We start from the raw sequence: 121,896 nt of genomic DNA on the forward strand, positions 1-121,896 counted from the left end.
GTTCGAGTTCCGGCGATATCAAAACTCGTTCTGAGCCTCCCCCCACCCCCACCAGCCAGCCCCTTTACAATACCGAACTGGCCAGTGTGGTGAGGTATGACCCCCCCCCCACGACCGGCGGGGAGTGGGTGGGAGCCCTTCATCCAGATGGGTCCACGGTGGCTGTGGTTGTCTACCCCGTGCATCTCGCCCTGCTCCTGCTGCTGCCCTGTGACCCTTGCCTGTACATTACTCTCGTCTCGTGAAACATTGACGGTTACATTGTGTACACGCTGCTGGACTCTTACGAAATAAACGGGAGTGAACGACGCACGACTGCACTCGTGTTGTTAGTAGTCGACGAATAACAAGCATCTGTCTGTATATAGACACACAAAGGTATATTTGGCAGGTCCCGTTATGTGCAGGGACGGATATGTGTAGCAGGAGGACACGAAGCGTTTACTTGTTAATGTTGTATTATCCACAACCACGCCAGTGGTTGTTTTGTTACGTAACTTTATTTTATAGCCAGATGACCGGGTAAGGCTGAACTTAATAATATTTATAAGAGATGCTTTCATGCCACAATGTTCAAGGCCACTTCACATCAGTCAAGATATAATAGTTGTAATAATACTTTAAATAGTTGTAATAATACTTAAGGAATAATGCAGGAAGCATATCGTCAAAAGATGCCAGGATAAACTCGGAGGGCTCCAGGATAGAAATATGTCTTAATCTTTGGATGTAAAAGTAGTGAAAATAACAACGTGGCCTAAAGCATAACGTTTATAGTTCGGTGCTTATTACCCGCGACGAAGCATGCGTTTAGACTATTTAGATAATTTTGCTGCTTTAAATGTCCAAATGATAAGCTACTTTGTTGTTGAGCTATAATTAGTGGCCAGGTCGCTTTTGAAAAGCAAGTTAATACCTCAGTGGGCTTTGCCTGGTAGTCTGGGGATGGTCTAGTTTGTATGTGTGTGGGGGGTTTGTTTACATTTCCTGTACGTTTCACTCCTATCGTGTTTTTGTATTGTTTTTTGTAACGTTTCTACCCACCCCGACTGGACATCTGTGAAAAAGAGCTTCATAGCTCATCGGATTCCTCCTCCAGTATTAATCAATGTGACTGAGAAGCACGGTGGCAAAAACAAATGAACAAACACCGAAGAGTGCAACTAAACGTGGAGAGATGTGTGGAATTACTGCACACTGAGCAACAGAGGAACACGTGGCTTGAATGTTTCTATGCAGGTTAATGGCATCATCATTCAAACTCTAGTAAAGTGTGCTTGGGCAGGAAAGTTATGGATCACGGCCGGTCGTCAGGACTACTTACGGAGTGGCAGGGAGGGAGGGACGGATCGATGAATTAAGAATCTTTATCCTGGAGGAATCCCATGAGCTATAACGCTGTAGTTCGCAGGTGTCGAGTGGGGGCACGGGGTCAGAACGTTGCAACAACAACTAAATACAAAAACACGATCGGAGTGCAAAGTAAGGCTAAGGTAAGCCAATCACGAACAATACATCAAGTATATAGGTTCAAATTGCATGAGGGGCCGTCCATAAATGACGTCACGCACCTAGGGGGGGGGGGGTCAGACATTTGTGACGAGGGGGGGGGGGTTGAGAAATGTGACGTCACATCAAAAAGCGCAACTTTAAATAAATATAGACAACACGTTCTACTTAATTAAATAGACGTTTTGATAAATGTTTTCTCCTACAACATCAGAGTGCAGCGCCACATTAAATACGCACTACAATGACAATAGTTTAAAGCGATTTGAAGCATGTTTTATAATTTGGGGGAGGGGGGAAAGCTTTGTGACGTCATATCTGAGGGGGGGTCTGATTTTTTGTGACGAGGGGGGGGGGTCAAAAATCGTCCATAATCGCGTGACGTCATTTATGGACGGCCCCTGAGTACATCAATCCCCATGGTTGGGCAAGGAAGCGAAACAGCAAAAAAAGCCAGTCCCAGACCACGCCAAGGCAACGAAGTTGCGCATTAAAGTGGCACCGTCGATACACGCACGGGGTAAATCAGCTCGTGAGCAGGAGCGGGGCGAATTGTTCCGTGGCGAGAGATGGCACGTGGACGTGGCTTCGTGGGGTCTCCACACAGCCGTGAATTGGGGGGCTCTGGCTGGCGATCGTTGATGGCTCAAGCGCGTGGCGGAGCACGTGGGGGGAGGGTAACACAAACACGCCGTGACGTCACAAAGCGTGTGTAAGGGCAAGCAAATTGATAACAGATTATTTTTCGTGCCTGAATTCACCCGCCCGCACACTCGACACGAATCGACTTCATAATCGAATCGAACGGGCGCGCGCCCGTGTGTGGGGGGGGGGCGGTTTGCATCAGAATCGATTCACTTCGCGGGTTATGTTAATGAGCTTCCTGCGGGGCGAAGTCACGTGCCGCCCCATTGACCAATCAGCGCACGAGACGAACCTCGCTCAGGGCTCCCGTGCATTTCCACTCCAAAAATCCCCCCACGAGCCAAGTCGAGGTAAGGAGGCGCGCACCGCTCACCACGCTCGGCTCTCCCCTCGCGGCGCGGCAGGGGACGCCGGAGGTTGCGCCTAAAGTTTGGCACCGCTGGAAAACCATGGACTCCTGGGCTCTGACCCGTCCCCCCTCGCAGACCCCCCCCCCCTCCGCCTCGCCAAGACTCGCCGGGAATGGGCCTCCTTGGGCGGTATGGGAACTAGGCAAGGGGAGGCTAATCGGGGATATCCGGGCCAAGCCCTCGGTGTTCACAACAATGGAGACGCGGGAGGTTTCGGGTGGCGACTGAGATCGCGTGGCCCTCTCGAGGTGGGGGGGGGGGGTGACACGAATGGGATCGCACATTCACAGCCCCCCCCCGCGTCAATCCACTGCTGGATGAGCTGCGTCCTCGCGGCTGGTCCATGCCTCGCCACGTGCGGCCAGTGCGGGTTGGCGAAAGGGGCAGGAGCACGGTGGTGCAGCGCAACGACGCATGGATGTAGTTGCACTGCCCGCCGCGTAGACCTGCAGCAGGGCAGCAGGCTATAGCTGCAGGCCACAGCAGCAGCAGGCCACAGCAGCTTCAGGCCACAGCAGCAGCAGGCCACAGCAGCTGCAGGCCACAGCAGCTTCAGGCCACAGCAGCTGCAGGCCACAGCAGCTGCAGGCCACAGCAGCTTCAGGCCACAGCAGCTGCAGGCCACAGCAGCTTCAGGCCACAGCAGCTGCAGGCCACAGCAGCTTCAGGCCACAGCAGCTTCAGGCCACAGCTGCAGCAGGCCACAGCTGCAGCAGGCCACAGCTGCAGCAGGCCACAGCTGCAGCAGGCCACAGCTGCAGCAGGCCACAGCTGCAGCAGGCCACAGCTGCAGCAGGCCACAGCTGCAGCAGGCCACAGCTGCAGCAGGCCACAGCTGCAGCAGGCCACAGCTGCAGCAGGCCACAGCTGCAGCAGGCCACAGCTGCAGCAGGCCACAGCTGCAGCAGGCCACAGCTGCAGCAGGCCACAGCTGCAGCAGGCCACAGCTGCAGCAGGCCACAGCTGCAGCAGGCCACAGCTGCAGCAGGCCACAGCTGCAGCAGGCCACAGCTGCAGCAGGCCACAGCTGCAGCAGGCCACAGCTGCAGCAGGCCACAGCTGCAGCAGGCCACAGCTGCAGCAGGCCACAGCTGCAGCAGGCCACAGCTGCAGCAGGCCACAGCTGCAGCAGGCCACAGCTGCAGCAGGCCACAGCTGCAGCAGGCCACAGCTGCAGCAGGCCACAGCTGCAGCAGGCCACAGCTGCAGGGCTATGCATGGCGGTTGTGGCCCGTCCGAGCAGTGAAGAGGGGTCCCCGCGCTCACGTTCGGGCTTGGAGTGGTTGGGGGGGCATCGCCGCCACGAGAAAAGCAAAAAAGTTACCCGCTTGGTGCTGCGGCCTTGGCAGGAATGTGCAAAGCAGCAATAACAACAGCGACAGCTTCGCACGTTTCACGTCAATAACCACGTGACCTTAAAAATGATATAATAGGCGACGTTTCGAGAAACGGCCCTTTTTGTGTGTGTGTCCATTTTAAGGCCGCAGTGTTCCTTGACTAATGACTTGGTCTTATGAGCGGATGTCGCATTGGGTTTCCCCGAGGTGCAAGGAGATGGCGCGAATCGCGTTTGAATTCGTTTCCTTTGGATGGGCAAAGCCCCTGGGTTTAATAGAAATCGCACTTAGAACGGCGATGTCAGCGTTGTTATCTGAGATACAAATACATCGTGGATTGCAACTCGGTCTCGCGCATCTGGGTTTCGAACGAACGACGTCCATTTCGTCCCAATGACGACGGGTGACCCCGTGCCCCCCTACTGGACATCTGGGAAAGAGCGTCATAGCTCATAGGATTTCTCCGGGATAAATTAACATTTTGATGTGTGACACTGAAATCACGGAGGGCGCAGGCCAGCAGGAGAACGCAGCCGTCACCCACCCCAACCGCATCAGAGCATCGCCAGGGTGATGCTCGCATCTCCTTCAATAAGTGTGGAAAATGAAAGGCAAGCAACGGTGGTGTGATTGTGGCCATGCAATCCAACTGTGGACCGCACAGTAAACCGCTGTAGTCTGTGCTCCTTACATGGAGGAATAGAAAACACTTAAGAAATTCTCTCCCGAAGCCCTCTCGTGGCCAGCAGACCTCGACATGAGCTGATGAACAAGTTGCCATGGGCAAGAATGTAATAGAATGATTGAATTACAGTGATAATATAATTGATCCCCTAGGTGTGCCCTGCGTCGGATTAGGTTCGCCTTTGTCGCCTTGGTGGTGCTGTGTGGCATGGAGATGTGTGGGTATCACAGGATCGCGTTGCCCCCATCCCGGGTCTCACGGCCACTCTCCCCGCCTCTGCCCCCCCCCCACAGAGCAGCATGCCCAAGTCCCGTGAATTCGTGGAGTCCAGCGACTCGGACAGCGACTCCGACGTGCAGGTGAGTCTGCACTCAGGCCACCACGCTTCTGGGAGGTTCAGCTGGGCACGATGAGCTGACGGCCACTGCCTTGCGGACCCATCAGTCGCACCTACTTTTAAATATCCACACCCACTCAACCGCTAGCCCGGCCACACACGGAGTAGCCTCACCATTGGCTCTAATATTGACCCCACCACCTGCTCAGGTAGCCCTGTTCTTTGCCGGTATCGTGAGTCAAGCGGGAAGCCAGATAATGTTAAACCGGAGTCAACATGGTCAGGACTTGGGCCTACCAGACTGACTGGTTTGTCTCATCAACACACCTCAGCCACCATACTGCAGGTAACAATACTTCGTTTCGGCTTCAGTATGCTCTTATAATAATATTGCGCAATTTCAATAAACGCGTTAAGTCTTATCTATTACAACTTTTATCGTACTGTTTGTTTCTGGCCGTTGGACGTTTTGGACCTTTGACTTTTTCAACTCGTGTTTAAATAAAAAAATAAATTCTGATTTTCACAAATCTCTGGGACACTAGGGGACTGCCCTTTCTGAGACCAACGGGTCCACCTCGGCCTGGCCGGGATGTCCGGAGGCCCTCGCCTCCGTGTGGCTCGAGCCGCCCCTCCACGGCCACCACGCAGCCCCTGTCGCCCACGCGGCGTGATGCTCCGCCGTGCTGACCGCGACGAGGAAGGCGGGAGTCGCGTGTTTTTTCCGATCCGTTGCGACCAAAGCCTCACCGCGCTAACCACAGCAGGGGGACTGCGCTGGGGTCTGGGGGTGGGGTTCACGTTCCTAAGTTTTTGAAGGCTCCTGCCAGCCTCGGCAACTACGACGCAAAGATGAATAGCCGGGCGGTGGTGGCTACGCATGCCGCTGATGATAATATTAATGTTTATTTTATAAAGCGACTTTCATAACGAATATCTAAAGCGCTGTACGTAAAAATAAACATATAAACTACGTGCCCAATTATAGATAAAATCCAATTAAAATACAGGAAAGGAAACACTCATAATAGTAACAATTACGCTTGCAATGTAGTAAAAATGAAAAACAAACTTGGATAAAAGCCAGAAACAATGGGAGAGGAGTAGCCTGGACCAGGGAGCACCCATCGCCAGGGCGAGGTAGAAGGTCGCGAGATCATTCGGTGCCTTATAGGTTCGTCACGTCATTTTAAATTAGACTCTGAATTGCACTGGGTGCCGCCAGTGCAGCAAAGATGCCAACAGAGGTGAAGTATGGTCAAATCTCTTAGATCTAGTCAAGACCCGGGCAGCTGAGTTCTGCCACATACCGCAGATTTAAAAAAACATTCTTAGGTATGCCATCGAGCAAAGCGTTGCAGTAGTCGAGTCGAGAGAAGATGAGGGCACGCATTCGCTTCTCTGCAGCAGCTACGAAAGGGCACGAGCGTGTTTACAGAATTCCCTCTTCATTATTCGCGAGGGACACGTTCTTCATGAATTACCTTGAATACATACATCGACTATTAATTACATGAACATTATGATAACATCTATTTATCTCATCAATTGATCTCTCATCACTTTATCTTATCAGCCGTGTAGAGTTTCCAATGTGATTCGCGGATAGCCAAAATCGTGGATATCAAGTTCGTGAATAATGACGAAATACTGGACGAGCAGTGGTGCTAAGGTGAAAGAATGTCACCTTTACAACGTTACGTTCCAGCACTGCGCAGGCAGCGAGAGTTTGAGGATCACACATTTTGTGAAACTTTCTTCCCGTGGAGACAAGCCGTGGTCCCAGTCTGACAATCTCTGCCCTTTTTCTGCTCTGAAGAGGGGCCATTACCTGAAACGTTGGCCTGTTATACATATTTGTCTGTTTTAGGCAGTGTTAATATCGAATGTTGTAAGTTTATATTTTTGTATTTATAAAAAAAAAAATGTTTTTATCCCAATGATGCCGTGTCGTACCAAGAAACCAAAGGTCCATTGGGAGCACTCCCACATTAGACTGCAACCCACTTAAACGGATCCCGCAGAGCTACCTCCGAGATTCCTTCAAGTGACCTCTGGTACAGACAGTAGAGGGCAGCGATTCCTACCCGCCCTTCCACAGAGAGTAATGTTCATTGGACGACAGCCAATTTGACATTTTTTAAATCTCATAGCGGGAGAATTTAACCGATGACGGGTGTCTTGTGCGGTCATTGGTGACCGGGCCGAGATGCTGGTGAGTGGCGAGTGCGATGTTGTGTTAATGTGAAAGACCCAACGAATAAGATTCCTGGGTATGATCTTTCACTGCACAAACCATGGCAGATGCGGATACCTGCTGCTGCACAAATATTAAACGTGAAACTCTCCAGTGTGCGACTGTGGTCATCCAGAACAGACGGTGAACGTGTGACGACGCAATGCCCAATCCACAAACAGGAGACATCACAGCGATAGCCACTCGGCTGCTCCTGACGCGGTGGTCTGGCTTGACCACCTGAATGTGACATTGTAGTTGCTGCTCTGCATCTACTTCTGCATCCAAGCGAAATAAGATTGATACCATCAGCATCAACACCACTTTAGTATTTATTGGCACATTCTCAATCAAATGCTGGATGAATGCTGCTCCATCCCGATCGCACATCTTGTCATCGCTGTTACCTCTTCATTGGGGCCACCGACAGCGGAGTCTGTGTCTCTCCCTCGCCCCCCGCGACCACGCAGACGAAGAGATCGAAGAAGGAGAAGGTGTCTTCGAAGCCCGCGAAGAAAGCGCGCACGGAGGCGAGCACCTCCAAGCCGGCGGCGCGCGCCCAGGAGTCTGAAAGTGACAACAACATGTTCCAGGTGCGGTGACACCTCGCTTGTAGATTCCCTCCACCCCACCTCACCTGCCGAGGACTCAGTCTCCCCAGACTCTCATCTGAACTGTGTCGAACACGCTCGTTCGGCCGCTCACTCCACCATGATATCACCCACGCTCTCACTCAATCACCCACACATTCGCCCACACGCTCGCTCACTTGCCTGTTCACTCACCCACTCGCTCCCCCATTCACCATACCGGAAGTCGCAGCATTTCTTTATTTATTCACTCGCACTGCTCCATTTCTGATTTCCCTTCCATCGTCCCCCCCCTCCCCCAAGTTCTTGCAATAACCTTGCTCAATTCAAAAAATGTGTTGCACTCTTCTCTATTCTAACTTCGATAGTGCTGTTTGTTGCTGGCACATTTGTGCCTTTTTCGGCCTGCGGTCGGCAACTGTGTAACAAAATATACAGACAACAGCAATACACCAACACGTCACGCACCAACACACAAGCATACACGCGTCGTAGCGTGGTCGTGACGACGCGGTTGTGCGGCGGCAGTGCTTGCCGCTCGCGCGGCTGTGGCGATGGGGTGCTGGTGGCGGTTGCCGTAGCGGTTGTGTGTGCTTGTGCCCGCCGCCTGCCCGCCGCAGCTGTCCAAGATGCGGTACGTGAGCGTGCGCGAGTTCAAGGGCAAGGTGCTTGTCGACGTGCGCGAGTACTACGACAAGGACGGGGACATGAAGCCCACCAAGAAAGGTGCCCCCCCCCCACTGAGCCCCCCATCACACACGCAAGTCGAGCAACTTCTGACGACAAAACGCAACACAATTGGCACGGTTGGCTGCGTACGGTGCGAAAGAAGTTCAACATACATACACATACAACACACCTTCTTTATCTATCTGTGATGAACGCTGCACTTTCAGTCGTTTTCATGCAGGGGGCGCTGCAAACCTACGCACCCCCTACATGAACGACGGAGGCGCAGGGACAGACGCTCGATTACGTTGGAATCGATCTGCAGACGGCAGTCTTCTCGCATGGCCAGCAGCTCCGTGTCGCATTATCTCGATCCCGCAATCCCAAACTGGTGACAGTTCGCATCGAACCGAACCCCCAGCAAGGCCATATCTACTTAACGACGAGAGAAAATTTACACGAAATGTCCTTTTCAATTAAGTCTTTCAGATGTAAAGTTATATAAGCTTTTAATGAAGAATTACAATTATCTAATTCAAAACATAATACAATTCAAAGATGTTTCATTTAAAAACTTCATAACGGAGCATCGGGTGCTAGCGTGAATGCGTCATTCGTGTGCAATTTTTTTTGTGACTTTCCTGGCAGAAGGCTGTAAATGGTTGTTCGGGGGCGCCCCCGAACAGCCCCTAGTACATGTATAACAGGCACCATTTCTGGAAATATCCCTTCTTCATAGCACATTAAGAGAAGGGCCATTACCCAAAACGTCGCATTTTATGTATAAATATATATATTTAAAGCCACCGTTATTGACGAATGTGGTGTTTTTACGTTGTGCACCACCGCCAGCGCAGCATCACTGAGGGCTGACGAGGTCAGGCTGGGTCCGTAGGTGGTGCCAATGACGATAACAAAAACACTTCTATTGGGCTATCATTGTGGCCAGGTCTCGTCTGAAAGAAAGCTATATAGCTCAGTGGGCCTTACCTGATCAAATCGTTTTATTTTACTGCTGGTGCTCCGTGCCAGTTGGTGCCGGTGGTTGTGTTGGTGGTCCTACAAATGTTGCTGGCAGTCGTGTTGGTGGTGCTACTGGTCATGTGAGTGATGTTGAAGTGGGGTTGCTGGGGACTGTGTTGGTGGTGGGTGTTGCTGGGGGCTGTGTTGGTGGTGCTACTGGTCATGTGAGTGGTGTTGAAGTGGGGTTGCTGGGGGCTGGGTTGGTGGTGGGTGTTACTGGCAGTCGTGTTGGTGGTGCTTCTGGTCACGAGTGGTCTTTCTGGTCGTGGTCACGCTGGCGCGAGTGTCTCACTCGGCACTCCACTCTCTGTGCACAGGGATTTCTCTCGCCGTGGACCAGTGGGCACGGCTCAAGGAGCTCATGCCCGACATCGACGCAGCCGTCAAGAAGATGTGAGGGCCGCTATTCTCATCGTCTCCGTCGACGAGGGCCTCCACCCAGACGCCGGCAAAGTTTTAATCCGAGCCGGGGCTCTTCTGTTTGTGACCAACGGGGGCATGGGGTTTTTTTTTTTTACATGAATAAAGTTGGCGTTTAGCTGCGTGCACGCACATGTAGCTGCGTGCACCCATGTGTAGTTGTGTGTGTGTGTGTGTGCGCGTGTGTGTATAGTTGTGTGTGTGTAGCTGTGCGTGTGTGCATTATGTTTCTGATTAAGGCAGACGCGCTCCACTCGTGAGTTCCCAAAGTCGTTATTTCCGTCGTGTGTTTTTCATGTTACCGTTGTTTCCCGCCGTAACCCCACCACGAGATTTTGTACCGGTAGGAGGAGAAGGGGCCCGGCGCTGCCGCCGCCGCCACACCTCCTCGTGCGCCGCAGCGCTCCCGCCCATCGCGAGCGCCACGTGGTTTTCAATAAAAAGGGCCGGGGCACGCACCTCGTCGCCGCGTCGTTTATTCGTTGGTCACGGAAAAGACGCCCACCCGCACCTGCGATGAGCGCGGGGTTGGCTACGTGCGGCGCGAAAGGAGTTCAACGTACGCACACCCGGCGAACATCGCTTGTATGTCGCGGTGCACAAGCTGCACAGTTAAAAGTAAAAGTATCTAATGGGTGACGTTTTGGGTGATGGTCCTTCATAGCGCAAGGAGGGTCATTGAAACGCCACCCATTGTATCTCCTTTGACTCCAAGGTTCTCAACTTCCCTCCCATAGCCAAACACACACAAGGTGTTGGCCAAAACATCCCAAAGCTGAAAAAATTATTCCATTGGGGTCACTCACGTTGGCAGCCGCCCTCTAATGAAGAAACTTGGCTGGACCCTCCCGAGTCTTCGAGACTCGTCAGGGCTTTCCTGGGTGACCAAGCGTAGGAATGGTAAACACTCCGTGTGGAGCTGATGTCACCCAGTGAGATACATCAGTGTTGAGATGTTAACTCCCTCGCCTGGTCTACAGGAGGTTGTGGGATCGATCCCAACCCTGACGCCTGCTGTCTATTTAGAGTTTGCATGTTCTCTCCGTGATCGCGTGGATTTCGCTGTACATTTAGAAACATGCTTCTGAAAAAAAGCTAGACAGTAAACCCCCTCGATTCGCGATGATTGTGTTCTTGGAAACGCTCGCGAATGCAGAAACCTTGTTCCAATGGGAAAAGTGGGGTTCGGTTCCTCGTACGAGTGAACATGGAGGGGGGGGGGGAATGGTAAATGTTTAAGAACAATGACAATAAATAATAGAATTGTGAATAACAATGTTTCCATCACCTTTGATGATTTGATGACAATGGAGGTGGTGTAGATGGTGAGGAATGCAGCAGGGAAAAGCAGGTGTTTGATCACAACGCCGCACAGCTGTTATCATTCCAGCACTGGGCAGCGCTGCCCGCAACACTTTCCCCGACTGCATTCGCGTTCCTTTTAATGGACTTCGCAGTCGACTCGTTTCTTCCTAAATGTATCGGCGAGTCCACTAAGTAGGTATCAAGTAAAAATGCCAACAGCGAGTTCAGAGCGGGATTCCTGCCAGGCTGAGAACAAAGCGGGCAGCCGAGGGGGCGCGCCTACTCTTCGCAGCAGACAGTTTCAATGTCACAAAGTTCTGCACGCAACCTCCCCGGTGCCGGTGGCCTGGCACGACGTTCACTCGCGAGTACTCGAGTCCGGCGGGTCGCGAATAGGGAATGAGTACACATTCAGTAACTCGCGAATAGGGAATGAGTACACATTCAGTAACTCGTGAATAGGGAATGAGTACACATTCAGTAGCTCGCGAATAGGGAATGAGTACACACTCAGTAACTCGCGAATAGGGAATGAGTACACATTCAGTAACTCGTGAATAGGGAATGAGTACACATTCAGTAACTCGCGAATAGGGAATGAGTACACATTCAGTAACTCGCGAATAGGGAATGAGTACACATTCAGTAACTCGCGAATAGGGAATGAGTACACACTCAGTAACTCGCGAATAGGGAATGAGTACACATTCAGTAACTCGTGAATAGGGAATGAGTACACACTCAGTAACTCGCGAATAGGGAATGAGTACACATTCAGTAACTCGCGAATAGGGAATGAGTACACATTCAGTAACTCGCGAATAGGGAATGAGTACACATTCAGTAACTCGCGAATAGGGAATGAGTACACATTCAGTAACTCGTGAATAGGGAATGAGTACACACTCAGTAACTCGCGAATAGGGAATGAGTACACATTCAGTAACTCGCGAATAGGGAATGAGTACACATTCAGTAACTCGCGAATAGGGAATGAGTACACATTCAGTAACTCGCGAATAGGGAATGAGTACACACTCAGTAACTCGCGAATAGGGAATGAGTACACATTCAGTAACTCGTGAATAGGGAATGAGTACACATTCAGTAACTCGCGAATAGGGAATGAGTACACATTCAGTAGCTCGCGAATAGGGAATGAGTACACATTCAGTAACTCGCGAATAGGGAATGAGTACACATTCAGTAACTCGCGAATAGGGAATGAGTACACATTTAAACGTATTGGCGGTACACCGGTGCACGCTATAGGAAAATAAAACGAACATTTCTGCAATAATTTACTTTATTTTCCTGCAATTCACAACCCCGGTCAGAAAATCTTGCGAGGTGGTGCATCAAAACCAGTTCTCGTGATGTCGAAGCAGTCAGAAGATGAATGTCACGGGTAGCTGAACACGAAGCTTCACAGTGGTGATGGTTGGCTCTGTGTTTATATTGGAAAACCTTGTCCTTAAATAGCATTTGCTTGTTCACAAAAGATTAATATTTTCACCATTTATTGTTGCCATGACAACAACCCTAACCTAACCCTAATGATCCCAACGCTCTGCTTGCCGTTCTATCCATCGGCAGTTCCAGACGACGAAGATGATGCACCAGTCCCACCTCAGGCTCGTGATCCAACGCAAGAAAGCTGCTGCTGTTGTTGCTGTTCCAGGCCTCTCGGTTAGCCCAAAAAATTGCGTACCCCGGACCCAAATCAACGGTCAACATTTACCTTTTTAGCGAGTCTCAGTCGACTGAATAAACATTTCAATCACGCTAAACTTGGCGACAGGGTCAATTAAAGACTGATAAACGGATTTGCTGGTTCAAATGTAGATTTCAGGCTTTTACGAGGTCCAGTGTGTTATGTTGCACCAGTGTACCACCAATACGTCCATTTAGTAACTCGCGAATATGCGAAACTTGCAAATCCAGAACTCGCGATGGCGATGGTTTAGTAGGCCTTACCTGGTAAAATAAAAAGTTAAGTTTTTAGCTCAGATTGCCCGTCATCACGGCACGAATCATCACAACGCCCTTCGTCAAGCCACCCATCACCACGCCGGCAATCACGACTCGGCGCCCGCGATCACGGCGTCCATCATCCCAGCGCGTGCCGAGTGTACAGCGCCTCGTAGCGCGCGACCTGCTGCGCCGTGAGCGAGGGCGGGATGAGCCGCAGGGCACGCAGGAAGTGCTCCTGCCGCACGCGCTCCACGTCCACACCCTCGTCCGCCATGGCCAGCAGCGCCGCCTGCACCGCGGGGGGGGGGGGGAGAGTGGGGGGGTGCAGGAAGCGACAGATTTCAGCCACCGCCAGATCCGACGGGACCCGTCGTGCCGACGGTCTCCGTGGCCCTCCCCTCCCGTGATTGGGGCGTCTCCTTGCTGCGTTTCAAGAGTCCGTTACATTGCTTCACGTTGCGGCGTCAGCTAGCACCTCTAGTGGCTGCAGGGGTCACGCGATTTCCGTTACGCGCGGCACACGAACCGCCAGCCCGTTCCGGCGCAGTGGTGAACGCAACGGCCAAGTTCCGTTCCCAGACACGGCTCGCATCGGTGGCAAGCCGTGTCCGGACCTGCCCTAGGCCTCTCCGAGGTCAACTCGGCCTTCAACGAGTACCTGCTGAAGTGCGTATAAAAAATACATCAGCAGTGGAAAGACAAAGGTGGCCAGGCGTGGTGGTTGTCACACCACCAGCCTGTGCACTTACTGGGCACCCATTTGCGTGTGAACGTGTGTGTGAACGTGCGTGTGAGCGTGTGGGTGTGCATGTGAACGTGCGTGTGTGGGTGTGAATGTGCGTGTGAGGGTGTGAATGTGCGTGTGAGGGTGTGCGTGTGAGGGTGTGCGTGCGTGTGAACGTGCGTGTGTGCGTGTGAACGTGCGTGTGAACGTGTGTGTGAACGTACGTGTGTGCGTGTGAACGTGCGTGTGAACGTGCGTGCGTGTGAACGTGTGTGCGTGTGAACGTGCGTGTGTGCGTGTGAACGTGTGTGTGCGTGTGAACGTGTGAACGTGTGAACGTGTGTGCGTGTGAACGTGTGTGCGTGTGAACGTATGTGTGCGTGTGTGCGTGTGAACGTGCGTGTGAACGTGCGTGTGAACGTGCGTGTGTGCATGTGTGCGTGTGTGTGAACGTGCGTGTGTACGTGCGTGTGTGTGTGAACGTGCGGGTGTGCGTGTGAACGTGCGTGCATTACCTCGCTGCACACCCCCCTGAGGTCGGCGCCCGTGTACATGTAGGTCGCGTCGGCGAGCTCCGCCAGGGAGACGTCCTCTGCCAGGGGGACCAGCGCCAGTTGCAGCTGCAGGATGGCGAGACGCGTCTGTGGGCAGGGGGCGGAGGGAGGAGCTCATCGTGAGGCCGCCCGGAATGGACGCACGCTTAGAACGAGGTGGTGTTCACGATTCCATAACAACGTTGCTCTAAGCATTCCAATTGCACGGATTGAATGTTGTATTGGAGAATCACAATTTACGTTTGGGGGCCTCGGTTTAAAAAAACTCCTCTAAAGAAACTAAGTTTCCATTCATCGAGGAAACTCGCGCCACGATTGTCCGGATGGGGTCCCGGGTTCGTTGGGGCAATAGGTTCAACATGGCCGAATCTCTCACGCAAACCGAAGTGTGGAAATGTCAATCAGAGAACGAGCTTAATCTGTCTCTACACGCAATCTCACACTCGTCCCCGTTCACGTTATCAACGTCTCTGTATTTGCCTTCAGCGACTTCTCAACAATGCCAACGTAATTGTTCATTTATTCATCGGCCAAAAAGGGGCCTTCCAATGAACGCCCAAATTTCCTGCTGGCCTAGATTTGAAGCTTTCGTGACTGCAAGGAATCATACTATTAGTTGTTTTGGTAAAGTCACGTAGGTAAAAAATGAAATAAAAATTAATAAAAGTAATAATAGAAATAAAATAAAAATCACATTATTTTATTTCTATTATTACTTTTATTAATTTTAAGTTCATTTTTTACCTACGTGACTTTACCGAAAAAACTAAGAGTATGACTCCTGCTGGCCTCCCCGGGCCGGGCCAACCAGGCGAGGGGGTCTGGCCTTGCAGCCTCTAGGCCGCTAGGCCGCTAGACCGACAGGCCGCTAGGCCGCTAGGCCGCTAGGCCGGCAGGCGGCTAGGCCGCTAGGCCGCTAGGCCGGCAGGCGGCTAGGCCGCTAGGCCGCTAGGCCGGCAGGCGGCTAGGCGGCTAGGCCGCTAGGCCGGCAGGCGGCTAGGCCGCTAGGCCGCTAGGCCGCTAGGCCGCTAGGCCGCTAGGCCGGCAGGCGGCTAGGCCGCTAGGCCGCTAGGCCGCTAGGCCGCTAGGCCGGCAGGCGGCTAGGCCGCTAGGCCGCTAGGCCGCTAGGCCGCTAGGCCGCTAGGCCGCTAGGCCGCTAGGCCGGCAGGCCGCTAGGCCGGCAGGCGGCTAGGCCGCTAGGCCGCTAGGCCGCTAGGCCGCTAGGCCGCTAGGCCGGCAGGCCGCTAGGCTGCTAGGCTGCTAGGCTGCCAGGCCACTAGGCAGCTAGGCTGGCGCGTGTGCGGACTCGGGCCGTGGCTCTCCGAGTGACGCGGCCGCTCGTGGCCGAGCCGCTTGGCACTGTGAGCTAGCAGGCAGGCATCGCTTCACCTTTGCGTCGGGCGGCGGAACGAAGATGACGCTGTCCAGCCGGCCCGGACGCACCAGCGCCTCGTCCAGCACCTCGGGCCGATTGGTCGCCGCGACGACCAGCACGTGCTGGTTCGACAGCTGGGGAGTGTAATGTAGGCATGTGAACTTCATTTGCACCGTACACAGCCAACCGTGCTAATAGGAGGCATAGGGGAAGGACAACAGACTAACCACAAAAAGCTGTTCTAAAGACGTAAGTTTTCAATCTATATTTAAAAGTGCTTGGCTCCAGTGGCTTCCGAATATTTGAAGAAAGAGCTTTCAGATGTGCTTCAGACGGCCACAGAAGCGCATCTGGAAGCACGCAATGCATTGACCGTCTTTGTTCGATGGTAAGCCAAAATCCACCGCCAGGATGACCGGAGTTCACGTGATGATGGTTTATGTTCCTTGATAAGATCAGCAGCAAGGCCGTGTGATTAATTTGCGGCAAGCACTTTGTGAGTGCGACCTTATAACGCATTCGTTCAGCAACCGGAAGCCAATGCAGCTCAGCGAGCACCGGACAGACACGGTCGGATCTTGCAGTGCCCGTCAAGGCACGTGCCAAAGACTATTATACACGCTGCAGCTTTCTAATGTTTTTGCCAAACGTCCTGTAGTGGGTTGCAATAATGGAGCCTTGTCGATACTATGCCACGTGTCACCGTGTTGGCTTTGTCACGACTCAATAGCAACCGAATGTGTTGTTGAGCCCGGAGATGAAAATTCTAAGGCCTGACTAGAATTGCAGGACCTGGCTATATTGACCAGAGCAGCCATTGGGCTCCAACCACGAGCCTCCGGGACGAGCGGCGAGCGTGCGGCCGCTGGGCCGCGTCGGTGATGCACCGGCGCCGCGAGCCGCTCGGCCACGGGGCCGCAGACGGCGCCCCGCGCTCGCTCGCTCACCTCCTCCTCCTCGCCGTCCACTCCCCCGCCCCCCCTCCTTTCGCCAGCGTCCACCCCGACGCCGTCCATCTCGCTGAGCAGCGTGGCGAGGGCGCGTTGCGCCACCCCGGCGGCGCGACCCCGCGACCCCAACAGCGCATCCACCTCGTCCAGGAAAAGCAGGCACGGGGCGGCCGCCCGCGCACGACGGAACACCTGGGGTGGTGGAGCATGGCGGCGAGGGCGGGCGTGGTGGCGAGCGTGGCGGAAAGGTGAGAGCGGCGATGATCACAATGGCGATCACGGTGTTGAGAGCGATGGTGAGAGCGATGGTAAGAGCAATGGTGAGTGTGGCGGTGAGGGCGGTGGTGAGAACGGTGGTGAGAACGGTGGTGAGAACGGTGGCGTGCCCGCACTGGGAGTCGAACCTGCGCGAGGTTTCTCTCGGTTTCGCCCACGTACGGCGACATCACCTGGGCGCCCGACACGCTGAGAAAGGCGACGCTGGCGCGCGCCGCCACCGCCCGCACCAGCGAGGTCTTGGCGCAGCCGGGCGGCCCGTAGAGCAGTGCGCCGCGCGGCAGGCGGGCGCCCAGACGCAGCAGCGCCGCGGGGTGCAGCAAGGGCCACTCCACGCACTGTGGAGGAGCAGCAGCATCAGCAGCAGCGCAAGACGTCATAATCATCATCATCACACAGCCAACGTCGCAGAATTTCGCGATGTACAAAACATCAACGCGCGTCCAACACCGTCGCACGACCTGTCCAACGTCGCCGCCGCCAATGCATCACGTGGCGTTGCCGCACGACGTCACCCAATGTGTAATACAGAGGTCACGTGGCAATCACGGTGCCACACGACGTCACGCTACCGTGACATTGCACGTCGCGTGGCCACATCCTCACGTGAAATCACAGACCACAAACGTCGCGAGTGGCTTGAGACTTTTAAAATCGAGGAGTCGCCAACCACGCCGAGTTCGTCATGCGGTCGAGCGGCGACCGTGTCGTCGTGTTTACGTCGCTGGAGCGACAAGTCTAGCAACTGTCTGGAGCGTATACGCGATGCAAAATCAGGAGCGATTGCTGGTCTGTGCTACGCACCCTGCATTAGTTTCGCTACTCGAAACACTCGGTAAACTGCCTCGCGACGTTTTGTTGGCTTTAGACGGACAAATCGTTTTTTCACGGCTGAGCTGCTGCTGCTGTGCAGCTCTCTGCTGTGTAATCTGGTCATACTGCACCCTGTTAGACACGACGTCCGACATTTCGCTCCAGATACTGGGAACTTATTCATGAAAGAAGGTCCCGGCATGTGCAGCGAACCAAACGCATACTGGAGAGATTTATCTCCATCCAGCGACGTTGAGCACCTTGGCGAGGCTAGTTTTATCGAGTCACCCTTCCTGGCATACCCCCCACGCGGGAGACCTTGACTCTGGAGGAGGGGGACACCACCTGCAGCAGGCGGCGCTTGACGTCATCCAGCCCCACGATGCGGTCCCAGCCTCCGGCCCCACCGCTCTCCAAGGCCGGCACGGCGGCGTCGCACCGCATGGCGGTCGGCCGCACCAAGCGCAGCGCGCTGCGAAAGTCGCTCATCTCCACGCGCACGGCCGGCAGCGCCCGCCGGGTCAGCTCGTCGCTCCGCTGCGGATGCTCTCCCTCCCCTTCCTCCTCCCCCCGTCCCTCTCTCTGCTCGTCCGCCAGCTCCACCGGGTTCGCCGCCGCCGCACGCTCTCCGCCGGCCGCTCGCCCGTCCGGCCCTCCGTCGCGCCCGGGCACCCCTGGCGGCTTCGCCCGCAGGAGGCGTCTCAGCGCGCCGACGGCCGCGTGGCGGCACAGCTCGGCGAGGTCGGCGCCCGCGTGGGCCGGCGTGAGCGCCGCGAGCTCCTGGAGGTCCACGCCCGGCGCCAGCGGCACACCCCGCGTGAGCACCGCGAGGATGGCGACGCGCTGCCGCTCCGTGGGCACGCCAAGCACCAGCTGACACGCGCGCCACCACCGCCATCATCATCGCCGTCATTAACGTCGTCACAATTGATAGGCCCATCACCAACAGTTACGTGACAACATCACAATCAATAACAATGCGGAAATCCCCATCACCACCATCATCATGATCACCATCACCACCATCGGCACCATCACCACCATCGGCACCATCATAACCATCACCACCATCATGATCACCATCACACCACCATCACCACTACTACCATCACTGCCACGTTCGTTCATTCATTCACACAAAGGAGCACCTCGCAGTCAAATCGCCCGGGCCTCCTCAGTGCCGGGTCCAGGGCCTCTGGCCGGTTGGTGGCGGCCACCACGAGCACGGTCCCGGTCCCGGGGCCCCCTCGCTCGCCGCGGGCCCCGTCCATCAGGGTCAGCAGCTGCGCCACGACGCGCGTGTCCACCGCGCCTCCATCCCCGCGCCGTGGGCACAGGGACTCCACCTCGTCAATGAAGAGAATGCACGGGGTCCCGGCACCTCCATCATCCTCATCATCACCACCATCACCACCACCACCACCGTCCTGGGCGGGAGGCGTCGCCAGCGCCAGGGCCCGCGCGAAGGCGGCGCGCAGCGCGGCCTCGGCGTCTCCGGGCCGCGGCCCCGCGACGTCCGAGCCGTTGATGGACACCAGCTCGGCCCCGACCTCGTCCGCCACGGCGCGCACCAGCCGCGTCTTGCCCACGCCGGGCGGCCCCGCCAGCAGGAGACCTCCCGGGGGGCCCGACAGGCGCAGGCGCCGCAGGGCGCGCGGGAACCTCGCGGGCAGCAGCAGCAGCTCCCGCAGCCGCTCCGCCTCGGCGTCCAGGCCGCCCAGGGGGAAGCCGACGAGGCGGCTCCGCTGCCGCCTCCGCTTGGCCCGCAGCGCCGAGAGGAAGCGGCGCACGGGAGAGACGCGCGTCACGAAAATCTCGGTGCGACTGTGCACGAGCATGGCCACGGAGCACGCCGCCTCCCCCTCCTCCGGCTCCTCTCTTCTCACCGTCGTCTCATCCCCGGGGGGTCCCTCCTCCTCCTCCTCCCCCAAATCTGCCGGCCTGCTCTCCTCGGCCCCCTGGCCGCCCCGCTGGGCCTCGGCTTGGGCTCGCCGCACGAGCACGTAGAGCACGGGGTGGCCGTGGCCCGCGACGCGCAGCGCGCAGCCCGGGAACACGAGCGCTCCCCGCAGCAGCTCCCGCGTCACATCGCGCAGCTCGGCCGCCGTGGGCAACGCGGAGGTGGCGGCGGCCGCGGTCTCGCCGCCGCCGCCGCCGCCCCCGGGCTCGGGAGCAGCGCACACGGCCGTGACGAAGAGGCGCTTGGCGCGGACTCGCGGGAGCGCGCGGATCCGGTGAAGGGGAATCCGCGCGGGCAGCGCTGGGTCGCGTCCTCCCACGCCCCCGGCCTCTCCGCCGCCGCCGCCGCCGTCGTGATCGGGGTCTGCCCCGAGCAACGCGGCGAGGCTCCCGCAGCGCGCGTCCACCTCAACGTGGCCCTCTGCCAGGTCGGGCCGCGGCCACGCGGCGCACAGCAGCAGCCGCTCCTCCCCGACCGCGTCTCGGTCCAGCGAGAAGCGCAGGGGCGCGCCCAGCAGGCGGACCCCGAGCGCTCGCAGCGCCCCGGGGCCCAGGCGGCAGCGCTGACTGCTCGAGTCGCCGAGCTCCGCGGGGTGGAGGCACAGAGACGAGGGCCCCGCGAGCGAGAGGCGCGCGGCTCCACGCGCCCCAGCCGGGGACGCCATGGCTCGGCCGCTCCCTCCACGAGCCCGGGGCGCGCGAATCTCAACTCACGATGCAGTCTTGTTGCTGCTGTTGTTGTATCTACTGCTGTTGTTGTTGTGTCTCCTGCTGTTGTTACTACTGCTGTTGTTGTTGTTGTGTCTCCTGCTGCTGTTGTTGTGTCTACAGCTGTTGCTGCTGTTGTTGTGTCTACTGCTGTTGTGTCTACTACTGTTGTTGTTGTGTCTACTACTGTTGTTGTTGTGTCTACTGCTGTTGTGTCTACTACTGTTGTTGTTACTACTGTTGTTGTTGTGTCTACTGCTGTTGTGTCTACTACTGCTGTTGTTGTGTCTACTGCTGCTGTTGTTGTGTCTACTGCTGGTGGTGTTGTTGTTGTGTCTACTGCTGCTGCTGTTGTGTCTACTGCTGATGTTGTGTCTAGTGTCTACTGCTGCTCTTGAGTCTACTGCTGCTGTTGTGTATACTGCTGCTATTGTTACTACTGCTGCTGTTACTGTTGTTGTTGCGTCTACTGCTGTTGTTGTGTCTACTGCTGTTGTTGTGTCTACTGCTGTTGCTGCCTCTACTGCTGCTGTTGTCGCTGCTGTCACATTCCCAGCAAACCATTACACCAACCACGTGAAAAACACGTGTTCATACGCAACAAAAGTAAAGTCGCCTTGAGGGCACTTTGCCTGTTACATCCGCGAATCAGAGTTCAACTATTTCTGCCTCCAGGGCGGTTGTTGTTTACAAAGCCCCGCAACGTCATAACAGCGCGAGCGCTTCGGGGTCCTGGGCTCGCGCGGTCGCCTCGTCGCCGTGGCGACCACCAGGCGACGCGAGGCTGACGCCCGCCGCGCTGCCTGATTTTAGTTTCGTTATTTCCGCTTCATTTGATCGCATTAAAAAAAGGGGTTCGGGGGGAAAATTAACGCCGCATAGAAAACATCCGTGCAGAGCGGGTTAGTCTCACGCTCTGTCAAAGTTTCGTGTAATCGGACACCTACACAGAGAAAGCGAAGAATGCCACATCAACTGCACGCGGCTTTTTAAAAGCGAACGATTGAACCTCGATTAACGAGGTAAATTTTGCGCCGAATTATCGCCGCGATTTTCACCGGATTCCCAACGCCGCTTTCGTTTTTTAAACATTCGTGGCAAACGCGCGCGCCTTTGTCGGTGTGTCGTGACGTCACGACGCACGCGGTTGCGTCACGCCAGCGTCGTGACGTCACCGCGCGGCCCCTCGCCTCGGGGCGCGTGGGCGGAGGAGGCGTGGTCTCCCAGTTGCTACGTCACGAGGGGGGGGGGCGGAGCTGCTGAGATTGGAGGGGAGAGCGAAGGGAGAGGCGCGAGAGGGAGAGACGTTAATGAGGGGGAGAGGAGGGAGAGAAAGGGAGGCGCACAGATAGATGCTGAAGGGAGAGCGGGGAGAGAGATACCAGATAGAGAGGGGAGGGAGACGGAGAGAGAGAGAGGCAGGGAGAGAGGCAAACACAAGGGAGAGCGCGGGAGCGGAGGGGGGGGCAGCGAGAATAGATGATATAGGGAGAGAGGGAGAGACAAGGGGAGAGCGAGGGAGGGCGCCCATTCAAACACAATACGTCAGGGGAAGGCCGGGAGAGCAGAATTGAGAGGGGGAGACACAGGGAGAGAGAGAGAGCGAAGGGAGAGAGCGAGAGATACATAGACAAGGAGGAGCAGGGGGAGCGCGTGAGAGCGACAGGGAGAGTGACACACGCACACAAGGGAAAGGGGAGAGAGAGGGAGGGCGGCGGGGGGGGCAGAGACACACACGCAGGGGAGCGCAAGGGAGGGGGAGAGAGAGAGAGAGGCAGGGAGGGAGAAGGAGATACCGGGAGAGCGGCGGAGAGCGTGCGAGGGAGACACAGCGAGAGCGAGCGAGAGAGAAGAATCGAGAGAGGGAGACAGGGGGGGAAAGCGAGCGAGAGAGCGAGCGAGAGAGAGGGGAGAGAGAGAGCGGCGGTGGAGATTGGGGGAGTCGGGCTGCCGGTGGCGAGGCCGCCTCTTCCTTCAGTCACGGAGCGCAGCGCCGACATGGCCACTCTCACGAACGGCGCGCAGCTCCATCACCAGCCGCTCGACGCCGAGCGGGACGGAGGAGGAGGTGGAGGACCCAGGGACGCGCACCCGGGCGCCATGAAACTGTTCGTGGGGCAGATCCCGCGCCACCTGCACGAGCGCGACCTCGCGCCGCTCTTCGAGGAGTTCGGCCGCATCCGCGAGCTCACGGTCCTCAAGGACCGCGTCACGGGCACGCACAAAGGTGGGGACGGGGCGGGGGGGGCTCGGCATCACCACCATCATCAACATCATCACCGGCGGGACCACCATCATCAACATCATCACCGGCAGGACCACCATCATCAACATCATCACCGGCGGGACCACCGTCGTCATCATCAACGATAGCAGCAGCAGCGTGGATAGCACCATCATTCTCATCATCACCAGCAGCACCACCATCAACAGCGGCATCAGCACCACCAGCAGCGTGGACAGCACCATCAGCCTCATCATCATCGGCAGCACCATTATGATGGGCAGCAGCACCATCGTCATGCCTGGCAGCAACAGCGGTAGCAGCAGCAGGCGGCGGCGTCAGCACCACCAGCAGCGTGGACAGCACCGGCAGCATCAGCACCAGCATCAGCACCATCATCGTCATCATTCGTTCCATCATGCCTCGCTCTTTATCTCTCGCCATCCACAATCCTCCCATCATCACCACAATGATGATTTGTCGCTATCCCCCATTATCCCTCATCACGGGCATCATCAGCAGCTTCGTCAACCTAGTTATCATCAGCAGCATCGCGGAGGTCGTTTAGCATGGGCATCACCGATAGAATAGACACCATATAAGCCAGCAGCATGGATACCATCAGAATCAACATCATCAGAGTAATCATTAGGCAGGTCACTATCGTGGGCATCAACACCATCATTAATATCACAGACAGCATAATCATGGACATAATGAGTGTCATCATCGTAATCTTGGACATCATCATAATTAATTATGGGCATCATCGCCATCATCACAGGGATTATCAGGATGATAATTCTATTATCAATGCCACCACCACCATCATCATAAATCATTACGGTCACCGTCAGCACGGGCATCATCAGCAGCACAGACGGCTCCCGCCACATCCGCCACCATAGCCAGAGCCTTCCATTGTCAGGAGCGTGGACCGGGCGACAGAGCTAATAAACACACACACACATATACACACATCCACACACACACACATACAGACACACATCCACACAAGATCCACACACACATCTACACACATCCACACAGACATACATGCACACACATCCACACATACGACAAGAACAACAACATCCACACGCATTCACACAGACATACAAAGACACATCCACACACACATACAGACAAAGAGACATCCACACACAAAGACACATCCACACACAAAGACACACACACACATGTCCACTAGCGGGAGCAGCAGCCTGATCATATTCACAGTAGAACTCGCATTGTCTCGTTGTAAATACACGGGTAGAGAGAGGGGAGAGAGAGATTTTGAAAAACAGAACTCGTTAAAGAAAAATAAAATCGCCACCGCAATCTGTTGATGTCCCCTGTTGGCGACTGGCTGGAAGAGAGAGCGGCACAGTGAGAGAGAGAGATGGGGGGAGCCATGGTGGCCATTGCCACACCATCACCCTCGCAATCCCTCGCCATCGTCATCACCATCATCGCCATCATCATCGCCTCGCTATTCCACACTCTCACCTCGCCGATATGATTACGATTCTTCCTCACACCGTCTGAACATCGCAATGCTCACTCATCATCTCTGCTTCATCGTCGTCGTTGTCATCAACATCCCTCGCCCTGTGCCATCGTCTCTCATCATCCTGGCCAATCCCAAATCATTCCTCATCAGTGCCATCATGAAGATCATTGCGATCATCATCCCAAATCATCATTATCCCGAACGACTTCTCTTCATCGTTATTCATCATGTCCCCTCATGATTCCTCGTCATCCTTCGCCATCGCTAATCCTCCTCCTCCATCGTCTTCATGAATTGCCATCCATTCCTCATCTTTCCACACCATTGCCATCATCATCATTCCTCGCCAGCCCCCATTATCGCTAATCATCCATCATCAGTCCCCTATCAACCCTCAGCCATTGTCAATCATACCTCACCCCCACCCACCTCACCCCCACCCACCTCACCCCCACCCACCCACCCACCTCACCCCCACCCACCTCACCCCCACCCACCCACCTCACCCCAACCCACCCACCTCACCCCCACCCACCCACCTCACACCAACCCACCACCCCATCTCACTCCCACCCACCCACTCACCCCACCTCACCCCACCTAACCCTACCTCACTCCACCCACTCACTCACACCCACCCACCCACTCACCCCACCTCACTCCACCCACTCCTCACTCCATCCACCCACCACTCACCCCACCTCACCCCACCTCACCCCACCTCACTCCACCCACTCACTCCCACCCACCCACTCACCCCACCTCACTCCACCCACTCCTCACTCCATCCACCCACCACTCAACCCACCTCAACCCACCTCACCCCACCTCACTCCACCCACTCACTCACACCCACCCACTCACCCCACCTCACTCCACCCACTCCTCATTCCATCCACCCACCCACTCCACCTCACCCTTTCCCCATCCACCTCACCAACTCACCAACTCAGTCACTCACCACAACCTCACCCTCCATGCCCGGCCGAGGAGGAGGAGGATGAGGCGGCGGTGGCGATGGAGAGGCTCGCAGAGTCAAACTGCCGCACGGCGCGGGGCCCACAGAGCCCTGGGAGGGCCAGGGAAGCCGCGCGGTGTCCCACAGGTGGCTCCAGTGGTGGAAGGGGAGGGGGCGAGGTTCCTTCACCTGCGCTCCCCCATTACCTCTGACAGGTGTTTGCGCGGGACCCGGTGGCGGTGGTTGTGGCCGCGTTGCCATAGACACGCTCCGCCGTGCTCACATCTCCTTACAATTGCGAGCCCCTGCGCACCTCGCCCGAGTTCGAGCCGGGGTCGGGGTGGCAGCCGAGGCGGCGCGCGAGCCGCGTGCGCCCCGAAGCGGCGGGGCGGGAATGGTCGCGGGGCTTTTTGGGGGATTTAAACACCGGGCAGCCGCTCGCACAATCGATCGATACGACGACGGCGAGGTGTCAATTAATATTAATTACACTGCCCCCCTCCCTCCTCCTCCTCCTCCTCTTCACCCCCCGCAGCCCCCGTAGCTCCGGTCACGTCAATTACTATCGGGGGGTGAGGACAGAAAGCGGCCTCCACGAGCCGAGATCGCGAGCAGGGCGCTACTCCTCCGATCATTACCGTGGTGGCGATGAATATGAATATTAATGATAATGGCATGATGACAGTGCTGCTGCTGATGATGATGGTAATATTAATGAGATGTTAATGATGGTGGCATTAGGGGAGGGAGTGGGGGGGGTGTGCACCCGGGGCGCGATCATCCGTGACCCCAGAGTAGCGACGCTCAGGCTTTGTCTGTGCTGCCTTTTCTCTCTCTCTCTCTTCTGCTTGTCTCTCTCATCTTATTTCCACCGTCTCCCCCCCTCTCGCTCCCTTCTATCTCCACCTCTCCCCTTGCCCATCTCTCTGCCCTCTCGCTCCCTTCTATCTCCACCTCTCCCCTTGCCCATCTCTCTGCCCTCTCGCTCCCTTCTATCTCCACCTCTCCCCTTGCCCATCTCTCTGCCCTCTCGCTCCCTTCTATCTCCACCTCTCCCCTTGCCCATCTCTCTGCCCTCTCGCTCCCTTCTATCTCCACCTCTCCCCTTGCCCATCTCTCTGCCCTCTCGCTCCCTTCTATCTCCACCTCTCCCCTTGCCCATCTCTCTGCCCTCTCGCTCCCTTCTATCTCCACCTCTCCCCTTGCCCATCTCTCTGCCCTCTCGCTCCCTTCTATCTCCACCTCTCCCCTTGCCCATCTCTCTGCCCTCTCGCTCCCTTCTATCTCCACCTCTCCCCTTGCCCATCTCTCTCCCCTCTCACTCCCTTGCCTATCTCTCCCTTCTCGTCAATATTCCTCCTATGCCTCCACCTTATCCTATCTCTGTCTCTCTTCTCTCCCCTCCCTCTCCCTTTTATATTTCCTCTCTTCCTCATCTCCAGCTTCTCTCTCCCTCATTCTGCTGTCTCGAATCTCTCTCTCTCGTCCCCCCCCCCCATCTCTCCCTTGTCTCTCCGCTGCCTCCACGTGCCTCTCTCTTGGTTCCCTCTGCTCTCCCTTCGGCTGCTCTTGCCTCCATTGTCTCTCGCCTCGCTCTCCCTCTCCCTTGCCACTGCGCTCGCCTCTCCACTCGCTCCGCTCGCTCCGCTATCTCCCTTGCTTACCCGCTCTCCCTCCTCTCTTATTATGTCTCCCTCCTCCTCCTGCCCCCTGCTCCCTCCTTGGTTCTTCCTTATCGTCCGCGGTCTCCCCCGCCTCTCTCCCTTGTCTCTCCTCGTCTTTTCCTGCCCAGTCTCTCCTACCCCTTGTCTCTACTCGATTCCTTGTTTCTCTCTCCCCCCATCCCCCCACCTCCCTCCACCTCGCCTCCCCGTGTCTCTTCATTCTCCCATAGTCTCTCCTCTCCTCGCTCCCCATCGTTTACCATCATTTCCTGAATGTCTTTCCCCATCTCCCTTCTCGTCCTCCTTCTGTCCCTCTTGTTCCCCCGCCCTCCCCCCGCCTCTATCTCCCCCCCCCCCGAAGCCACCTGCACCCACCGAGCTCACGTCCACCTCATCATCATCATCATCCTCCTCACTGCCCCTTCATCCCACAGTCTCCTACTCCTCCCCGCTCCACGGGAAAGGCTCGCTGAGTCGTATGAGTGGTTCGGAGGAGAGTCCTGCCACACTGGCGCGTTTGTCCAATTCCGTGCACGGCTGTTTACCTTCGCCACTGGGAGGAAACCGGAGATCCCGGGGGGAGGGAAAAACCAAGCCGCTCAAAGCTCCACCGCACAGATTTATTCAATCCGTCGCTGTACAGCCATCTCATGGCCACCTCACGGCCATAGCTGACGCACAAAGACAACGATTCACCTGTAGAGCCTTTTACAGGCTTTTGGGGCAAGTACTGTCAGCGAGCACCTATTAAGGTCGGAACTGCACACGAGAAATTGGGTGGTGTGGTCGACATCACGCCCGGCCACCTTTGTCTCCCAAGTGCTGATGTTTTACACACCGCACCATAATGCACTAGTTTAGGGCTGAGTAAACCTAGGAGAGTCCCGAAACCGGGTTCAGATATTCGCTGTCATTGTTTTTGGTCGTGAACAGGAATCGAACTCGGGCCGCCAGGTCCATAGCACTATGCGCTAACCATTGCGCCACCGCTCCTTAAACAGAGGCAAATTACAAATCTGGCCCAGACCGTTGTCTCCCTGCCCCGCCTCCTCGGACCAAATCGCCGTGGGGCAATCCCTGGCTCGCCCTCTCCGTGGGAGAAGGGGGTGGGGTGAATGGGATTGGGTGGGGGAGGGGGTGGATGGGGTGGGGGGGGGATGAATGAAAGGGAGGGGGTGGATGGGTGAGTATGGGGTGGATGAGGAAGTTGGGTGAGGGGGAAGGTGAGTTGGGGGTAGGGGGGTGAGGGGGAGTACGGGGGAGGGGGAGTAGGGGGTGGATGAGCGAGTGAGGGGGAGTAGGGAGTTGGATGGGTGAGGGTGAGCGAGGGAGAGGGTGAGCGAGGGAGAGGGTGAGCGAGAGGGAGGGTGAGTAGGGGGTGGATGAGCGAGTGAGGGGGAGTAGGGAGTTGGATGGGTGAGGGTGAGCGAGGGAGAGGGTGAGCGAGGGAGAGGGTGAGCGAGAGGGAGGGTGAGCGAGGGAGAGGGTGAGCGAGAGGGAGGGTGAGCGAGGGGTGGATGAGCGAGGGGGGGGGGATGTGTGAGTGAGTGAGGGAGGGTGCCTCACGTGCTGTGCGTGGGGGCTGCGTGCTGTCCGCAGGCTGCGCCTTCCTCACGTACTGTGCGCGCGAATCGGCGCTCAAGGCTCAGAGCGCCCTGCACGAGCAGAAGACCCTGCCGGGGGTGAGACGTGCACCCCGCACCCTGCACCACGCACCCTGCACCACGCACCCCCACACGGAGACCCCCACACAGAGACCCCCACACGGAGACCCCCACACGGAGACCCCCACACAGGAGTCCTACAGAATAGTGCCAATCTGCGTTCTCTATGGAGGGGTCCCCAATGAGGGGTACTTAAAAGGGGTCTCCATCTGGGGGTATTTAACCGGGGGGGGGGGGGGGTTCCATACCGAAGGATCCATTCACAGGGGTCCCTACCAGGCCCCAACACTCGGGCCTCTCTCCCAGGCCTCGCTACCAGGACACCCTCCCTCGCTCCCTAGGGATCTCGCCTCCCCCCGCCTCCCCCCGCCTCCCCCCGCCTACCGGGCCCACGACACAGGGGTCCCTATCCAACACCCCCTACCCGGGACCCTCACCACTTACGCCAGATCCGCTTCCTGGAACCTTCTCTGCAGGTAACTCCGACCCTTCCAGACCCCCCCCCCCACCCCAACGGTGGGTTCTGCACACGGGAATTTTAGACTTGGGGTTTCTCACTTGAACCCCCTGACCTGGGATCCCTGATCCCGGCGCTTCACCGGTCCCCTGACCCCCCCTGGGTCCCGGTGCCACTCCCAGATCTCCCTCCCTGTCCCCCCCACCCCCCACCCTGGCTCCCCGCGCCTCCCCCGCGCCTCCCCGGGTCCCGCGCGGCGGGCGTCGCTGTCCGTGGTGCTGAAGCGGCCCCCTCCCTCCATCCCTCCGGCGCGCTCCCGCCCGCTCGCTCGCGCGCTCGCGCGCGCGCGCGGTGGGATGAGTCATCACCCCCCCTACCCCTCCACCTCCCCCTCCTCGGCCCCCGCACTTCCCCCGGCGAATCGATTCTATTTTAAAATCGTCGTCGGCTGGGATCGCCTATTCGATTTCAGAATCGACGGGGGGTTATTTTTTTTCGTGTCCGTTTGATTTTGTTCATAGTTTGTGGATTCGGTCCTTGGGTTTAACAGTCGATGGGCACAGGGTCCAAAGCGCCAGGCGGCCAGCGACAAACAGCACCGTTCTCGGAGTCGTAATAGATACGAGTGCACGCATTTGTTGAATTGAGCGAGGTTATTATGAAGAAGACGAAAACCAACCTCAACACATTCGCCAATAACACCGTGGTCTTACATTGAAAAATACAACAGGCGACGTTTTGGGCAATGAGGCTTCTTCGTGGTATGTTCTGAGTCATATAATATACAACGAAGGACCGAAACGTCGCCTGTTATTTCTAGATATGTATTCGTTCAAAGCCGCAGTGTTATGGACGAATGTGTTGCGTTGTTGTTAAGCGTGCTTGTGCACGACTGCCAACGCAGCATCACCACCAGCAGCAGCAAACAGGTTTCGATTGAAAGCTTTCGTGACTGCAGGGATTCATCTTCTTGGTTCGAGGAGACAGACCATTCAGACTCTGTCTCCTCGACAGACCTGTTCTCCACCTGAGGACGGCTACTTGCGTTGTGGCCGAAACGTCGTGAGAATTATTTTATCATGTTTTGTTTTTATTATTTTATTATTTCCATTCTACGTGACTTTACCGAAAGAACCAAGAAGAGCAAACAGGTTGTTAGTTATTGTGAGAGACAACGAAGGGGAGAGGGAATTACAGAGCGGAGCAGGGCGAGGGGTGAAGCAGAAAAACGAAGTGAGGTGACCTGCAGTGTGGTGGATGGGTAGTGTGATGTAGTGACTTCTAGTGTGGTGGGTGTGATGTAGTGACTTCTAGTGTGGTGGGTGGGTGTGATGTTCTGACCTGCAGTGTGGTGAGTGAGTGTGATGTAGTGACTTCTAGTGTGGTGGGTGGGTGTGATGTTCTGACCTGCAGTGTGGTGAGTGAGTGTGATGTAGTGACTTCTAGTGTGGTGGGTGGGTGTGATGTTCTGACCTGCAGTGTGGTGAGTGAGTGTGATGTAGTGACTTCTAGTGTGGTGGGTGGGTGTGATGTTCTGACCTGCAGTGTGGTGAGTGAGTGAGTGTTGTTGTGACCTGCGGTGTGGTGGGTGGGTGTGATGTTCTGACCTGCAGTGTGGTGAGTGAGTGTGTTGTTGTGACTTGCGGTGTGGTGAGTGAGTGTGTTGTTGTGACCTGCGGTGTGGTGAGTGAGTGTGTTGTTGTGACCTGCGGTGTGGTGAGTGAGTGTGTTGTTGTGACCTGCGGTGTGGTGAGTGAGTGTGTTGTTGTGACCTGCAGTGTGGTGAGTGAGTGTGTTGTTGTGGCCTGCAGTGTGGTGAGTGAGTGTGTTGTTGTGACCTGCAGTGTGGTGAGTGAGTGTGTTGTTGTGACCTGCAGTGTGGTGAGTGAGTGTGTTGTTGTGACCTGCAGTGTGGTGAGTGAGTGTGTTGTTGTGACCTGCAGTGTGGTGAGTGAGTGTGTTGTTGTGACCTGCAGTGTGGTGAGTGAGTGTGTTGTTGTGACCTGCAGTGTGGTGAGTGAGTGTGTTGTTGTGACCTGCAGTGTGGTGAGTGAGTGTGTTGTTGTGACCTGCAGTGTGGTGAGTGAGTGTGTTGTTGTGACCTGCAGTGTGGTGAGTGAGTGTGTTGTTGTGACCTGCAGTGTGGTGAGTGAGTGAGTGTGTTGTTGTGACCTGCAGTGTGGTGAGGGGGTGAGTGACTGTGTGTGAGTTAGTGAGTGGACGAGTGAGTGAGTTATTGTTGTGGCCTGCAGTTGAACACGGTGTGGGTGAGACGAGTCGGTGTCTGGCACACCGAGTGTGGGTGAAGGAATCAATGAGTGAAGTTCACGGGGACAGTGGCCGTGGCGGTAGCGATTGAAGAGTCACGTCTAGAATGTGGCTGCCTCCAGCGGCTGCGCGTGCACGACCACGCGGCACGCGCGAAGAGAAGAAGCGCGTACCGTGGGTTTGGAGAATCAATACACATCGACTGGTCTGAGCAGTTACATCCCTCGCGGATAAAGCGATGGACCGAGACCTGAAGTACGAGCCCATGCACTATCCCTCGCCTCTAACACTGAGCTCTATCGTCTAACAATTGCACGGTCCCATAACACTTGCCCTAGCCGCTAGCTCTATCTTCTAATAATAGATCTATCTAACATTATCCCTATCCCATAACACGAGCTCTAACACGCCCACGAGCATATAACTCGATGCCTCGCCTCTAACATTCGCTCAAACCTAACACAATGACCCCCTAGTCTAAGACAGTGACCCCCTAGTCTAAGACAGTGACCCCCTAGTCTAAGACAGTGACCCCCTAGTCTAAGACAGTGACCCCCTAGTCTAAGACCGTGACCCGCTAGTCTAAGACAGTGACCCCCTAGCCTATGACGGTGACCCCCTAGTCTAAGACAGTGACCCCCTAGTCTAAGACAGTGACCCCCTAGTCTAAGACAGTGACCCGCTAGTCTAAGACAGTGACCCCCTAGTCTAAGACAGTGACCCCCTAGTCTAAGACAGTGACCCCCTAGTCTAAGACAGTGACCCCCTAGTCTAAGACAGTGACCCGCTAGTCTAAGACAGTGACCCCCTAGTCTAAGACAGTGACCCCCTAGTCTAAGACAGTGACCCCCTAGTCTAAGACAGTGACCCCCTAGTCTATGACAGTGAACCCCTAGTCTAAGACAGTGACCCCCTAGCCTATGACAGTGACCCCCTAGTCTAAGACAGTGACCCCCTAGTCTAAGACAGTGACCCCCTAGTCTAAGACAGTGACCCCTAGTCTAAGACAGTGACCCCCTAGTCTATGACAGTGACCTCCTAGTCTAAGACAGTGACCCCCTAGTCTGTGACAGTGACCCCCAAGTCTGTGACAGTGACCCCCTAGTCTGTGACAGTGACCCCCTAGTCTAAGACAGTGACCCCTAGTCTAAGACAGTGACCCCCTAGTCTAAGACAGTGACCCCCTAGTCTGTGACAGTGACCCCCTAGTCTGTGACAGTGACCCCCTAGTCTAAGACAGTGACCCCCTAGTCTAAGACAGTGACCCCCTAGTCTGTGACAGTGACCCCCTAGTCTAAGACAGTGACCCCCTAGTCTAAGACAGTGACCCCCTAGTCTAAGACAGTGACCCTAGTCTAAGACAGTGACCCCCTAGTCTATGACAGTGACCCCCTAGCCTATGACAGTGACCCCCTAGTCTAAGACAGTGACCCCCTAGTCTAAGACAGTGACCCTCTAGTCTAAGACAGTGACCCCCTAGTCTAAGACAGTGACCCCCTAGTCTATGACAGTGACCCTCTAGTCTAAGACAGTGACCCCTAGTCTAAGACAGTGACCCCCTAGTCTAAGACAGTGACCCTCTAGTCTAAGACAGTGACCCCCTAGTCTAAGACAGTGACCTCCTAGTCTAAGACAGTGACCCCCTAGTCTGTGACAGTGACCCCCAAGTCTGTGACAGTGACCCCCTAGTCTAAGACAGTGACCCCCTAGTCTGTGACAGTGACCCCCTAGTCTAAGACAGTGACCCCCTAGTCTAAGACAGTGACCCCCTAGTCTATGACAGTGACCCCCTAGTCTAAGACAGTGACCCCCTAGTCTAAGACAGTGACCCTAGTCTAAGACAGTGACCCCCTAGTCTAAGACAGTGACCCCCTAGTCTAAGACAGTGACCCTAGTCTAAGACAGTGACCCCCTAGTCTAAGACAGTGACCCCCTAGTCTATGACAGTGACCCCCTAGTCTATGACAGTGACCCCCTAGTCTAAGACAGTGACCGCCTAGTCTAAGACAGTGACCCTAGTCTAAGACAGTGACCCCCTAGTCTAAGACAGTGACCCCCTAGTCTATGACAGTGACCCTAGTCTATGACAGTGACCCCCTAGTCTAAGACAGTGACCCCCTAGTCTATGACAGTGACCCCCTAGTCTATGACAGTGACCCCCTAGTCTAAGACAGTGACCCCCTAGTCTAAGACAGTGACCCCCTAGTCTGTGACAGTGACCCTAGTCTAAGACAGTGACCCCCTAGTCTAAGACAGTGACCCCCTAGTCTAAGACAGTGACCCCCTAGTCTAAGACAGTGACCCCCTAGCCTATGACAGTGACCCCCTCGTCTAAGACAGTGACCCCCTAGTCTAAGACAGTGACCCCCTAGTCTAAGACAGTGACCCCCTAATCTAAGACAGTGACCCCTAGTCTAAGACAGTGACCCCCTAGTCTAAGACAGTGACCCCCTAGTCTGTGACAGTGACCCCCTAGTCTGTGACAGTGACCCCCTAGTCTAAGACAGTGACCCCCTAGTCTAAGAGAGTGACCCCCTAGTCTAAGACAGTGACCCCCTAGTCTAAGACAGTGACCCCCTAGTCTAAGACAGTGACCCCCTAGTCTATGACAGTGACCCCCTAGTCTATGACAGTGACCCCCTAGCCTATGACAGTGACCCCCTAGTCTAAGACAGTGACCCCCTAGTCTAAGACAGTGACCCCCTAGTCTAAGACAGTGACCCCTAGTCTAAGACAGTGACCCCCTAGTCTATGACAGTGACCCCCTAGTCTAAGACAGTAACCCTAGTCTATGACAGTGACCCCCTAGTCTAAGACAGTGATCCCCTAGTCTGTGACAGTGACCCCCTAGTCTGTGACAGTGACCCCCTAGTCTGTGACAGTGACCCCCTAGTCTAAGACAGTGACCCCCTAGTCTAAGACAGTGACCCCGGAGTCTATGACAGTGACCCCCTAGTCTATGACAGTGACCCCCTAGTCTAAGACAGTGACCCCCTAGTCTAAGACAGTGACCCCGAGACTATGACAGTGACCCCCTAGTCTAAGACAGTGACCCCCTAGTCTAAGACAGTGACCCCCTAGTCTATGACAGTGACCCCCTAGTCTAAGACAGTGACCCCCTAGTCTAAGACAGTGACCCCCTAGCCTATGACAGTGACCCCCTAGTCTAAGACAGTGACCCCCTAGTCTAAGACAGTGACCCCCTAGCCTATGACAGTGACCCCCTAGTCGAAGACAGTGACCCCCTAGTCTAAGACAGTGACCCCCTATTCTATGACAGTGACCCCCTAGTCTAAGACAGTGACCCCCTAGTCTAAGACAGTGACCCCCTAGTCTAAGACAGTGACCCCCTAGTCTAACACAGTGACCCCCTAGTCTAAGACAGTGACCCCCTAGTCTGTGACAGTGACCCCCTAGTCTGTGACAGTGACCCCCTAGTCTAAGACAGTGACCCCCTAGTCTATGACAGTGACCCCCTAGTCTAAGACAGTGACCCCCTAGTCTAAGACAGTGACCCCCTCGTCTAAGACAGTGACCCCCTCGTCTAAGACAGTGACCCCCTAGTCTATGACAGTGACCCCTAGTCTAAGACAGTGACCCCCTAGTCTAAGACAGTGACCCCCTAGTCTAAGACAGTGACCCCCTAGTCTAAGACAGTGACCCCCTAGTCTAAGACAGTGACCCCCTAGTCTATGACAGTGACCCCCTAGTCTATGACAGTGACCCCCTAGTCTAAGACAGTGACCCCCTAGTCTATGACAGTGACCCCCTAGTCCATGACAGTGACCCCCTAGTCTAAGACAGTGACCCCCTAGTCTAAAACAGTGACCACCTAGTCTATGACAGTGACCCCCTAGTCTATGACAGTGACCCCCTAGTCTAAGACAGTGACCCCCTAGTCTATGACAGTGACCCCCTAGTCTAACACAGTGACCCCCTAGTCTATGACAGTGACCCCCTAGTCTATGACAGTGACCCCCTAGTCTAAGACAGTGACCCCCTAGTCTAAGACAGTGACCCCCTAGTCTATGACAGTGACCCCCTAGTCTAAGACAGTGATCCCCTAGTCTAAGACAGTGACCCCCTAGTCTATGACAGTGACCCCCTAGTCTATGACAGTGACCCCCTAGTCTAAGACAGTGACCCCCTAGTCTAAGACAGTGACCCCCTAGTCTATGACAGTGACCCCCTAGTCTATGACAGTGACCCCCTAGCCTATGACAGTGACCCCCTAGTCTAAGACAGTGACCCCCTAGTCTAAGACAGTGACCCCCTAGTCTAAGACAGTGACCCCCTAGTCTAAGACAGTGACCCCCTAGTCTGTGACAGTGACCCCCTAGTCTAAGACAGTGACCCCCTAGTCTATGACAGCGACCCCCTAGTCTATGACAGTGACCCCCTAGTCTAAGACAGTGACCCCCTAGTCTATGACAGTGACCCCCTAGTCCATGACAGTGACCCCCTAGTCTGTGACAGTGACCCCCTAGTCTATGACAGTGATCCCCTAGTCTATGACAGTGACCCCCTAGTCTAAGACAGTGACCCCCTAGTCTATGACAGCGACCCCCTAGTCTAAGACAGTGATCCCCTAGTCTATGACAGTGACCCCCTAGTCTAAGACAGTGACCCCCTAGTCTAAGACAGTGACCCCCTAGTCTAAGACAGTGACCCCCTAGTCTAAGACAGTGACCCCCTAGTCTATGACAGTGACCCCCTAGTCTATGACAGTGATCCCCTAGTCTAAGACAGTGACCCCCTAGTCTATGACAGTGACCCCCTAGTCTATGACAGTGACCCCCTAGTCTAAGACAGTGACCCCCTAGTCTAAGACAGTGACCCCCTAGTCTATGACAGTGACCCCCTAGTCTAAGACAGTGACCCCCTAGTCTAAGACAGTGACCCCCTAGTCTAAGACAGTGACCCCCTAGTCTATGACAGTGACCCCCTAGTCTAAGACAGTGACCCCCTAGTCTAAGATAGTGACCCCCTAGTCTAAGACAGTGACCCCCTAGTCTAACACAGTGACCCCCTAGTCTGTGACAGTGACCCCCTAGTCTGTGACAGTGACCCCCTAGTCTGTGACAGTGACCCCCTAGTCTGTGACAGTGACCCCTAGTCTAAGACAGTGACCCCCTAGTCTATGACAGTGACCCCCTAGTCTATGACAGTGACCCCCTAGTCTAAGACAGTGACCCCCTAGTCTAAGACAGTGACCCCCTAGTCTAAGACAGTGACCCCCTAGTCTAAGACAGTGACCCTAGTCTAAGACAGTGACCCCCTAGTCTAAGACAGTGACCCCCTAGTCTAAGACAGTGACCCCCTAGTCTAAGACAGTGACCCCCTAGTCTAACACAGTGACCCCCTAGTCTAACACAGTGACCCCCTAGTCTGTGACAGTGACCCCCTAGTCTAAGACAGTGACCCCCTAGTCTGTGACAGTGACCCCCTATTCTAAGACAGTGACCCCCTAGTCTAAGACAGTGACCCCCTAGTCTGTGACAGTGACCCCCTAGTCTATGACAGTGACCCTAGTCTATGACAGTGACCCCCTAGTCTATGACAGTGACCCCCTAGTCTAAGACAGTGACCCCCTAGTCTAAGACAGTGACCCCCTAGTCTGTGACATTGACCCCCTAGTCTGTGACAGTGACCCCCTAGTCTAAGACAGTGACCCCCTAGTCTAAGACAGTGACCCCCTAGTCTGTGACATTGACCCCCTAGTCTGTGACAGTGACCCCCTAGTCCAGGGGTCGGCAACCAAAATAACAAGAAGAGCCATTTCTTTCCAATTCGGTACAAAATTCAGTATTTCAAGAGCCGCAATGCATCTGAGTACATACTGTACATGCGTACATATCGTCAAGAAGCAGCCCGTAAAGAGCCGCATGCGGCTCCGGAGCCGTAGGTTGCCGACCCCTGCCCTAGTCTAAGACAGTGACCCCCTAGTCTATGTAGTCTATGTAGTCTATGACAGTGACCCTAGTCTATGTAGTCTATGTAGTCTATGACAGTGACCCCCTAGTAGTCTATGTAGTCTATGTAGTCTATGTAGTCTAAGACAGTGACCCCCTAGTAGTCTATGTAGTCTAAGACAGTGACCCCCTAGTAGTCTATGTAGTCTATGTAGTCTATGACAGTGACCCCCTAGTAGTCTATGCAGTCTATGTAGTCTATGTAGTCTATGACAGTGACCCCCTAGTAGTCTATGTAGTCTATGTAGTCTAAGACAGTGACCCCCTCGTAGTCTATGTAGTCTAAGACAGTGACCCCCTAGTAGTCTATGTAGTCTATGTAGTCTATGACAGTGACCCCCTAGTAGCCTATGCAGTCTATGTAGTCTATGTAGTCTATGACAGTGACCCCCTAGTAGTCTATGTAGTCTATGTAGTCTAAGACAGTGACCCCCTCGTAGTCTATGTAGTCTATGTAATCTATGTAGTGTATGTAGTCTATGACAGTGACCCCCGAGTAGTCTATGTAGTCTATGTAGTCTATGACAGTGACCCCCTAGTAGTCTATGTAGTCTATGACAGTGACCCCCTAGTAGTCTATGTAGTCTATGTAGTCTATGACAGTGACCCCCTAGTAGTCTATGTAGTCTAAGACAGTGACCCCCTAGTAGTCTATGTAGTCTATGTAGTCTATGTAGTCTAAGACAGTGACCCCCTAGTAGTCTATGTAGTCTAAGACAGTGACCCCCTAGTAGTCTATGTAGTCTATGTAGTCTATGTAGTCTATGACAGTGACCCCCTAGTAGTCTATGTAGTCTAAGACATTGACCCCCTAGTAGTCTATGTAGTCTATGTAGTCTATGTAGTCTATAACAGTGACCCCCTAGTAGTCTATGTAGTCTATGACAGTGACCCCCTAGTAGTCTATGCAGTCTATGTAGTCTATGTAGTCTATGACAGTGACCCCCTAGTAGTCTATGTAGTCTATGTAGTCTAAGACAGTGACCCCCTCGTAGTCTATGTAGTCTAAGACAGTGACCCCCTAGTAGTCTATGTAGTCTATGTAGTCTATGACAGTGACCCCCTAGTAGTCTATGCAGTCTATGTAGTCTATGTAGTCTATGACAGTGACCCCCTAGTAGTCTATGTAGTCTATGTAGTCTAAGACAGTGACCCCCTCGTAGTCTCTGTAGTCTATGTAATCTATGTAGTGTATGTAGTCTATGACAGTGACCCCCGAGTAGTCTATGTAGTCTATGTAGTCTATGACAGTGACCCCCTAGTAGTCTATGTAGTCTATGACAGTGACCCCCTAGTAGTCTATGTAGTCTATGTAGTCTATGACAGTGACCCCCTAGTAGTCTATGTAGTCTAAGACAGTGACCCCCTAGTAGTCTATGTAGTCTATGTAGTCTATGTAGTCTATGTAGTCTAAGACAGTGACCCCCTAGTAGTCTATGTAGTCTAAGACAGTGACCCCCTAGTAGTCTATGTAGTCTATGTAGTCTATGTAGTCTATGACAGTGACCCCCTAGTAGTCTATGTAGTCTAAGACATTGACCCCCTAGTAGTCTATGTAGTCTATGTAGTCTATGTAGTCTATAACAGTGACCCCCTAGTAGTCTATGTAGTCTATGACAGTGACCCCCTAGTAGTCTATGTAGTCTATGTAGTCTATGACAGTGACCCCCTAGTAGTCCATGCAGTCTATGTAGTCTATGTAGTCTATGACAGTGACCCCCTAGTAGTCTATGTAGTCTATGTAGTCTAAGACAGTGACCCCCTAGTAGTCTATGTAGTCTATATAGTCTATGACAGTGACCCACTAGTAGTCTATGTAGTCTATGACAGTGACCCCCTAGTAGTCTATGTAGTCTATGTAGTCTATGACAGTGACCCCCTAGTAGTCTATGTAGTCTAAGACAGTGACCCCCTAGTAGTCTATGTAGTCTATGTAGTCTATGTAGTCTAAGACAGTGACCCCCTAGTAGTCTATGTAGTCTAAGACAGTGACCCCCTAGTAGTCTATGTAGTCTATGTAGTCTATGTAGTCTATGACAGTGACCCCCTAGTAGTCTATGTAGTCTAAGACATTGACCCCCTAGTAGTCTATGTAGTCTATGTAGTCTATGTAGTCTATAACAGTGACCCCCTAGTAGTCTATGTAGTCTATGACAGTGACCCCCTAGTAGTCTATGTAGTCTATGTAGTCTATGACAGTGACCCCCTAGTAGTCCATGCAGTCTATGTAGTCTATGTAGTCTATGACAGTGACCCCCTAGTAGTCTATGTAGTCTATGTAGTCTAAGACAGTGACCCCCTAGTAGTCTATGTAGTCTATATAGTCTATGACAGTGACCCACTAGTAGTCTATGTAGTCTATGACAGTGACCCCCTAGTAGTCTATGTAGTCTATGTAGTCTATGACAGTGACCCCCTAGTAGTCTATGTAGTCTAAGACAGTGACCCCCTAGTAGTCTATGTAGTCTATGTAGTCTATGTAGTCTAAGACAGTGACCCCCTAGTAGTCTATGTAGTCTAAGACAGTGACCCCCTAGTAGTCTATGTAGTCTATGTAGTCTATGTAGTCTATGACAGTGACCCCCTAGTAGTCTATGTAGTCTAAGACATTGACCCCCTAGTAGTCTATGTAGTCTATGTAGTCTATGTAGTCTATAACAGTGACCCCCTAGTAGTCTATGTAGTCTAAGACAGTGACCCCCTAGTCTATGACAGTGACCCCCTAGTCCATGACAGTGACCCCCTAGTCTGTGACAGTGACCCCCTAGTCTATGACAGTGATCCCCTAGTCTATGACAGTGACCCCCTAGTCTAAGACAGTGACCCCCTAGTCTATGACAGCGACCCCCTAGTCTAAGACAGTGATCCCCTAGTCTATGACAGTGACCCCCTAGTCTAAGACAGTGACCCCCTAGTCTAAGACAGTGACCCCCTAGTCTATGACAGTGACCCCCTAGTCTAAGACAGTGACCCCCTAGTCTATGACAGTGACCCCCTAGTCTAAGACAGTGACCCCCTAGTCTAAGACAGTGACCCCCTAGTCTATGACAGTGACCCCCTAGTCTATGACAGTGATCCCCTAGTCTAAGACAGTGACCCCCTAGTCTATGACAGTGACCCCCTAGTCTATGACAGTGACCCCCTAGTCTAAGACAGTGACCCCCTAGTCTAAGACAGTGACCCCCTAGTCTATGACAGTGACCCCCTAGTCTAAGACAGTGACCCCCTAGTCTAAGACAGTGACCCCCTAGTCTAAGACAGTGACCCCCTAGTCTATGACAGTGACCCCCTAGTCTAAGACAGTGACCCCCTAGTCTAAGATAGTGACCCCCTAGTCTAAGACAGTGACCCCCTAGTCTAACACAGTGACCCCCTAGTCTGTGACAGTGACCCCCTAGTCTGTGACAGTGACCCCCTAGTCTGTGACAGTGACCCCCTAGTCTGTGACAGTGACCCCTAGTCTAAGACAGTGACCCCCTAGTCTATGACAGTGACCCCCTAGTCTATGACAGTGACCCCCTAGTCTAAGACAGTGACCCCCTAGTCTAAGACAGTGACCCCCTAGTCTAAGACAGTGACCCCCTAGTCTAAGACAGTGACCCTAGTCTAAGACAGTGACCCCCTAGTCTAAGACAGTGACCCCCTAGTCTAAGACAGTGACCCCCTAGTCTAACACAGTGACCCCCTAGTCTAACACAGTGACCCCCTAGTCTGTGACAGTGACCCCCTAGTCTAAGACAGTGACCCCCTAGTCTGTGACAGTGACCCCCTATTCTAAGACAGTGACCCCCTAGTCTAAGACAGTGACCCCCTAGTCTGTGACAGTGACCCCCTAGTCTATGACAGTGACCCTAGTCTATGACAGTGACCCCCTAGTCTATGACAGTGACCCCCTAGTCTAAGACAGTGACCCCCTAGTCTAAGACAGTGACCCCCTAGTCTGTGACATTGACCCCCTAGTCTGTGACAGTGACCCCCTAGTCTAAGACAGTGACCCCCTAGTAGTCTATGTAGTCTATGTAGTCTATGTAGTCTAAGACAGTGACCCCCTAGTAGTCTATGTAGTCTAAGACAGTGACCCCCTAGTAGTCTATGTAGTCTATGTAGTCTATGACAGTGACCCCCTAGTAGCCTATGCAGTCTATGTAGTCTATGTAGTCTATGACAGTGACCCCCTAGTAGTCTATGTAGTCTATGTAGTCTAAGACAGTGACCCCCTCGTAGTCTATGTAGTCTATGTAATCTATGTAGTGTATGTAGTCTATGACAGTGACCCCCGAGTAGTCTATGTAGTCTATGTAGTCTATGACAGTGACCCCCTAGTAGTCTATGTAGTCTATGACAGTGACCCCCTAGTAGTCTATGTAGTCTATGTAGTCTATGACAGTGACCCCCTAGTAGTCTATGTGTAACAGGTTCCGGAGACACTTGTAGAGGTAACTTCTTTATTACAATACAACACTCCAACAGTCCAACAGTCCTGATACTCTGTTACAGCCTAGGTACACAGCCTAGCTACACAGCCTAGATACTCTACTCTGGCTACGCTCCGGAACTCGCCCTCACAAGGTCGTAGAGTCGGGAGTTCCAGAGTCCCAGCGCTGGCTCTCACAGCATCCCCGGGTCTTCAGATGGCTGGTCGTGGGTCTTGGGTCTTGAGTTACAACTGGGCCCCGATCGTCCAGGGAGCTCTCCTTTTATGCCTGGTACAACGAGGGGTGGGGCCGTGTGCGCCCCCAGATATCCCACAGAGCACACACAGCCCCCCCCTTTGGCGGCGCCAAGGGGATTAAGCGTCTGGACCCCCTGGGAACTCAACGCCTGGCGCCCAGAGGCTTAAGCGTCTGGACCCACCTGGGAACCCAGAGCCCCCAGCAGCCCCTCCCTTCTTATGTCACTACATATGTAGTCTAAGACAGTGACCCCCTAGTAGTCTATGTAGTCTATGTAGTCTATGTAGTCTAAGACAGTGACCCCCTAGTAGTCTATGTAGTCTAAGACAGTGACCCCCTAGTAGTCTATGTAGTCTATGTAGTCTATGTAGTCTATGACAGTGACCCCCTAGTAGTCTATGTAGTCTAAGACATTGACCCCCTAGTAGTCTATGTAGTCTATGTAGTCTATGTAGTCTATAACAGTGACCCCCTAGTAGTCTATGTAGTCTATGACAGTGACCCCCTAGTAGTCTATGCAGTCTATGTAGTCTATGTAGTCTATGACAGTGACCCCCTAGTAGTCTATGTAGTCTATGTAGTCTAAGACAGTGACCCCCTCGTAGTCTATGTAGTCTAAGACAGTGACCCCCTAGTAGTCTATGTAGTCTATGTAGTCTATGACAGTGACCCCCTAGTAGTCTATGCAGTCTATGTAGTCTATGTAGTCTATGACAGTGACCCCCTAGTAGTCTATGTAGTCTATGTAGTCTAAGACAGTGACCCCCTCGTAGTCTCTGTAGTCTATGTAATCTATGTAGTGTATGTAGTCTATGACAGTGACCCCCGAGTAGTCTATGTAGTCTATGACAGTGACCCCCTAGTAGTCTATGTAGTCTATGACAGTGACCCCCTAGTAGTCTATGTAGTCTATGTAGTCTATGACAGTGACCCCCTAGTAGTCTATGTAGTCTAAGACAGTGACCCCCTAGTAGTCTATGTAGTCTATGTAGTCTATGTAGTCTATGTAGTCTAAGACAGTGACCCCCTAGTAGTCTATGTAGTCTAAGACAGTGACCCCCTAGTAGTCTATGTAGTCTATGTAGTCTATGACAGTGACCCCCTAGTAGTCTATGTAGTCTAAGACATTGACCCCCTAGTAGTCTATGTAGTCTATGTAGTCTATGTAGTCTATAACAGTGACCCCCTAGTAGTCTATGTAGTCTATGACAGTGACCCCCTAGTAGTCTATGTAGTCTATGTAGTCTATGACAGTGACCCCCTAGTAGTCCATGCAGTCTATGTAGTCTATGTAGTCTATGACAGTGACCCCCTAGTAGTCTATGTAGTCTATGTAGTCTAAGACAGTGACCCCCTAGTAGTCTATGTAGTCTATATAGTCTATGACAGTGACCCACTAGTAGTCTATGTAGTCTATGACAGTGACCCCCTAGTAGTCTATGTAGTCTATGTAGTCTATGACAGTGACCCCCTAGTAGTCTATGTAGTCTAAGACAGTGACCCCCTAGTAGTCTATGTAGTCTATGTAGTCTATGTAGTCTAAGACAGTGACCCCCTAGTAGTCTATGTAGTCTAAGACAGTGACCCCCTAGTAGTCTATGTAGTCTATGTAGTCTATGTAGTCTATGACAGTGACCCCCTAGTAGTCTATGTAGTCTAAGACATTGACCCCCTAGTAGTCTATGTAGTCTATGTAGTCTATGTAGTCTATAACAGTGACCCCCTAGTAGTCTATGTAGTCTATGACAGTGACCCCCTAGTAGTCTATGTAGTCTATGTAGTCTATGACAGTGACCCCCTAGTAGTCCATGCAGTCTATGTAGTCTATGTAGTCTATGACAGTGACCCCCTAGTAGTCTATGTAGTCTATGTAGTCTAAGACAGTGACCCCCTAGTAGTCTATGTAGTCTATATAGTCTATGACAGTGACCCACTAGTAGTCTATGTAGTCTATGACAGTGACCCCCTAGTAGTCTATGTAGTCTATGTAGTCTATGACAGTGACCCCCTAGTAGTCTATGTAGTCTAAGACAGTGACCCCCTAGTAGTCTATGTAGTCTATGTAGTCTATGTAGTCTAAGACAGTGACCCCCTAGTAGTCTATGTAGTCTAAGACAGTGACCCCCTAGTAGTCTATGTAGTCTATGTAGTCTATGTAGTCTATGACAGTGACCCCCTAGTAGTCTATGTAGTCTAAGACATTGACCCCCTAGTAGTCTATGTAGTCTATGTAGTCTATGTAGTCTATAACAGTGACCCCCTAGTAGTCTATGTAGTCTATGACAGTGACCCCCTAGTAGTCTATGTAGTCTATGTAGTCTATGACAGTGACCCCCTAGTAGTCCATGCAGTCTATGTAGTCTATGTAGTCTATGACAGTGACCCCCTAGTAGTCTATGTAGTCTATATAGTCTATGACAGTGACCCACTAGTAGTCTATGTAGTCTATGACAGTGACCCCCTAGTAGTCTATGTAGTCTATGTAGTCTATGACAGTGACCCCCTAGTAGTCTATGTAGTCTAAGACAGTGACCCCCTAGTAGTCTATGTAGTCTATGTAGTCTATAACAGTGACCCCCTAGTAGTCTATGTAGTCTATAACAGTGACCCCCTAGAGTCTATGTAGTCTATAACAGTGACCCCTAGTAGTCTATGTAGTCTATGACAGTGACCCCCTAGTAGTCTATGTAGTTTATGACAGTGACCCCCTAGTAGTCTATGTAGTCTATGTAGTCTATAACAGTGACCCCCTAGTAGTCTATGTAGTCTATAACAGTGACCCCCTAGTAGTCTATGTAGTTTATGACAGTGACCCCCTAGTAGTCTATGTAGTCTATGACAGTGACCCCCTAGTAGTCTATGTAGTCTATGACAGTGACCCCCTAGTAGTCTATGTAGTCTATGACAGTGACCCCCTAGTAGTCTATGTAGTCTATAACAGTAACCCCCTAGTAGTCTATTTAGGTCTATGACAGTGACCCCCTAGTAGTCTATGTAGTCTATGACAGTGACCCCCTAGTAGTCTATGTAGTCTATGACAGTGACCCCCTAGTAGTCTATGTAGTCTATGACAGTGACCCCCTAGTAGTCTATGTAGTCTATGACAGTGACCCCCTAGTAGTCTATGTAGTCTATGACAGGGTCTCTGTCCCCAACACTCACAATAGGCACCAATCGAGCCCTGGGTGTGTAATGGTCGCATTGTTCCCAGCCCTCAGCAGAGCCCCAATATCCGTCACCATTACCCGGGAGCGCCAACACGGCCTCCACAGGCGACACACCTGAACGGGGACGCGGGGTGGGGGGATGGGGGTGGGGCTTTTGGGGTGGGGGAAGGGGTTTGGGAGTGGAGGGAGGGGGGCGAGCAAAGAGGGAGCAGAGGGGGGGGCAGGGGGGGAGCAGAGGTGGGAGGGGGAGCAGAGGGGGGGAGGGGGGAGCAGAGGGGGGAGGGGGTGCAGAGGGGGGAGCAGAGGGGGGAGGGGGGAGCAGAGGGGGGTAGGGGGGAGCAGAGGGGGGAGCAGGAGGGGGGGGGGGAGCAGAGGGGGGAGGGGGGAGCAGAGGGGGGAGCAGAGGGGGGAGGGGGAGCAGAGGGGGGAGGGGGAGCAGAGGGGGGAGGGGGAGCAGAGGGGGGAGCAGAGGGGGGAGGGGGAGCAGAGGGGGGAGGGGGAGCAGAGGGGGGAGGGGGAGCAGAGGGGGGAGCAGAGGGGGGAGGGGGGAGCAGAGGGGGGAGGGGGAGCAGAGGGGGAGGGGGTGGCGGCTCACGCGCGCGCGCCCACTGATTGATTCACGAGATAATGAGTGCCGATAGGACTGCTGATCCTTGATCTGATTAGGAGGAGATGGGGGAGATGGAAGAAATATGGGAGGGAGATCGGGGCGGGAGGGTGGTGGGAGAGAGAGGTGGAGGTGGGCCGGGAGGATTTGAGGGAGATGAGGAGGAGAGGTGAAGGGTAACATTGGGAGGTAGATGGAAGGAAGGTGGCGGAAGATAGGCGGGGGGCGGGGTGGAGATGCGCGGGAGATTGTCAGAAAAGGAAACGCGTGGGAAATGTAGCGGAAAGGGGTGGGGGGAGGAGATATTGGGCGGGGGGGGGGGGGTCAGGGGAGGTGCCAGGCCGCGTGCACGTCGCGGTAATTAGGCGCGCGCCCCCCCTCGCCCCCCTCGCCCCCCCTCTGCCCTAATTTGGTTATCAAACGCGGGACCCCCCGCGGTCGGCGGTGAAGCTCAATCCGCCAGCCCCCCACAGGCCGGCGGGGGCCCCAGCCCCCCACAACCCCCGGAGGCGACATCAAGAAGTGGGGAGGGTGGGGAGGAGGTGGGGGGGGGCGAGCCGGCGTATGTCAGAGTGCGGTGGGGCTCGCTCACAGCACTCTCCCTAAAAGTGTGTTCAGGCGATAAGCGGGATCTTTGTCTTCGTGTGGTGTGAGGGTGTCTGTGTCTGTCCGTGTCTTTTGTGGCGGTGGTGTAGCGGATAGCGCTACGCTGAGATACGAACCCGGCGTCCCGAGTTCGATTCCCGCTCACGGCCAACACCGGTGACGATTATTTGAACCGGTCCTGGGCCCTCCCCTAGGTCGACTCAGCCTCAAATGAATACCTGGTGCCAAGTGTAAACATCGCCACTGGGGAGACAAAGGCTGCCTGGCGTGGTGTTGGCCACCCACCACCTCGTGTACCGTGCCGGCCTTTATAGGTGCTCGCTAACAGCACTTGCCCCTACAGTCTGTTCAGGCTACACGGGGGATCTTTGTCTTTTATCTTTAGTTTTTTTTTGTGTCAGGGTGTGTGTGTGGTGTCAGTGTGTGTGTGCGTTGTGAGGTTTGTGTATGTGTTGTCTGGTGGATGTGTGCGTTGTGAGGTTTGTGTATGGTGTCAGGGTGTGTGTGTGTTGTCAGTGTGTGTATGTGTTGTGATGTGTGTGTGTGGTGTCTGGTGGATGTGTGCGTTGTGAGGTTTGTGTGTGTGGTGTCAGGGTATGTGTGTGTGGTGTAACTGTGTGTGTGTGTGGTGTCATTGGGTGTGTGCGTTGTGATGTGTGTGTGTGGTGTCAGTGTGTGTGTGTGGTGTCTGGTGGATGTGTGCGTTGTGAGGTTTGTGTGTGTGGTGTCAGGGTATGTGTGTGTGGTGTAAGTGTGTGTGTGGTGTCATTGGGTGTGTGCGTTGTGATGTGTGTGTGTGGTGTCAGTGTGTGTGTGGTGTCAGTGTGTGTGTGGTGTCAGTGTGTGTGTGGTGTCAGTGTGTGTGTGTGGTGTCAGTGTGTGTGTGGTGTCAGTGTGTGTGTGGTGTCAGTGTGTGTGTGTGGTGTCAGTGTGTTTGTGGTGTCTGGTGGATGTGTTTGAGTGTTTGTGAATGGATGGATTTTATTTATCACCAGGAAAAAGCCGGGTACTTTGTATGTAAGTGTGTCATTGGTGTGTGGATCTCTGTTTGTGTGCCAGTGCACATGTATTTAGTGGGAAACAGTGGCGCAGTGGTTAGTGCTTCGAACCTGGCCACCCGAGTTCGATTCCCACTAACATCCAATATCCAATATCAGAGGTGAATATCTGAACCGGGCCTGGGCTCCCCTTGGTCGATTCAGCGTTAGAAGTTAGTCATTGGTCCGGTGTGTATAAGACATGAACACATTGGGGAGACAAAGGCGGCCGGGCGTGGTTCTAGTGACACGGACCCCTCCTGTGCCATGCCGGCCTTAGTGGCTCTTCGCTCACAGCACTCGGCCCCAGTAATCTGTTAAGTCTCTATGGGAGACGTTTGTCTTTGCGTGTGTCATTGTTATGGGTATTTCACAGTATGCTGTGTGTGTACATGGGTTCACAGTATTGTTCACGTGTGTTTAATGTTCGTGTGTTGAAGGAATAGGTGTGGCAATTAGGGCTGAACGATTTGGGGAAAATATCTAATTGCGATTTTTCTGACAGATATTGCGAGCTGCTTTGCGATTATTTTTTTTTTAAGTCAAGCTTCAGTTCAATATTCACTGTGTAATATATTTAAAACATGTGATGGAGCATTATCACATACCATCAAAATGTGAAATGTTCTATATATTCTAATGCAAGGATGAGAACTTAAAATATATGAATTGCTTTCAACATGTATTTATTTAAAAGTTTTAATTGAAATATAACAATAAACATGAAACAATTGTTAAGTTAAATAAATAAAGTTATAATAATACAAAATAAAACAATGCCAATAAGAAAGTAATAGGACTTTTCAAATCGCAGCCTTTGTGATTTGCTAATAGCATTGTTTCAAATTTCGATTTGAAATCGATTAACCGTTCAGCCCGAGTGTCAATGTACGTCAGACTATATGTGTGTGGGTATCACGATGTGTGTGTTCCGAGTGTGTATGTTCGTGAATATTTCAATGAGCATGCGTTATGTGTCTTCGTGTGCCGCTTACCAACACGTGTCCCTGTTGTTAATGGGTGCTGGCTGACAGCACTTGCCCCAGCAGTCTGTTAAAGGCTATAGGGAGGGGTCTTTGTCTCGGTATTTTTTGTGTATCAGGGGCTTGTGTGCTTTATGCATTGCCCGTACACGGCCCGCACCGTAGGCCGGATGGGTGTCAGTGTTAATTAATTATTTGACTATTAGGGGTTGTTAGGGGGGCGCCCCCCCCCCCTCACAACCATTTACGGCCTTCGGCCAGGAAAGTCACAAAAAAAATTCACTCAAGCACCCGATGCTCCGTTTTGATGTTTTTAAAATTTTGAATTGCATTATGTTTTGAATTAGATAATTTTCTTTCTTAATTAAAAGCTTATATAATTTAACATCTGAAAGACTTAATTGAAAAGGACATTTCGTGTGAATTTTATCTCGACGTTAAGTAGATATGGCCTTGCTGGGGTTCGGTTCGATGCGAACTGTCACCAGTTTGGGATTGCGGGATCGAGATAATGCGACACGGAGCTGCTGGCCGTGCGAGAAGACTGCCGTCTGCAGATCGATTCCAACGTAATCGAGCGTCTGTCCCTGCGCCTCCGTCGTTCATGCAGGGGGTGCGTAGGTTTGCAGTGCCCCCTGCATGAAAACGACGGAAAGTGCAACGTTCATCACAGAGAGATAAAGTTGTGCGCTTATATAAGAGTATAATGATGGGGAGTTTACTGTAGATAGATGTGGATGTTAAGCGGCCAATTCCATAGGAGCGACCCCTGCTGGGTGTGCGCGCGCGCCTCGGGGTGTGCGCGACAACACACACACAGCGACACACACAGCCACACCCCACACACAGCGACACACAAAGATCCCCCTGTGTAGCCTTAACAGATTGTAGGGGCAAGTGCTGTTAGCGAGCACCTATGAAGGCCAGAACGGTACACGAGGGGGGTGGGTGGCCAGCACCACGCCTGACCGCCTTTGTCTCCCCAGTGGCGATGTTTACACACCGCACCGGGTACTCATTTGAGGCTGAGTCGACCTAGGGGAGGCCCGGGACCGGTTCAGATAATCGTCACTGGTGTTGGCCGTGAGCGGGAATCGTACCCACACACAGCGACACACACACACACAGCGACACACACACACACAGCGACACACACACACACAGCAACACACACACACAGCGACACACACACACACAGCGACACACACACACACAGCGACACACAGCGACACACACACACACAGCGACACACACACACAGCGACACAAAGATACAAAGATCCCCCGTATAGCCTTAACAGACTGTAGGGGCAAGTGCTGTTAGCGAGCACCTATGAAGGCCGGAACGGTACACGAGGGGGTAGGTGGCCAGCACCACACCCGACCGCCTTTGTTTCCCCAGTGGCGATGTTTACACACCGCACCAGGTACTCATTTAAGGCTGAGTCGACCTAGGGGAGGCCCAGGACCGGTTCAGATAATCGTCACTGGTGTTAGCCGTGAGCGGGAATCGAACCCGGGTCGCCAGGTTCATAGCGCAGCGCGCTAACCGCTACACTACCGCTCCCCACCAACACAGCGACACTCACAGTGACACACACACACAGACACACACACACAGTGACACACACAGATACACACACACAGTGACACACACAGACACACACACACACAGTGACACACACACACAGTGACACACACACAGCGACACACACACACAGCGACACACACACAGCGACACAGCGACACACACACACACAGCGACACACACACACACAGCGACACACACACACACAGCGACACACACACACACAGCGACACACACACAAACAGCGACACACACCACAAACAGCGACACACACCACAAACAGCGACACACACCACAAACAGCGACACACACACAGCGACACACACACACACAGCGACACACACACACACAGCGACACACACACAGCGACACACACACACACAGCGACACACACACACACAGCGACACACACACAGCGACACACACACAACGACACACGCACACACAGCGACACACACACACAGCGACACACGCACACAACGACACACACACACACAGCGACACACACACACACAGCGACACACACACAACGACACACGCACACACAGCGACACACACACACAGCGACACACGCACACAACGACACACACACACACAGCGACACACACACACAGCGACACACACACACAGCGACACACAGCGACACACACACACAGCGACACACACACACACAGCGACACACACACACACACACACAGCGACACACACACACAGCGACACACAGCGACACACACAGCGACACACACACACAGCGACACACACACACAGTGACACACACACACACAGCGACACACAGCGACACACACAGCGACACACACACACAGCGACACACAGCGACACACACAGCGACACACACAGCGACACACGCACACACAGCGACACACGCACACAGCGACACACGCACACAGCGACACACAGCGACACACACAGCGACACACACAGCGACACACACAGCGACACACACAGCGACACACACACACAGCGACACACACACACAGCGACACACACAGCGACACACACACACAGCGACACACACACAGCGACACACACACAGCGACACACACAGCGACACACACACAGCGACACACACACACAGTGACACACACAGCGACACACACAGCGACACACACACACAGCGACACACACAGCGACACACACAGTGACACACACAGCGACACACACACAGCGACACACACAGCGACACACACAGCGACACACACACAGTGACACACACAGCGACACACACACAGCGACACATACACACAGCGACACACACAGCGACACACACACACAGCGACACACACACAGCGACACACACACACAGTGACACACACACAGCGACACACACAGCGACACACACACAGCGACACACACACACAGTGACACACACACAGCGACACACACACAGCGACACACACACACAGTGACACACACACAGCGACACACACACACAGCGACACACACACAGCGACACACACACACAGTGACACACACACAGCGACACACACAGCGACACACACACAGCGACACACACGACACACACAGCGACACACACACACGGCGACACACACAGCGACACACACACAGCGACACACACACACACAGCAACACACACACACAGCGACACACACAGCGACACACACAGCGACACACACACAGCGACACACACGACACACACAGCGACACACACACACAGCGACACACACAGCGACACACACACAGCGACACACACAGCGACACACACAGCGACACACACAGCGACACACACACAGCGACACACACACACAGTGACACACACAGCGACACACACAGCGACACACAGCGACACACACACACACACAGCGACACACACACACACAGCGACACACACACACACACAGCGACACACACACACAGCAACACACACACACAGCGACGCACACACACAGCAACACACACACACAGCGACACACACAGCTACACACCACCACACAGCCGGTACAGCACGAAACCCAACACACACACACACAACAACAACAAGCGCCATTCGCCACTAAGTGGCGGTGACGTCACCACGACGCTTGTGCCAGGCCATGTGCACCTTGAGGCCACGTGAAGTGTCGAACGCCCGCTGGCAGGAGGTCACGGGGCAGACCCAGGTGCCACGGGTCGACTGACCGAGATGACCGAGATGACTGGCCGATGCACCACCTGTGCCCCCTACTGTGCCAACTTGCTGTGCTTTAGCCACCCGGCGCTCCGCTCGTTGTTGTGAGCGTCGCTCTTCCGCCCTCCGTTGTTGTTGGAGGGCGACTGCCTCCAACTGCCCAGTAGCGTCCTTCACGAGCCTCCTCCACTGAGGCCGATCTTGACACCGCTGGTACCAGTCATCGGCAAGTCCACTCAGCTCCACGTCCTCCTGTACCACATCACTCCATCTCTTCTCTAGCCCGTGCCGTGCCCGTTTAGCCCCCTCTATCTGGCCGAACAAAAGCTGTTTAGGCATGCGGTGGCTGGGCACGCGGGCTACATGACCCAGCCAACGCAGCCTTGCCTGCCGGAGGAGCTCACTGATGGGACTTTTCCCAGATCTTTCAAGGACTTGTGAGCTCCTCACACAATCCAGCCTGCAGGTTAAACCCAGGATGGATCGTAGGCAGGCCAGCCTAAATGTTTCCAACCGGCGAAGATGCTCCACTAGGGGGGTCCACGTTTCGCACACAGCTACACACCACCACACAGCCGGTACAGCACGAACCCCAACACACACAGCTACACACCACCACACAGCCGGTACAGCACGAACCCCAACACACACACACACAGCTACACACCACCACACAGCCGGTACAGCACGAACCCCAACACACACACACACAGCTACACACCACCACACAGCCGGTACAGCACGAACCCCAACACACACACACACAGCTACACACCACCACACAGCCGGTACAGCACGAACCCCAACACACACACACACAGCTACACACCACCACACAGCCGGTACAGCACGAAACCCAACACACACAGCTACACACCACCACACAGCCGGTACAGCACGAACCCCAACACACACACACACAGCTACACACCACCACACAGCCGGTACAGCACGAACCCCAACACACACACACAGCTACACACCACCACACAACCGGTACAGCACGAACCCCAACACACACACACACAGCTACACACCACCACACAGCCGGTACAGCACGAACCCCAACACACACACACACAGCTACACACCACCACACAGCCGGTACAGCACGAACCCCAACACACACACACACAGCTACACACCACCACACAACCGGTACAGCACGAACCCCAACACACACACAGCTACACACCACCACACAGCCGGTACAGCACGAACCCCAACACACACACACACAGCTACACACCACCACACAGCCGGTACAGCACGAAACCCAATACACACACACAGCTACACACCACCACACAGCCGGTACAGCACGAACCCCAACACACACACACACAGCTACACACCACCACACAACCGGTACAGCACGAACCCCAACACACACACAGCTACACACCACCACACAGCCGGTACAGCACGAAACCCAATACACACACACAGCTACACACCACCACACAGCCGGTACAGCACGAACCCCAACACACACACACACAGCTACACACCACCACACAACCGGTACAGCACGAACCCCAACACACACACAGCTACACACCACCACACAGCCGGTACAGCACGAAACCCAATACACACACACAGCTACACACCACCACACAGCCGGTACAGCACGAAACCCAATACACACACACAGCTACACACCACCACACAGCCGGTACAGCACGAACCCCAACACACACACACACAGCTACACACCACCACACAACCGGTACAGCACGAACCCCAACACACACACAGCTACACACCACCACACAGCCGGTACAGCACGAAACCCAATACACACACACAGCTACACACCACCACACAGCCGGTACAGCACGAACCCCAACACACACACACACAGCTACACACCACCACACAGCGACCGCCGGTTGTGCCATTCTAGGTGCACTTTGAGGCCACATGAAGTGTGGAAGACTCGCTGCTGACAGGAGGTCACGGCACAGACCATGGGTTTCCTGGGATGATGACCGACAGATGCACCGCCTGTTCTCCCCACACTGTGAGCGTCGCTCCTCCGCTGTTGCTGGAGGGCGACTGCCTCCAACTGCCCAGTAGCAGTGTTCTTCACGAGCCTCTTCCACAGAGGCCGATCTTGACACCGCTGATACCTATCTTTAGCAAGTCCACTCAGCTCCACATCCTCCATTACCACATTATTCCATCTCTTCTCTAGCCCGTGCCGCGCCCATTTAGCCCCCATATCCGGCCAAACAGAAGCTGCTTGGGCATGCGGGATACATGACCCAGCCAACGCAGCTTCTCTTGCCGGAGGAGCTCACTTGATGGGACACAGGGCAGCCTGATTAACCCCTGGATTGATCATTGTCAGGCCTACCTGAATGATTAAAACCGGCACAGATGTGCATTTAAACGAGTCCACGTTTCGCAAGCATAGAATCACGCCCAACACACATAGCACAAAGATCCTCCGTATAGCCTGAACAGACTGTTGGGGCAAGTGCTGTTCGCGTGCACCCCACAACAACGCCCTTCGTCACACACAATCGACAACGCACACGGCAGTGAAACGTTCACCCTCGAAAATCAGACCAGGGGAATCAAATGATACCATCGCACACCGCCATATTGGCGATCAGGCCCACCATGTTGGTGCTGGGCCCACATCTCGGCCGTGGTGGTCACGTTCCACCGTGACGGTGGTCACGTTCCACCGTGACGGTGGTCACGGTGGTCACGGTGGAACGTGACCACCGTCACGTTCCACCGTGACGGGTCATTCTACTGGAAATCTGAGAAAATAGCTCATCGGATTCCTCCAATATGAATAAAGATTCTGATTCGCCGCCTGGTTGGTGGTCACTGCCACCATTCTACTGGTCACAAGTCTCCACTGTGATGGCCCTCGGAGACCATATCGGTGGTGCCGCTGCGCCGTGTTAGTGGGCACACTCCACTGTGTTAGTGGGAAGACTCCGCCGTGTTAGTGGGAACACTCCGCCGTGTTGGTGGGCACACTCCACCGTGTTAGTGGGCACACTCCACCGTGTTAGTGGGAACACTCCACCGTGTTGGTGGGCACACTCCACCGTGTTGGTGGGCACACTCCACCATGTTGGTGGGCACACTCCACCGTGTTGGTTGGAACACTCCACCGTGTTAGTGGGAACACTCCACCGTGTTGGTGGGCACACTCCACCGTGTTAGTGGGCACACTCCACCGTGCTGGTGGGCACACTCCACCGTGTTAGTGGGAACACTCCACCGTGTTAGTGGGCACACTCCACCGTGTTGGTGGGCACACTCCACCGTGTTGGTGGGCACACTCCACCGTGCTGGTGGGCACACTCCACCGTGCTGGTGGGCACACTCCACCGTGTTAGTGGGAACACTCCACCGTGTTAGTGGGCACACTCCACCGTGTTGGTGGGCACACTCCACCGTGTTGGTGGGAACACTCCACCGTGTTGGTGGGCACACTCCACCGTGTTGGTGGGCACACTCCACCGTGTTGGTTGGAACACTCCACCGTGTTAGTGGGAACACTCCACCGTGTTAGTGGGAACACTCCACCGTGTTGGTGGGCACACTCCACCGTGTTGGTTGGCACACTCCACCGTGTTGGTGGGCACACTCCACCGTGTTGGTTGGAACACTCCACCGTGTTAGTGGGCACACTCCACCGTGTTAGTGGGCACACTCCACCGTGTTGGTGGGAACACTCCACCGTGTTGGTGGGCACACTCCACCGTGTTAGTGGGCACACTCCACCGTGTTGGTGGGAACACTCCACCGTGTTAGTGGGCACACTCCACCGTGCTGGTGGGCACACTCCACCGTGTTAGTGGGAACACTCCACCGTGTTAGTGGGCACACTCCACCGTGTTAGTGGGCACACTCCACCGTGCTAGTGGGCACACTCCACCGTGTTAGTGGGAACACTCCACCGTGTTGGTGGGAACACTCCACCGTGTTAGTGGGAACACTCCACCGTGTTAGTGGGAACACTCCACCGTGCTGGTGGGCACACTCCACCGTGTTAGTGGGCACACTCCACCGTGTTAGTGGGAACACTCCACCGTGCTGGTGGGCACACTCCACCGTGTTAGTGGGCACACTCTACCGTGTTAGTGGGAACACTCCGCCGTGTTAGTGGGAACACTCCACCGTGTTAGTGGGCACACTCCACCGTGTTAGTGGGCACACTCCACCGTGTTAGTGGGAACACTCCACCGTGTTGGTGGGAACACTCCACCGTGTTGGTGGGAACACTCCACCGTGTTGGTGGGAACACTCCACCGTGTTGGTGGGAACACTCCACCGTGTTAGTGGGAACACTCCACCGTGTTGGTGGGCACACTCCACCGTGTTGGTGGGAACACTCCACCGTGTTGGTGGGCACACTCCACCGTGTTAGTGGGAACACTCCACCGTGTTAGTGGGCACACTCCACCGTGTTAGTGGGCACACTCCACCGTGTTAGTGGGCACACTCCACCGTGTTAGTGGGCACACTCCACCGTGTTAGTGGGAACACTCCACCGTGTTAGTGGGAACACTCCACCGTGTTAGTGGGCACACTCCACCGTGCTGGTGGGCACACTCCACCGTGCTGGTGGGCACACTCCACCGTGTTAGTGGGAACACTCCACCGTGTTAGTGGGAACACTCCACCGTGTTAGTGGGAACACTCCACCGTGTTAGTGGGCACACTCCACCGTGCTGGTGGGCACACTCCACCGTGCTGGTGGTGAAAGTCCCCATGTCCTCCCGGGCAGCCTCCCGTCCCCCTACCCCCGCGGCTCCCACCTGCCTCCAGTCGCGGCGACAAGCGGAGCAAGCGCACGTGTGTGTGTGCTTTAGATATGTGTGTGTGTGCTTTAGATATGTGTTTGTGTGCTTTATATGCGTGTGTGTGTGTGTGCTTTAGATGCGTGTGTGTGTGCTTTAGATATGTGTGTGTGTGCTTTAGATGCATGTGTGTGTGCTTTAGATGCGTGTGTGTGTGCTTTAGATGCATGTGTGTGTGCTTTAGTTGCGTGTGTGTGTGTGTGCTTTAGTTGCGTGTGTGTGTGTGTGTGCTTTAGATGCGTGTGTGTGTGCTTTAGATGTGTGTGTGTGCGCTTTAGTTGCGTGTGTGCTTTAGATGTGTGTGTGTGCTTTAGATCCGTGTGTGTGTGCTTTAGATGTGTGTGTGTGTGCTTTAGTTGCGTGTGTGTGTGCTTTAGATGTGTGTGTGTGCTTTAGATGCGTGTGTGTGTGTGCTTTAGATGTGTGTGTGTGCTTTAGATGCGTGTGTGTGTGGGCTTTAGTTGCGTGTGTGTGTGCTTTAGATGCGTGTGTGTGTTCTTTAGATGCGTGTGTGTGTGTGCTTTAGATGCGTGTCTGTGTGTGTGCTTTAGATGCGTGTCTGTGTGTGCTTTAGATGCGTGTGTGTGTTCTTTAGATGCGTGTGTGTGTGTGTGCTTTAGATGCGTGTCTGTGTGTGTGCTTTAGATGCGTGTCTGTGTGTGCTTTAGATGCGTGTGTGTGTGCTTTAGATGCGTGTGTGTGCTTTAAATGCGTGTCTGTGTGCGTTCTTTAGATGCGTGTGTGTGCTTTAGATGCTTGTGTGTGTGTGCTTTAAATGCGCGCGTGTGTGTGTGCTTTAGATGCGTGTGTGTGTGCTTTAGATGCGTGTGTGTGTGTGCGTTCTTTAGATGCGTGTCTGTGTGTGTGCCTTAGATGCGTGCGTGTGTGTGCTTTAGATGCGTGTGTGTGTGTGTGCTTTAGATGCGTGTCTGTGTGCGTTCTTTAGATGCGTGTGTGTGCTTTAGATGCGCGTGTGTGCGTTCTTTAGATGCGTGTGTGTGTGTGCTTTAGATGCGCGTGTGTGTGTGTGTGCTTTAGATGTGTATGTGTGTGTGCTTTAGATGCGTGTGTGTGTGCTTTAGATATGTGTTTGTGTGCTTTAGATGCGTGTGTGTGTGCTTTAGATGCGTGTGTGTGTGCTTTAGATGCGTGTGTGTGTGTGCGTTCTTTAGATGCGTGTCTGTGTGTGTGCCTTAGATGCGTGCGTGTGTGTGCTTTAGATGCGTGTGTGTGTGTGTGCTTTAGATGCGTGTCTGTGTGCGTTCTTTAGATGCGTGTGTGTGCTTTAGATGCGCGTGTGTGCGTTCTTTAGATGCGTGTGTGTGTGCTTTAGATGTGCGTGTGTGTGTGTGCTTTAGATGTGTGTGTGTGTGTGCTTTAGATGCGTGTGTGTGTGCTTTAGATATGTGTGTGCTTTAGATGCGTGTGTGTGTGCTTTAGATGCGTGTGTGTGTGCTTTAGATGCGTGTGTGTGTGCTTTAGATGTGTGTGTGTTTTAGATGTGTGTGTGTGTGCTTTAGATGTGTGTGTGTGTGTGCTTTAGTTGCGTGTGTGTGTGCTTTAGATGTGTGTGTGTGCTTTAGTTGCGTGTGTTTGTGTGCTTTAGATGTGTGTGTGTGCTTTAGATGCGTGTGTGTGCTTTAGATGTGTGTGTGTGTGTGTGTGCTTTAGATGCGTGTGTGTGTGTGTGCTTTAGTTGCGTGTGTGTGTTCTTTAGATGCGTGTGTGTGTGTGTGCTTTAGATGCGTGTCTGTGTGTGTGCTTTAGATGCATGTCTGTGTGTGTGCTTTAGATGCGTGTGTGTGTGCTTTAGATGCGTGTGTGTGTGTGTGCTTTAGATGCGTGCCTGTGTGCGTTCTTTAGTTGCGTGTGTGTGTGTGCTTTAGATGCGTGTGTGTGTGTGCTTTAGATGTGTGTGTGTGCTTTAGATGCGTGTGTGTGTGCTTTAGTTGCGTGTGTGTGTGTGCTTTAGATGCGTGTGTGTGTTCTTTAGATGCGTGTGTGTGTGTACTTTAGATGCGCGTGTGTGTGTGTGCTTTAGATGCGTGTGTGTGTGCTTTAGATACGTGTGTGTGTGCTTTAGATGCGTGTGTGTGTGCTTTAGATACGTGTGTGTGCTTTAGATGCGTGTGTGTGTGTGTGCTTTAGATGCGTGTCTGTGTGCGTTCTTTAGATGCGTGTGTGTGCTTTAGATGCGTGTCTGTGTGCGTTCTTTAGATGCGTGTGTGTGCTTTAGATGCGTGTCTGTGTGCGTTCTTTAGATGCGTGTGTGTGCTTTAGATGCGCGTGTGTGCGTTCTTTAGATGCGTGTGTGTGCTTTAGATGCGCGTGTGTGTGTGTGCTTTTGATGCGTGTGTGTGTGCTTTTGATGCGTGTGTGTGTGCTTTAGATGCGTGTGTGTGTGCTTTAGATGCGTGTGTGTGTGTGCTTTAGATGCGTGTGTGTGTGCGTTCTTTAGATGCGTGTGTGTGCTTTAGATGCGCGTGTGTGCGTTCTTTAGATGCGTGTGTGTGCTTTAGATGCGCGTGTGTGTGTGTGCTTTAGATGCGTGTGTGTGTGCTTTAGATGCGTGTGTGTGTGTGCTTTAGATGCGTGTGTGTGTGTGTGTGCTTTAGATATGTGTGTGTGTGTTTTAGATGCCTGTGTGTGTGTGCTTTAGATGCGCGTGTGTGTTCACGGGTATTGAGGAGGCTTGTGAAGGACGCTACTGGTCAATTGGAGGCAGTCGCCCTCCAACAACAACGGAGGGCAGAGGGGCGACGCTCAAAACAACGAGCGGAGCGCCGGTGGCTAAAACGCAGCAAGGTGGAACAGGTGGTGCGGTCATCTCAGTCAGCCAACCCATGGCACCTGCTGGATCTGTCCCGAGACCTCCTGTCAGCAGCGAGCCTTTCGACACTTCACGTGGCCTCAAGGTGCACCTAGCCTGGCACAGGCGACGTGGTGACGTCACCGTCACTTCGTGGCTGAACGGCGGCTGTTGTTTTTGTGGAGTGGTGGCGCAGCGGTTAGCGCGCAGCACTAGGAACCCCGGTGAGCCGAGTTCGATTCCTGCCCATGTGCTGGCCACAGCGTCCAGGCCCTCCTCAGTCGGTGCTCGCCAACAGCAGCAGCAGCCCCAAGAGTCATTGTCGCCTCTGGGCTGGCTGTTACGGAGGGTGCACGCTTGCTTGTGCGTGTGTGAGTCTGATGTGTGTGTGTGTACCAGTCTGTTGTGTGTGTGGAAACAACCGTAACACAATCCGTGTGTTAATGTATTCAGCATACATGCATAATGTGTCATCTTGTTTGTGTGTCTGTGTTACGTATATGCGTAACGTTTACAGGATGTGCTTGTGGGTGCACTGTGCTCTGTGCACTCAATGTCGTAGTTAGTGCACTGCCTGCTTTGCGTTGTGTGTCTTCATGTACTCAATCACTACACTAAAACGCACATAACACAATCCTGGATATCAAGAAACACAATGCAGCATTGGCCGATAAACGCACGCACGCACGTACAAGTGTGAATGATATGCACACGCGAGCTCAGGTGTGTGCAGGTTGTGTGTGTGAGAGACGCGTGTGTATCGGTGTTGATGTGATGGATCACCATTGCACTGTGTGGAATCTGGGATCCGTGTTGTGTGTTGAATGTGTTCTGTTTTAAACCCTCACATACGCAGTCATTCAAGTGCGACATTTAAACACTCGCATACCAAAGACAAAGATTCCCCGTATAGCCTTTAACAGACTGTTGAGGCAAGTGCTGTTAGCGAGCACCTATGAAGGCCGGCTGGTGACCAGCACCACGTCCGGCCGCCTTTGTCTTCCAAGTGTCGATGTTTTTACACACCGCACCAGGTACTCATTCGAGGCTGAGTCGACCTAGGGGAGGCCCAGTACCGGTTCAGATAATCGTCACTGGCGGTGTTGGCCCTGAGCAGGAATCAAACCCGGGACGCCAGGTTCGTAGCGCAGCGTAGCGCTGACAACTTCACCACCGCTCCCCACACTCGTGTACCACAATCATGTACACACACACAATAGTATACTCGCAAGCAACAATCGTGGCCACTTACCCAATTTGGTGTGTACACATAACCGTGTACACATCAACTCGTATATTCACCATCGTATACACACAATTGTGCACACGCAACAACATTGTGTATACATAATCGTGTAGACACAATCAACGGGGCTTTACTGACGCTGAAATAAATGTAACTTTATGCTCGCCGCGTTGTGTATGTTTGTGTACACACACGTGTACACAACACCACGGTCACAATCGTACACGCATACACACATCACGGGTTACACACACACACACACCACCTGTATACGTTACATAACGCCGTTATGACGAAAAAAACATATCGTAGACGTAACCGCATGTACCAATGGTGTACACACACACGCATCAACACAATATCTGAGTGCACACCTTTACACAACGTCATTTCACACGTACACATCAAGATGCACGCACACACACCGGTGTATACACGCGCGTTTACACAATATAATTACACACATCCACAATAACAACAAAGACATACGCCTACACACAATATAATATCTTATTTAAAGTATACATATATATGTATACACAGTAAACAATACCATGGTACATGTACACAATACCGTAGTGCACGCACGTACATATACGCACCGCAACCCACACACACACACGCGATGACATTTACACAGCGCCCTGTGTGGGTTTATATAAACCATAAACACACACATTATACATGCACACACATATATACACAGTTACACACACACACAATTATATACATAGACACACACACGCGTAGATTATTTATTTATATAGAAATATCGCGTGTAAATCAATATATAGAGCATACATATCAAAATGTGCTTAAACACAATGTAGATGAATTACGCGTTATTTAATTCGCAATCTGAGTGTGCCTGTGTGTGTCCGTGTGTGCCTGCGTGTTGTGTACACGTGTGTTAGTAGGCACGTGTGTACACGTGTGTGTGTTAGTATGCACGTGTGTGTGTTGTGTACACGTGTGTTAGTAGGCACGTGTGTACACGTGTGTGTGTTAGTATGCACGTGTGTGTGTTGTGTACACGTGTGTTAGTAGGCACGTGTGTGCCTGTGTGTGTGTTGTGTACACATGTGTTAGTATGCACGTGTGTGTGTACACGTGTGTGTGTACACGTGTGTGTGTACACGTGTGTTAGTATGCACGTGTGTTAGTATGCACATGTGTGTGTGTGTGTTGTGTACACGTGTGTGTGTGTACGCGTGTGTGTGTGTGTACACGTGTGTATGTGTTAGTATGCACGTGTGTGTGTGTACACGTGTGTTAGTATGCACGTGTGTGTACACGTGTGTGTTGTGTGTACACGTGTGTGTGTGTACACGTGTGTTAGTATGCACGTGTGTGTGTGTACACGTGTGTGTGTACACGTGTGTGTGTACACGTGTGTTAGTATGCACGTGTGTGTGTACACGTGTGTGTGTGTGTACACGTGTGTTAGTATGCACGTGTGTGTGTGTACACGTGTGTGTACACGTGTGTGTGTACACGTGTGTTAGTATGCACGTGTGTGTGTACACGTGTGTGTACACGTGTGTGTGTACACGTGTGTTAGTATGCACGTGTGTGTGTACACGTGTGTTAGTATGCACGTGTGTGTGCGCGTGTCCGTGCATTCCTTGTATCAGCCGTTACTAGGCAACTGTCGCGCGCAGGGGAGGTGGTTGCCATGGCAATGGGCGCTCCCAGCTTCCCCTCCCCCCACCCCCTGTCTGGTTCGGTCGCTCTCTCCTCCCCCACCCCTCCCCCACCCCCACCCCTCCCCCACCCCTCCCCCACCCCTCCCCCACCCCTCCCCCACCCCTCCCCCACCCCTCCCCCACCCCTCCCCCACCCCTCCCCCACTTTCTCCCTCTCACTGCCCGGCCCCTCCCCTCCCCCATGCCCATCTCCGCTTGGGTGAGTCCCCTCCCCCCATCCCCCCCGCCCCTCATGTGGTCCCCCCCTCAATTCCTCCTGCCCCCCCCTCCTCCTCCGCCCCCCCCCACACCCCTCTCGTTTAAAGGTCACGTGGTGCCGCCGCTCCGTGTGTGAGGGTGGGGGCACACACCAACACCCCGCTCCACACACCTCTATATATACACATCTATATACACACACCTATATATACACACACACACCTATAGCTAAACCCCTATATATACACACACACCCCTATAGCTAAACCCCTATAGCTACAACCCTATAGCTACAACCCTATAGCTACAACCCCTATAGCTATACACATCTATATATACACACATCTATATATACACCTCTAAATACACAGCCCTATTCACACACCTCTATATACGAACCTTCTATATACAGCCCCTACACACCTCTATATATATACCCATTACACACGCCTCGATATACACACCCCTGCACACGCCTCGATATACACACAAGACAAAGATCCCCCGTCTAGCCTTAACAGACTGTTAGGGCAAATGCAATTAACAAGAACCTATGAAGGCCGGCACGGCACACAAAGAGGGTGGCCAGCACCACGCCCGGCCGCCTTTGTCTCCCAGTGCTAGCGATGTTTACTACACACCGCACCAGGTACTCATTTGAGGCTGAGTCGACTGAAGGGAGGCCCAAGACCGGTTCAGATAATCGTCACTGGTGTTGATCGTGAACGGAAATCGAACTCTGGTCGCCGGGTTCGACACCATGCGTACACCTCGATACACACAGACCTCGATACAATCTGTATGAGATGCCATCCCTATTGGGTACACGAAAAGCGTCCCCTGTGACACGCGCCGTCCGCTCTCACGCTGTGCGCCACCTGCACGCAGCGCACAGATACATCGTGAGCCATGGCCAATCCACTGCTGGATGACGGCCTCTCCCCAAGCCGCCCTCATCTTTCGCGATCCTGCGATGCAATAACAATCCACGTAGCCAGGGCCGGGGCGCATCGTCCACCGCGTGGGCTCCCCCGACGCCTTCAAACTAAACGGACATCATCGCATCCGACACCACCGTGACGCCGAAGCGCAGCCCCCCCCCCCCAAGCGCGGGGCCTGGGGCGGTCGCCCCGATTCGCGTACCCCAGGGACTGCTCTGCACGTAGCACCTGCCCGCGAGTCGATTACATCGCTCCATCTCCACGGCTGGAGGCATCTGTGTGTATATCGACTTAACAAACGCGCGTGATGCCATGCGCCCTGACGTCGAGAGACGCGACATCTCCGCCATTCTTTCCACCGCCCGCCCGCCTGTCAATTCTGTCCATCTGGGTTGTCCCTCTGTTCGTCCGTCTTTACATCTTCCCGTCCGTCTGTCCATCTGACTCCCTGTCCGCCTGTCCGTGCGCCTCTTTGTCCGTCTATCTGTAGGCTTCTCTCGCCCTGTGTCCATCCATCTGTGCGTGAGCTCGAGCCATCTGTCAATCTGTCCGTGCCTCCTACCCCGGTCTCTGTCCGCCCGTGCCGCCTCCTCCTCGCCCGGTCCGTGTTTTATTAAAGAGGCGGGCGACAAAGCGCCTCCTCGCCGCCACGCGCCGCTCGCAATCACCGCCAATTAATGACGGCGGTCGCTCCTAATTAGCGGCGCGCGTCTTCATCCAGACGGCGAACCGCGCCGTGGCCCCCTCCACGTTCCCGTGGCCCCCCTCGACGTTCCCGTGGCCCCCCTCCACGTTCCCGTGGCCCCCCTCGCGATGAACGCGCGTCGCGTATCGGCGTTCGCGGACAGCGCGCAAAGGGCGCCGCGACGCCGGAGGAATTCGTAATCAAGAACGGCGAGCGTCGTCGTTCGGCGATTATTGTATCCATCGCGAGGGCGCTGGGTCACGGTGATTCTCGTGGGAGCTGCGTGCGAATCGTGCCGTGGTCGCGCCGTGGAGTGCGCGGTAGGGGCGCGGCGTTCGCGCGCGTCGACGGGGAGCGCAAGTTCCGTGGTGAGTCGCGTTGTGTACCGAGGTGCGCGGGTGACCTCTCGTCGGGGAGACTTCGACACTTCACGCGACCTCGGAGTGCCCCTAGCCTGGCACAAGCGCCGTGGCGACGTCTCCGCCGCTTTGTGGCGAATGGCGGCTCTTGTTGTTGTTGTTGTAAAGAGGTGTTAACAGCTCTGGCCCCAACAGTCTGTTAAGGCTATACGGGGGATCTTTGTTTGGAGTGGATAGCGATGATGAAGATGATTATGTTGGTTATGGGGCCGATGATTATGATAGTGACGATTCTGGTGTTGATACTGGGCTGATGGTGGTGATGATGGTGGTGATGATGGTGGTGGTGATGATGGTGGTGATGGTGGTGGTGATGATGGTGGTGGTGATGATGGTGGTGATGGTGGTGGAGCGTCGTGGTGACGTCACCGCCACTTAGTGGCGAATGGCGGTTGTTGTTGATGGTGGTGGTGATGATGGTGATGATGATGGTGGTGATGATGGTGGTGATGATGATGGTGGTGATGATGATGGTGGTGGTGGTGATGATGGTGGTGGTGATGGTGGTGATGATGGTGATGATGATGATGATGGTGGTGATGATGATGGTGATGATGGTGGTGATGGTGGTGGTGATGATGGTGGTGATGGTGGTGGTGATGATGGTGGTGGTGATGGTGGTGATGATGGTGGTGATGATGATGGTGGTGATGATGGTGGTGATGATGATGGTGGTGATGATGGTGGTGGTGGTGATGATGATGGTGATGATGATGGTGGTGATGATGGTGGTGATGATGATGGTGATGATGATGGTGGTGGTGGTGATGATGGTGGTGATGGTGGTGATGATGGTGATGATGATGATGGTGATGATGGTGATGGTGGTGATGATGATGGTGATGATGGTGGTGATGGTGGTGGTGATGATGGTGGTGATGGTGGTGGTGATGATGGTGGTGGTGATGGTGGTGATGATGGTGGTGATGATGATGGTGGTGATGATGGTGGTGATGATGATGGTGGTGATGATGGTGGTGGTGGTGATGATGGTGGTGGTGATGGTGGTGATGATGGTGATGATGATGATGATGGTGATGATGGTGATGGTGGTGATGATGGTGGTGATGGTGGTGGTGATGATGGTGGTGGTGATGGTGGTGATGATGGTGATGATGGTGATGGTGGTGATGATGATGGTGATGATGGTGGTGGTGATGGTGGTGGTGATGGTGGTGATGATGGTGGTGATGATGATGGTGGTGATGATGGTGGTGATGATGATGGTGGTGATGATGGTGGTGGTGGTGATGATGGTGGTGGTGGTGATGATGGTGGTGGTGATGGTGGTGATGATGGTGATGATGATGATGATGGTGATGATGGTGATGGTGGTGATGATGATGGTGATGATGGTGGTGGTGATGGTGGTGATGATGATGATGGTGGTGATGATGGTGGTGATGATGATGGTGGTGATGATGGTGGTGGTGGTGATGATGATGGTGGTGGTGATGGTGGTGATGATGGTGATGATGGTGATGATGGTGGTGGTGATGGTGGTGGTGATGGTGGTGATGATGGTGGTGATGATGATGGTGGTGATGATGGTGGTGATGATGATGGTGGTGATGATGGTGGTGGTGGTGATGATGGTGGTGGTGATGGTGGTGATGATGGTGATGATGATGGTGATGATGGTGATGGTGGTGATGATGATGGTGATGATGGTGGTGGTGATGGTGGTGATGATGATGATGATGGTGGTGATGATGGTGGTGATGATGATGGTGGTGATGATGATGATGGTGGTGATGATGGTGGTGATGATGGTGATGATGGTGGTGATGATGGTGGTGATGATGGTGATGATTATGGTGGTGATGATGGTGGTGATGTTGGTGGTGATGATGGTGTTGATGGTGATGATGGTGGTGATGATGGTGGTGATGATGGTGGTGGTGATGATGGTGATGATGGTGGTGATGATGGTGGTGATGATGGTGATGATTATGGTGGTGATGATGGTGGTGATGTTGGTGGTGATGATCGTGTTGATGGTGATGATGGTGGTGATGATGGTGGTGATGATGGTGGTGGTGATGGTGGTGATGGTGATGATCGTGGTGATGGTGATGATGGTGGTGGTGATGATGGTGTTGATGGTGATGATGATGATGGTGGTGATGATGGTGGTTATGATGGTGGTGATGATGGTGGTGGTGATGATGATGGTGATGATGATGGTGGTGATGATGGCGTTGATGATGGTGTTGATGGTGGTGATGATGGTGGTGATGATGGCGTTGATGATGGTGTTGATGATGGTGGTGATGGTGATGATGGTGGTGATGATGGCGTTGATGATGGCGTTGATGATGGTGGTGATGATGGTGGTGGTGGTGATGATCATGGTGATGATGGTGATGGCCGTGTCGTTCTTTGTGTGCAGATGACGCGGCCTATTCAGGTGAAACCAGCCGACTGCGAGAGCCGGGGAGGTAACGCCGGAACACCTCATCACACCTCGCACCTCGTCACACCTCGTCACACACCCCTCAAAAACCACACCGCCACAAGACCGAATTACACACGTAATTGATTGACATCGTCACACGCCACGTGCGCGTACCTCTTCGCATACCCCGCACAACCTCGTCACACCAACCTCCTCGCACACCCCACACCTCGTCACGTCGGATAGGCACGACGCCACGCGCAGGCCTCTAATTAAAACGCAACCCGTTGGCACGAACACGCGAGGAGCCCTGACGATTTTTTTTGTGATGCTAATGAGGCTAATTATGTTGCCGTGGCAACCGTAGGGAGTGGTTGCCACGGTTACAGAGCCTCGCATCACGCCCCGCGGTAACGGGAACGCCCCCTCCAAGCCGGACCCCCCCCCCATCCACTCCTCCACTCACCCCCCCTCACCCCTCACTCCCCTCACTCCACCCACTCCCCATCCACTCCCCTTCACCCCCCCAACTCCCAACCCCCACTTCCCCTCACCCCCCCCCACTCCCCCCCCACTCCCCCTCACCCCATCCGCTCCCCCCTCACTCCCCCTCACCCCCCACTCCCCCTCACCCGCTACACCGCACCCACTCCCCCCCCCACTCCCCCTACACCCCATCCACTCCCCCCCACTCCCGCTCACCCCCCACCCGTTCCCCCCCCCCCATCCACACCTCCCACTCCCCTCTCCCGCCCCCCACCCCCCCACTCCGCCCCCACTCCCTCAATCCACTTCTCCCACCCGCCCCCCACCCCCCACTCCGCCCCCCACCCCCCAACTCTGCCCCCCACCCCCCAACTCCGCCCCCACTCCCCCCACCCACTCCCCCTCACCCCCCACCATCCCCATGACCTGCCTGCAAAAAGCTGCCTGCAGGGCATGCTGGGTAATCCATTGGCTAAGGGGTGGGACGGGGTGTGACGGGGTGGGGGGTGACTGCGGGTGTCACATTTTGCAAACAACTAAAAGCAGAAAGTCACGAGGGTACCCGACATTCCCCGCAGCCCCTCAATAGAATCACTTCCCCTTTGTGGAAAGTCGAAAAATGGTTGTCCCATGGACAGACTCGCCCTCGCCATACAAATGTCACATTTCCACCGCCGGCTCTGCGGGGCTGCAATTGGGGGGTGAGCGCCATTGCCTCGATGCTCACGTGAGCAGGAGATTACTTTGCGGAGAAAAAAATGTTTCACGGAGCAAACCGATGCAGGATCCTCAATAGGCAGGCAGCGGTGGCTCCGCTGCACGTTGTCTGTGACCCAGCACTGCGGAGGCAGCGGCGAGGGTTGCTGGATCACAAACAGATGCCGGGAGGAGCCGTACCCTGGCTCGCTAGGAGAAGGTGGTACAGCAAAATGTGGACTCCACCTTCTTGGTTCTTTCGGTAAAGTCACGTAGAAGGGAAGTAATAAAATAATAAAAATAAAACATAATAAAACAATTCTCACGACGTTTCGGCCACAACGCAAGCAGCCGTCCTCAGGCAGCCGTCCTTCGCCTGAGGACGGCTGCTTGCGTTGTGGCCGAAACGTCGTGAGAATTGTTTTATTATGTTTTATTTTTATTATTTTATTACTTCCCTTCTACGTGACTTTACCGAAAGAACCAAGAAGATGAATCCCTGCAGTCACGAAAGCTTTAAATCGAAATGGACTCCACCTCTTCCATCTGTATGGTACAGAGTGTTTCCCCCTCACACTCGGGGGTTTTCTCCAGGTGCTCTGGTTTTCCTCTCACTTGTATAAACGCGATCAATTGGCTGAACATATTTTAATCAATAAAGGACCGCAGAACTTGGGAAATTGTTGGCAGTGATCCTGGCTGCGCTCCAGCTTGTCTGTGGTTCATCGTACCTCTTCAGAAGGATCTCTCTCTCGAAGAGATAGCGGGTACAAGTTTAAATTATTATTATTCGCAATTATGTAGCCGTGGCGCACCGCGGGAAGGGGAGCAGAGCCAATGATGTAATGCGTGGGGGGGGGGGGAAATAAGACGTGGAAAATTAGAGGAAAAGGATGGAAAAGGAGCGGAGAAATAGGAGCAGAGGGTCAGGAGAGATGAGGATCGGGAGGAAGAGGCTGCGTCAGGGCCTCGATTCTGTTGCGCCGAGGAGCGGCGTCTGTTTTGACAGGGGGCGGCGGAGACAGGGGAGGGGTTCCGAGTCACGTGATTTGTGGGATGCTTGAGCTGGTTTAGATCTAGAGATGAAACTAAATACAGACCAGAAATCATGGCATTCCACAATTTACCAGGTATTAAACTAAATCTCTATCATGTTCTCATACCAGAAGTTCACTCGACTTGTCGCTCATCGCTTTGACTGAACGTAATCACAAGGAAAACACAAAAAGTATCTGAAATTTTGTGACAATTGCCACCTCTGAACATCTCCGGTTGTCGTGGGCGACCGTCGCTAACGGCAACCGGAGCGTCGGCGCGCAGTGAGTGACACGGGCGCACGCGTGCGCGCAACCCCCACCGCCCCCCACTTGCCCCTGCTGCCCCCCCCCCCCTGCTGCCCCCGGTCCCCAGCAGACAGGAAGCTGTTCGTGGGCATGCTGGGAAAACAGCAGACCGAGGAGGACGTGGCGCGGCTCTTCCAGCCGTTCGGCAACATGGAGGAGTGCACGGTGCTGCGCGGGCCGGACGGCGCCAGCAAGGGTACGGTCGCCGTCGAGCGCGCAGACGGTGCTACCGCACTTGGGGCTACCGCACGCGGTGTTACCGCAGACGGTGCTACCGCACTTGGGGCTACCGCACGCGGTGTTACCGCAGACGGTGCTACCGCACGGGGGCCTACGCGCCGAAAGGGCCCGGGGGGGGGGGGGGGGGCCAGGTGACGATCGGGGCGGAATTGAGCAGCGCAACCGCCAGTTAATTCATGGCACTGGGGCCCGTGCCAGACATGTCAAGCGTGCCAGACATGTCAAGCGTGCCAGACATGTCAAGCGTGCCAGACATGTCAAGCGTGCCAGACATGTCAAGCGTGCCAGACATGTCAAGCGTGCCAGACATGTCAAGCGTGCCAGACATGTCAAGCGTGCCAGACATGTCAAGCGTGCCAGACATGTCAAGCGTGCCAGACATGTCAAGCGTGCCAGACATGTCAAGCGTGCCAGACATGTCAAGCGTGCCAGACATGTCAAGCGTGCCAGACATGTCAAGCGTGCCAGACATGTCAAGCGTGCCAGACATGTCAAGCGTGCCAGACATGTCAAGCGTGCCAGACATGTCAAGCGTGCCAGACATGTCAAGCGTGCCAGACATGTCAAGCGTGCCAGACATGTCAAGCGTGCCAGACATGTCAAGCGTGCCAGACATGTCAAGCGTGCCAGACATGTCAAGCGTGCCAGACATGTCAAGCGTGCCAGACATGTCAAGCGTGCCAGACATGTCAAGCGTGCCAGACATGTCAAGCGTGCCAGACATGTCAAGCGTGCCAGACATGTCAAGCGTGCCAGACATGTCAAGCGTGCCAGACATGTCAAGCGTGCCAGACATGTCAAGCGTGCCAGACATGTCAAGCGTGCCAGACATGTCAAGCGTGCCAGACATGTCAAGCGTGCCAGACATGTCAAGCGTGCCAGACATGTCAAGCGTGCCAGACATGTCAAGCGTGCCAGACATGTCAAGCGTGCCAGACATGTCAAGCGTGCCAGACATGTCAAGCGTGCCAGACATGTCAAGCGTGCCAGACATGTCAAGCGTGCCAGACATGTCAAGCGTGCCAGACATGTCAAGCGTGCCAGACATGTCAAGCGTGCCAGACATGTCAAGCGTGCCAGACATGTCAAGCGTGCCAGACATGTCAAGCGTGCCAGACATGTCAAGCGTGCCAGACATGTCAAGCGTGCCAGACATGTCAAGCGTGCCAGACATGTCAAGCGTGCCAGACATGTCAAGCGTGCCAGACATGTCAAGCGTGCCAGACATGTCAAGCGTGCCAGACATGTCAAGCGTGCCAGACATGTCAAGCGTGCCAGACATGTCAAGCGTGCCAGACATGTCAAGCGTGCCAGACATGTCAAGCGTGCCAGACATGTCAAGCGTGCCAGACATGTCAAGCGTGCCAGACATGTCAAGCGTGCCAGACATGTCAAGCGTGCCAGACATGTCAAGCGTGCCAGACATGTCAAGCGTGCCAGACATGTCAAGCGTGCCAGACATGTCAAGCGTGCCAGACATGTCAAGCGTGCCAGACATGTCAAGCGTGCCAGACATGTCAAGCGTGCCAGACATGTCAAGCGTGCCAGACATGTCAAGCGTGCCAGACATGTCAAGCGTGCCAGACATGTCAAGCGTGCCAGACATGTCAAGCGTGCCAGACATGTCAAGCGTGCCAGACATGTCAAGCGTGCCACGCTTCTGGCTGGTAGAACAAATATTCTGGCTGCGTGGCATATTCTCTCATTCTGACGCCTGTGTTGTACATTTTAAACCTCTCTGCTCTAACCCCCCCCCCCCCCACCGTGTGATGCCAGGATGTGCATTTGTAAAGTTCTCTTCGCACGCCGAGGCCCAATCGGCAATCACCGCCCTGCACGGCAGCACCACCCTGCCGGTGAGTGGCAGCAAAGGGCATCATCGGTGCAGGGTGCAGGGTGCTGGGTACTGGTATCCTGGGTGCAGGCTGCTGGGTACTGGTATCCTGGGTGCAGGCTGCTGGGTACTGGTATCCTGGGTGCAGGCTGCTGGGTACTGGTATCCTGGGTGCAGGCTACTGGGTACTGGTATCCTGGGTGCAGGCTGCAGGGTGCAGGCTGCAGGGTGCAGGCTGCTGGGTACTGGTATCCTGGGTGCAGGCTGCTGGGTACTGGTATCCTGGGTGCAGGGTGCTGGGTACTGGTATCCTGGGTGCAGGCTGCTGGGTACTGGTATCCTGGGTGCAGGGTGCTGGGTACTGGTATCCTGGGTGCAGGCTGCAGGGTGCTGGGGGTCTGTCCAGTGAATCGTGCTTTACGTCACTTCAGGTGTCTCGGTGCACTGTCCATAAAATAATAAAATTGACACGACTGCTAACACTACCAACATACAAGACATTGAGTTTCACGTAGACAATATCGTCCATAATAAAAAGGTGATGTTTAAAATTAAAACAATATTATAATATACGAATAATATTTGCATTAGGCCACGTATATAATGATCTGGCTAAGTTTATGTCGTGAAACTCCCCACCACCCGGCGCAGCGAAATTAAATTGTCACGTGGTGCACAAGCGCTTGACCACGCGTCCATCATTATTGTTTCAGCTCACTTGGTCAGTCACTCACTGATCCACTCACTCACTCGCTCATCCAATCACTCACCCATTCACTCTATAACTCATCCACTCACTCACAGTGGATGGGTTATGGAGTAATTCTCACATCTAAATTTACCAAGCGAAATTTGGCTTGAACCCGTTGTCAAGTATCTTCAGAACCCAGTTTTGCATTCAAATGAAATTACAAAAATTGTGGAAGATCACAGCAACAGCAGATACCCAGCTCACCTAATCATCATCATCGTCGTCCATGGTCAATCCACTGCTGCACGTAGGCCTCACCACGTGGCAACCGTCTGTCACGTTCCCGCGACACCGCAATGCGTCAAGCCGCTGCTGCTGCTGCGCCCGTGCCAATCTCACCGCTCCATCTCCGCGGTGGGCGTCCTCCGCTGGCATGTTCCCTCCCCTTTGCTGCCATTCACGTCGACAGCCCCTCGGGCCATCGGCCATCGTCCCCTCAAAGCCACGATGCGCCCTGCCCCAAGCCCCCCTTGCTCACCTTTCTCGACAGTCAACACGGCGTCCCCGACTCGCGTGTTCTTCTCTCCGATCCGCGCCTTTCCATTTCTCTCTCTGATGATCGCAAACATTCGCCTCTCCACGAATGTTTTGCGCACTTTTGAGCCCTTGTTTAAATTTGCCGTTCGTGGTTCTGAGCCATCGGTTGCTGCGAGTGCTACGCACCGATTTAAAACTGAGTTTTTTACGATATAATCGTTATTTTTTTTATCAAGCATTAAAAATCTGCAATGGCTTGTTCTGAGCGCCACAAAATATATTTTTAAGGGACCGGCGAGCGAGCAACAGTCGACAGCGCAAACACAATAAACCGCGACCAAAGCAAGATAACAACACTGCAATAAATGCCAGCCGGCGTCATCTAGCCAAGCTGAACGTGCCTAGATATTTGATAAAGTCGACCCAACAAATACAATCCTGGTGAAATAAAAAAACACACAAAATATAAAGTTTTGCGTGTTCTGCCACGCGTGTCTTCACCGTCTCATCACATTTACCGCAAAATCGCCTCCTCCAAGTCACGTGACCTTTACAACGGGCCGGCTTCTTAATGATGACCCTAAGGCAGGACTGGACGATGGGCAAGAGCTTCGTTAAATTTGTTTCGGTGGCGTGTTCCGTAGCTCGCTGGCAGCGCGCAATTAAAGGCTTAATTTCCCGCTTAATCATTTCTGGGTCGCTGTGTATTGGAGCAAACAGGTGATTATTTATTTGTAGTAACCACAGCCGTAGCGACGGGTATACTGGATGTGGTGTGCCGGGTGCGGGAATATTTTCCAGGTTGCTGACCAGTACAGACCCAGCTGAAATTAAGCCATGCAACAGATCCACAGACTAGCATAGGACGCATAAACTAAAATAACACCCATATAGACTAAAATTACACCCGTAGGCTAACACAGGACCCACCGACTGACATACAGTGAGGGAAAAAAGTATTTGATCCCCTGCTGATTTTGTACGTTTGCCCACTGACAAAGAAATGATCAGTCTATAATTTTAATGGTAGGTTTATTTGAACAGTGAGAGACAGAATAACAACAACAAAATTCCAGAAAAACGCAAGTCAAAAATGTTATAAATTGATTTGCATTTTAATGAGGGAAATAAGTATTTGACCTCTCTGCAAAACATGACTTAGTACTTGGTGGCAAAACCCTTGTTGGCAATCACAGAGGTCAGACGTTTTTTGTAGTTGGCCACCAGGTTTGCACACATCTCAGGAGGGATTTTGTCCCACTCCTCTTTGCAGATCTTCTCCAAGTCATTAAGGATTCGAGGCTGACGTTTGGCAACTCGAACCTTCAGCTCCCTCCACAGATTTTCTATGGGATTAAGGTCTGGAGACTGGCTAGGCCACTCCAGGACCTTAGTGTGCTTCTTCTTGAGCCACTCCTTTGTTGCCTTGGCCGTGTGTTTTGGGTCATTGTCATGCTGGAATACCCATCCACGACCCATTTTCAATGCCCTGGCTGAGGGAAGGAGGTTCTCACCCAAGATTTGATGGTACATGGCCCCGTCCATCGTCCCTTTGATGTGGTGAAGTTGTCCTGTCCCCTTAGCAGAAAAACACCCCCAAAGCATAATGTTTCCACCTCCATGTTTGACGGTGGGGATGGTGTTTTTGGGGTCATAGGCAGCATTCCTCCTCCTCCAAACACGGCGAGTTGAGTTGATGCCAAAGAGCTCCATTTTGGTCTCATCTGACTACAACACTTTCACCCAGTTGTCCTCTGAATCATTAAGGTGTTCATTGGCAAACTTCATACGGGCATGTAGATGTGCTTTCTTGAGCAGGGGGACCTTGCGGATGCTGCAGGATTTCAGTCTTTCACGGCGTAGTGTGTTACCAACTGTTTTCTTGGTGACTATGGTCCCAGCTGCCTTGAGATCATTGACAAGATCCTGCCGTGTAGTTCTGGGCTGATTCCTCACCGTTCTCATGATCATTGCAACTCCACGAGGTGAGATTTTGCATGGAGCCCCAGGCCGAGGGAGATTGACAGTTCTTTTGTGTTTCTTCCATTTGCGAATAATCGCACCAACTGTTGTCACCTTCTCACCAAGCTGCTTGGCGATGGTCTTGTAGCCCATTCCAGCCTTGTGTAGGTCTAGAATCCTGTCCCTGACATCCTTGGAGAGCTCTTTGGTCTTGGCCATGGTGGAGAGTTTGGAATCTGATTGATTGATTGCTTCTGTGAATAGGTGTCTTTTATACAGGTAACAAGCTGAGATTAGGAGCACTCCCTTTAAGAGTGTGCTCCTAATCTCAGCTCATTACCTGTATAAAAGACACCTGGGAGCCAGAAATCTTTCTGATTGAGAGGGGGTCAAATACTCCCCTCATTAAAATGCAAATCAATTTATAACATTTTTGCCATGCGTTTTTCTGGATTTCGTTGTTGTTATTCTGTCTCTCACTGTTCAAATAAACCTATCATTAAAATTATAGACTGATCATTTCTTTGTCAGTGAGCAAACGTACAAAATCAGCAGGGGATCAAATACTTTTTCCCCTCACTGTATGTCATCAGGGATTAATTTCTCACTAAATATCTTCCAGGTTGCACGGGTAGACTGACAGGAGTGGGTGGCACGTGACGAGTAGGCCAGCCATAGGCACAGTAGCGAGAGGCGCACTGGAAGTGGTGTGCCGGGTGTGAGATTACGTTACGGGTCGCCCAGACAGATCCGGCCCAAGTGAAGTCCCCTGCTGGCGGCCGCGGCACGCCGGGACTCGCTTCTCTGAGCCGCGTCTACGTTTTGTATTTGCCGCCACGAGCCCTGTGGGATTCGGTGGCTGCTCACTCGACGGCCATCTCACATCTCACATTTCACAGCCGGATCTCCTCCCGGAATCCTCGCAGTTGCCCAAAGTGCTTCCCTTTGGAGTTGTCGAGGTGTGAATTTCGCTGGAAGCTGTTGTCGGAAAATGAGACTAGGGGTTGCCTCTCCCTGTGCAGGGTGGATGGTTTCCTTGCCAGCTGATGAGGTGGTGATGATGGTAGTGGTGATGGTGCTAGTGGTGATGTTGCTCATGCAGTGGTAGATCTAAAGGGGAGGAGGTGATAGTGGAATTCCCCCCCTTCCCCCCGAGAGACCTTGAACATTTAATTGGTATTTTATTATTAATAGTTACCAGGGACGTTGGGTGTCTTTGATTTTGTTTATTAAAAGCTAGAAATGTCGGGATCTCCCCCCTTTCACTGGCAAGTTTCTAGGTCCGCCTCTGTGCTAATGCTTTCATTATGCAACAGAGCTCATATACTACAAGTTCCTAATAACAACACAGCTCATATACTACTACAAGTTCCTCATAACTGAGCTACGTTTTCCCCGCCGTTATTTTTGGGGCAGTGTGGGCAGAGCCATGAGGTGCTGCTGAGGGCTGTGATCCCACAATTAAAGAGTGTTACTGTTACATCGCATACCTGTCAACCCCTTATCAGTTCCCTACCTAATTACTAATAAATTCAGACTTTATTGGTCACCCCGTGCCCTTGTATAGCTCAACGTTCATCCTACAAAGTCCCATCACAAGGGAGAAACACAAATAGACCAAAAACAATTTTTTTGCCCGTATTGAAACGACTGTACGCTGTATGGACCTGAAAACTCAATTTCCCTGTACAAGAATACGGGATAACCCGTATTGTCCATAGTATAGGTTTTTGGGTTAGATCTGACGCGATCTAACCCCAAAAACATGTTTACACGATCTAACCCAAAAAAACCTACATTATGGATGATATTGGTCGCGAAAGCCTACGTGTTAAACAAACCCGTATTGGTTGACAGGTATGAGATCGTGGCGAGTGCGATCACGTCTGACTATACAGTACACGTGAGTGAGGTGCTGAAGAAGGAAACAGATTTATTCCAGGTTCGGATGATGTCTCATGATAACAGCGGCCCGATTGGCGTAAAATGCTCTGGAGTAATGCCACTCACTGCGATGCCGCATTTTCGGATCGTTTTGTAAATTTTATATCAAGACCCAATATTTTTGGGACTTTCAAAATCATCTGGCGCTACTGCGTCAGCTGGCAGTGCGCACAAGCACAGTGAACAAAGGAAAACCTCAACGCATCCGTCTGTGGCACCGCGCGCGCATGTGATGGGTGACGTTTCGGGCAATGGTCCTTCAGAGCACAGAAAAAATACTTTTAGAATTCATCCAAAAATGGCAAACGCACCTTAAGTTGACGATGATGGCCCTGACAATGCAGATGATGACCCCGAGGTTTCTGGTGACGGTGGTGACGATGGTGACGATGTTGCGCGGTGTATCACTGCGCCCCGAACCCTTCTGTCTCCGCAGGGCGCCTCCTCGAGCCTGGTGGTTAAGTTTGCCGACTCGGAGCGCGAGCGCACGGTGCGGCGCATGCAGCAGGTGGCCGGGCAGGTGGGCATGCTGGCGCCCGTCGCCGTGCACCTGTCCCCCTACGCCGCGTACACGCAGGCGGTATGTGCCTGTGCATGTGTGTGTGTGTACATGCACACGTGTGTGGTGTGCAGTGTGTGGTACGTGCGAGCCATGCCGTGAGTGAGTCACGCCCCCAGTGAGTCACGCCTCTCGAGACAAACCCCTCGTGAGCCATGTCCTCGGTGAGCCTTGCTCCCAGAGAGCCATGCCAACCCCGTACGAGAGAGCGAGAGAACCCGGTAGGACGGCTCTTGCATTCGAGAATCCTTCTCGAGCGAGCACCGGCTTTGGGTTGGATCCTGGTGCGACATCTCTGGCCATCTCTCGTGTGATTCGCGTCAGCGCTGGCCACGCTTTTCGACGCTACGAGCCGCGAAACCGAAACCTTTGTATGGCCGACAGCGTTCACAAGACTCGTGGGGGGTGGTCGACCACAAGGGGTCACATGGCCGTATCGCCCACGTTGGTGGGCAGCAGAGTTTTGAAATCTGTGGGAGCGCCCCGGGAGTACTCATGCAGGGGGCGAGTACCTCCTCACCCCCCCCCGCACTGCTCGTGGTCCAGCAGATTTTGTTTCCCCGTTTCAAATCGGATCTCTCTCGAAAGGTCACGGGAGACGATCGACATCTCCATCGAGCCTCGCTCGGGCCGCGGGCTCTGGTTCGGCGGCCCCTGCTTGCTTCTAGAAGTCGAGGGCTTCCCAGTAAACGTGGAACATTGGGTCAATGTTGGTCCAGCGGTTCCAACCACATGCCACAACGTTGGAGCGACGTTGGCCGGTGTCAATCGGCGGAGGTTGGGCGTTAGCGATGATGCCGCTGCCGCGGCTGCCGTCGTCGCGCTGGTGGTGGAGGTCATGGAGTGAGGACGGCCAGCTGCACATATGCAAACCGGTGCTGGGCCTCCCCTAGGTCAACTCACTCTCAAATGAGTACCTGGTGCGGTGTGTAAACATCGCCACTTGCCAGACAAAGGCGGCCGGGCGTGGTCTTCGCCACCCACCCCCGCGTGTGCCGTGCCGGCCTACATAGGTGCTCGCTAACAGCACTTGCTTCTGCAGTCTGTTAAAGGCTATACGGGGGATCTTTGTCTTTGTCTTGTGCGTAGTTGATGCACCAGCAGGCGGCGTTGATGTCGGCGCTGGCGCACGGGGCGTATGTGACGCCAGTGGCGTTCGTGCCCGCGCCGGTGCCCGCGCACATGCAGCACGGCGCCAGCCTGGGCCTCAACATCCTGGGTACCAGCGCCCTGACGCCGTCGCCCGGTTAGCGTCAACGCGCGTGGCACCAGCGCGTAAACCGCAGGACACGCACACACACGCGCGCCTGCACGGCACACTTTCACAGCTGCACGACGGTCGCCTGACTCGCACCCGCATGACGTGCTAGCAAGGCACACTCACGCGGCGTACGCGCGTACAGCACACACCTGCACAGCGTCCCCCGTAAGCATGCTTGGCACCATCGCCGCACGACACACCTATACGACAAGGAGCGGCACGCCGGCGGGCGACACCCGCACAGCACGCACGCGCACGGTATCTGCACGGCTCACACCTGCACGGCTCACACCTGCACGTTGCAGCTGCGCACAGCGCGCCTGCATGACCCTCGCCGCTAATGACTGAACGATGAAGGCCGACATCGCCCCTTTAACCCTGTTTCATCCCCCACCCCATGCAGGAGGCAGCTCCCCCCCAGCCATGGCAGCCCCCCCAGCCCCTCCTCTCCCGACCCCTATGGGGGTCAACGGGTTCGCCCTGCCCCTGCCTCCTCCGTCCAGCGGGCAGGTGGTGGGGGAGCACGTGTACCCCAACGGATACCACCCCTACCCAGGTAACACCCGCCCCCCACACGGTGACATGCACCCAGACAGCGGTGGTGAAACCTGGTGACCCGAGTTCGATTCCCGCTCACGGCCACCAACACCGGTGACGATTATCTGAACCGTTTCTGGGCCTCCACTAGGTCGACTCAGCCTCAAATGAGTACCTGGTGCGGTGCGTAAAAACATCGCCACTGGGGAGACAAAGGCAGTTTGGCGTGGTGTTGGCCACCCACCCCCTCGTGTACCGTGCCGGCCTTCACAGGTGCTACTCGCTAACAGCACTTGCCCCAACAGTCGGTTCAAGCTATATGGGGGATCTTTGTCTTTGACATGCCTGTGTGTATGCAAGCACATATATCCGCGAGCATGTTTATGTGTGTGCGTGTGTGTATGTGTTTATGCATATGTGTGTTCACTGGTGATTCTGTCTGTTACAGGTGTGTGTTTACATATTTGTATTTACGTGTATTTATCTGCGTGTGTGTGCGCGTAGTCTCCAGTCCAAGTAATTCGGACCCCATGCAGCAGGCATACGCGGGGATGCACCAATACACGGGTAATTCTCATCGCACCCCGTCACTGAAACAACACTCAACACACCTCATTTCACTCCAGCACCATTCATGACACCTCATCACACCAGCACCAGCTCAACACACCTCATCAAACCTCATCACTCCAGCACCACTCATAAAACGTAATCGCACCGCCACCACTCAACGCACTCGCGCCAACCTGCCCACACATCTCGGCCACGCCACTGTACGGCGGCACGTGACCGCGGCGCGACGGGCGCTTGCTTTGCGTTTGTGTGTGCGGTGAGCAGCGGCGTACCCGGCCGCGTACACCCCCGTGGGACAGATGGTGCCGCCGCCGCAGCCAATGGTGCTGCACCAGCGCGAGGGTGAGGGTGCGTGCGAGTGCGACGCGACGTCCCGACGATCTGCACGGCCGTCGTGGTTGACCAGGGCCTCGTTTCTCGCTCACTGTCTAATGCGTCCCTCGGTCAGACCGGGGGTTAGGTGGCAGGTGAACAGTGGTAGCCACAGCCATTGTGGGATGTATACTGGATGTGGTGTCCCGGGTGCATAAGGATTTCCCTGGGTTGTGGCCCGTACAGACCCGGCTGAAATTAAGCACTGCCGTCGACCAACACAGCCGTGCAGAATACGCACACACACACGCATGCGCACACACATGCACGTGCATTCATACATACGCACGCAAACACAGTACCCTGCGTTTAAACCTCACGCCAGGTCGCACCGGCGTTAACGGTTAACGGTCTGTCACCTCTCCCTCCTCCTCCCCCCCCCACCAAACTCCTACTCCTCCCCTCCTACCTGCCCCCCACCCCCCGACCTCAACCCCTGACCCTGACCCCTGACCCCCGCCCCCCAGGCCCCGAGGGATGTAACCTCTTCATCTACCACCTGCCGCAGGAGCTCGGGGACGTGGAGCTCACGCAGATGTTCGCCGCTTTCGGGAACGTCATCTCCTCCAAGGTGTTTGTGGACCGAGCTACCAACCAGAGCAAGTGCTTCGGTACGGCTCACCCCTCACACCAGGGTCATAATCCAAGGTTCAGGGCGGGGGGCACAGGCAGCGGGGTGAATCGTTACGCGCAGAGTCACATGTCCGGTGCTGTGTGCCGCCCCCCTCCCGCCCCGCTAGGTTTTGTGAGTTTTGACAACGCTGGCTCGGCGCAGGCCGCGATCCAGGCCATGAACGGCTTCCAGGTCGGCACCAAGCGGCTCAAGGTGCAGCTCAAACGGCCCAAGGACGCGAGCCGCCCCTACTGATCGCCGCCACGCCGCGTCGGCCGACGCAGGCCCGGTCTGGCCTCCTCGGCCTTGGCGAGGTGGTGGCGGTGGTCCGGGGGGGGGGGGTACGGGAGGGTGGGAGGGGGGAGGGTTGGGGGGGGTGTGATTACCGAGCGAATCGGGCTTAAAAAGTCGGCCGTGATGGGCCAAGCCAGCCTTCCGAACCAGGCCGGGCCTCGTGAAGTGGGCCCGGCCGCATCACCCACCCCGCCGAGCCACACGCTCCAGGCCGGCTCAGGCCGGCGTGGGGCCTCGTGTTGCCGCGCCAGACGGCACCATCCCAGCTCCCCAGCCTGCCGGACCAACTGCCAAGTACAATTCACACATTGCAACTGTGGGTTGTGTTTTGTCTACCTGCCTGCCACACCTGGGTCACGATCGGACTGCCCTAGGAGCACGGGGACCTGGGCGAGAGACGGGGGATCTGGTGTTTCCGTGCACCCAAGCGCCCGGGACACCAGGATAAAGGGACAACCGATCTGCCTTGAGGCTCTTAACGCAAACGTCATTTCCCGCCGCCAGCTCTCCCTTCTCCCCTCCTGCTTCCCCCCGCGTCTCCCTTTGGCCCCGTCCCCTCGTCTTCCCTCGTCTCCCCCCTGCCCCCCCGCGTCTCCCTCCCGCGTCTCCCCTGCCCACCCCCACCGTGGGACCAAACGAACCCTTTTCTATGGAGAGATTATTTTGCGACTGATCCTTCACTCTTTGCCTAACTTCCTTACTTTGTGTATTTCCTCGTCGCAAAACATATTACACATAGTTGTAAAAAACAAAAAAAAGAGAATTAAGCTTAATTAAAAAAGTAGATATTTTAGAAGTTTTAGGGGTTGGTGGGGAGATGTCTGTACTGTTTAATGACGAGCGCGAGCTGTCGATTTAACGAGTTGAAAAAAAAAAACCTCTGATCTAGAAAAGAAATATGGGTCCAAGTGAAAAAAAAAAAGATTATAATTGAAAAAAAAATATAGTGAAAAACTTTTACGTATTTATTTTTTAGACTTTAGAGATTAAGAGATAAGCTGTTATAATGAGGGTGTAGGTAGACTTTACTGATGACATTCCACCTGTGGGGTTGCTCCGCGTGTAGTGTAGACGACAGTAGTTAAGCGCCGCTGCCATGACGACTCATGGTTGCTCAGGTGCTCACTATCGGTTGCCATGGCGATGGACGAATGTCACATGATCGTACAATCACCCGTTTTTTGACTAATACGACTACCTATTAGCGAGCCACTGTTGGTAGCCAGTGGCAAGGACCGCCCCCTCTCCCACCCCTCCTCGTCAGACCCCACCCGATGAATTCGGTGCACATAACCATTTTATGTCGGCTGCCATCTTGGTGGCCACTTCCATCTTGTTTATCGGCACCATTTTGGTACCCATTGCCATGTAGGTTCCGGATGCTATCACCAACATAGCCCATGTCCTCTGCCACCTTGGTTCTGTCTGCCATCTCTTGATACTCAACGCCATTTTGTACCACGTTTCCATGAACCCAAACGGTAATCCTACCCTCAAATGAGTACATACTTGAGTCGCGCCCTGCCCAGTTGGGTCGATGTTGGTCCAACGGTTCCACCCACGTGCCAAGGTTGACCGACGTTGCGTGCTTACTGGGTGGCGCCGCATTTCCATGTTTTCAGTCGGCACGTGTTGGCCACCATTTTGGGCTGGAGGCCAAATTCTCTGGGCTGATTTCGCTTTTACAGGGCTGGCAAGAATTCCCTCAGTCGGAATTCGGGTTGAGCGGAAAGAGACCACCAAACATTTTACAGGGAAAAATAGGTGGCAGGAACATTACATTTTATAATTTCACGTTTAATTGTCGGCAATGCAGTCTGAATCTTATACTTGCAAGTATTTTTTAGAAAGTCTGATGATGGGAGTAACTCTGAGTATCAATTTTTTTTTACAAAATCTAGTATTTTCATCAACTCGAGTTGTGAGAGAAATATCGCCAACTCGAGTGCACACCTCGATTTGGCGGTCCATGGAAACAATCACTGCCATCTTGGTTCCCCTCCTCCATCTTGTTCTCAACACCATCTTCGTGCCCCATCACCATTCCCTCTCAGGCCTTGACCAACAACGTGTGGCCGTCGCCCCGTGCAATCACATTGGCTGATGATAATTTACACGAGCAACTGCCGCCCTTTAAGGCCACCGGCCACGGAGGGTCGGCAGTTGCCGCCACCGTTTTGTTTTCCCATTCCCGCCAATCGCAGCATCCGCCATTGCTCACCAGGTCGAGGCGTTGAGGGGTTCGGGGCGGTCGTTGTCCGTGCAGCCCCGGTTGCCATCGTCTGGTTGGTCCTGGCAGGAAATCAGACGTTCACCAGTGGCTGACACCGAGCACCAAATTCCAAAAGTGTCAGACCCACCGAGGTGGGGCGGCCACGAAGTGGGAACTCTGGGGTGGCAACCGTGGGTGTAGCCGCCTGGGTCCAGTGGCGTAGCGTGGTTGGCATGGGCCCCGGTGCAAAGGATGAAGTGGAGGCTTGCCCCTAGTCCAATGTCCCCCCCCTTCTCTGCAACCCGGCGCCTGGGCCCCGGCGCAGTTGCACCGCCTGCACACTCGATAGCTACGCCACTGCCCCGGGGCTCAAGCGAGGATACGCATATCATTGTCCGGGGCGCTCATTTACATATCACGATTACGGGGCTTCCCTTGAGGGGGGCGGCTAGGGGTGACGGGACGGGGCGGGGGGGGGGGGGTGTCGGGGAACCCCCTGTGCCCCCTCCGCCACTACGGCCCTCCTAGGTCCCCCTCAGAGGGGGCCAACCGCCCCCCCCCTCTCCCATCTAATTTTTTCCGCGCAAAATCCGGCTCCGTGCGCCGCGCCCCGGGGTTTAACTTGGGCTTTCTTGGCTTTGCGGCTCGGCTCTCCACGTCAGGGGTGGGATGGGGGTCTATGGGGGGTCTGTGGGGGGTCTATGGGGGGTCTGTGGGGGTCTGTGGGGGCCCCCGGGTTCACAATGGCCAACGCCGAGCGGGGAGAGCCGCAGCCCGCGGGCTTGAGTAGCCCACGGTCACTGCTAACCACGCTATTTATGATTTACATTCCATTTTTTCTACTTTTTAAATTATTGATGTATTTATAGACTCTTGCCGTGATTATTTATCGTTAATTTATTTTATTTACTTATTAATGCGTTTCGGGTGTAAAAAATAACAAATTGAACACGTGTATTGCGGTCACCTTTAGGCATATAAATACCATAGTGGCATTAACGATGATTGATGATGATGATGATGATATTGATGATGATATTGATGATGATGATGACGAAGATGATGATTTATGGATTGATAATTTATGTAACAATTTGACTATTTATTGACAAGTTGTTTCCACTGTGTGATTCGTTACCGGCTCTGTCCATTCACCATTGGCAAATCAGGGGGATTAAATAAATCCTCAGGAATACAATATTTTTATTTTTTTTAAAAACAGCCCATTAACATTAAGAAATATTACTTTAACACAACACGCAAGAATTCGTTCAATTCAACCACCGTCAAGCAAATATGGCATTTTTAAAACCTCGTGTGTTGTTGGCCGTCCGGGTCCTTTGCTAATTGTGCTAAAAACTAAACAAAACAACTTGAAGAATCTCACATTTGTCTAAGCGTGTAAAATGTATGGATCCACTTTGAACGTTTTAAACTCGAGGTAAACCCTCTGGCCTGGCAGCATTACCCAACAGGTTTAGAGGCTTCTGACAGCGCAAGGGACAGCTGGAGGTAAAACATCCATTGTGACACAACGTGTATCTTCAGGTAAAGCCTTCACACTGTAGGCAAGTTGCATGGTACATGTAAAGCAACTCTGCTAATCCACTGCTGGATGTTTCCTCACCGCACTGGTCATTGCAATTTGGCGAAGACTGAAGGGTTGGTGGTGGTGGGTGGGGGGTGGATTCAGATGAGAGTCGCCACTGAAGTTGGCTCTAGCCGGGGATGGAACTTAGGTCGCCCGGGTTCAGTGCAAAGGATACGTCTCACTCAAGGTGTTGTAAACTCAGACCCGCCATTGCCACATCTCAGAGGTAAACCCCTCTGCAATGACAAAGGTTGCGTCACCCACCAATGCCATCTCTCCGCGTCGAGCGGTAAACCCTCTGCTCCGACGTGGAATTTGACATCCGAGAGGTTTCTGAACTCCCCACCGGCACGGCCACAGTGAACCCCGCACCCCAAAACCAGACGAGACCCCTCGAGAGACGGAAGGCCGCACGACTTCAAGGGAGACGCCCGATGCACTTGAGAGTCAGAACACATCGCCGATCAACAGCCTCGCGGCAAAAAGGGAAATATAACACACGAGCTGCGTCTGCAGGTTTCAAATAAAGCCTCTGCCCTGGCAACGCCCGAGCAGCTCGTGGTCATCCCAAACAGCAACATCTCTGCACGTAAACGGATCTGCTGCTGTGGTGCACAACAACATCGTCGTGCGTGTGTCTGTCAGTCTGTGTGTGTCTGGGCCATGTGCCCACATGCCCCAGCCACCACCGCATGTCCCAGCCACCACCGCATGCCCCAGCCACCACCGCATGTCCCAGCCCACCACCGCATGCCCCAGCCACCACCGCATGCCTAAACAGCTTTTCGGCCGGATCGAGGGGGCTAAACGGGCGCGGCACGGGCTAGAGAGGAGATGGAGTGATGTGGTACAGGAGGACGTGGAGCTGAGTAGACTTGCCGATGACTGGTACCAGCGGTGTCAAGATCGGCCTCTGTGGAGGAGGCTCGTGAAGGACGCTACTGGGCAGTTGGAGGCAGTCGCCCTCCAACAACAACAGAGGGCGGAGATCGACGCTCACAACAACGAGCGGAGCGCCGGGTGGATGAAGCACAGCAAGTTGGCACAGTAGGGGGCACAGGTGGTGCATCAGCCAGTCATCTCGGTCATCTCAGTCAGTTGACCCGTGGCACCTGCTGGGTCTGCCCCGTGACCTGCCAGCGGGCGTTCGACACTTCACGTGGCCTCAAGGTGCACATGGCCTGGCACAAGCGTCGTGGTGACGTCACCGCCACTTAGTGGCGAATGGCGCTTGTTGTTGTGTGTCTGTGCGCGGCCTTAAAAATGGGAAAATGGCAATGGGCACCACCCTCCAAGCAGCAAGCCCAATACCAACACGCCGCCGCTCGCCACGAAGTGACGGCGATGTGAACCACGGCGCCTGTGCCAGGCCAGGTGCACTTCGAGGCAACCAGGCGAAGTGTCGAAGGCTCGCCGCTGACAGGGACCCCCCCCCACCCAGGCGGTGCCGAGACGAGCCCCCGAGACGAGCCCCCTCGATGGGGCTCACGCGAAGCGCGGCTGCGCGCAGCAGCCTCGGGGGGGGAGGGCGACCGGAAACGGAACCGGGGGTCGTGGGGGGGGGGATTGGGGGGGGGGCGGGAGAAAGTGGGGGGAGGGGGGATGAGAGTGGGTGGGAGGAGGGAGGGGGGGGTTAGTGGGGGAGAGGAGAGTGGGAGGGGTTAGTGGGGGGGTTAGTGGGGGGGGATTGGGGAGGGGGCGGGAGAAAGTGGGGGGAGGGGGGATGAGAGTGGGTGGGAGGAGGGAGGGGGGGTTAGTGGGGGAGAGGAGAGTGGGAGGGGTTAGTGGGGGGGTTAGTGGGGGGGGATTTGGGAGGGGGCGGGATAAAATGGGGGGAGGGGGGGAGAGTGGGGGGGGTTAGTGGGGCGGTTAGTGGGGGGGGTTAGTGGGGGGGGTTAGTGGGGGGGGTTAGTGGGGGGGGTTAGTGGGGGGGGGGGTTAGTGGGGGGGGGTTAGTGGGGGGGGGTTAGTGGGGGGGGGGGGTTAGTGGGGGGGGGTTAGTGGGGGGGGTTAGTGGGGGGTTCGTGTCGTGGTTAGCGCCACGCTGCGCTCCGAGCCCCGTGACCCGATTTAGATTCCCGCTAACCGGTGGCGATTATCCGAGCCGGTCCTGTGCCTCCCCTAGGTCGACTCGGCCTCGAAATGAGTACCTGGTGTAGCGGTGTGCGGCAAACATCGCCACTGGGGAGACAAAGGCGGTCGGGGGTGTGGTGCTGGCCACCCACCCCCTCGTGTGCCACCATGCCGGCCTTTCGTAGGTAGCTACTCGCTCACAGCACTTGCCCCGACAGTCTGTCGAGGCTACACGGGGGGTCTTTGTGTGTGTGGGGGGTGGGAGGGGTAAGGGGGGGTTGGGGGGATTGGTAAGGGGTAGTTGGGGGGGTTAGGGGGGAGGAGTTAGGGGGGAGGGGTTGGGGGGGAGGAGTTATAGGGGGGCGGGGTTATAGGGGGTGTCAGGGGGAGAGGAGTTAGGGGGGAGGGGTTAGGGGGTTGGGGGTAGAGCGGCGGTTGGGGCTCCGTCCGGTGATGAATCGATAATCGCGGGAGCCGGAGCGGGAGCTGAGGCGGCTCTCATCTCTCCTCCCCCTCCTCCTCCTCTCTCCGCTCTCATCACTCCCGCCGCCAGTCTCGGGACCCCCGTCTCCCCTCGCCTCTCCCCGGGGGGGCCCTCAGGGAGCGCTCCACAGCAGGTGACCCCCCCCCCTTCTCGTCATTAACTCTTGTGACCCCCCCCCCCCCACACCGTCCCATTCGCTCCTCTCTCCTCTGGGTTGCAGGACGTGGCGGCCCGTGGGGGTTAGAGAGGATGGGGCTTTGATGGAAAGTGGGAGCCAGGGTTTGTTGTGCACAGGGGATGTATCTGCCAGGGGTCAGGGGTTGAGTTTAAAGTTTCTACCCCGAGGCGGAGGTGCCAGAGTTAGACTCGGGGTGAGAGTTGGACTCGGGGTTTAGAGGAAAACTCAGGATTATAGTCAGGGTTCAGGCTAAACTTGAGTGTGGAGAACAGAGCGTCAACATGCCACACGTACCCACAAGGCAAAGACCCCCCCCCCCCCCGTGTAAGGCGACGTGGGTTGTTCGGGCAAGTGTTGTTACGGTCGGAAAGGGCGCACGAAGTGTGTGGAGGCACCGCGCCTCGGCCGCGTTTGTCTCCCCCTGTGCGAACGTTTACACACCGCGCCAGATGATCGATACACGCCGCTGATTAACGCGGTTGGCCGTGAGTGGGAATCGAACTTTGCGAGGACCACTGCGCCCCCCCCACCGACCCCTGCATGTCCACACAGCGCACACAGTCCCACACAACATACAAAGATCCCCCGTGTAGCCTTAACAGACTGATGGGGCAAGTGCTGTTAGCGAGCACCTGTGAAGGCCGGAACGGCACACGAGGGGGTGGGTGGCCAACACCACGCCCGGCCGCCTTTGTCTCCCTAGTAGCGATGTTTACACACCGCGCCAAGTACTCATTTGAGGCTGAGTCGACCTAGGGGAGGTTCAGGTAATCGTCACTGGGTGTTTGCCGTGAGCGGGAATCGTACCCGGGTCGCCAGGTTCGTAGCGCAGCGCGCTAACCGACAGACACACACACAGACACACACACAGACACACAGACAGACACACAGACACACAGACACGCAGACAGACACACACACAGACACACAGAGACACACAGACAGACACATAGACAGACACACACAGACACACAGACAGACATACACATAGACACACAGACAGACATACACACAGACAGACACACACAGACAGACACACACACAGGCTGACACACACAGACACACACACAGACAGACACACACAGACACACACAGACACACATTGTGATCACAGCCTCCCCTGCCCTCGTCTCCTCCCCACGCCGTGCCGGTTGCCAAGACGCCCCGAGTTTAAAACAAATCAAAACCGAAAAAAAACCCTAAACCGGTTTACGCGTGAGTGAAGACTGCGGTGCAAGGAACGAAAGAGGCATCTCAGACTTGACCCAGTCCCATGAGTTGGTCGTGGGGTTGGTCCAAGGTTCGAGCCCATGACTTTGCTGCTTCTGGTTTTTGATCCTGGACTTGAGTCCAGAGATTGATTCTTGGGTCAAATGTCACGATTGACTCGCAGCTCCAATGCAGCGACCCGGCCCCAGGTTTTAACGAGGGTGTTGAGTCCCTGGCCAGGTTTGTACACCAACTCGTATCAAGGTTTCAAACAAGACACCAACTGTGTGCAAAGTAGAACGGCCGGAGTGCACATGCACAGAAACAAGAAGTGCATTGTGGTCCTGTTATATGAGGTGACCATCAAATTACGTTCGAGCAATTGTGACTGGTTGATAGCAGCAGCAGTGATGACGACGATACGGTCATGGACAACTCAGGACCTGTTTCAGCATCACGGGGACTCATCAGCGCAGTAGAGTCAGCAAATTCTGTCGTCGGGAACCGTGAATGTTGAAGGCCTTCACTTCCACTCTCTGGGGCCCATGAGCTTGGCCAATGCCACCGGTAATCGCGTCTGCAAATGACGAGAACCCCCCTCCCACCCATGACAACAGAATAATACTGCCGTGCAGGCTGGAATGTGCAGTGCATACCTACGGGCGACAGTATCTGCCCATGGATTGTGGTAATGATGCAGGCTGGAAAATATACACACGCTTCAAACAACACGCAGGCACACTGCCTTTGAGCAATGTGCATCAGCATTCCCAGAAGACGCGCAGTGTGGTCCCCTTGTCTTAGCTGACGACCAAAATACATCTGAGCAAAATGTGTACAGGTCCTGACCCCAAATCTGGCACCCAGCGGTGGGCTGTACCACTCGAGTCTGTTGTGGGGGGGGGGGGCTCGCCCCCACCACGTGCCCTCAACCGCTTGCACTGCCCCCCCGCCACGACCCAAGACAAGGCAACGGACCCCCCCCCTCTCTCCAGACTGGACCACACCGCAGGAGCCGCGGCGTACGAGGACCAAGGAGAGCAGAGGGAGCGCCCAAGCACCGAACAATGGACTCGCTCCGCCGGAGATCCCCCCTGCGTTTGTGCGACTTGGGCTCGCCCGGGCATGCCCTGGGCAGTCAGGTGAAAACGCATGGGTTTCTTGATTGAGTGCAGAAGCAGACTGCTTACTTATTTTGTTAAATTCTCCACAACAGCCCGAATGATTGTTCTGTGTTATGTAATTTATAGTTTTGAATCAGTGCCAATATCTAACAGCGATGGGCCTTGCCTATAAACATGTTGGCAGTCCACCAGCATTTGTTTGAAGCAAAGCCTGACTGCTGATGAGACACTCAGCGTCGAAGCCGGTCCGGGGTTTTGCTTGCGCTGAACCATTGCCGCTGAGATGATGATGCACTCCCACACCGAAGGCCGTGTGGCTGATGGGATGTGTTAAAAAATACTTGATATTTTGTACATGTGGAGAGAGGGATATTTGACCGAGGCATATTGTCGTCTTATGTATTTATGATAAATACATATCATAGTACAAATACATTTTTATAGGAATGTGCAGCCCTTTGTCAATCCACTCCTGCCACCAGGTCACGCGGTGGATGGCTCATGAGACCGACAATTGAAACTGGAGTTAACACAAACAGCAGTCCTAATGTCGATCCACTGCTGGATGAGGGATTCCCAGCACCGTGCAGGCCATGGGGGGTTGTTTGACCATACTTCACCGTGCTTGGTTGGTTAAGGGAATGGGTCTAGATATATCAATCGCCACTGTTGTTAACCGCAGGAATCGAAATCAGGTTTGTGGGTTAGTAGCACAGTGCCTTAACCCAGGGCTCCACCACAAAATCATCTTGATCTGGCACGATTCGTCTTGATCCAGCACGAATCCATCGCTGCGGCAAACCTCTATAGATGGGGCAAAGCCTGGTAATCCGGACAGCCTCGGCGTACCGGGACACCCTCGTCGTACCAGCGAAAAACTGTTGAAATAAATAAAAAGTAGATTTACACTTAGACAAGGATAACTGGACTACTGGAGCAATAACAATTTAGTATCGCTGCGTACTTGAAATTGGGCGGCCCGCCTTTGGCATGTCGGGAGTATAACGCGGTATTTTTGGGCGACCCATCAAAAATAAATCACGTAAGTTGCAGTTGAAACTGGCCAACGCGGAGCTCACGAATGTAACGGCGTGCAGAGTAACGCTGCCGTGGGCGCCGGCCACGTGTCCACGGCGCTCGCAGACGGCGCCAGCCTGGGGCAAGACTGCGCAGCCACCGCTCCAGAATCGGATGTTGTCGTGCGAACCAAAGTTGGCTGGTGGTTTAGTCAGACGATTCAGTTCAGTCAAAGATTTTTGATGTAGCTTGTTATGGGTTTAAAAAATATATACATATAGAAATTAGAAAGCAACAGTAAATCGAATTGCACACTCTTAATTGGGGATTGGAAATTAACTTTTTGGAGGAATCGCACGCAGCTGGGTACCCCACCTCTGAATTATCCCAGGTTCTCGGGGACAAGTTGCCATAATGATAATTATTTTTTACCCAGGAAAGTCATTGTTAGTCTGTTGAGCCAACGTTGGCTCAATGTTGGCACGTGGTATATTTTTAGCTATGGGAAGAAACTGGAGAACACGGAAGAAACCTATGCGGAACAGGGGCAGAATGAACAAACTGCACACAGTCAGGAATCAAACCCATGTCCTTCCTGCTGTGAGGCTCCAGTGTTACCACAATCATGAGATCAACAGTGATAACAATAAGACTGTCAGTGGCGCGGTTTTAAAGGGGCGCCGTTCATCCTCCGCCAGATCGGACTGGAGCCACGGCGGCCCTTCGGCTCCACTCCCACGACGCACTGCGACTATAACGTCGGCATGGGCAGGTAACGGCCGCACGCCTCACCACGCACGCGACACGCAGAACCACACTCGGCTTGGAACGCGATGGCGAAGTGAAGGCGCCCCGCCCACAGGCGCAGCCGCCCCGGCGACACAGCGCTGGGGGCCCCCTTCACGACGGGCCCCGCCTCCGCGACGGGACCCACCTCCGCACCGGGGCTCTCCGACTCCGCTCCGTACGACACCTCGCCCGTGAGGCTCCCTCGCACCTCGCCCGCGAGGACCTTCGTGTCGGGGCCCGCCTCCTCCGCGGGCCTCCGCGACGGCCCCTCGCCCGCGAGGCCCGGCCCCCCTTCGGGGCTGAGCGAGACCCCCCCGCTCAAGGTGGCGCGGAGCTCCGCGGGGGGGTATCCCTCGAGCCCGCCGACGCTCCCCGCCGCGGAGTCGGGCCCCGTCGCGGAGGAGGGCGGCTCCGCCCTGGAGGTGTGGGCCCTGCGGGGGTCGCTGACCCAGAGCGAGCGGCGGCGGGGCCTGCTGGCGGACAGCCTACGGGAGGCTTGCGGAGCCCTCGCCGAGCAGGCGAGCCGCCTGCAGCGGCGGCAGGCCGAGCTCACGGACAGCCGCGCCACTGTGGAGGAGCTCACCGTGCGGCAGAAGGTACGGCGAGCCCATGACACTCACCACTGAGATGCTCACCACTGTGACGCTCACCACTAAGACACTCACCACTGAGACACTCACCACTGAGACACTCACCACTGAGACACTCACCACTGAGACACTCACCAGGGACACACAGGCTCCGCTGGGACACTCATTGAGGGGGTCACCAGGGTCACGTGGGTGCCAGCGGGCACGCGCCAGGGGTGGTAGGAGCAGTCGCGTCGTGTGGTTGGCATGGGCCCTGAGCAACAAGTGAATCGGCGCCCCCCCCCCCCCATTCAGTCAGTTTCCTGCCGCTTCATAGCCCGGTGCTGGCCGAGCGCTGGGCGGCGCCGCCGCCGCGTGTGGTTGTGGCTCTGAGCGTGACGGCACAAGTGGCCTTCCGTCCCCTGCGCTTGCAGTACCTGGAGAGCAGCATCGCGGCGCTGGAGAGGGAGCGCAAGCAGCTGGGCGCGGGTGCCGGCACGCACCAGCGAGGCCTACAGGAGAGGTGAGGCCCGCGCGGGTCGCTCCCCTTCTTCCCCACTACTACTACCGCGGTGACGCTTCCCGTGAATTTCGATGGTTGATTCCTCCGCCCGCGTTGAGGACTCGGTCTACAAGCCACGGCGTTCAACCACAACACGGCAAATTACAACATTCTCACCGACTCACTAACGCACCCACCCACCACACCGCAGGTCACCTCACTTCTCTTTCTGCTTCCTCCCTCGCACTGCTGGAATCCCCTCTCCCATCATCGTCTCTCTCCCTCCAAGCTCTTACAAGAATATCCTTGCTCAATTCATGAAACGCATTACACTCTCATCGATCAAACCTTTGACAGTGCTGTTTGTTGCTGGTCGCTTTGTGTTTTGGATATTTTGGTCTGCGCTCGGCAAACTGTGCGAAAACAACTCTTTCGGTAAAGTCGCGTAGAAATAAAATAAAATAAATAATATAATAGAATACGACGTTTCCATTGCAACACAAGCAACCGTCATCAGGTGTGAATTAATGAGAAAACAAATCTAGTAAACTTAGAAGTGTAATGCAATGCATCACAGAGAGTCGGTTAACACGACAGTTAACACTTTACATGGTTGATTACGTTCTTCCAAAGATTGCTAAATTTGAAGTTAAGTGTGAGTTGTGTGGAAATATTCCCCGTAGAGGTGGTTCCAACTTGTTTTGAAGCTTTCGTGACTGCAGGAATTACTCTATCGTTTGTCAAGTTCCAATTTCTCTCCTCCGGCCACTCTCATTGACATGCTAATTTATCTGCCTCCCCCCCTCCTCTATATAATGCCCCGTCACAGAGTCGTTGCTTCTCTGAGTGTCTCTGCGTGTCTCTCTCTCTGTGTGTCTCTGCGTGTGTCTCTCTGTGTGTGTCTCTCTCTCTGTGTGTGTCTCTATCTGCTTGTGTATCTCTCTATGTGTCTCCGTGTCTGTGTTTTTTCTCTCTCAAATTTAGCAATCTTTGGAAGAACGTAATCAACCAGGTAAAGTGTTAATTGTCGTGTTAGCCGACTCTCTGTGTTGCATTGCATTACATTTCTAAGTTTACTAGGTTTGCTTTCTCATTAACTCATACCTGATGATGGTTGCTTGTGTTGCAATCGGAACGTCGTATTCTATTATTTATTTTCTTTTCTCTCTACGTGACTTTACCGAAAGAACCAAAGAGTAATTCCTGCAGTCACGAAAGCTTCGAATCGAGTTTGTGCTAAAACAAATAAAAACTAACAACCCCTCACTCGAGCGTTCGCCACGCACTCCTCTGGGCATCGTCAGCAACCGAAGTGAGGAATCTCACTCCCGGTCTCATGAAGATGCCCGCAGCAGCGCGGGGCAAACGCTTGAAGGAAGAAAGTGAAGTTAATAGGCGCTCGCCGACAACCCCAGGGTGCGGCGCCTGGAGGAGCAGATATCGGACGCGCGGTCGTCGTTGGACGAGGTTGCCACGGAGACGAGGCGGCGGCGCTCGCTGGAGAGGGTGCGTCTCGACGCGCAGGCGCTGGCGCGGGCCCGCACGGTACGGGGGACACGCGCACGCACACGGGGACATACACGCTCGGGTGTGCACACGCACAGATCCACACCTGTATGGGATGGCACGCACACTCGGGCATGCACACGCACAGATCCACACCTGTATGGGATGGCACACGCGCTCGGGTGTGCACACGCACAGATCCACACCTGTATGGGATGGCACGCACACTCGGGCGTGCACACGCACAGATCCACACCTGTATGGGATGGCACACGCGCTCGGATGTGCACACGCACAGATCCACACCTGGATGAGATGGCACACGCGCTCGGGTGTGCACACGCACAGATCCACACCTGTATGGGATGGCACACGCGCTCGGGTGTGCACACGCACAGATCCACACCTGTATGGGATGGCACACGCGCTCGGGTGTGCACACGCACAGATCCACACCTGGATGGGATGGCACACGCGCTCGGGCGTGCACACACACAGATCCACACCTGGATGGGATGGCACACGCGCTCGGGTGTGCACACGCACAGATCCACACCTGTATGGGATGGCACACGCGCTCGGGTGTGCACACGCACAGATCCACACCTGTATGGGATGGCACACGCGCTCGGGTGTGCACACGCACAGATCCACACCTGGATGAGATGGCACACGCGCTCGGGTGTGCACACGCACAGATCCACACCTGTATGGGATGGCACACGCGCTCGGGCGTGCACACGCACAGATCCACACCTGTATGGGATGGCACGCACGGGCGCGCAAGGGCACGCGCGCTCGGACGACCACACCGCCTCCTCGTGTTCCGTGCGCGGCCCGACAGCCTGTGCTGGCTACGGGGGGGGGGGGACCTTCGCCTCTGAGTTGAGTGTTCGCTGGGCCACCCCATGCCGCAGGGCCCCTGGCCGGGCGCCAGCCCCTCCCGCTGCTCCGTCGGCCCCCTGCTAAGCGCCAACGGAGCCGTCACCCCGCTCGGCTGCCCCCACGGCTGCTCCAGCGCCGGCGTGGCGAGCCCCCCTCACCTGGCGAGCCCCGCTCACCTGGCGAGCCCCCCTCACCTGGCGAGCGGGCTCGCGAGCGGGCGACTGGCGGAGGACGCGTGGGTGAGGAGGACTCTGATGACGCAGCTGGACGAGCTCAAGGGCGAGCGGCAAACGTCTGCGCGGGTGAGGGCTCCGCCGTGTGTCAGTGAGTGTCTCTCCGTGTGCGCGTGGGGAGCGGAGGTGCACCGGTTAGCGTGCTGCGCTACGAGCCCAGACGAGTTCGATTTCAACACCGGTGATGATTATCTGAACCGTTACCTGGGCCTCCCCCTAGGTCGATTCCGCCTCAAATGAGTAATTGGGGTAAGGTGTGAACATCGGGCGTGATGTTGGCTACACCACCCCTGCAGGCCTTCATAGGGGCTCGCGAAACTGCACATACCCCAACAGTCTGTCCAGGCTATACGGGGATCGTCGTTTTTTATGTTACGCATGCATGTGTGTGTCCCTGCGTCTCGGTGTATCTCCACGCATAACGTTTATTCATGTTTAGTTGCAAATATATGCATATGTAGCGTCGTTTATGCAAAGAGCATCTCTCACAATCGCCGACGAACCACAGACGAGCTGGAATTCAGCAACCAGACAATGAGCCGGCGCTATCAACACATTTCTCAAGCTCTGCGATCCTCTATATATTAAGATGTTTTCAGCCAATTGTGCGTGCAAGGGGGGCAACACTTAATCCCACAAAGAAGGGGCAGGTGCACCGCCTTCAGGCGAGCCAGGGTTGGCCACCTGCTCCACGCCCACTTGCCTTCGCCATCTCTCGTGGTTTCGCGTCCCGTGTCTGCACACAAGCTGATCTCGCCGCTCCTTCTCCGTGGCGGACGTGTCCCCTCCGGCGTGTCTTGAGCGGTGCACCTAGCCTGGCACAAAACGCGTTGTCCCCCACCACGCAGGAGAAGGAGCAGCTGTCGTCGCGAGTTCGCACGCTGGAGGAGGCGTCCGCAGGGCTGCAGACGCGGGTTGGGGCGGCCGAGGGAGAGAGGGACCGACTGAAGCAGGTGTGGGGTGCCCGCTCAACCACTCGCTCGACCGCTCAGTCGCTCGCTCAACCGCTCACTCAACCGCTCAACCACTCGCTCGATCGCTCAGTCGCTCGCTCAACCGCTCACTCAACCGCTCGCTCAACCACTCAACCGCTCGCTCGACCGCTCAGTCGCTCGCTCAACTGCTCACTCAACCACTCGCTCAACCACTCAACCGCTCGCTCGATCGCTCACTCAACCGCTCACTCGACCGCTCAGTCGCTCGCTCAACCGCTCACTCAACCGCTCGCTCGACCGCTCAGTTGCTCGCGCAACCGCTCGCTCAACCACTTACTCAACCGCTCGCGCAACCGCTCACTCAACCGCTCAACCATTCGCTCGACCGCTCAGTCGCTCGCTCAACTGCTCACTCAACTGCTCGCTCAACCACTCAACCGCTCACTCGACCGCTCACTCAACCGCTCACTCGACCGCTCAGTCGCTGCTCAACCGCTCACTCAACCGCTCGCTCGACCGCTCAGTTGCTCGCGCAACCGCTCACTCAACCACTTACTCAACCGCTCGCTCGACCGCTCCCTCAACTGCTCGCTTTACCGCTCACTTAACTGTTCGCTAGCTCAACTGCTCGCTCGCTTCCCCCCTCGACCACCCACTTACCGACCGCACCCCTCTTGGGCTCCACTCTCGTCCAATCGGCGGTTGTTCCTCCGCTCGTCCACGCCACCATCCTCGCTTCTGCGCTGTCCTCGTGTCCGTGCTAATCCGGCGCTGCTGCTGCTGCGCCCCCGCCCGCCCCCCCATTGCCCCCCCCCCCCCCCCCACCCCGTAGGAGAGGGACGAGCTCAGCAAGCGAGCCGAGACGCTGGCGCACGACGCGGAGTCGGGGGCGCGGCAAAAGTCCGGGCTGGAGGCAGAGCTGGCGGAGAAGGCCGCGGAGCTGGCGAGGGTGAAAGGTCGTGCGGAGCGCGTGGAGGAGGAGAGGGCCCGCGCCGTGGAGGAGCTGCGAGCACTGCAGACGGTACCCACCTCCGATTAGCGCGGTTGGTTACGTACGGTGCAAAAGAAATTTAACAAACATACATACAACATACATACAACATATATACCCGAGGTCACGCGGCGCCATCCCCTCCGCGTTTTACACTGAAGTGACTCGGCTAAGGATTGTAATCGGCCCCAACTTTGTTGTCCATTACCTGGATGCCTTTAAATGGTGGCGGTTGTGCGTACGTCCTGCCTCCGACGACGTCACCAAGCCCCGCCCATCACCTCCCGTCCAGCGGCACAAGTATAAACACGTGTTATCCGACCGGCTGAGTGATCAAGCCGATAATCGGTAGCGTATCGGATAGCCCAGTCCCTATATAAAATCAGAATCTTTATTTACACTGGAGGAGGAATCTGATGAGCTATGAAGCTCTTTTTCACAGATGTCCAGTAAAAAAAAAAAGTTTTCGGCCTTCGAGCGTAGGGGCACGTGGCCATTGCTGTACAAATTTCACGGCAGTGTAATGGGGCAAGCAACGTAGAAGTTGGGAATGGAGCCCGAGGCCAGGTAAGCGATGTAGACGCGATGGGGAAGAGGAGATTGTGATCGAGGAGGCACCGGGACAGGATGGAGGAGGGCAGCTGACCGAGATGGGCACAGCAGTCGTGTCTTCCTTGTTGTGCCGCCCCCTCAAAGTGCCGCCCCTCCTCTGCGCTGCCCCTGACGTTGCTGCTGTTGTGCCAATATTGTTACAACTCTTTGTGTTGCGCCGCTCCCATCGTGCTATCGCGTTGTGCCGCCCTCCCCTCCTCCCCAGGCCCGTGTCTGTAGCTGTCCCCCAACGATAACGACGCCTTCACCTCCCTCAACCCCCGCATCTCTCCCGTCACACCTCCCCCCCTCTGACTCCTCCCCACCCCTCCCCTAACCCCTCCACTCCCGGTGCCGGCGCAGGTCCGCGAGCGCCAGTCCGCGGAGGTGTCGGACCTGCGCCAGAAGCTGGAGACGGAGCGGGAGCGGCTGCTGCGGCACGAGGCGGAGGGGCGGCTGGCGGGGGCGCGCGCCGGCGCGCTGCAGGGCGAGCGGGACCGGCTGCTGGCTGAGAAAGAGCTCGCCGAGAGGGAGCGGCGCCAGCTGCAGGGCCAGCTGGATGCGCTGCGCGACGCGCACGAGAGCACAAGGCATGTGTCTACCCCCTTACCCCCCACCCCCCTCACCCACTCACTCCCTCACCCACTCATCCGCCACCCCTTGCGCCGCCGTGATCTCCGTTTTGCCAAGTCTGAGTTTGGTCGTGAGGATCGTTGTGCAACTCGCCGCGTAGTTCAACTTCACATGGCAGCTGTGTCGGGTGGTGGAGGGGTTTTAGACACAAGTTTGACCGCATCATTACGTGGCCCAACTCCAAATATGAATAATGGGTCGGTTTTCACGATACGGTATGAGATCCTCCATCTTACGCGGTCTCGTAAGATGGAGGATCTCGATGGCGAGGCGGACGCATGCGTAGCAGACGCTCGTTTACCACACGTACGGACTCTGTGACTTCAAACGCAGATTTTGATAATACAATTATCGTGACGTCAGTTTCCTGTAACTTTGCGTTTCGCACGTTTAACCATTTTCTACTTGAGTTTGAAGGCGTTAATGCATGAGCTGCATCCGTCTGTAACACGGGGTCACGATAACTCCAATGCGAATTGCATTTTAGCATCGAATTGCGTCGCTATTGGGGGACATGCATTCACACTCCAGCCCAAGGCCGTTGGCAGTGGCAGCAGGCACAGTGGCAAAGGGGCGGCTCAAAGCTTGACAATAAAAAACCAGCGCTAAAAGACTGAGAAGCCTCGTCGGCAAAGACGATGATGTCACACGCGGTGTTTGCCTTCCGACGATGTCATTTTTGCGTCGTCACGTTGCGCGCCACGTGAAGTCACCGCGTGCGTCTCGAAAGGTATTCATCGTCACCAGCCACGATCAATCCACTGCTGGATGAAAGGCTGAGCCCCTAAGTCGCCGCCATTCGTCGCTGACGAGTAGCTGCTGACGACCGTGACGATGATAACGACGTTGTCCCGTCGCCCGGCCACGTCCCGTGCGCAGGACGGCGCTCGCGGAGTCGCAGGCGCGCTGCTCCGAGCTGGAGTTGCGCGTGCACGAGCGAGCGGAGGGACAGGCAGTGACGCCGTCGGCGTCAGCGTCGCCATCGCCGTCACGCCTCGGTAGAACCCAGGACCTGGACGGCGGTGATGCGGAGGCAGCGATGGAGGCGGAGTGGCGTGCGCGGTGCGAGGAAGCCAACATCGTGGTGGAGACCAGGGAGGCCGAGCTGCAGCTGGCAACGATGCAGGTGTGTGTGCAGCGGTGTGTGTGCAGCGGTGTGTGTGCAGCGGTGTGTGTGCAGCGGTGTGTGCGAGTGATACGGTAGTGCAACGGTCAGTGCACCGCACTACGAACCCGGCGAGCCGAGTTTGATTCCCGCTCATGGCCAACACCAGTGACGATTATCTGAATCGGTTCAGGGCCTTCCCTAGGTCGAATCAGCCTCAAATGAGTACCTGGTGCGATGTTTAAACATCGCCACTGGGGAGACAAAGGCGGCCGGGCGTGGTGCTGGCCGCCCACCCTCTCGTTTGCCGTGGCGGCCTTAATAGGTGCTCGCTAACAGCACTTTCCTTAACAGCCTGTTAAGGCTATACGGGGGATCTTTGTCTTTATGTGTGCAGAGTGGCGGCACGGCGATAAGCACACTGTGATACAAACTCGCTCACAACTGATAACGGTGGCGAATATCTGTACCTGTACTTGCCCTCTCTTAGGTCGCCTTCAATGAGTACCTGAATGTGTTGTGTGAACATCATCACTCGGGAGACAAAGGCGGCCAGGCATGGCCCTGGCCACACCACCCTCTTTTATAGGTGCTTGCTAACGGGACTGGCCCCAACAGCCTGTTGGCTAACCATCGAACAAAGGGGGTCACTGCATCGCACGCTTTCAGATGCGTGGCCGTCTGGAACGCTCTTCCTTCCGATTTTAGTAAGCCACTGGAGTTATGCACTTTTAAATCGTCTAGATTAAAAACGTATTTCTTTTGAACTGCTTTGTGTTTAGTTCGTTGTCCTTCCCCCGTACCTCCCGATTAGCACGGTTGGCTACGTACGGTGCGAAAGAAGTTAAACATACGTTCGTGCAAGGCTACCGGGGTGATCTTGTGTTTCGTGTGTAGGTGTGTGTGGGTGCGCGTGTCGGCAGGTGCCACGTTGGCCTCGGTGGGCGCTCGCTCACAGCGCTTTGTGCTCGTGCAGGTGCGGGAGCTGGAGGAGGAGTGTCGCAGGCTGCGAAGTCAGGCGCAGGAGCACAGAGACGTGCAGCCACACCTGGGCAGGTGCGGGTCACGCACAAAGACAAAGATCGTCGCCCCCCCCCCCCGTATAGTCTTCACGGACTGTTGGGTTGGGGCAAGTGAGGATAGCGAGCGCCTATGAAGGCCGGAACGACGGCACACGAAGGGGTGGGTGGCCAGCACCACCTCCGATTAGCACGGTTGGCTACGTACGGTGCGGAAGAAGTTCACCATACACGAAGCATGCCCGAGTGCTGATGTTTACACACTGCACGAGGTACGCATTTGTATATATGTCTGTTGAACTTCTTTCGCACCGTATGTAGCCAACCGTGCTAATTGGAGGTGCATTTGAGGCTGAGTCGACGTAAGGGAGGTTCAGGACAAGTTCAGACAATCATCGATGGTGTTCGACAGTACTCGGGTGGCTGGGTTTGTAGTGCAGTGCCCTAGCCACTCCCCACACGAAGGCACGCCAATCACATCCGTGCGTGTGCATGATTGTTCTTGGTTTTCGCTGCCATGCGTTGAACCGCCCACGCACGCCCTCTCACTCTCCCCACGCCGGCCGGCGCCCCGCAGCGCAAGCGCCGGTGACACCGGGGAGGAGGTGGAGTCGCTGCGGCGCCGGCTCGGCGAGAACCAGGAGCTGCAGCAGCAGCAGGAGAAGCTCATCGCCACTCTGAGAGAGGTCAGAGGTCAAAGGGGTTGGGGGCTGGGGCGGAGGCGACGGCGGTGCCTTCGTGTGCCTCCAAGTCTCCGTTTCTCTGTGTCTTTGTGTTTCCGTGTCTCTGTCTCCGTTTCTTTGTGTCTTTGTGTCTCTGTGTCTCCATGTGTTTGTGTCTGTGTCTTTGTGCCTCCTAGTCTCCATTTATCTGTGTCTTTGTGTTTCCGTGTCTTTGTGTCTCCGTGTCTTTGTGTCTCTGTGTCTCCGTTTCTTTGTGTCTTTGTGTCTCTGTGTCTCCATGTGTTTGTGTCTCTGTGTCTTTGTGCCTCCTAGTCTCCATTTATCTGTTTCTTTGTGTTTCCGTGTCTCTGTGTCTCCGTGTCTTTGTGTCTTCGTGTCTCTGTCTTTGTGTCTCCGTGTCTTTGTGTCTTTGTGTTTCCGTGTCTTTGTGTCTTTGTGTCTCTGTGTCTTCATGTCTTTGTGTCTCTGTGTCTTTGTCTCCGTGTCTCCGTGTCTCTGTGTCTTTGTGTCTCCGTGTCTCTGTGTCTTTGTGTCTCCGTGTCTTTGTGTTTCCGTGTCTCTGTGTCTTTGTGTCTCCGTGTCTTTGTGTCTCTGTGTCTTTGTGTCTCCGTGTCTTTGTGTCTCTCATGTCGTATGTGTCTTTGTGTCTCTGTGCTGCACAGGAGCTGGAGGAAGCGATGATGAAACGGCCGCATGAAATTCGGGTGAGATGGTGTCGTGCGTGTGGGCACACATGTGGGCGCCTGTATGTGTGTGCGTGTGTGTATGTGTGTGTTCGTGCATGTGTGTGCGTGAGTGTGTGCGTGAGTGTGTGTGCGTGAGTGGGTGCGTGAGTGTGTGTGCGTGAGTGTGTGTGCGTGAGTGGGTGCGTGAGTGTGTGTGCGTGAGTGTGTGTGCGTGAGTGGGTGCGTGAGTGTGGGCGCGTGTGTGGGCGCGTGTGTGGGAGCGTGTCTATAGGTGTGGAGAGCGGTGGCACAGTGGTTAGCGCATTGCCCTATGAACCCTCTCATGGCCACCATCGATGATTAATATCTGAACCGGTCCTTGGTTTCCCTCTCCTAGGTAGGTCAACTCAGCCTTAAATGAGTACCTTGTGCAATGTGTTAACATGAGCATTGGGGAGACAAAAGCGGCCGGGCGTGGTTCTTGCCACACCACCTCCTGGTTCACCATGCCAGCCGTCATAGGTGCTTGCTAACAGCGCTTGCCCCAACAGCCTGTGTAAGCTACACGGGAGGGGTCTTTGTATAGACGTGGGTGTGTGTACGCGTGGGTGTGTGTGTATGGGTGTGCACGCATGGGTGCATGCGTGTGTACATGTGGGTGCATGTGTGCACTTGTGTACGCGTGGGTGTGTGTACGCGTGGGTGTGTGTACGCGTGTACGCGTGGGTGCGTGTGTATGGGTGTGTATGCATGGGTGCATGCGTTCGTGTGCACGCGTGGGTGCATGTGTGCACGTGTGTGTGCACGTGTGTACGCGTGGGTGCATGTACGCGTGGGTGCGTGTATGTGTGGGTGCACGTGTATGGGTGTGTATGCATGGGTGCACGTGTATGCGTGCGGTTATGCGTGCGGTTGCGGGTGCGCGTGGGTGCGTGTACGTGTGTACGCGTGTACGTGTGTATGGGTGTGTACGCGTGGGTGCATGTGTATGCGTGTGGTTGCGTGTGCGCGAGCAGCATTCTCTAGACGAGCTGGACGGGGAGCTGAGCGTCGTCCGTGCGGAGATGGAGCGCGTGTGGGACGAGCTCCGGAGCCGCGATGCTGCCCTGGAGGACCAGCAGCTGGAGCTGACCTCCACGCGCGCCCAGGTCGGCTGAGTCGCGAGGTTTTGGGTCAACTTGGTCACAGGGAGCTGGGTGGGCCAGGTCACAGAGTCGTAGGTAGGCCACATCATGGTCACCAGGATAGCCAGGTCATGGTCACAGAGGTCAAGGGGCCGCATGGTCGACGTGTCCTTTCACTCCTCCCGTCGCCAGCGTTACATTGTCTCGCATTTTGTCCCCCTGCCACTGCTGTTCCCCACCCCGCTCCGTTTCCATGATAACCGTCAGCTGGCGGGCTGCAGTGCGGAGAGACGAGGCCTGGAGCAAGAGGTCGCGACCTTACGGAGGGAGCTCACTCACAAGTAAGCGACGAACGCGTCCGCATCAATCCCACTCACTCCCACTCACTTCCGTTCACACTCCACTCCCGCCTCACTCACACTCATTGACACTCCACGCTCGCTCACACTCATTGACACTCCACGGGCGTGAGCCGACTGCAACCCGTCACGAGCGACTCTGTGTCAGACGTAACGGAAGGAGGGATCGTCGTTTTGTCCGATCCCACTGAACTCTCGACTCTCCGCGAGCGGATTCACGCGGGTTGCACATTAACCGTGCTCGCGAAAAGCACAGTGAGGTGTTGACGCGCGCTGCTCCTCGCTCGTCGCGCGTCGGTGACTCGGAGGCTGCGCGGCAGCACGAGCCTTGTCCACAACTACACCGACGCCCTCGGCGGCTTCTTTACCCCCATTTAACCTACAATAACCAAGGAATGTTTTAATATCCTTATTCACGTGTGTTTTGCAGGATGTGTGTTTTTTCTTTTATTTGGGCCTCACCCCTCCTCCACCATCCTCCCCTCTCCCCGTTAGCCCGAGCGATTGAGAGTTGACTGAGCGGCCAATCGTCGTGGCGACTGCACGTAGCGGGATTCCATTTGTCGTGCGATACGAGTTGTTGCTCGTGTACCGGGCCTCAAGCCTCAGGCCTCAGGCTCGGTCGCTTGTGACCGTGACTCCTGTACAGGCGGCATGCACCAGAAGCAAGCACATGCTTGTTTCGTCCCGTCGGGAATGTTTAAAATCGAACGGCTTTGGAACGTCGAGGATTGTCGAGTCGGCAGGAAGCGGCCGGCCGGTGGGCCCAGCCCGACCGACCGAGAGCTCGTCAGCGATCCGCAGCCCACTGACGCGGTTGCCGGGCGGTGCTTGCCACTGTGCGCGCGGCCGCAGGGAGGAGACGTGTGGCAGCAGGGAGCGGGCGCTGGTAGCCGAGAAGACCCAGCTGACGGTGAAGCTCACGGCGCTGGAGATGAAGGTCGGTGCTCGGGGGCACCGCCGCCGCGGCGTTTGGGTTTGGCGGTTTGCGTTTGGCGGTGGGGACTTCCCTCACCGCCCACCCGCATGCCCTCTCTGCCAGGTGTCGGAGAGGGAGATGCTGGAGGAGAGCCGGGCGCGCTCGGGCTCCACGCTCACGGAGAAGCTGGAGAGGTAGCGCCGCTCGCATGCCGGGCGGCACGTGCCCACCGCCACCAGCGCCCCGGTCCAGCGGTGACACCGTGTGTGCCTGTGTCCGTGCCTGTCGAGTTCTGGCCACAACTCCCACACGTGCGCCGTTCCGGCCTTAATAGGTGCTCGCTAACAGCACTCTTCCCCAACCAGTCCCCGTAGGCTGCACGTGAGATCATTGTGTGTTGTGTGTGTGCGTGTGTAGCGTGCGTTGTAGTGCTTGGGAGGGAGCTCGTTGTATCACATGAGCTGCGGGAGTTTCCTGTGGCCAGTGATTGATTATTATAAGAGGACGTTCCAGTCTGGATTCCGTCTGGTTCCTAGCGCAGGGTGCGCTATTGCTCTCCTTGTCACTCACTCATCAACTCCATCTTCGGCCAAAGTCAATTCCTGTTGTTTGCTCGCGTGTCGAGCGGCGTTTGTTGGTGGTGCCATCATTTTCCTCGACAGTCTCAGATTTGAGACGGTTTATGTGTGGCTCTCTCCGTGTGGCTCACTCCGTGTGGCTCACATCTTAGACAATGGGTGCCCCCCGCACCCACCCCCACCCCCCCACTGCGACCGCCCCCGCTGCCCCACCCCCGATTCTGAGACCAGCAGCGCTTATTCTCTTTGGCTTTTGTTTCTCCGAATCAGCTTCTCTTTGTCTGCGCAGTGGGGTTCCTCCCCTTGCCCTGCCGTGTCGACGCTTGCGACGAACGGCGAGCGCCTTGACCAGCTCGTGGCGAGGCGGCTTGCGGACGCCACTTATTGCCGCGGCGGAATGGGAAGCCTCACTGCGTCTCTTCGGCAGGGTTCTGCTGCGTTGGCCGGTTTGGCTGTGGGGGGTTTATCGCAAGAGATGAACCCGGAGAATCCGGCGGAAACCTGTGCAGAACAGGGGGAGAAAATACACATTCATACACATTCATACACATTCATACACACACAAAGACAAAGATCCCCCGTATAGCCTTAAGAGACTGTTGGGGCAAGTGCTGTTAGCGAGGACCTATGAAGGCCAGCATGGCCCACGAGGGGGTGGGTGGCCAGCACGACGCCCAACCGCCTTTGTCTCCCGAGTGGCGATGTTTACATATCTCAAAAAGGTACTCATTTGAGGCTGAGTCGACTTAGGGGGGGCCTAGGACCGGTTCAGATAATCGTCACTGGTGTTGACCGTGAGCGGGAATCAAACCCGGGTCGCCAGGTTCTCAGCGTAGTATGCTAACCGCTACACTGCACATACACACACATACACACACATGCACACACATGCACACATAATCACACACACATACACACACACATACACACACATACACACACATGCACATTTCACCCAGAGGCTCCTCTTGCTGTGAGGCACGAGAGCGTAACCACTGCGCCACTCTGCCGACCGTGTGCGGGGTGTATCATAGTGCCTATGTATATTTTGCGAGTGTTTATATCGTATATGTATAGAAACTGTATATAGTACACGCATTGGTATTGTAGTGTGCATATGTGTGCATGCATGTGTGTGTCTATAGCGCGTGCGCGTGCGTGCGTGTGCGCGTCAGCCTTGAGCGCGAGAACCGGGAGTTCCGCCAGCGCCACAACAAGGCCCGGGCCCAGGCCGAGGATCTGGCGGCCAAAGTGCAGGGTGACAACTCGCCGCTATCCCACCACCACCACTACCACCACCGCACCGCCACCACCGCACCGCCACCTCGCCACTACCTCATCACCAGCTCCCAGCCTCGTCGTTATCCCACCACCACCGCACCGCAACCACCGCACCGCCACCTCGCCACAACCTCATCACCAGCTCCCAGCCTCGTCGCTATCCCACCACCACCACCGCCACCACCGCACCGCCACCACCGCCACCACCTCATCACCAGCTCCCAGCCTCATCGCTATCCCACCACTGCCCCGCGTGCTCTTCTCAACTTGGCAGGTCCTCGCTAACAGCACTTGCCCCGTCAGTCTATCCAACAACAAGGGAGATCTTTTGTCTTTGTCCGTCCGTCCGTGCGGATCGCAGATCTGTCGCGGCTGAACCTGGCACTGCAGGAGGAGCGCGACCACGCGCAGCGGGAGCTGCGGCAAATCTGCAGCGGCTTCCAGGTTGTGCGGCGCTCCCGCCCGGGAGGGACACCCTCGCTCGACGCACTGCTCTGCACGGGACTCGGGCCCAAACCTGACCCCCATATTGCGACCCTCCGTGTCGGAGAACTTCCCGCGGGAAGCGGATATCACAGAGCTGCTTCTGAGATGTATTCGATTGACCTTCGCTGCCCATACAGCAGTGGGCAGCACATTGCCTGCTATCCCGCCACGGAGATAAATCTTTGTCCCGTGACGATCAAGCCAGAAGGAGCCAAATGTTAAGTGCAGCAGGAGTTTGGGGTCACGGAAGGAGGCGTTGAGTAGAGAACTTGATGTGTGTGTGTGCGTGCAGCGTGCGTCCAGCGTGTGTGCAGCGTGCGTGCAGCGTGCGTGCAGCGTGTATTTGTATGTGCGTGCTTGTTTGCATATCAGTGCACGTGTGTGGGGATGGGTAGTGTCGCAGTTAGCGTGCTGCGCTACGAACCCGTCGAGCCGAGTTCGATTCCCATTCATGACCAATAACAGTGGTGAATATTTAAACCACTCCTGAGCCTCCCTTAGCTCAATTCAGTCTTAAAATTAGTACCTTTGTCTGTAAAAACATTGACACTGGGGAGTGGGAGGCATGGTGTTTGGCACCCACTCCCTTGTGTGCCGTGCTGGCCTTCATAGGTGTTCGCTCACAGCATTTGCCTCGACCGCCTGTTAAAGGCTACATGGGGGATCTTTTTTCATTCGGTGGGTGCAGGACCTGCGGGACTCCACGGAAATTCAGAAGCTGCGCGTGCGGGAGTTGGAGGGAGTCACCCGGCATCTGCAGAAGGACGACCAACTCAAAACCACCCAGGTGGTCCACCCAACACCAACAACAACAATAACCGCCATTCACCACTAAGTGGTGGTAATATCACCAAGGCACCTGCGCCTGGCTAGGTGCACTTTAAAGTCACGTGAAGTGTCAAACGCCCGCTGGCAGATAGATAGATAGATCGTTTATTGTCATTGTCACCAGTACAACGAAATTTAAAATGCTCACCAGTCAGGGCATCATTCATAAATTTAAATAAAATAAAATAAGAAAATAAAAATAAAATTAAATGAATGATAATCAATTTATACTATATATAAAAACAGCCGAAGTATACCCACCTACCCACATAAGGTTACATTTTGTCATTGCACATCTCTATTTCACATTCAATTGTAAACACTATTACTTAATAATTATTTAGCATTATTGAGTGTGGTGATCGCTGTAGGATAAAAGCTCTGTTTGAATCTGTTTGTCCTTGTTTTGACTGATCTGAATCGTCTGCCTGATGGCAACAGCTCAAACAGTGAGTGTCCAGGGTGTGAAGAGTCCTTTAGAATGATCTGTGCTTTTTTGATGCAACGTGAACTGTGTAGTTCTTCCAGTGTGGGGAGATGGCAGCCGGCGATCTTTTGGGCTGTGTTGATGACCCTCTGGAGCGCTTTCCTCTGAGCCACTGTGCAGCTGGTGTACCATACACAGATGCAGTATGTAAGAATGCTCTCGATGGAGGCTCGGTAGAAGGACACCAGCAGTTTCTGTGTGATGTTATTATTCCTGAGGATTCTCAGGAAGTAAAGTCTCTTCTGGGCCTTTTTCAGAAGCTCAGTGCTGTTGGCGCTCCAGGTCAGGCCCTCCCCAATGTGGACTCCCAGGAAGCAGAAGTCTGCCACCCTCTCCACACAGTCCCCGCTAATGATTAGTGGTGGAGTGTCCGTTTTCTTTCTCCTGTAGTCTATTATGAGCTCCTTGGTCTTTGCGGTGTTAAGGAGCAGGTTGTTGCCCCTGCAGTATGCTGTCAGCCGCTCCACCTCGTCCCTGTAGGCAGACTCATCCCCCCCAGAGATGAGCCCCACCACTGTGGTGTCATCAGCAAACTTCACAATGGTGTTGCTATGGTGGACGGCGGCACAGTCATGTGTGTAGAGGGAGTAGAGCAGGGGACTCAGTACACAGCCCTGGGGGGAGCCGGTACTGAGGCTCAGGGCTGTGGATGTATGACGGCCCACTCTGACCCTCTGTCTGCGGCCCGAGAGGAAACTATGTATCCACATGCAGGTAGAATGTGGAATCCCCAGGTCGCCCAGTTTTTCCACCAGTTTGTGTGGGAGGATGGTGTTGAACGCAGAACTGTAATCCACGAAGAGCATCCGCACATAGCTCCCCTGCTGCTCCAGGTGTGACAGTGCAGCATGTAGTGCTGTGGCCACGGCGTCCTCCGTGGATCGGTTCGCTCTGTAGGCAAACTGGTGGGGGTCAAGGTTTCGGGGCAAGCTTCCTATGATGTGACTCCGGACCAGTTTTTCAAAGCACTTCATCACCACTGGCGTGAGTGCTACTGGCCGGTAGTCGTTGTAGCTGGAAATGTGGGTTTTTTTGGGCAGGGGGACTATGGTGGAGGACTTTAGGAGGTCACGTGACAGACCCAGGTGCCATGGGTTGACTGATATGGCTGGCAGATGCACCACCTGTGCCTCCTATTGTGCCAACTTGCTGCGTCTTAGCCACCCGGCACTCCGCTAGTTGTTGTGAGCGTCACTCCTCTGCCCTCTGCTGTTGTTAAGAGGGTGACCGCCTCCAACTGCCCAGTAGCGTCCTTCACGAGCCTCCTCCACAGAGGCCGATCTTGACACCGATGGTACCGGTCATCGTCCACTCAGCTCCACGTCCTCATGTGCCACATCACTCCATCTCTTCTCTAGCCCGTGCCGCGCCCGTTTAGTCCCCTGTCTCCGGCCGAACAAAATCTGTTTGGGCATGCGGTGGCTGGGCATGCGGGCGACATGAACCAGTAAACGCAGCCTCGCCTGCCGGAGCAGATCATCACCACACCACGGCACTCGCAGTATCAGGCACCCCGCACTCGCTGGTCACACTCCAACACCACGCACGTCACACACCACAACACAGTTGACACATGATGAGTTGACTAAACCAGTTGTTGATCCTACCTCAGGATGTTTAGCACTCTAGGTTGCAGGATATTTGCCCTTTGCTCCTCCTAAATGCCCACTGAACCTGCCCTTACTACTCAGGCATGCCCTTCCCTTCACTCGCCGTGCCCTGTAGTGCCGTGTCCTGACTTGACCTTGACCTGACCTTGACCGCTTCTTGAGATTTGGATGCATTTAGACACTTTCATTATTGCCATCAGCGGCAGCCATTCTCAATCCACTGTTGGATGAAGGCCTCCCTGGGTCATGTCCAAAATTTCACCGCGCTCCCTGACCTTGACCGCGCGCGCTCTCTGACCCCGCCGTCCCACACCCCCTGCCCCCCCCCCCCGCACACCGTCAGCTGACGGCGTTGGTAATCGAGCTGCGGGAGCTGCGCAAGGCCTACCAGACGGTGTCGGGCGCGGAGCCGACCGGCGGGGACCCCTCGCACGCCGACTGGGTGTCACGCTCGCGCATCATCCGGGTACGCGCCGGGAGGGGGGGTCACGCATGTGTGTGTGTGTGGTGTGTGTGTGTGTGGTGTGTGTGTGGTGTGTGTGTGTGGTGTGTGTGGTGTGTGTGTGGGGTGTGTGTGTGTGGTATGTGTGTGGGGTGTGTGTGTGGGGTGTGTGTGTGGTGTGTGTGTGTGGTGTGTGTGGGGTGTGTGTGTGTGGTGTGTGTGGGGTGTGTGTGTGTGGTATGTGTGTGGGGTGTGTGTGTGGGGTGTGTGTGTGTGGGGTGTGTAGGGTGTGTGTGTGTGGTATGTGTGTGTGGTGTGTGTGGGGTGTGTGTGTGTGGTGTGTGTATGTGGTGTGTGTGTGTGGTGTGTGTGTGTGGTGTGTCTGTGTGGTGTGTCTGTGTGGTGTGTGTGGGGTGTGGTGTGTGTGGGGTGTGGTGTGTGTGGGGTGTGTGTGTGTGGGGTGTGTGTGTGTGTGGGGTGTGTGTGTGTGGGGTGAGTGTGTGTGGGGTGTGTGTGTGTGGGGTGTGTGTGTGGGGTGTGTAGGGTGTGTGTGTGTGGGGTGTGTGTGTGGGGTGAGTGTGTGTGGGGTGTGTGGTGTGTGTGTGGTTGGTGTGTGTGGTCTGTGTGTGTGTGTAAGGGGAGCGGAAGTGTAGTATGTGTGTGGTGTGTGTGTGTGGTGTGTGTGGGGTGTGTGTGTGGGGTGTGTGTGTGTGGGGTGTGTAGGGTGTGTGTGTGGGGTGTGTGTGTAGGGTGTGTGTGTGTGGGGTGTGTGTGTGGGGTGAGTGTGTGGGGTGTGTGGTGTGTGTGTGGTTGGTGTGTGTGGTCTGTGTGTGTGTGTAAGGGGAGCGGTAGTGTAGTATGTGTGTGGTGTGTGTGTGTGGTTGGTGTGTGTGTGTGGTGTGTGTGAGGTGTGTGTGTGTGTGTGGTATGTGTGTGTAGGGTGTGTGTGTGGTGTGTGTGGTGTGTGTGGGGTGTGTGTGTAGGGTGTGTGTGTGTGTAGGGTGTGTGTGTGTGTGTGGTGTGTGTGGTGTAGGGTGTGTGTGTAGGGTGTGTGGTGTGTGTGGAGGGTGTGTGTGTAGGGTGTGTGTGTAGGGTGTGTGTGTGTAGGGTGTGTGTCTGTAGTATGTGTGTAGGGTATGTGTAGTATGTGTGTGTGTAGGGTGTGTGTGTGTGGTGTTTGGGGAGTGGTAGTGTAGCGGTTCGCGCGCTACGTTATGAACCCGGTGACCCGGGTTCAATTCCTGCTCACGGACACCGTCAGCGATGATTACCTGAACCGGTCCTGGGCCTCCCTTAGGTTAACTCAGCCTCAAAATTAGTACCTGGTGTGGTGTGTACTCATTGCCACGAGGGAGACAAAGGCGGCCGGGCGTGATGCTGGCCACCCAGCCTCTCGTGTGCTGTGCCGACCTTCATAGGTGCTCTTGCCCCAACAGTCTGTTAGGCTATACAGGAGGCTCGTGAAGGACGCTGCTGGGGAGAGACAGTCTCTCTCTCACAACAGTGGAGGGCAGAGGAGCGACGCTCACACCGAGCGGAGCGCCGGGTGGCTAAAACACAGCAAGTTGGCACAGGTGGTGCATCGGCCAGTCATCTCAGTCAGCCGACCCATGGCACCTGCAGAGTCTGTACTGTGATCTCCTGCAGCGGGCGTTCGAGGCTGCACGTGGCCTCAAAGTGCACATAGCCTGGCACAAGTGCCGTGGTGACATCACCGCCACTTCGTGGCCAACGGTGGTTGTTGTTGCGTGTGTGTGTGTGCGGCGCGCTCGCTAGAACGCGATCGAGGCCATCGAGGGGCAGGCGGGACGCGTGCGAGTGCTGGAGGAGGAGCTGCGGGCCGTGCGGGCCACGCCGGGGTTTGAGAGCTTGGAGGCCGAGCTCCAGCAGCTGAGGAAGGAGGCACAAGCAAACTCCAACAAGGCACGGGCGCCGTCAACACACGGCTCACGCGGCCACTCGCACATACACAGGAGCACGCACACACACACCAGCACACAGCACTCACACACCAAAATTATGCACCACTCGCACACACCACACACACACACCACACACACACACCACACACACACCACTCACACACACCACTCACACACACCACACACACACCACATACACACCACACACATACCACACACACCACTCACACACACACCACTCACACACACACACCACTCACACAACACCACTCACACACCACACACACACACCACTCACACACACCACAGACACACCACATACACACCACACACATACCACACACACCACTCACACACACACCACTCACACACACACCACTCACACACACACCACTCACACACACACCACTCACACACACACCACTCACACACACACCACTCACACACCACACACATACCACACACACACACCACTCACACACACACCACTCACACACACACCACACACACTCCACACACATACCAATCACACGAGTACACACCACATCATTCTCGCCCCCCACGACTGTGTAACCGCGGTGTGGGTGCTTGTGGGCGTCACTGCCGCCGTGCGCCGTGGTTCCGCGTGACGCAGGTGACGGCCTTGGTGATCGAGCTGAAGCTGCTGAAGGAGAAAAACAAGAAGCTCATGAGAGGTATGAACACACGCACGTACACGCACGCACTCACGCACACACGTACACGCACGCACACACGTACACGCACGCACACATGTTCACAGACACACATGCACACACATGCACACACATGCACGCACACATGCACGCGCACGCACGTACACACACACAGGCGCATACGAACGCACGCACGCACGTTCACACACGCACGTACACGCACGTACACGCACACACACACGTTCACACACGCACGTACGCACACTCACGCACACACGCACGCACACGCATGCACGCACACACACAACAGCCGCTGTTTGCCAATAAGTGTTGGAGATGTCACCATAGCGCTCCTGCCAGGCTAGGTGCACCTTGAGGCCAGCACGTAGAGTGTAGAAGGCTCATAGACAGGTCACGGGACAGACCCAGGTGCTGTGGGTTGACTGAGATGGCTGGCAGATGCACCAGCTATGCTCTGCACTGTGACAACTCGCTGTGTTTTAGCCGCCCGGCGATTCGCTCATTGTTGTGAGCGTTGCTCCTCTGCACTCCGCTGTTGATGGAGGGCGACTGCCTCCAACTGCCCAGTAGCGTCCTTCACGAGCCTCCTCCACAGAAGCCGATCTTGACACTGCTGGTACCAGTCATCGGCAAGTCCACTCAGCTCCACATCTTCCTGTACTGCATCAGTCCTATCTGATGCAGTACGGTCCGTGCCGTTCCCGTTTAGCCCCCTCTATCCGGCCGAACAGAAACTGCTGGGGCACGCGGTGGCTGGGCATGTGGACTTCATGACCCAGCCAACGCAACCTCGCCTGCCGGGGGAGCGCACCGATGATGGGACTGCACACAAACACGCACGCACACGCACACGTGGGAAGATGGGAAATGTGCTGGCACCGTGTCAGGGCGAGTGAGTCTTTCAACCAAGATATTCCTTTTGCGATTGTCTTGCAGACAAAATCCATCTGGAGCAGAGGTTGGAGGATGGCGGCCTGTCGCACGACTTGTCGCCCGACCTGTCATACGACCTCTCGCATGGGGGGAGGGGCAAGCAGGCGTGGGGCTCCACGCTCGCCGCAGAGGCGGGCGAACGCCCGTCCCAGCCGACGCAACTCCGCCCCGCCGCAGGGCCCGCCGCGACGTCGCCTCGCGAGGAGCGGCCCTCGCCGCTCCCCACGTCGGCGTCGTCGTCGCCGCGCACGGCGGTGGGGTCGGTGGGGTCGCAGGGGTCACAAGGGTCGCAGGGGTCACAGGGGGGGCGCTCCGGGGGGACCCTGCAGCCGATCGGACGCCCCCGCCACTCGAGCCTGTCCCCCGTCCGCCGCGCGGAGAAGGCGATGCGCGGTCACCGCGCGTGGCCTCGCCGCTCGCCCCTCTCTCACGAGGACTCAACGGAAGGGTCCCATCGAGAGGACCTCGTGGCCGGTAGGAGAAGCGATGGGGAGGAGGGTGAAGATGATGTTGGCGATGATGATGATGATGGTGATGAGGAGGATGCAGGCGGAGGTGCGATGTACAACACTGGGGAGTTTGGTCAGCTGCGCTCCACCCCGCTCCCGGCTGGGGTTCCCGAGCTCCCGGCGTTCCGGTCGCTATCGCCCCTGGCAGGGGCCCCTGTGTCACCCCCCGAGGCCTGCGACCAGGCCGGCCAGACCGGGGCAGGTGTCTCCCAGGAGCAGTGAGATGGGTGCTAAATAAAGAAAAATGGGCTTAAGTAAAGATCATTCAATGGGGGTGTGTGAAATGCTGCTGATGTGTTGTTTTCTGTTGATGTTGTTTGTTCACCATCGTCTGAAGCTAACTTCTTGTCCACGAGGGCGAGTTGGGTTAGAGATGTTGTAGCCCTGGACCTCGCTCTGATCTAATCCCAGCAAAGCCATCGGGGGAATGTGGTCTCCTGCACAATGAGGACGTGGGTACCATGAGAGAGGCCTCCGACACAATGAGGACCTGACCCCAGTGTTAGGCCTCCGCCTTAAACAACAGGATGGTTCGGTCCCATAACGGAGACCCACACAATTGTGCACAGTGAGAAATCTCCAAACCGAGGACCTCCCAGTAAACGTGGGATGTCGGTCCAACATTTGGTCCCGACAGTGCCGACAGCATGCCAAGGGTTGGCCCAACGTCGCATGTTTACTGGGGCCGGTGGCTTGGAGACAGGTCGATGCGGCTGAGGCCCCGAGCGCCAAGAGAGAGGTGTTCACGGTGAGGGATGGGTGGTCACGGTGAGGGATGGGTGGTCACGGTGAGGGATGGGTGGTCGCGTCGCACAAATGAAGGGACAGGGTGTCCCTTGGCTCCCGATGTGAATGGAGGCGAAGGGAAATCACCCGGCATGAGTGGAGCAAGTAGGAGGGGAGCGAGTGCGAGCCCAGGGGTTGTTGTGTTGCACCGTTTGAGATGTTGTGTGCCACAAATGTCTCGTCAGTTTATACGTACGCTATTGTGATTTTTTTTTATAAATGTTTTTTTGTATGTAATGTTATTACAACTAGCAATGATTATAGAATTTGCACTCTTACATAACATCCATGCGTGATTAATGATTATAAAATGTTTTGAATAAAAAATCTTATTTTTGTTTGAAGTGAATTAAGGTTTTATTTTATTTGTGCTCTTGAGATTTATTTTTCTAATTCTCGTGTTAAATACAAAACCGCCTGGTGCCACATCAATAATAAAACAGTTCAATAATAAAACACGATTGAAACGGATGGGACCTGGATTCGAGCTCGCCTTTCTTCACGGTGAGACCACGTGGACACACGAGGCAGTCCCTGTGCCACTCACAGCTGCTGCTGTCAATCCACTGCCAGATGAGGGCCTCCTTACGCCGTGCGGGCCTTTTGACCATACTTCACCACGCCGGTCATCGCCGCTTCTCGTGAAGGCGGACGGCGCAGTAACCAACAGTGGATGGTGCTGCAGCTCACCGCGTAGCCTCGCAGCAGTCTCAAGCAACTTCCTGTCGATGGTTTCTGTGATAAACGCTTTGATTTTGGATGTGCAGATTTGGATTTGTGAAGGGGAAAGTTGTCTCTTCATCCAGTCGGTGCTGTGCACTGTGGGCGCCCATCCGAGCACTGTCCCAGACTCAACTTTGTCTCAGCTGTCCCAGTCTCAACTCTATCTCAGTCTCAACTCTGTCTCAACTCTGTCTCAGACTCAACTCTGTCTCAACTCTGTATCAGACTCAACTCTGTCTCAGCTCTGTCTCAGACTCAACTCTGTTTCAGACTCAACTCTGTCTCAGTCTCAACTTCTGCTTAGCCGACGAGGTGTGCAGGGCGCATGCCCGGTTATTAAAACTTGAAACTGTCCAATAAATAATAAAGAGGGCGTTTACATCATTCGACCTCGTTTGCCAGTACCAAAATATAATAATAGGTTTTTTCTCCTTTTTTTTCTGGCAACAAAACTGAAACCTTTTTACGAGGATTCATGTCTGCATTTACCACAATACTTGCAGTCAAAATGCAAACAAAAAACACACTATGATAATAAATGCATTGTCCTTGAAACTGATTGGTCCACACCAGGGACGGCTTTCTTTTGAGCCTCGACCCAATTGGTGCTCGACCAGAGGACGCCAAAAGGTGTACGCTCTTGACTGCAAGTATTGTGGTTAATGCAGACATGAATCCTTGTAAAAAGGTTTCAGTTTTGCTGCCAGAAAAAAGGGGGAAACCCCTATTATTAAAGAGGGCGTTTTGCAGATTAGTATTTGCTATGGTCGCCTATGCTTGCCCCTGACACGGGTCTGAAGCTGCCGCAAAGTTAGAGAAGTCTCTAAAGTCGCCTCCAAGCGTGTGGGTGTCGTCTCTGATCTGTCGTGCCGCCACCGCACCGCTGCCGTTCGCATTCAGCGAATCGCATTTGGTGGTGGTGCTGCTGCTGACGCTGCAGTGGTTCGTAAACTCAACAACAAAAGCAACTCTGAATATTCGTCAACAACATTGCGTGGGTCTGTGTGTGTGGCCTTGAAAGGACGAGAAATTGAAATATATATCGTCGTGTGTAGAAAGCAGGCGACGTTTCGGACGATGGTCCTTCGTATGTGTGTTGAACTTCTTTCACACCGTACGTAGCCAACCGTGCTTATCGGAGGTCGACAACCTTAATAGGAAAAAAAAGCTTTATTATTTATCTTTAAGTGCTTCATTTAGCCTGTATTTAATAACTAAATACAACGAATTATACACAAAAAACAGTTCTAAAGGACTTAAAGCTTTCGTGACTGCAGGAATTCATATTCTTTGGGTCTTTCGGTAAAGCCACGTAGATAGAACTAATAATAAAAAATCACGACGTTTCGATCGCAGCACAAGCAATCGTCATATATATCGCGGGAGAGCTGCTGAGAAAGTATTCGTGATATTGTTATATATTTTATTTATTTGCTCTATCTACGCGGCTTTACCGAAAGACCCAAAGAATAGAGTTTTAAAGGAGTGCATCTTCAATCTATATGGTCATTTAAGTGCGTAGCTCCAGTGGCTTCGTAACATCGTAAGGAAGAGCGTTCCAGACGGCCGCAATGCAAGTGACCTGTCTTAATTCGATGGCCGAGGCAAACGCCGCTGCTGCTGCTGCTGCGAGGATGAGTGGAGTTGGCGTGATGATGGTTTACAGGTCCTTGACGAGATCAAGTTTCATGTATTAGGTGGAGCCCTGTGAGCCATGCGGCTCTTGAGTCGGGTGCAACCGCAACAAACAAAATATGAACAGAGAACATCTTAAAGCGACGACGCGCAACAGAAACATCCTAGATAAACCAGTGAATCTTCCAAAAAAACCCCACCGTATTACAACGCTGTGTGCAAAAATCCCAGTGTGATGCAGGTCAAACAATAACAACCATAAGACAATTTAGATTAAAGTCATCAGGCCAACTCCGCAATTCCGCAATAAACATGGCTTAACCATATGTTTTCAAAATCACCAAAATGAAGCTATAAAAACAATGTAACAACAGTAATCATAAGAACTGTGATTCAAATTTAACAATAAACGATCAGCTAGGCATTGCGGTCCATTTGTGGCGAACGCGTTGTGTGTGATGTAATGTGCTCTGAAGAAGAGCCGGTGTTCATGACGAATTAGGTGGGGCTGTTGTAATTCGTGCACCACTGCCAACGCAGCATCAGCAGCAGGATCATCTGTAGAGAATGGGGTGTCCCAAATAAACGCAACAGTTTCTACTCAGCTGCTGCTCCTGCAGCTGCTGCTCCTGCAGCTGCTGCTCCTGCAGCTGCTGCTCCTGCAGCTGCTGCTCCTGCAGCTGCTGCTCCTGCTGCTGCTGCTCCTGCAGCTGCTGCTCCTGCAGCTGCTGCTCCTGCTGCTGCTGCTCCTGCAGCTGCTGCTCCTGCTGCTGCTGCTCCTGCAGCTGCTGCTCCTGCAGCTGCTGCTGCTGCAGCTGCTGCTCCTGCAGCTGCTGCTGCTGCGTGTGACAGCGGGGCGAGCCGAGGCGGGGGCCGACAGGAGACTGTTTACCTGTAACACTACAGGTGAGGGACAGGCGAGGAACACACACACACAGGTGTGATACACGCACACCGGTAGAGGCCATTTGTGTCAATCCACTGCTGATTGAAAGCCTCCCCACGCCGTAGGGGTCGTGGGGGCTTTTGACGAAATTGTCACCAGACTCCTGGGCTCAGTGCGGTTTGGTGAAGGCGGGAAGCGTAGAATGTACCCCACCGCAGCACGGAGTGCAGTACAACAAGGGGTGTTCCTACACTGCCCTCTGCTGCCCACGACGTATCAGGCGTGGAGCACAGGGAGAGACACCTGTTTGTGTTACACAGGGGCGGGGCAGGTAACACACACACAGGTGTGTTACACAGGGTAGTGCAGGTAACACACACACAGGTGTGTGACACAGGGGTAGTGCAGGTAAACACACACACAGGTGTGTTACACAGGGTGGTGCAGGTAACACACACACACAGGTGTGTTACACAGGGTAGTGCAGGTAACACACACACAGGTGTGTGACACAGGGGTAGTGCAGGTAAACACACACACAGGTGTGTTACACAGGGTGGTGCAGGTAACACACACACACAGGTGTGTTACACAGGGTAGTGCAGGTAACACACACACAGGTGTGTGACACAGGGGTAGTGCAGGTAACACACACACAGGTGTGTTACACAGGGTAGTGCAGGTAACACACACACACAGGTGTGTTACACAGGGTAGTGCAGGTAACACACACACAGGTGTGTGACACAGGGGTAGTGCAGGTAAACACACACACAGGTGTGTTACACAGGGTGGTGCAGGTAACACACACAGGTGTGTTACACAGGGTGGTGCAGGTAACACACACACACAGGTGTGTTACACAGGGTAGTGCAGGTAACACACACACAGGTGTGTTACACAGGGTAGTGCAGGTAACACACACACACAGGTGTGTTACACAGGGTAGTGCAGGTAACACACACACAGGTGTGTTACACAGGGTAGTGCAGGTAACACACACACAGGTGTGTGACACAGGGGTAGTGCAGGTAACACACACACAGGTGTGTTACACAGGGTAGTGCAGGTAACACACACACACAGGTGTGTTACACAGGGTAGTGCAGGTAACACACACACAGGTGTGTGACACAGGGGTAGTGCAGGTAAACACACACACAGGTGTGTTACACAGGGTAGTGCAGGTAACACACACACACAGGTGTGTTACACAGGGTAGTGCAGTTAACACACACACAGGTGTGTTACACAGGGGTAGTGCAGGTAACACACACACAGGTGTGTGACACAGGGGTAGTGCAGGTAAACACACACACAGGTGTGTTACACAGGGTAGTGCAGGTAACACACACACAGGTGTGTTACACAGGGTAGTGCAGGTAACACACACACAGGTGTGTTACACAGGGTAGTGCAGGTAACACACACACACAGGTGTGTTACACAGGGTAGTGCAGGTAACACACACACAGGTGTGTGACACAGGGGTAGTGCAGGTAAACACACACACAGGTGTGTTACACAGGGTAGTGCAGGTAACACACACACAGGTGTGTTACACAGGGTAGTGCAGGTAACACACACACACAGGTGTGTTACACAGGGTAGTGCAGTTAACACACACACAGGTGTGTTACACAGGGTAGTGCAGGTAACACACACACAGGTGTGTGACACAGGGGTAGTGCAGGTAAACACACACACAGGTGTGTTACACAGGGTAGTGCAGGTAACACACACACACAGGTGTGTTACACAGGGTAGTGCAGTTAACACACACACAGGTGTGTTACACAGGGGTAGTGCAGGTAACACACACACAGGTGTGTGACACAGGGGTAGTGCAGGTAAACACACACACAGGTGTGTTACACAGGGTAGTGCAGGTAACACACACACAGGTGTGTTACACAGGGTAGTGCAGGTAACACACACACACAGGTGTGTTACACAGGGTAGTGCAGGTAACACACACACACAGGTGTGTTACACAGGGTAGTGCAGGTAACACACACACAGGTGTGTGACACAGGGGTAGTGCAGGTAAACACACACACAGGTGTGTTACACAGGGTAGTGCAGGTAACACACACACAGGTGTGTTACACAGGGTAGTGCAGGTAACACACACACACAGGTGTGTTACACAGGGTAGTGCAGTTAACACACACACAGGTGTGTTACACAGGGTAGTGCAGGTAACACACACACACAGGTGTGTTACACAGGGTAGTGCAGGTAACACACACACAGGTGTGTTACACAGGGTAGTGCAGGTAACACACACACACAGGTGTGTTACACAGGGTAGTGCAGGTAACACACACACACAGGTGTGTTACACAGGGTGGTGCAGGTAACACACACACAGGTGTGTTACACAGGGTGGTGCAGGTAACACACACACACAGGTGTGTTACACAGGGGTAGTGCAGGTAACACACACACAGGTGTGTTACACAGGGTAGTGCAGGTAACACACACAGGTGTGTTACACAGGGTAGTGCAGGTAACACACACACAGGTGTGTTACACAGGGTAGTGCAGGTAACACACACACAGGTGTGTTACACAGGGTAGTGCAGGTAACACACACACAGGTGTGTTACACAGGGGTAGTGCAGGTAACACACACACAGGTGTGTTACACAGGGTAGTGCAGGTAACACACACAGGTGTGTTACACAGGGTAGTGCAGGTAACACACACACAGGTGTGTTACACAGGGTAGTGCAGGTAACACACACACAGGTGTGTTACACAGGGTAGTGCAGGTAACACACACACAGGTGTGTTACACAGGGTAGTGCAGGTAACACACACACAGGTGTGTTACACAGGGTAGTGCAGGTAACACACACACAGGTGTGTTACACAGGGTAGTGCAGGTAACACACACACAGGTGTGTTACACAGGGTAGTGCAGGTGTAATATGAGGATATATCTGGTTCACTGACGTATCACAACTCGTCATGGTGATTGGCTCTGCCGGGCCTGGTTTACAGCCAATGGGGGGAAGCCTGGGGGCATGGCCCTGACGTGATGGAAGGGTGACAGCTATAAGGATTGGTTCTGCTGGCTTTGGCCTCAGCCAATGGGGAGATGAGTTAGGGGCGTGGTCCCGGGAGCGGACGAGGGAGCCTGGAACATTCCATGCAGGCTAACGAGGATTGGCGGAAACGTACCACGTGACCCGGGTATTAAATAGGGGTGGAGACGAACGACACGTGGTCAGAACGGGAACGAACAGAGGAAGGGGGCCACGCGGGAGCGGGGCTCCGAGTTGCCAAGTGACAGTGCGTCTCTCACTGTCTATATGTCCCTCTCACGCTGCCTATCAGCAGCGTGAAGTAACTAACATAAGTTGAATAAAAGACGGATTCCAGAAGTCGTCTCAATGAGCTTTATTACATTGGTGTCAGAAGTATCTTCTGAGACCGTTTGGACGATTCTTCAAGCTGTCCAAGCACCTCAGAAAGAAGAACCCACCGG

At 54.7% G+C, this 121,896-nt stretch overlaps 5 protein-coding genes across 15 annotated transcripts in view; 4 read left to right on the top strand and 1 right to left on the bottom strand.

Annotated features, from left to right (window-relative positions):
- LOC144935383 (protein FAM219A-like) overlaps nucleotides 1-301 on the top strand; it is an 11,843-nt gene extending 11,542 nt beyond the window's left edge. The window contains exon 6 of the mRNA XM_078861960.1: nucleotides 1-301. This exon is cut by the window's left edge and continues 4,044 nt beyond it. The gene's annotated coding sequence lies outside the window, so the exon portion shown is untranslated.
- A 2,058-nt stretch (nucleotides 302-2,359) lies between these two features.
- Nucleotides 2,360-10,304, top strand: SUB1 (SUB1 regulator of transcription). 3 transcript variants are annotated; one of them, XM_078861963.1, is made up of 5 exons: nucleotides 2,360-2,514; nucleotides 4,885-4,945; nucleotides 7,630-7,752; nucleotides 8,370-8,475; nucleotides 9,759-10,304. In XM_078861963.1, the coding sequence occupies exons 1-5, from the start codon at nucleotides 2,378-2,380 to the stop codon at nucleotides 9,836-9,838; spliced, it is 507 nt and encodes a 168-aa protein (XP_078718089.1). In that variant the 5' UTR covers nucleotides 2,360-2,377; the 3' UTR covers nucleotides 9,839-10,304. The 3 variants fall into 3 exon arrangements, with proteins under 3 accessions (XP_078718089.1, XP_078718087.1, XP_078718088.1); XM_078861961.1 differs by having other exon boundaries at nucleotides 2,368-2,504; nucleotides 4,880-4,945; XM_078861962.1 differs by having other exon boundaries at nucleotides 2,416-2,504.
- A 2,012-nt stretch (nucleotides 10,305-12,316) lies between these two features.
- AFG2B (AAA ATPase AFG2B) lies at nucleotides 12,317-20,574 on the bottom strand. Of its 2 annotated transcripts, XM_078861858.1 has the most exons (7): nucleotides 18,981-20,574; nucleotides 18,178-18,705; nucleotides 17,148-17,357; nucleotides 16,741-16,935; nucleotides 15,808-15,927; nucleotides 14,380-14,505; nucleotides 13,189-13,429 (listed from the first exon to the last, which is right to left on the bottom strand). In XM_078861858.1, exons 1-7 carry the CDS (start codon nucleotides 20,454-20,456, stop codon nucleotides 13,277-13,279), a joined length of 2,808 nt encoding a protein of 935 aa, XP_078717984.1. In that variant the 5' UTR covers nucleotides 20,457-20,574; the 3' UTR covers nucleotides 13,189-13,276. The 2 variants fall into 2 exon arrangements, with proteins under 2 accessions (XP_078717983.1, XP_078717984.1); XM_078861857.1 differs by having other exon boundaries at nucleotides 12,317-13,429; nucleotides 16,741-17,357.
- A 1,678-nt stretch (nucleotides 20,575-22,252) lies between these two features.
- LOC144935387 (CUGBP Elav-like family member 3) lies at nucleotides 22,253-81,245 on the top strand. 8 transcript variants are annotated; one of them, XM_078861971.1, is made up of 12 exons: nucleotides 22,253-22,726; nucleotides 28,458-28,540; nucleotides 67,257-67,305; nucleotides 69,855-69,983; nucleotides 71,804-71,883; nucleotides 77,432-77,515; nucleotides 78,644-78,800; nucleotides 79,219-79,371; nucleotides 79,857-79,919; nucleotides 80,190-80,273; nucleotides 80,765-80,908; nucleotides 81,038-81,245. In XM_078861971.1, the coding sequence occupies exons 1-12, from the start codon at nucleotides 22,498-22,500 to the stop codon at nucleotides 81,163-81,165; spliced, it is 1,383 nt and encodes a 460-aa protein (XP_078718097.1). In that variant the 5' UTR covers nucleotides 22,253-22,497; the 3' UTR covers nucleotides 81,166-81,245. The 8 variants fall into 8 exon arrangements, with proteins under 8 accessions (XP_078718097.1, XP_078718094.1, XP_078718093.1 ...); XM_078861968.1 differs by having other exon boundaries at nucleotides 69,858-69,983; nucleotides 77,432-77,575; nucleotides 81,038-81,244; XM_078861967.1 differs by having other exon boundaries at nucleotides 22,254-22,726; nucleotides 77,432-77,575; nucleotides 81,038-81,244.
- A 6,245-nt stretch (nucleotides 81,246-87,490) lies between these two features.
- Nucleotides 87,491-114,592, top strand: LOC144935603 (uncharacterized). The gene is made up of 25 exons (XM_078862427.1): nucleotides 87,491-87,696; nucleotides 89,946-90,092; nucleotides 91,790-91,863; nucleotides 91,954-92,476; nucleotides 92,884-92,972; nucleotides 94,367-94,496; nucleotides 95,375-95,644; nucleotides 96,424-96,528; nucleotides 97,343-97,531; nucleotides 98,456-98,682; nucleotides 99,605-99,851; nucleotides 100,807-100,886; nucleotides 101,427-101,535; nucleotides 102,195-102,236; nucleotides 103,214-103,345; nucleotides 103,589-103,662; nucleotides 104,536-104,620; nucleotides 104,723-104,793; nucleotides 106,353-106,435; nucleotides 106,820-106,902; nucleotides 107,633-107,731; nucleotides 110,213-110,335; nucleotides 112,088-112,234; nucleotides 112,868-112,928; nucleotides 113,865-114,592. The coding sequence occupies exons 2-25, from the start codon at nucleotides 90,018-90,020 to the stop codon at nucleotides 114,590-114,592; spliced, it is 3,846 nt and encodes a 1,281-aa protein (XP_078718553.1). The 5' UTR covers nucleotides 87,491-87,696; nucleotides 89,946-90,017.
- Nucleotides 114,593-121,896: the final 7,304 nt, after the last annotated feature.

The sequence above is a fragment of the Lampetra fluviatilis genome, chromosome 13, assembly GCF_964198595.1.
Source record: "Lampetra fluviatilis chromosome 13, kcLamFluv1.1, whole genome shotgun sequence".
In the NCBI taxonomy this organism is placed as follows: Eukaryota; Metazoa; Chordata; class Hyperoartia; order Petromyzontiformes; family Petromyzontidae; genus Lampetra; species Lampetra fluviatilis.

What these genes read in the sequence shown, in the direction of transcription:
- SUB1 (XM_078861963.1), top strand. Translation starts at nt 2,378, where the DNA reads ATGTTAATGAGCTTCCTGCGGGGCGAAGTCACGTGCCGCCCCATTGAC. An exon ending in CCAAGTCGAGGTAAGGAGGC is followed by an intron (nt 2,515 to 4,884) that starts GCGCACCGCTCA and finishes CCCACAGAGCAG; the next exon opens with CATGCCCAAGTCCCGTGAAT. An exon ending in ACAGCGACTCCGACGTGCAG is followed by an intron (nt 4,946 to 7,629) that starts GTGAGTCTGCAC and finishes GCGACCACGCAG; the next exon opens with ACGAAGAGATCGAAGAAGGA.
- AFG2B (XM_078861857.1), bottom strand. Translation starts at nt 20,456, where the DNA reads ATGGCGTCCCCGGCTGGGGCGCGTGGAGCCGCGCGCCTCTCGCTCGCG. An exon ending in TTCCGCCGCCCGACGCAAAG is followed by an intron (nt 14,506 to 15,807) that starts GTGAAGCGATGC and finishes CCCTGCCCACAG; the next exon opens with ACGCGTCTCGCCATCCTGCA. An exon ending in TCAGGGGGGTGTGCAGCGAG is followed by an intron (nt 13,430 to 14,379) that starts GTAATGCACGCA and finishes CCCGCGGTGCAG; the next exon opens with GCGGCGCTGCTGGCCATGGC.
- LOC144935387 (XM_078861967.1), top strand. Translation starts at nt 22,498, where the DNA reads ATGGCCACTCTCACGAACGGCGCGCAGCTCCATCACCAGCCGCTCGAC. An exon ending in AGCAGAAGACCCTGCCGGGG is followed by an intron (nt 28,541 to 67,256) that starts GTGAGACGTGCA and finishes CTTTGTGTGCAG; the next exon opens with ATGACGCGGCCTATTCAGGT. An exon ending in CGCCCTGACGCCGTCGCCCG is followed by an intron (nt 78,801 to 79,218) that starts GTTAGCGTCAAC and finishes CACCCCATGCAG; the next exon opens with GAGGCAGCTCCCCCCCAGCC.
- LOC144935603 (XM_078862427.1), top strand. Translation starts at nt 90,018, where the DNA reads ATGGACTCGCTCCGCCGGAGATCCCCCCTGCGTTTGTGCGACTTGGGC. An exon ending in AGCTCACCGTGCGGCAGAAG is followed by an intron (nt 92,477 to 92,883) that starts GTACGGCGAGCC and finishes CTGCGCTTGCAG; the next exon opens with TACCTGGAGAGCAGCATCGC. An exon ending in AACGGCCGCATGAAATTCGG is followed by an intron (nt 102,237 to 103,213) that starts GTGAGATGGTGT and finishes GTGCGCGAGCAG; the next exon opens with CATTCTCTAGACGAGCTGGA.